This window comes from Emydura macquarii, unplaced genomic scaffold (assembly GCF_026122565.2).
Source record: "Emydura macquarii macquarii isolate MOO-44397 ecotype Brisbane River unplaced genomic scaffold, CSIRO-AGI_Emac_v2 contig_1551, whole genome shotgun sequence".
NCBI lineage: Eukaryota > Metazoa > Chordata > Testudines > Chelidae > Emydura > Emydura macquarii.
The window spans coordinates 17,766,814-17,894,320 of NW_027131688.1; the positions used below are offsets into that span (position 1 = coordinate 17,766,814).

The 127,507-nt window shown below is 43.1% G+C and overlaps 4 protein-coding genes and 2 long non-coding RNA genes across 11 annotated transcripts; 2 read left to right on the forward strand and 4 right to left on the reverse strand.

Moving 5' to 3' along the window:
* Window positions 1–14,910: 14,910 nt before the first annotated feature.
* SIVA1 (SIVA1 apoptosis inducing factor) lies at window positions 14,911–17,433 on the reverse strand. The gene is made up of 4 exons (XM_067555150.1): window positions 17,162–17,433; window positions 16,243–16,449; window positions 15,577–15,733; window positions 14,911–15,144 (listed from the first exon to the last, which is right to left on the reverse strand). The coding sequence occupies exons 1-4, from the start codon at window positions 17,277–17,279 to the stop codon at window positions 15,087–15,089; spliced, it is 540 nt and encodes a 179-aa protein (XP_067411251.1). The 5' UTR covers window positions 17,280–17,433; the 3' UTR covers window positions 14,911–15,086.
* Window positions 17,434–24,641: 7,208 nt separating this feature from the next.
* Window positions 24,642–62,762, reverse strand: ADSS1 (adenylosuccinate synthase 1). Its single transcript, XM_067554963.1, has 13 exons — window positions 62,453–62,762; window positions 45,718–45,820; window positions 43,087–43,149; window positions 42,214–42,264; window positions 41,778–41,844; window positions 41,382–41,489; window positions 40,945–41,026; window positions 39,978–40,104; window positions 36,030–36,184; window positions 32,823–32,947; window positions 31,344–31,441; window positions 29,651–29,800; window positions 24,642–28,171 (listed from the first exon to the last, which is right to left on the reverse strand). The coding sequence occupies exons 1-13, from the start codon at window positions 62,639–62,641 to the stop codon at window positions 28,119–28,121; spliced, it is 1,371 nt and encodes a 456-aa protein (XP_067411064.1). The 5' UTR covers window positions 62,642–62,762; the 3' UTR covers window positions 24,642–28,118.
* On the forward strand, window positions 48,292–49,540 carry LOC137157726 (uncharacterized). The gene is made up of 2 exons (XR_010921215.1): window positions 48,292–48,560; window positions 49,219–49,540. It is a non-coding gene; the product is annotated as an uncharacterized lncRNA (long non-coding RNA).
* Window positions 62,763–72,053: 9,291 nt separating the features above from the next.
* LOC137157602 (inverted formin-2-like) lies at window positions 72,054–94,870 on the reverse strand. 4 transcript variants are annotated; one of them, XM_067554970.1, is made up of 14 exons: window positions 94,779–94,870; window positions 89,054–89,578; window positions 88,005–88,147; window positions 87,424–87,485; window positions 86,467–86,569; window positions 85,711–85,793; window positions 84,409–84,509; window positions 83,579–83,649; window positions 83,312–83,419; window positions 79,973–80,043; window positions 78,364–78,481; window positions 77,288–77,452; window positions 76,546–76,648; window positions 72,054–73,248 (listed from the first exon to the last, which is right to left on the reverse strand). In XM_067554970.1, the coding sequence occupies exons 2-14, from the start codon at window positions 89,550–89,552 to the stop codon at window positions 73,220–73,222; spliced, it is 1,656 nt and encodes a 551-aa protein (XP_067411071.1). In that variant the 5' UTR covers window positions 89,553–89,578; window positions 94,779–94,870; the 3' UTR covers window positions 72,054–73,219. The 4 variants fall into 4 exon arrangements, with proteins under 4 accessions (XP_067411071.1, XP_067411067.1, XP_067411069.1 ...); XM_067554966.1 differs by lacking the exon at window positions 94,779–94,870 and adding an exon at window positions 91,377–91,438; XM_067554968.1 differs by lacking the exon at window positions 94,779–94,870 and adding an exon at window positions 90,059–90,118.
* LOC137157604 (uncharacterized) lies at window positions 90,783–120,006 on the forward strand. 2 transcript variants are annotated; one of them, XR_010921154.1, is made up of 3 exons: window positions 90,783–90,899; window positions 94,036–94,077; window positions 119,347–120,006. It is a non-coding gene; the product is annotated as an uncharacterized lncRNA (long non-coding RNA). The 2 variants fall into 2 exon arrangements; XR_010921153.1 differs by lacking the exon at window positions 90,783–90,899 and adding an exon at window positions 91,870–92,006.
* Window positions 98,179–121,958, reverse strand: LOC137157601 (inverted formin-2-like). 2 transcript variants are annotated; one of them, XM_067554965.1, is made up of 16 exons: window positions 121,665–121,958; window positions 120,189–120,334; window positions 120,039–120,100; window positions 119,453–119,555; window positions 119,278–119,363; window positions 118,041–118,141; window positions 115,970–116,040; window positions 115,715–115,822; window positions 114,342–114,412; window positions 112,930–113,050; window positions 112,366–112,530; window positions 111,127–111,229; window positions 110,112–110,273; window positions 108,425–109,231; window positions 107,024–107,080; window positions 98,179–102,758 (listed from the first exon to the last, which is right to left on the reverse strand). In XM_067554965.1, exons 1-15 carry the CDS (start codon window positions 121,795–121,797, stop codon window positions 107,025–107,027), a joined length of 2,295 nt encoding a protein of 764 aa, XP_067411066.1. In that variant the 5' UTR covers window positions 121,798–121,958; the 3' UTR covers window positions 98,179–102,758; window position 107,024. The 2 variants fall into 2 exon arrangements, with proteins under 2 accessions (XP_067411066.1, XP_067411065.1); XM_067554964.1 differs by lacking the exon at window positions 107,024–107,080 and having other exon boundaries at window positions 121,665–121,904.
* Window positions 121,959–127,507: the final 5,549 nt, after the last annotated feature.

Consider the following 127,507-nt stretch of genomic DNA (forward strand, 5'->3'; position numbering starts at 1 on the left):
GGAAAAGAGCTGACAAAGGGAGGCGTGGCTTTCACCTCCCTTCTGCCATTTGGTTGGATCTGGCCCACTGTGCATTGCCACTATACAGAGGACTGGAGAGTAACATAGATTAGCCCACTGTTACTTATTAAAAACTTTCTTTGTCTTTACCTGTTTTCCCTCAATTTTCTCTGTACTATTCGATGCTTTGTACTAATATTTTTCTTCTGACTCATTTATCCTTGAGACTGCTCCCCCCTCCCCACACATTCTGTGTCTCTCTGGCAGATACTTCCAGATTTCTTCATTTTCACTCTTTTCTGTTCCTTGCGCTCCCCCCCCCCACAAACTACCCTTCTCTTTAGTTTGTTCCCAATCACCCTGTGCAGCTCCCCTCCTCACATGGCTACTTATAAAGAAACCACTTCTGCCCTCCCACGCCACAAAGAACAGGGAAAGGAGGCAGTAAGAGCTGTGTTTTCTCCCATCCCCCACCATGAATGAGAAAGCAGAGGGAAACCAGAGGATCAGCGGTTGAAACACCGCAAGGCCTGGATTGCTGGGCCAGACAGCATACATCTGTCATCAGGCATGTCAGAACTACCTGCCTTGAGGCAAAGCTAGTGGAGTGCTGATCTGTGCTCCCACAGCAGAGACTGGTGGTGCCATTGGGGGCCTAACCCCTTCATAGTGTCAAATCCAGATCTGTTGTTAGTCAGCCCCTGCAGGCTTATTATAGAGCGAACACAATACACCTTCATTCTGGGTCTGTGCTGAGCTGAGCCACCGCCCTTGAACAAGGGAGCACTGTGCCAGTGAGGATGCTGACTGTTCAATAGCATATACAAGGTAGGGTTTCTACATGTGCTGTCACTAAAGATCACATGGCACTTCATTACAGGAGCAGGTGTGTTAGAATTTGACCAAGAGAGTGTAGCTATTTTGGGTAACGAGTCTTCCCCCGTCCACTGCAGTTGGGGTACAGTATGCTTTCCTGCCTGGCACAAACTGTTGTGTAGCATTGCTTTGTGCTGTTCAATAACTATACAAAACTACACTCTGGGTAGATGAAGTTCCTGTAGAATCCTGCTATATACATTTTAGAGGTGATATCCCGGACCCAATGAAGACACTGGCAAAACTCCAATTGACTTTAATAAGGCCAGGATTTTACCCTCGAAATGTAAAACATCACAGTATCCAATTAACCATCCAACCATCCAACCTTTGATTGTATGTAAACATACACAGCCCCTTCTCTCAGGCCACCACCCTTTCTTCATTCACATCTACTTCTTCTGCAAATCTCACCAGAAGTGAATTTACCACTTTAAAATTCCATAGTCATCCCCATCTCTGGATTTCCCAAGGCTGCCAAGCTTTTTCATGTCTGACCTTTTAGACTGTAAACCCTTCAGGGTAAGGGTTTGTAATGTGTAGGGAGCCAAGCCCATTGTTATCATTAAACAAATCATGACATCACAGCTTTATGCCAAAACAGAGAGTCAGAGCCTCAACTGGTGTAAAATAGCATAGCTCCACTGACTCAGCGGAGTTGTACTTAGTTACAGCAGCTGAGGATCTGGCCCTTTGAGTTTGTACCAGCTACAAATCTGTCTGTTAATTGCTATGCAGTCTACAAAAGATGCACATAATACTCTTTCCAGTACCTGAAGTAGCATTATTGGTTGGAATAAGAATTTGTACTGTTTGTAAGAACAGTAAGTGACGGTAAATTTCTCAGTAGACATAAACCACTACCAAGAATGTACCCACAGCTAAGCAAACAAGACTAAAGATTGCTAAGGATAGGTTTAAATATTGAATGACCAAAGAGCACATGAAAAGGTTCTAGTGCTGGTGCAAACTCTCTCTCAATAACATGAAATACCACAGGGAATACATCACTCTGAATGGTTTGGTGGGTTTTTTTTCAAACACACATGCACGCACCCCCCTCAACAAACACCTTGTAACAAACTACTAAAGATCTAAAACTCTACGGCAAATTCCAGTTCCTACATGTCTGCTGGGTATTTCCAAAGCTGTCTGAACAATAAAATTAATGTCCATGTACATATTTAAAAAAATGGTGAATATCTGCCTCAATTTTTAATCTTACAGTCAGGACCAGATTTTCACAAGAGCTCAGCACACTGAGACAGGTATGACCAGATTCTCAAGGGTGCTGTGCTCTTGTGACAATCTGTCCAATAATGAATATGGATATGTTTCCTCATATGTCTCTATACGCAGTAACATGTACAACTACCACCACCTGGAAAGAAGTTTACTCATCTTCAGAGCAAAGGCGGTTTATAGGACATCCTTAAACTAAATCACTAGGAAGAATGTGAATGAGAAGCTAAAGGAAAGTCCACCACATTATTTAAAAAAATATCGGTCATGCACAAACCCACAATATCTCAGTTTGAATGAACGTTATGATTCTCTCAAATGTGAGTATCATTTTTTTCCTGTTATAATTCCTTATACTATTAACCCAACATGAATTAGGTACAAGGTAGAATATGAGAGGGAGAGAGACCCACCCAGAATAGCTAGTAGCCTGGTAGTCAGGGCAGACTTGCATCTAAGGGTATGTCTAAACTGCGTAGCGAAGTCCATTTATTTTAAATCGACTTTCACCCACCAAATTTTAGAAGATGCAGGAGCATGATCACACACCACGCTCACTGCGTCGGGATATTGCGTCCCCACTAGCCATGTTTGGGTCGACAGTCAAGTGCACCACGGATAGCTATCCCACAGTTCAACTAGCCGCAGAGGTTTTTGGGAAGGCTGCCGTCCTCCAATGATGCAACATGCTCCCTCCCCCTCCCTTCCTGTCCCAAACAAATGGACAAACGCTTTTTCATGCCGTTTTTCTAAACCCTTCAGTCTGTGCCACACGCACGCTGTTGCTGGAGAGGCATGGAGCCTGCTCAACTTTGCACTATCATTGTGAGTATCACAAACACTTTGCGACTTAACCTGCAGTACTTTCATGGCCGAGACAGGAGTCGCAGCACAGAAAATTGTGATGTTACTGAGGCCACTCTGCTACAAGCCATAGAGCAAAACAATTCACATTTCCTACAGGCTGTCATGCAGCATCTTCAGTCAGTGGAGCACCAATCTAGTCCCGGGAAACAAGCACTGAGTGGTGGGAACGCATCATTATGAAGGTGTGGGATGATGATCAGTGGCTGAAGAATTTTTGTATGCAAAAGGCCACTTTCCTTGAACTTTGCCCAGAGCTGTCCCCAGCCCTGAAGCACATGAATACTCATTTGAGACCTGCTCTGACAGTGGAAAAGTGAGTGGCCATCGCTCTGTGGAAGCTAGCAACCCCAGATTGCTACTGGTCAGTTGGTAATCAATTTGGAGTTGGTAAATTCACTGTGGGAGCTGCTGTGATGCAAATGTGTCAGGCCATTAATAGACTTCTCCTAAGAAGGGTAGTGACTTTGGGAAACATGCAGGACATAGTGGATGGGTTTGCCACATTGGGGTTCCCAAACTGTGGAGGGGCGATAGATGGCATGCATATCCCCATCTTAGCACCGGATCACCTGGCCACAGAGTACATAAACCAGAAGGGATACTTCTCAAGGGTGTTGCAGGCCCTTCTGGATGACAGGATGTTTCACCAACATCAATGTGGGGTAATCTGGAAAGCTGCATGACATATACATCTTTAGAAACTCAGGTCTGTTAAAAAAGATGCAGGCGGGCACTTTCTTCCCTGACCAAAAAATAAATATTGGCGATGTTGAAATGCCAATAGTGATCTACGGAGATCCTGCCTATACCTTGCTCCCCTGGCTAATGAAGCCATTCACCGGGCACCTGGACAGCGAGAAGGAGCATTTCAGTAAGTCTCAGCAAGTGCAGAATGGTGGTGAAATGTGAATTTGGCCATCAAAAGGCAAGATGGTGCTGCTTGCTCACTAGGTTAGATCTCAGTGAACGCAACATCCCAACTATCATTGCTGCCTGCTGTGCACTCCATAATGTCTGTGAAACAAAGGGTGAAAAGTTCCCCCAGGGTTGGGTGGTGGAGGCTGACAGCCTGGCCACTAATTGTGAGCAGCCAGATCCCAGTGCTACAAGAAGAGACAACCACAGAGCGCTGCGCCTCAGGGAAGCATTGAAAGCCCATTTTTAGAATGAACCGCAGCAATGTATGTCTCTGTCAGTTTTGTGTCTTCTGTTCCCATCCCCCACGCTCCCCTTCTTTCCCCCTCGGCTATTCCCAAGCTCTCCATGAATAAAGAGAAATGTTTTTTTAAGCAGTAAAGTTTTAATGGTGATCAGTTATTGGGGGGGGAGGGGAGAAGGAGGAAGATAATTTAACATTTTCATTAGGCTGCTTGGGCAGCCAGTGCAAAGTGTGACTGTACAAACAGCAAATCACACACATTCCTTGTTCTTAAAAGTCGTCTTTCTGCTCGCCTCCACCAGCGTGGAGTGCAGCACGTACTGCACACTGCTCAACCTCCTCCTAGAGTGCTTGTTGGTGGGTGCTGGGAAACAGCTTATTGGCTAAGCATTTTGCAGGGGCTGCAGAGGGAGTCTGCCCTGCTGCTCCTCTTCCTGGAGCTCTACCAGATGCCTCAGCATGTCAGACTGATCCCTCATAATATGCAATGTCTCCTGTTATGTTACATACTCCTGCTCCTGTGCTGATTTTCTGTGTTTCATGTCCATGTTTAATTTTTCTAACAAGGACCTCCTCCAGGCTCTTAGCTCTGTGTCAGCAGCCATGGAGGCGTTCATTAGTTCATTGAACATGTCATTCTGAGGTTTTCTTTTCCACTTCCTAATCTGGGAAAGGCGCTCTGCAGGAGTGGAAAATGGGGTGAAGACCAAGATGTCCACTATAAGTCAAGCAAAGCACAAAGTTGCCATTGTTAGCTGACTCCATGGAGTAAAAGGAATGTTACAGTGTAAAAAGAATTCCCTTTCATATTCATAAGGCAAAGCCAGATCCCACATACCAATCTGTACCTATGGCACGGGTCAGAGTGCCGTTCCAGACATGGTACGTAAGGGGCCCTTGCACCCATTTCAGGAAATTCTGTATAGCACTAATTTCCCCAATCCACACAATCAAGGAGAAATGATCATTGGGCTCCTCTTTACCATCCCAAAGAGTAGTTCGGGAGGAGTTGATCAAATGGGATTGGAGGGCGGTTTGGGTGAAGTGTCTGTGGAAAAAATAAAAAAGGGGCACCAGTTCCCTGACCCATAACGCCCATGGCAACAATATCATAGCTAAGAATTGTCTGTTCAGGTGCCTAGGGACACCGCCCACAGCAGGGGAATAACACGCAGTGACTTTATTGGTTGGGTATTGTAATCTTGTGCCATCTTCTCTAGGTGACCATGTATGATATCAGTCTGCTGAGGGTAACACAGGCGGAAAGGGAAGACTTTCTGAAAGCATCGGGGTAAAGGCCTGGCCCTTTTGCTGCTATGCTGTGTTCCACAATGATGCCTGCTCATTTAATAGCAGAGTGGTGGGGGAAAGTGTCCTACCATGGTGGAAGAAATAAGGTTGCCCTCCCCAGAAACCTTCTGCAAAGGATTGCAGAGTACCTACATGAAAGTTTCCTGGAGATATCCACGGCGGATTCTCAGAGCATTCCTGTGCACATAAATAGTCTGTTCAGGTGTAACTGTCTTCTGAAGTTTATCAATCCCCAGGAAGCCCATCCCCACAAAAACAAACTCCTTTTTCCCCCAAAAATAAGAAGCTGGACTGGGGACATGACCACAAATGCGACCACTCACCAGAGGTGCCTTCCCCAGCATCTTGCTCTATAACGCTGTCCTGTTGCTGGCTGTGCTGCTCTGGGGTAATGAACAGATCCTGGCTCTCTTGGAGAATGAATATCCCCCTCTCCTACACCCAGGCTCCTCCTCATCCAGAGAGTCCTCATCATTCATCCTAGACTGGGATTCTTCGGAGGTATCAATGCTGTGTGGTGGCAGTGGTGGGGTCACCGCAGAGAATCGCATACAGCTCCTCATAAAAATGGCAAGTCCTCAGTGATGAGCCAGAATGACTGTTCACCTTCCTAGTTTTCTGATATGCCTGTCTCAGCTCTTTGATTTTAATGCTGCACTGCTGCGCATCCCTGTTGTGGCCCTTCTCCATCTTACCACATGATATCGTCTCGTAGATATCTAAATTTCTTTTGCTGGCTCGGAGCTGAGCCAGAACAGACTCTTCGCCCCACAGGCTGATGAGATCCAAGACCTCAGGTCGACTCCAGACTGGAGCGCGTTTGGGGCGTGCAGTCACCATGAGCAGTTCAGCTACAAAGGCGTCGCCAAGCTGACCAAACAGGAAATGGGAATTCAAAATTTCCCAGGGCTTGATGGGAGAAGCTATTTCCTGTTGACATGGCTATGGTGCAGCAGAGTGAGAATGTCCAGAGCGGTCACAACAGAGCATTATGGGATACCTCCCAGAGGCCAGTGATGTTGATTTACATTGCGCTTTGCCTACACTGACGCTCATTCGACCCATAGAATTCAACTTCAGCGCTACGCCACTTGCGGAGGTGGTTTTATTAAGTTGAATTTTACCACAATTTAGGTCGGCGGAAAGGACATGCCAGTGGAGATGCATACTTTAGGCATTACGTCAACCTCCACTGTCAGTGCAGACCAGGCCTCCATCCTCACTCTGACTATTCTGGGATCGGGATTTCCCTTTTCTTTCCTTTGTTTTGAACATTTTCAAAAGATCTCAGTTTTGTCTGGATACAGAACAGGAATCTTTTTTGAAATCTTAAAGATGGTCATAGAATGGAAAAAACATTTCCTGTCCAACTCTACTTCTAAATCTAATTTGTGGCCTTAAACTATCCTAGTATTATGGAAAGAAATCAAAACAATCAAATTACTCATGTACTACGGTAAGAGAGTTGGTTCAACAGGCTTTTAAAATGGAACTAGCTTGGACTAGGACAAATGACAACATATTAAAATTTTAACATGAGCACTCTAGCCTGATCCAGCAAAATACCTAAGCGTGTGCTTGAAGTTACTTACATGAGTAGTCCCCTCCAAGTCAAAACTGCAGAGGCATGTTTGCTAAATAACTGTCTCCAGTGACTTTTTGTTAAATTTCTGGAAATATTTATAATTGTAGGTTTTACTGTAGGTTTTGTAACAGCATGTTTTTATAAACTAAACCTGTTGACCCAATCATGATTTGACTGCATCCATCCAGCTGCAATGATTTAAGAAAAAACAGAGTATTAAGAATTTATGTCAAACTTGCATGGCAATGCCACCTTGTGGTTATATTATGAAGCTTGTTTTAGTACAGTGAGCATTTCCTATTACGCATAAGAACATAAGTATGGCCATACTGGGTCAGACCTATGGTCCATATAGCTCTGTATCCTGTCTTCGGACAGTGGTCAATGCCAGGTGCTTCAGAAGGAGTGAATAGAACAGGTAACCATCAAGTGATCCATCCTGTCAGCCATTCCCAGCCTCTGGCAAACAGCAATCCCTGACAATCCTGGCTAATAATCATCGATGGACCTATTCTCCATAAATTTATCTAGTTCTTTTTTGAATCCCATTATAGCCTTGGCCTTCACAACATCCTCTGGCAAGGAGTTCCACAGATTGACTGTGCATTGTGTGAAGAAATGCTTCCTTTTTTTCATTCTAAACCTGCTGCCTATTAATTTCATTTGGTGACCTCTAGTTTTTGTGTTATGAGAAGGAATAAATAACACTTATTTACTTTCTCCACACTGGTTATGATTTTATAGACCTCTAACATATCCCTCCTTAGTTGTCTCTTTTCCAAGCTGAAAAGCCCCAGTCTTATTAATTTCTCCTCATATGGAAGCTTTTCCATACCCCTAATCACTTTAGTTGCCCTTGTCTGTACGTTTTCCAATTCCATTTTGAGATGGGTCGACCAGATCTGCCCAGTATTCAAGCTGTGGACGTACCATTGATTTATAAAGAGGCGATATGATATTTTCTGTCTTTCCTATCCCTTTCCTAATGATTCCCAACATTCTGTTAGCTTTTTTTACTGTTGCTGCATATTGAGTGGATGTTTTCAGAGAACTATCCACAATGACTCCAAGATCTCTTTCTTGAGTAGTAACAGCTAACTTAGACCCCCATCATTTTATATGTATAGTTGGGATTATATTTTCCCATGTGCATTACTTTGCATTTATCAACACTGAATTTCATGTTATTTTGTTGCCTAGTCACCCAGTTTTGTGAGATCTCTTTGTAACTCTTTGCACTCTGCTTTGGGCTTAACTATCTGGTTTGGTTTTGTATCATTTGCAAATTTTGCCACCTCATTCTTTACCCCTTTTTCCAGATCATTTATGAATATGTTGAACAGTAGTGGTCCCAGTACAGAACCCTGGGGAACACCACTATTTACCTCTCTCCATTCTGAAAACTGACCATTTAGTCCTACTCTTTGTTTCCTATCTTTTAGCCAGTAATTGATTCAGGAGAGGACCTTCCCTCTTATCCCATGACAGCTTACTTTGCTTAAGAGCTTTTGGTGAGGAACCTTGTCAAAGATTTTGTGAAAATCTAAGTACACTATATCCACTGGATCACCATTGTCCACGTGCTTGTTGACCCCCCCCCCCCCCCAAGAATTCTGGTGGATTGTTGAGGCATGACTGACCTTTACAAAAGCCATGTTGCCTCTTCCCCAACAAATCACATTCACGTGTGTTTCTGATAATTCTGTTCTTTATTATAGTTTCAACCAATTTGCCTGGTACTGGCTTAACAGCCTGTAATTGCCAGGATCACCACTGGAGCCTTTTGAAAAATTGGCGACACATCAGCCATCCTCCAGTCATCTGGTACAGAAGCTGATTTAAATGATAGGTTACATACACACAGTTAGTAGTTCTGCAAGTTCACATTTGAGTTCCCTCAAAATACGGGTGACTATCATCTGGTCCTGGTGACTTATCACTGTTTATCAATTTGTTCCAAAACCTCTTCTAATGACACCTCAATCTGGGACAGTTCCTCAGATATGTCACCTAAAAAGAATGGCTCAGGTTTGGGAATCTCCCTCACATCCTCAGCTGTGAAGACAGATGCAAATAATTAATTTAGTTTCTCCACAATAACCTGATCTTTCTTGAGTGCTCCTTGAGGATCTCGCTCGTCCAGTGGCCCTACTGGTTGTTTAGCAGGCTTCCTGTTTCTGATGTACTTAACTTTTTTTTTTTTTTTTGCTCTTATTTTTTGAGTCTTTGGCTAGCTTCAAATTCTTTTTAGCCTTCCTAATTATATTTTTACACTTTATTTGCCAAAGTTTATGCTCCTTTTTATTTTCCTTGATAAGATTTAACTTCCACTTTTTAAAGAATGCCTTTTTGCTTCCAACTGCTTCTTTTGCTTTGTTGTTTAACCACAATGGCACTTTTTTGTTCCTCTTACTATGTTTTTTTAATTTGGGATATACATTTAAAATGAGCCTCTACTATTATGGTGTCTTTAAAAAAAGTTTCCATACAGCTTGCAGGGATTTCACTTTAGGCACTGTATCTTCTCTTTTCTGTTTAACTTCCTCACTTCATTTTATTCAAATAGTGGAAACTTTTTAAAATTAAATTCATAGGCCCCGATCCTCTAATCAGATCAGTGTAGGTGGGCCTTTGTGCTTGTAGGGTACCCCAGAGCAGTCAATTGAGCCCCCCATGTGAGTGCAAGATTGGATCCACATAGATCACATTAAAGAATCAGGGTCTAAGTCATTAAGTAGTGTGAAAATAATGGGAGCATTTTTAAACATCTTACTGCTACCAAATACTGTTGATGTAGCCTATTTATTATGATAGATCAACAGGCGTATTCACACATGTTTAACATTTCAGTGAAAAAGTCTATTCAGTTCATGATGGGCCAGATTTTCATCTGGTGGAATCTGGCATAGCTCCATTAATTCTAATGTAGATATGCTGTTTTACTAGATGAGGATCTGGCCTACTACCTGCAATGATATTTCTCTGAGGGATAGAATAAAAGGAAGAAATTAAAAGATTTAAAAAATAAGCACAAAGAGCAACCAGTGGTAATGGGTTTCTGGTTCCAACCATTACATTTGAATAATAACAAAGCAATGGAAATAGCTGAATGCAAATGCACAAATCCATACACAAAGTAAACAACACCACTATATAAAACCATCAAGCAACATGCACTACATTTACCACCAGTTTAAACTGACACTGGATAGGAATGAAAAACTCACACTATTAAATGCAGAACACGAAAAAAAAAAAAAAAGAAAAAAAAAAGGTAACTGAACTAAAGAAGAAATAAAATATATTTAAAATCAGTATTGCTAATCTGAAGAATCAATACATTTCAGTCTTTTAATTTGCTTTCAGGTTTCTGAACCTTTAACATTCACTTTTTCAAGGTTTCCTCTGCAACGATGTGGGCAAGAAATTTGCTTTTTTTTTTTAAACTGAAAGCTGAGGTTGTCACACAATCATCTGACTCCAGGAGCTGGAGCACTAAGAAAAAACACCAAATACTGCAAAACTCATGTTAAAATTGCTAGTTCTGGCATTAGAATACAAAAACTAAAGTGCTGTGTAGATTGTTTGTATTTTTGACATCTAAGCCACTTAAGGGACAATCTCTACACAATATAAAAGAAGGTACAAAATGCTGCACAGTGGAAGTAGTAAATCATCTTTAAAATATCACAGAACCTAGAAAAATAAATGATCCATTCGCAAAGAAATGGAGCAAGTGACCTAACACAAAACAAAGTCCAAAGGACAGCTTGCAAGAAAAAGCACAGAAACCATCTTTAACCACCACTGGCATTTGAATTAAAGGTTTTATTTACTATCCAAGGAACCATGTTAAAATTTTGACTGTGCTTGTAATTGTTTATAGTAGGATAACTGACTTGCTCCAGCATAAGTGAGAGGCATTTAACGCAATACCCAAAGCATTACTGTGCCCCGCAAATTTGCTGAATAACCCCAAAGAAATCTGAATGTACTGCCTAACGAGATCAACCAGATTTTTCCCTGCATACACTATTTTTACAGAGATAGGGCTTGATTAGCCACTCCCACATAAAAGCCTGAATGAGGGGCCTGTAGGAAAGAAAATCTCTAAGGAGTTCCTCACTTATTCTGTACAGGTTTGCCCTCTGCCAAAAAGGATGCAGGATTCACTTACAAACTCTGAGCATCCCAGGCTGGCTACCTGAAGGCTCTGTGCCTTTGCAACAGCTCTGGCCTGTTCTTCAGCAATATGGGTGCATTGCAGGTTCCTCTCGCTGTGATTGCCCCAGACTTCAACACTAGAAGAGTCTCCAAGGTTGTATTACTTGTCCTCCATGAGCTCCATGGGGCCAGCAGATGGACAGCACATGTTCCCACCAGTCTACCCACATCCTTTAAGAATACATTACAATTTTCTATTGCCTCCCCGTGCCAGAGCCTTTCCCTGTGGTGGGAGAAAGGTTCCAGGAGCAGGGGGATGCCAGAGCCTTACCCTACTGCTTGAATCTTTTCCTTTGGCAGGGAAAGGCTCTAGAAGCCAGGTGGCAGCGGGATACTACACTGCTGTAGAGAGAGAGGCACGGCTTGGATGAGTTGAGAGCCATGTATTCAGCCTACATGCGTGTCTTTGGTTGCCTTAGCTGTGCCTCGTGGTCTACACTGCTATTATACCCATGCTGGGGGGGAGGAGGGAGCGCTACTCAGTTATGTACACTACACGCCACCAAAAAAAAGCACTAAGTGTAGCTGTACCCATGGAGAGCCTTAGAACAAGGTACATATGGCAATGGAATAGCAGGGTCTCATGTAGTTATTTTGTTATATCCATAGCCTACAGGAAACCCACCCTCTCAGAGTTTTTACATCATTGGCTAACTCTAGAACTGCAGCCAATCCAGTAGCCAGAAAAGAGAGACTTATTCTCTGTCTGCATCTTTAGCATTATTATTACACTATCCCAGTACTTGTAGGAGACCCAACTTAAAGTTGTCAGTGCCCACCCTGCACTGTTTGTGAAGTAATGGACTACTGTGCCCACAAAGAAAACTCAAGCACAGCTGAATGCAATAAAGGGAGACCTATTTCCCATTCTTGTAATGGATTTATATAATTACCACTACATGTGGCTCTGTCAGCCTCCCCGGAGCAGACTCTATACTGTTCCACAGAAAACTGCATTGAGGGAACCAGGAGGTCACAGCAATCTACTTTTCAAGTTACTTTTAAAGTGTAAAGAGTGTTTGTGGCTTGTTTCTTTCCTGTTAAGGTGCAGAAAGGACTTAGTACCTATACCTCGGTTAATAAAATCAAAAGAGATTTGGATACTCAGACTAAAAATCCTATTCCTTCTGAATTGCCTGTAGGAGATTAAGTCTGTTAAAAGTTTTAAAACATTTAACTGAGGGCTGAAAAGCTTATTCTTGGTGGAATTCTGTGCCACAGGGCAAATACAGAATTAATAATCCCCGCAGACCTTCTGCCGTCCGTAGAAAAATTGATTCTGACTGGGAGATGAGAGGGGTTGTGCTGCTGTTACACCTTTCATCCACCAGGGGGTGATATGGCAGAAGAGAGGGCAGTTGGCTCACAGGCCAGAGCAGCCAGACACAAAAAAAGGAGGGAACAGAGGCTGGCTTCCTCTCAGCACCCTGCCCACCAGGCCAGGAGGCACATGATATGAGTGGAAGGGAAAGGGGGAATGGAGGGAGGGGATGGACAGAGCAGGGCACACAGGGCTGCTGGAGCACCACACAGACGGGTTCAGAAGGGCTAGTGGGGCCTGGGCACAGGAGCTAGTGGGGTGACAACTATGAGCCAGGGGCTGAATGGGAGTGGGAGTGCAGGGCCACATGGGGACAGGGGGAGCTATGCCTGGCTGAATGAAGAGTAGGGGAGCAGGGACATGGAGACAGAGGGACATGGAGTGAGGGTGCAGAGTCACAAGGGGACAGAGGCAGTTGTGCTGACTGAATGGGAGAGGCTAAGGGTCAGCCAAGGTCTGCATCTGCGTGGTTCCACAACTCCTTAACAACCTTCCTCTCCCCTCCCCCCCCAAACAAAAACCCAACAACAAACTATTCCATACTTCTCCCACGCACACCCAACAACCCTCCATGTTCACTCCTAGGCTCCTTCCCAGAAATTACTTCCCTCTCCTTCAGCTCCTCTATTACCCCAACTCCCCCAAGCCTTTGCATGAAAGGATATACATTTCTATATTGTAGTTTAAATTAATTAATCAAAGTTCTGTATTAATATGCCTAGTAAGGAATCTATTTGTCAAAAAACATTTCCTGAATTTATTTTGTTGTCTATTGTTACAGACATATTTACTGACATATTTTGAAATAAATTACCAAAATAATTGAAACTGGTGTGATTATGTTATTTTGACAAATAAAATATGCAGAATTTTAAAATATGTGCAGAATTTTAATTTTTTTTGGCGCAGAATTCCCCCAGGAGTAAAAGCTCCTGCTCCAGTTCCCCAAGTCTCCCATAAAAAACAAGATTTTTCAGTCTTTGAATTAAAGTACAACTAGACCAAAAGGATATTTTTTAGGCAAAAATAATCTTTCAGACTTTCCTTCTGGATTGTGAAGAAACAAAAAAGGTAGATGACCTTTAAATAACGTTTCTCAGAGCACATTATACCATTCCCATACAAGTAAGTTTTCATTGCTGTTTGTTTCTCTGCATTTGGTTCCCTTTATCTTCCCATTTCCCCAAACCAGAGAAGTACTCCTTTCCCCTTTTTTGGTTCTCTCCTTCCTTCTAACCTACATTCTCTGCATGTGGTGCCCATGCTAATGGACAGCCACCTTTTGAAGGGACAAGCTAGAAGATAACTAATTAACAGGGATTTTGAGCCATGAAATGCACATCGGTAGTCTCAGACCACAGCTTCATATGAAATTAAATCTACAGATAAATGAGCCAAAACGTATCTGTCAATAACTTTGAAATACAAATACTTTGTAAGCAACCTGCCTGATCTCTCCAGGAGCCTGGAAGGAAGTCATTATTTTCAGTCTGTTACCCTAAGGGGAAAGGGGAAAAAAAGCAGACATATTTAGAGATTCAAGTTTGTAGAAAGAGCTTCAACTCAAAACCATTGTTTTCCGTTCAAGTTTAAGTTGTTTCCTAAATCTCAATATTTTTAAAGAGAGATTTTAATTACAGTAATATTTACCAAAGAATGTTTTACATTCACAAAATACAGATTCAAGCTATTTTTACACCATAACAAGAACAGAAGGATGAAGGAAGGTTGGACAGCTAAGGTCACCATAAAAAAAAAACAAAAACAAAACAAAAACACCACAAATGTGTATGGCAGAACTTTTTAGAATCCTTAAGTTCACTTAAAAAAAGTTTCTGAATATTTTAGAAAAAGTATTCTTCTTCACTGATAGCCTGCAGTTTCTGGTGGAGATGGTCATCAAGCTTAGTGTCCAGACACAGTTATATACAAAGTTGCTTATTAAACAATTAGATTTCTGATGTGTATTCCAAAGGAGGATACCATGTATGCATCTTTTCTGAATCAAGGTTATGCTAGAAGGAACCATTATAATTAAGGCAGACAACGTGTTTTGGAGAGAACGTTTACAAGTCAGGATCATACTGGGAGTCAAAATCTACTCCTGTCTCTGCTTTGAGCTACGTGATTTAGGACAAGTGCCCTAAGGTCTGTGCTTCAGAACTCGCAAGTGGAAGGTTGTGTGTCTAGAACCAAGACACTGAATGTATGTTCTAAATGTTATTTGTAGTGCCAGGAAATATGATCATCTATGTCAGTAGAATCCAGCTCAAGACAGTCCTTGAAGGTAACTGTAACCTCAGATAACAGTCAGTAATTCAGAAATCTCTTCAACATATAAAAGTTTATTGAGCTACAGTATTAAAAAAATATTACATACAATGCATTGAAATCCCATTGTTAATTTCACACACTAGAAGTGTCAGATATCCCAAAATAAAGATGTTCTTCAGGGCACTTGATATCAGCCAATATGAGATATTGATAGTTCATTAAGAGTTTCAGGCTTCAAACATCGAGCAGCCATTGCAGAGAACTTGCTCACCAACATCACTATAACTAGAAGAGAACAGTCACATGTCAACTGAGTGTATACTATTTTTGACAGTATAAAGCTTCTCCTCCTTTCTTCAAAGCCCACCATAAACAAGAGAATCCTGAAAGATGCACATGATTTCTCTACATTAAGGAAATACTAATGCTGCTGTAACCTCTTTCCAACTACTTTACAAGTGTGTATTCCTTCTATCAGCTCTACAGAACATTTGGATTGAAAGCTGAGTTCTACTTAAAGTAGATTAAAACTGGAAAGGATATGGTGTATGAAATAACTACTACATGACCCCTGAAAGTTTCAGGATCACTTGAGTACAACATGAAGATACAGTATGTAAAGGCACAGCATATGAATGGACCATCACAATTGGATGCATACTGCATCCTTTCTCTTACTGAAATAGTATATTCTAAAAAGTTGCATAAGGCACTTACTCGGTAATTGAACACAAGGAACAGGCAACAGCATTACAGCAATTGCAGAGTTTGCTGCAATTCTGGCATATGAAACGATCACACTGTGTGCAAGCTTCTTTGATGTCAACAGTTCTTATGCAGGAGGAACAGGCTTTGGAAACTCCCACTGGTGGCGCTGTTTTGGAAATATGTTTTTAGATGCTTATACCAGAACAGAAGATTTGAGCATTAGATGTCTAAAGTTCTACAAGATCCAGGATAGAACATTACTTCCATATCGATGTTACGACTGTAATTACATTAGTGGTTTTGGAAATTTTGACAGCTAAAGTGCAATACTGCAGGCATCAGCACATGACACAGCCCACCTATGAAGTTTCATTAAAGGCAGACTTTTGTGGCATAACACATCTAGGTTAGGTTATCAAGCAGATTATATTTAGCCTAATTTATAAACTGATTACAGGATCTTAGCTCTTAATCTCATATTTTAAACAAAAAGGGAGCCACATGACATCTACCAAGCAGTTGCTTGGCTATTGCCAATGAACTCTTGTAGAAAAAGATATGTTCTGTGCATTCATTGAAGGAGACTAATGAAGTCCACTTCTGTTTGCTGCTGGTCCATCACAGATATTACAGATACCTGCTAATGTAACAAATGCTTAACTAGATTTCACTTACTCTTTTCCATTGCTTGGGAACGCCTCAGTAGTTTTCCATCTTGCCCAATGAACATCTGTCCACTCCAACTGGGCTTAGCACAATTTTCTTGTTCCTCTTTAAGTGGCTCTGGAAAGTCAGTGACTGTGCAGTTGGCTGCTGCATTCCCTTTCCACATGCTATCCATGTAGGCCTGTGCACCTCGGAAGAGTAACTGTTTGGTCTTCTCTGCAAGACAGCAACAGGGATAGGAAGAAGAAGGGCAGGTTAGGAACAACCCTATAATTAGGCCTGGAAGGATGAGTTTTTAAATGGGTCAATGCTGATTTCACAGCATGCATGGAAACCAGCAAAAAAAATACTTCCATCAATCATCCAAATTCACAGCTAGGCAGAGTAAGAGAAACGCTGCTAAAGCTTTTCAGAGGGGGTAGCCGTGTTGTTTTTGCTGTGTACAGACTAAGGAGAGTCCTGTAGCACTGTAAAGACTAACACATTTAATTTCTGCAGGCATAAGCTTTCGTGGGCTGCAACCCACTTCGACAGCTAGAGCGGAGACTAATCTGCCTCAAGGAGGTTTCCTGGGTACCTGTTGCCACGTGATCTTGACAGGCTGTGTTTCACGGGTTAGAAAGCTGTCGCTTTTTGAATCTCAACATCTGCGGCCACTGGCAAGTTACTGTCTGAGGCCCCCCCTTAGCTTCCCCCCACGGTGCTGTCCATCAACCCCAAGCCCAGTCCTGCCAGCCCTAAGGGACAAGCCGGGGCCGCCGCTCCCCGAGGCAGCGGGCTCCCAGCCAGCCGGACCCAGGCCCCACAGCGGGCGCTCACCTACCCCCGCCGGCCCGCGGAAGGACACAAGCCGACTCCTCCCAGCGCCCCGCACCCCCCGCACCCCGCGATGGGGGCGCTATAACCGGCCCCGCGCCCGGCCCCTCACCGAAGAGCTCCCGCCGGTACTTCTCGCCGAGGACGCCCCGGCTCAGCTCCCGCAGCCCCACGCGAGTTTTCAGCTGTAGCGGGGCCGTGTCCCCGAAGGGGCAGGAGCGCTTCGGCATACCGGCCTGGCCCGGCCGCGGCCTCGGGCGGAGGAACACCGGGGCGGCCGCCGCGCTCTCCGACGCTCCGCAGGGAGGGACCCGCCGCCGCCGCCGCCCCCCCCTCCGTCCTGTCTGAGGCGGCGCAGAACCGTGCGGCACGAGCCTGAGGAGGAGGGTCAGACCGCTCAGCAGCCCGCCCTTCTGGCCCCGCCCACTCGCAGCCTGACCGCTGACGTCACCAAACTTCAGCCCAATCAGGAGACGGGATAGCGGCGGAAAGGCCGAGGAAGAGTGAGCTGAGGCAGCAGGGGGTGGGGCTCGCGGCTCGCCCGCCATCTGACTGAAATGGGGGGTGGCGGGAGGGTGAGCGGCTCCTGCGCCCTGCCGGCCCCCAGTAGGCGGGGCGGGGGGCCAGGCTCCTGAGCGCGGTGGTGTGTGTCTGTGGCTGGCGGGGGGCCTAGTGAGCAGAGCGAAGTGCGGGACTCCCGGGTGCCAAGGGGCGCTAGGCCGGGACTCACGATGCCGGCTCTGTGGGTGGCAGGGGGCCTGGCGGGTAGAGCTGGGTGCTGGGACTGCTGGGTGCTACTCCGGCTTTTGGGGTGGCAGGGAGGAGGAGGAGGCCTAAAAGAAAGCGCCGTGGTCCAGGCCTTCTAGGCTCTTCCCCCCAGGCCAGCCCTGCTACTGACTCCCTATGTGGCTTTGGGTAAGTCACTTCCTTTCTCTGCCTCAGGTGCCCATCTGGCAAATGGGGTGGAAGGGAGAGTTTTAATGCCCCTGAAGCACGTTGAGATCCATGGGTGAATCAGTGCTACAGAACCACAACCTCCACCCGTCCCTTCTCTCTCAGGGCACAGAACCCTGTAGGTGCCGTCTCCCTGCCCCATCAAGCACTCTGCTCCCCACTTTGCTGACAGTGTACATCTTTCTTACTTCTCTAATAATACTCTTCGCTAAGGACCCTGGCCTGCCAGATGCTGAGTACCTAATGGGAGTTCATGATAAGATCCTAGGTATGTGGAAGGCATTCAGCACCTTGCAGTCTTGAGCTTTTATGTAGCACTTTTCTTAAGATGTCTCTGTGCTTTACAAAAGTTGGTAAATATGAGCTCAGCGAGAGTGTAATGTGGTCAAATTATGCTTGAGATTTGGATTCTTTACATCAGATGAAGAGAAATCAAACAAAAAGTTCAGAGTTATGTTCTGGTAGTGTAGGGTCAGATTCTAAAACTCAATGTTAGAATAAGAAATAAGGTTGAAAGTGAGCAGCATGTGCTACAACTGTACTGCAGGATCTTTCATTTAAGGGTAGAATTTAGGGCATTTTCCCTTGAGGCTGACATGACATTGTCAAGATGTTCTGTTATGATTATCTTTGCAATATGCTGCCATCACCCCACTCCAGGGCAAACACAGAATTCTTCTGTTGCAGCCATTAGAGTCTGCCTCAGGTGCTGACATCTCTTCTTTAATTGCTTCCAAGCCTCATCCTTGACAACATCTGCTACTGATCAGGCATCTGCAATCTGTAGACTAAAATGCAAAATAATTCTGTCTCATCTTCCTCAACATGGCTGGTGTCCTGTAGGGAGAGAATTGGTTCATCTGCTAGTCTCTTAACTCTTCACCCAATAGAATGATCCAGGATAATTTTTATTAATCTCATTGCAATATGCTTTGAGGAAGATACACTGGTGACTTGGAAACAGAAGAGAGGACTGTGATCTCATCTGGTGAAGCTTGCTAGCATCTCACCTTCATGAAAATTAATGCTGACAGTTTCCCAGATAGCTGACGAGTCTGTGTTATGCTATTCTGATTCTGAACGTGAAAAAACAAACCAAAAAACAGATGACCAGTAGTAATTGGGAATATGTTAATTTGGTTTATCTTTGAAAACATGTTTTTGAAAGGAAACTAGGAAGGAAGAAAAAGAAAATAAGAGAATCCCATTTTCAATGTGCTCTTCTTCCAAGAAACGCTGAGGCATATTTGTGTATATTACGAAAAAAATGGTTGGATGAAAACTTTCTAACACCTAAAACAAAGCAAAAAGTATACTTTATGGTTACGGTTTCAGCATCTAATATGCAAATCACATTTTGGCCCATCTCACACAACTTGTGGTCCAGCTTTCAAACATCCCCCAGTGTGAGCATGTTTGATCTGGGGTTATGATTCTATCCATTATGAAAAAAAGGTCATTTACACCATTTGTTTGTATGTGGGGATTAAAACACCTCAAAATTCAAAGGTGTTCATATCTATGATTTTGGTTCTGGTCCACCTGTAATACAAACAACACATTTAAAAATGCAGGTGTAATCCATGCCTCCTTGGTATGGCACTCTGTCCCCCTGTAGTGGCAATTAGACCATCTGGAGTTCGCTAAGCCAGTGACAGCCTTGGTTTAGAGAGGTGTCTTTTAATTCATGAGTAGAGGCTCATGCATTGAGGTCCCAGGTTTGATCCTGGTAGCAAATGTTGTTGGTGTTACACTGGCATACTTCAGCATAAATGCCATCAACCACCTAAAGTATAATGGTATTTCTTGAAGTGTTACTACTTCTATAAAATATTTTTGTTCCATTTTTGTAGCAGCTGGCCAATAAATCGTAATCCTTGAGATTATACAAAATCGCTGAATGGTTCTAAACTCGTAAATATTGGATTCCCATGAACATTGGGGCCTAAAATATTCAACCTCTTTCCAGTTTCATCCATCCCAAACTCCACCCCTCCCCACAAAAATGTTTTTTTTTTCATTCATTATTTTCCCCCTTGCATGTGTAATAAATATTCCTTATTTATTCTCTTTTCTCCCTGGAAGCACATCTTTAAAAATTGCTAAACGTCTGGGTCAAATTCTTTCATTTAGACCAGTGTAAATCTCAAATTCCTTTAATAGAGTTGGTTTGGATTTACAACAGTGTAAATGAAACCAAAATTTGGTGAATTGTTTATTTCTTTTCTAAATGTCTGTCATAAAATGGTGAAATGACAGTGCTATATTTACATTTAAATATAGTTGCTTAAATGCAGTATTTGTAGTTGATGTATTTGGCCCAATGCCATTCCGCAGTTTGTTTAAAATAGGATGTACTATCAGAATGCCCACACATTTCGTATGTGGAACAGAAGTATAACCACTGTACTCCCTGCATTTCAAACCCACTTTACTCTTCATTCCATGATCTTCAATATGGTTTCAAAGATATAATCCTTCCAGAATAAATCTACTTTTATTAGAACAGCTCAGGGCAATTCCCTTTCTTCTGTCTCCCATTGATTTTCCTATCATATTATAGCTAGTCTTGGAAGGATTAGATTTTTATCAGTAAATGCTGGTAAGCATAAATTTCACTATACACTCACAACACAGTGAGAAAAAATTTCCATCCATAATTGAAGCTTATAGATAGGAAAATAAGAAAAATACTGCCTGAGACTGATTTAAGGATACTTAGTTTATATATTTTGAGATGCGATGTTGACAATTTGCATTTGAACGTTTATAAGCTTTAGTTTTCTGAATCTCAACATCTGCTGTCATCGAATAATTACTGTCCTGACCTCCATATTGCCTGACACCCCTCCATAATTTCCCACAACTGTGAACATTTAAATGGATAAACATTTTAAAAAAAGCTTAAAACCCATAATTTTGCACAACTGTGAACATTTAAATCGATAAAAGTTGGAAAAAGTGCTTAAAAATAAATATCAATATCCATCGAAATTACCAAAAAAAAAAAAAAAAAATTGAATCCTCTCAAGACTAATTATAGTGTGTCAACCTTAACAAGTCAACATGTTTACAAACCCCATGAAAGGGGCTACATATTCAGTAATTATCTAATAGCAAGTGCCAAAACAAAATTGTATATAATTATTTTATAATGAATATTTACATTTTTAACAACAGAGATCATGTTCTAATCTTGATAAATATGTGCATCAAATAAAGTTTAATAACTCTGTATGTGTCATTGGTTTAAGGGTATTCTCTGGAATATGCTGTTCTTATGCCACGAGATGTTGCAGTCTCTGTGTGAGAGCCAGCACTTGCTCTTACATTAGCATGGCTTGATCAAATTTAATAATTTACTACTATTCTATCAACTATGCTATACCAAAAACATTTTTGCTTTCCTCCACTAATACTGCAGAGTATTTCCAGTACTGTGGTTTGATACCCTGTTACACATCAGTCATTGTTTTTTCCAGACAGATATGTACAGGTGTTACAAAGAGGCCTCTTCCTTTATTTTTTCTGCCCATTTTACGTCTGCCTTAATGTTTTACTATGGATAGTGGTTTCCTTTTGTTGTCTTCCAGATTATTTTAATCTAGCTATAGAACTAAAAAAGAGAACTATGCAGTTGTGCAAGCAAACGTGAGCCCACATGCACTAAATAGTGAGCCCATTGTGTCCACACAATAGATATATAGTCAAACATTTGTATCCACAGTTACTTTATGTGCACAAATTCTGGTTTATGCATACAGAGTTTTGCTTGCTCTATAGTCACACACATTTTTGCAGGCACACCTCTTACACCTAGATTTTAAAATGATTTGTATTGATAATCAATCCTGCCACAGATTAAGTGACTGATAATAGGAAAGCAAAAATATATTGTTTTATTATCACTTTGCTATATAATGGATACTTTCTACAGGACAGCATGATACATGCTGTATTGAATGTTTCCTCTTTGTTCATATCCTGAGCCAGAACCTCATTGAATCATAGATTAGGGTTGGGAGGTACCTCAGGAGATCATCCAGTCCAACCCCCTGCTCAAAGTAGGACCAACCCCAACTAAATCATCCCAGCCAGGGCTTTGTCAAGCCGGGCCTTAAAAACCTCTAAGGATGGAGATTCCACCACCTCCCTAGGTAACCCATTCCAGTGTTTCACCATCCTCCTAGTGAAAAAGTTTTTCCTAATATCCAGCCTACACCTCCCCCACTGCAATTTGAGACTCTTGCTCCTTGTTCTGTCATCTGTCACCAGTGAGAACAGCCTAGCTCCATTGTCTTTGGAACCCCCCTTCAGGTGGTTGAAGGCTGCTATCAAATCCCCCCTCACTCTTCTCTTCACTAAATAAGCCCAGTTCCCTCAGCCTCTACTCATAAGTCACGTGCCCAGCCCCCTAATCTATTTCACTGCTCTCCGCTGGATTCTCTCCAATTTGTCCACATTCACTTTCTATTGTGGAGGGCCCAAAACTGGACACAATACTCCAGATGTGTCCTCAGCAGTGCCGAATAGAGGAGAATAATCACTTCCCTCAATCTGCTGGCAATGCTTCTGATGCAGCCCAATATGCCATTAGCTTTCTTGCAACAAGGGCACACTGTTGGACTCGTATTCAGCGTCTTTTATACTCTAACCCTCAGGTCCTTTTCTGCAGAACTGCTGCTTAATCAGTCGGTCCCCAGTCTGTAGCAGTGCATGGGATTCTTCTGTCCTAAGTGCAGGACTCTGAACTTGTTCTTACTGAACCTCATCAGATTTCTTTAGGCCCAATCCTCCCATTTGTCTAGGTCACTCTGAATCCTAGTCCTACCCTTCAGTATATCTATCACTCTCCCCAGCTTAGTGTCATCTGCTTGCTAAGCATGCAATCTATCCCATCATTCAGAGCATTAACAATGTTGAACAAAACCAGCCCCAGGACCAACCCCTGGGGCACTCCATTTGATATTGGCTGCCAAGTAGACATTGAGCTGTTGATCACTACCCGTTGAGCCCGATGATCTAGCCAGCTTTCTATCCATCTTATAGTCCCTTCATCCAACCCATACTTCTTTAACTTGCTGACAAGAATACTGTGGGAGACTGTATCAAAAGCTTTGCTAAAATCAAGGTATATCACGTCCACTGTTTTCCCCACATCCACAGAGCCAGTCATCTCATCATAGAAGGCAATCAGGTTGGTCAGGCATGGCTTGTCCTTAGTGAATCCATGCTGACTGTTCCTGATCACCTTCCTGTCCTCCAAGTGCTTCAAAATGGATTCCTTGAGGACCTGCTCCATGATTTTTCCAGGGACTGAAGTGAGGCTGACTGGTATGTAGTTCCTCAGATCCTCTTTCCCTTTTTAAAAGATGGGCACTCTATTTGCCTTTTTTCCAATTGTCCAGTGGCTCCCGATTGCCATGAGTTTTCAAAGATAATGGCCAATGGCTCTGCAATCACATCAGCCAACTCCCTCAGCACCCTAGGATGCATTGCATCTGGCTACATGGATTTGTGTATGTTCAGCTTTTCTCTCAGTCCTGAACATGTTCTTTCACCACTGAAGGCTGCTCACCTCCTCCCCATTCTGTGCTGCCCAGTGCAGTAGTCTGAGCGCTTATCTTATCTGTGAACACAGAGCAAAAAGAGCTTTTGAGTACTTCATCTTTTTCCATATAATCTGTCATGAGGTTACCTCCCCCATTCAGGAAGGGCCCCACTTTTCCTGACCTCCTTCTTGTTGCTAACATACCTGTAGAAACCTTTCTTGTTACCTTTCATGTCCCTTGCTAGCTGCACTCCATTTGTGCTTTGGCCTTCTTGATTTCATCCCTGCATGCTCAAGTCATATTTTTATATTCCTTCCTAGTCATCTGTCCAAGCTACCACTTCTTATAAGCTTCCTTTTTGTGTTTAAGCTCACCGAAGATTTCTCTGTTAAACCAAGTTGGTCGCCTGCCATATTTGCTATTCTTTCTGCGTATCAGGATGGCTTGTTCCTGCGCCCTCAATAAGGTTTCTTTAAAATACAGTCAGCCCTCTGGACTCCTTTCCCCCTCATATTAGCCACCCAGACAATCCTGCCCATCAGTTCCTTGAAGAACTCAAAGTCTGCTTTTCTGAAGTCCAGGGTCTGTATTCTGCTGCCTCTATACTTCAACTGGTATAAAACAGTGTATGTCCATTCAACTCAGCAGAACTCTGTTTATTCCAGCTAAGGATCTGGCCCCCTATATTCAGTGTTTAATAAAGGAGTCTGTATCAAGTAGGAATTGCTAGCCAGAGCTCCAGACTGGTGAAGGTAGTCGTAAAAATCCCCAAACCTGGTTTATAAGTAGGGAAATCATCCTATCCGTTCCTAAGAATATACGAATGAGATGCTAATAGTAATATCTGCTACTCAGAGCTAGAAGGAAAATATCCACTTCTCACACAAAGCTTCTTGATAATTATTTAAAAAGCAGTAGGAAAAGTTGATTATGTTTCTGAATTTGAAAGTAATGAATACTGTCCAAAAACCCCCCAGAAATACTTATTTTAAAATTAATTTTAGTGTGTCTTTGAGGGTTGAATAAGGTTTCAAAGTTTTCCTGCAAAATCTACATGGTTGGCTGTATGCATGTACATTTTACACATTACTTTGAAAACTTCATTTTATTTATTTCAATTTATAAAATGCAGTTGGCCAGTGCTGTGAGAGCATATACAGGTCAGTTAAAAATACAGGAAAACCACCCAAAAAAACCTAGCATATGTTAGGAAGTGTACACCTGGTTATAAAGGCCACATTGTGATGACAAGTCTGACAAAAACCTGTCAAATATACGTTTTACCTGAATAGTTTAGTAACTTTTTTTTAAAACTGTAATCCATTACAACATAATATACCATTTTAGTAGACATTTTTCCTTATTCTTCCATCAATACACCTAATATGATACAACAACAAATTTAAATAATTATTACATTTAACTTTTATACAAAGAAAAATTAAATTAGACACAGTGATAATTATTACAATGAAATTCCAAGCAAAGGTTCCAATATAAACTAGTCTGCCACAGGAACTGTCAAGATAAATGTATAGCTTACATCAAACATGTTTTCTATAAAAGGTTGTGTCATCCATAACCTGTAATAAGCTTTTAAAAATAAAGGCCTGAACCTGTTCACATTGAACACAGTGGCAAAAGTTCCAGAATTCACTGGGAGAAGAAATTTGATTAAAAAACCTATGCAATTAAATTAAATGCAAGAGATAACTGTGGAAGAGAACAGTGTCATAGGATAATGGTCTGTTGATGTGGTGCAAACCAAGGGCCTCAGTGGACTGGGATGAGGCCCTAAAGCAAAGGCTAAATGGAAAGGTGCTTAATGGAAAATAAAGATCTAGATGAAGCAAGAGACATTGATCCTGTGACGATTAATTTATAATAACTTCATTTTTAATGTACCAAAATGATTTGTTTAGGATTGATCATTTAATCTGATGGCTGTTGGTTCACTATGAGTAACTGTTATTTACTGTGGACCTAATCCTATAAAACTGAACAAAGCCCAAATAAAATGGCTTTGCACTAATGAAAAGGTGCTGAAGGACAGTGGGCTGAGGGAAGGATCAATCTGAACCATCAAATGGATGATTGACATGAGACTGAGCCCACTGGAAATGAAACTTGATTGGCAGTGCATCGCCAAGAGTGCTTGTGCTTAAGATACCTCATAAAATGAGCGACATTTTACAGTGCTAATAAATAATAATACTTAGCACTTACAGAGCATCTTTCAAAGGTGCTTTACAAACATTAAAGAAGGTCTAAATCCCAGTCCTTAACTGGCAGAACTCCCATTGACTATACAATGGGGGTTTTGCCTGATAAAAGAGAAGAGTAAGTACTACAGGATTCAGCCCATATTAATCCTCACAAAACCTACAGAAGGTAGGTAAGTATTATTATCTGCCATTTAACAGATGGCAAAACTGAGGCACATAAGTTAAATGACTTGCCCAAGGCCACTTAAGAAATCAGGGTTAGAACTCAGGAATTCTTGTGCTTAAATCACTGGACATAAAGGATTAGACTGTGGCATAAAGCTATAGGTGCCAGGTTATATGGACCCATGGGGAAAGTGGGCCCAGCCCCAGCCAGGGGCACAACCAGAATTTTGCTAAGGTGGGGCCCTGGTTACCTGCCTGGCCTGACCAAATTTAAGTGGCATTGAGACCTGGTGTAGGGGGTCACAGTGCCAATCAAGTTTGGCCCATTTGCCCATCTGTCATGCTATACCTATCTGGGGGGCTTTGCCCCCCCCCCCCCCCCCCGACCTTCCCAAGTATAGACCTCATTACACCTCTGCGGAGGGCTTCACCCTCTGACTACTGCCCCTGCTCCAAAATTTTTACAAACCTAGCATCTATGCACAAAGCTACATGCTGTGCTGGATGGAGGTGTGAAAAGACTGCCCTGCAGCCAGAGAAGGGTGCAGAGGGACTGTACTACAAGCCTCAGTGCATCTTCGTATGATCATATAAACTGCTTTAGTACCTCATCATTATATAAGCGATGGCTGATCATGTGTAATGTTTACTTAAGTACTGTCTCAAAAAGGGATATTTTCACAAAGGAAATCAGGACATGAATGCACTGGGTACTGGCAGAGGCGGTAATGCCATTCCTAGATGTGTGCCAAGGCATCTGGGTATGACAGAAGTATTGGGCTATATTCTCCCCACCTGTGGAAAAACTCACACAGAAGTCAATGTGCTCTGAAAATTCCTCAAGGTTTGGAATAACTCAGTTTCTGCAGCGTTCTCCTCTCTGTAAGAGGGGTTTGGGCCACACATAGGGGGCAGAGAGCATGGCCTTCTAATCATGCAAAACCAGAGGATCCATGAGGAAATCCAGATCCGTCCCTGGAAGTTTTGGAACCTCTGCGTTGCATCTCCCTCAGCCCAAACAGCTCAGGAGCTGGGCTGCCACATGCTCTCTCTCCTTTGGCACCAGGTATCACCTCCTACAGTTTGCTGAATGGGGTCAAAAGCTGGGAAAGGGAGTTAAGGCTGCAACTATCAGCATTATATCATGTATGGATTTATGCTTGGAAATCCACCAGATTTGGAGGACAGCATGCCACCTGCAGCTGCTGCTCTCCAGCGCCTCACCCAACAAAATCCTGGGAACTCCAGACATAAAATGTTTGCATGGAGACACAGATACAGGAAGAGGATGCATCAAGCTGCACTGACTCTACCCTTTCCCTTCCCCCACCATTTCTTTGGCTTTGGGGCCCTTTATGCCCTTTACCACTCCTCTGATTTCTTTTATTTTGCACAAGAGGGGAGGAAAACACCTCTGACAGCCCCCATGTGGAGTGCCTGTTGGTAAACACATAGACAGCTCATCTATCTCCAGTTTGTCCCCTTACCAGAAGTTACCTCAGTTACTAGCTTGCATCACTCTGTGATGCAATCACTGTCATTCTCTCCTATTTATTTTAGTAGGTTGTAAAAAAAAAAAATCCCAGGCTTCAAGCTAATTCCACTTGCCTTGCTTTGTGTAATCAAAAATGCCTCCCTAATTTTATTGTGTTTTGGGGATTGAGGATCTACGTAACCAGGTCAATTTGTAATGCAATATATATGCCTTATTACTGCCAAAACGCACAGAAAGACATTTTAACTTTTCCCTTTGACGAATACCTTCAACATTTATAATATTTTAGTAAATATTGGAAAATTTTCAATATTGTCATCCACCTGAAGAAATAACTCCCCATGGATGTAAAACACTTCTGAATAGCAACATGGCTTAATTCAAAGAAAAAGGAAGACAAACACGTGTTCTTTCTCTCCTCTTATTATTCAGTTACTGAATTCTTTATGTTTTTGCATGTCTGTGTGAGAGAGAAAGATGGTGGGTACCAAACAGATTTTTATCACTGACAATTTGCATGTACTGATCAATGAAAATATGAAAGTATACAATATATATTTGTTTCTACTCATTTCCTAGAAGAACATTTTGGTTTTAAACAGCATCTCCACTTTAACTTGGGAGCAGTAAGGAACAGATGAACACTAAATTGTGCTTCTCATCACTGAAGTTCTTTGTTTAAAACAGCTGGATCATTGACTCTCTTGATTTTCCAACTCCAACCCATTTAACTAGAGAAGGGGAGAAGGGGGAGAGAAAGAACTATTAGAACACTTTCTGGGAGTAAACAGCATAATACATTAATTTTAATAATTTTCATCTTTTAATATGAAGTTTTGGTTCAAAATCGTCAACAACACCAAACCTGAAACAAAGTGCTGAAAAAGTTTCTCTGTTAAATAGTTTCTCCTGCTGTATCAACATAGAGTATACTGGAGCATTGAAAGTATGGAGTAATTATACCACAAACACAAAGCACTGAAGTTTTAAGTCCAAATAGAAAGGTGAGGCACATCAGTTGCATGTTCAGCTGTCATTATCTTGGGTGATGGGGTGTCTAGCTAAACCCATGCAATGTAAAGAAATAATTCTGCCAGACTATAACGTGGACATGAAAATCATGAGACACGAACACCCTACCATGGTTAAATATGGAGGTTGTCACTTTATTTTAAAATGATTACAAGATGGGGTAATCATTCCAACTATCTAGTAGGGCTCACCCAGTGAAGCTCTCCACTGGCACCAATGGCCCTGAGGGTCAGTGTGAAGGGCATGCCCTCTCTACACACTAAAGGCTGTCAAAGGACCCTGACTGGAAGCTAGAGCCCCAACACATTCCCCTTCTCCACACCACAGGTAGAAGATATAAGATGAGGGGAGCCACATCCGCATGAGACATGGAAGCATATCTGCTCACCATGCACTGCTGCGCCCAGGACCGTGTCCAGACAGTCTAATCAGTTACAGGGACCTCAGTGAAACTTTCTAAACCCACCCTTCCCCCTCAACTGCACTGGAATCTGCCAAAATTGTGACAATTGTAATTGACACTCCCCAAACCAGACCTCTTGGGTGCTGGATGGAAGGTGAAAACCCATATGGTAATTTGCCACTTTTGACATATGAGGAGTAACCCCTCCAGACCCCAAACCTGGGGGTCAGCCTAGCCCTGGCATCAAAGGAGACCTGGCAACAATATGAAGGATGGAAATGGTGGCACTAAACCAGGGAGTCCAAAATGGCCACTTGGCTAGGCAGCAGATGGTAGCAAACTGCCTCCCCCTCCAGCTCCTGCAGGCAGGAGCCAATCACTCGATCCCATTACCACCCCCACCACCAAGAGCAGCTGCAGCTGATGGGGCAATCTCTGCCTGACCCCGTATGTGATACCCTTCCACACCCACCCACCCGCCCTGAAGCACAAAGAAGGGGGTTGGAGAGGGAGGAGAAAGAGAAAGAAGCAACTTCCCAGCACACACGTATGCTGAAGATAAGTGGGAGGGCAATGGGGGAAGCAGAGAGAGAGAGCACATAACATACTGCCTTAGCTGGTCCTGGTTGAGATCTCCCACCTGCCCCCTGACTCTGGTGTCTCCACTGCTTCTGGCCCCATCAAAGCCCTATACTGACTAGCAGGTTGAGTATTCATTCACAGCCTCATTTACATGCCATAGCCTCTCCATGAGCACAGGTGAAGAGACACTTACCTGGCACTCCAACATGGTTTTCCACACATCGAATATAATTCTGTGCCTTGGGTGGGAGATCCTCCCATTTCCTCGCCCCAGTCGTGTCGGTCTTCCACCCAGGCATCGTTTCATACTCTACTTCCACCTTCTGAAGTATCTCTTGATTAGCTGTGCAAGCACAAGCACAGGTAAAAGATCTCACCTATAGATCTTAGCAGCAAAAATTTATTAACAAATGTTTAAAATCTGACTTATGAAAAAAGAACATTTATAATGTTGAGCCATCAGTTCACTCTGTTTACTAGTATTGTGATTGACTGTATATCCAAAGATAAACTAAATCTTACAGAGGAAGGATTCAAAAGGACACGTTTGGTTTCATTTCCTCAGTACCCTGTGATGCACCACGTGGTGCCATAGAGTCTAACGAGACTATTATGCAGTAAGACTAATATTTCTAGGAAGATAAGGAAGCAATTATTTTAGACCTTCTCAGCAGTAGGGTTTTTTTTTAATCGGTTCAACTGTACAAGTGGTAGCAAAAATGGGAGCCAGTGTAGATACGGCACCAACATATCAACCATTGTGTCATCTCTAGGACAGAGTTAAATAATACAGTGGTTAAAAAGCTGGCAGCTGCAGGCAGCCCTTTCCACACTGAAACTCTCACCATCGCTACCACCCATGGAGCTGAACTAACTGAAATGGTGGGAAGTTTTTGACACAAAGGTCAAGCACTGGCAGAGCCTTGGGATATTGTGGTTTGGTCAGTAGACTCTTCCATGACTGCTCAGTTCAGGCAAGCAGTCAGGAAGACCTTGCGTTGTGTCATTAGGCATAAGCTGTTTAGTTAGTCTGGGAACTAGGGACCCAGTGGGTGCTGCAGGGTCACTGCATGCAGAGGTCTGAATAAAAATATCAAGTTTGCATTGACTATATTTAGGAGTTACACTGACAGCCTCCAGAGGGAGCCCTCCAGCTTAAAATTCAATGGGAGCTGAGCTTCTAGCTGCCTCAGGCTGCTCTGAAAACCCCAGCCAAGGATACTCTGGCACAATGCAGGGTCTCAGAGAGGGAGGAGTAAAAGTGAAAAAATAAGAGGGATCCTTAGGCCTGGAGAACACTATTTGGGTAAGAAAATCAGAGCATGAAAAGCTACAAAACATTATGGGATAGGCTATTATTAGACCATTAAGAGTCCTAACATGAAATCTCATATTATTTTAAATAGTCAAAAAAGATTTAACATATTGAAATGGGAGGTATATTTTATGAACCAAATGTCAATTGCTGCTAATTATAGTAGAACTCTGAAAGAGAGCAAAGGTGTTTGTGTCCATATCTCAGCTTTTACAATATAAAACACGCCCTTTACTTTTCCTTTACAAAGCATCATTTCCTTGACATACTCCTGAGATTGCAGCCCTCAATATAGCAAACAGCCCAAAACAAAAACGAAACTAACATCCAACATCAGTGTATATACACAGCCTGAGTCTCAATTTTTCTATACCTTGGAGTCATTTACACTGTACAAAGTGACTGTAAAACGCTACTATTCTGATTTGGGAGCATTTTATACCACTTTGTATTGATGTAAATTCCTACAAAGTGCTGGGTAACAGAGAATCAGGTCTGGCTTTTAAGTAGAAAATGATTAACAGAAAAGAGAGAGAAAAAGTGATCGACTTTTTTTTTTTTTTAAACATACCTGGAAAATATGGAATTCTTTTTCCAGCCAGTTTGTAAGCAACACCAATTTTAATCTCATCAAGGACATCCAGAATATCCAGTTTTGTTAATGCCAGACTGTCCAGAAAAACATTGGATAAAGTTACACATAAGTTGAATCCTTCTATCATCATCTTCTTTAATCCCTTCCACCTGCTTTTTCTACTCTTGTACTCATGGACCAAGCTCAGCCAACACAGTATACAGGAAAATGCAGACATATTAAAATATGAACTTTGTTAATTGAATTCATGCCTCTGTGATGACTGACTTATCAAGCTTTCCTTCCACACATTTGTCTGCTCATATAGACGAACTGCATGTTCAATCACATCCTTTAAAATGCAATTCCGCACTGAAAAGTGATTATGTGAAATGCCACTTTTCATTATCAGGCCTGGTCCCTGTATTGAGATGCACATCTTCTTACCTTCTTACCTAGTATTGTTTACTCACGTTATCCCTGCAGAACCAAGAAGGCTAAGAGAAAAAGAGCTGAGTTCTACTTTTCCTTGAACATCAGCAGAATTGTTTAATAAGCTTCAGTTACAGGGCCAATCACGTTCCCCTCTGTAAACCCACTGAGGGCATAATTTGGCCTACAGAATCTTTATTACTGCCGATGATATGCAGTAAGGAAAGATCCCAGCTTGACTTTCAGAACACCAGTTGAGTTAGCCAGGCTATCAATTAAATAAACCATCTTTTATCAAACACATTTAATGTAGAAATCATCAAGGGATAAACAGTGGAATCTTAAGATGCCATTTTCACTGAGTTACTTTGAAAAGTAGAACTGCACTTGAAAACAGTAGCCTAATATCTCTAAAAAGAACCTGCCAGAGCCTCAGCTGGTATCTATGTAGCTCCACTGATGTTTGCATCAAACGTCTAAGGATTGGACCAGACATATGCATGTTCTCAATGTTACATTGACTTTGGATGGATGAAAAAGTCATTAAAAATGTAGGGATTCGTTTAGAAAAAGATTTGGAAAGAGAAGCATAGGGCTGCTGTTTCTTTGCCTCATTCATGGCATATACCTCTCACTGTTGCCTAAATGTCAAGGGCCCAGATCCTCAAAAGTATTTAAGCTCCTAGCTTCCACTGAAATCATTGGAAGTTACAAGTCTAAGTTCTTTTGAGGATCTGGGCCAAAGTCCCCAGGATTGACATAGTTTTGTTGATGGGGGGATCTAGTAATTACATGGAAGAACAGTAATTACAACGTAACTGAAATTAAATGAAACACAATATAACTCTTTAATATCACTTCCACAAAGAATGGAGCTGCATAGATGAAAGCAACTTAGGGCCCTGGGTAAATACTAATTTTATAAAACATAGCATACATAAAATTAACACTTAACTGCACTGATCTTAATGTTACCTACATATTTTATTCTGTGGAGAACAACATTATCAGTTCCAAATGTAACGTAAAATCAGTGATTCTTACGCAGTGAATCCATTGATCATATGAGCGTATCTCAAAATTACAAGGTCTAACCACCCACAGCGCCTTTTTCTGCCTGTTGTTACTCCCCATTCGTGGCCTCGGGACTGCAAGAGGTCTCCAATTTCCTACAGGAAGATAAAGAGACATGGATGGTGTTTCAGCAACAGGGGTAACAAACCTCAGTCAGCCAATTTTTTAAAAGTAAAATTTAGTTCTCTTAAAAGGGGACTTCAGTTGAAACTAATGCCCCTATCTACAGAAATTGGTACAGCACAGCATCAACAGTGCTGAATTTTCTCACAATATACCTCTATACAGGGTTGTCCCTAAGAAGGTGCGGGGCCCCAGGAAAACCACACTGTGTGGGCCACCCGCCTGGCTCCAGTGGCATACCCTGGGTCTCCAGTGCCCGGGGGCCAAGCCTGCACTTGCCCCCCGCCAAGTCTCACGTGCCCCCATATGCAGGGCACAAGGGGTCCCTGGCTCCCACAAGACGGTGCCACTTCCCAGATGCCCCAGGGAGGGGGTGCTCTATACCTGCAGGGGGGAACATGCCGCTTACCTCCTCCTGCATGGGGTGGTGGAGCCAGGCTCCGCTGCCCGCCCACCCGCCATGCAATGCCTGCCACTCCAGTCTGGCGTTGGCTTAGATGGGGAGGACTCAACCCCCAGCCTGGGAAGGGAGGGGGTGCCGGGCCAGCCCTTTATGATGTGCAGTGGGGCCAGGGGGTACAGGAGGCTCTGAGGGGTGGCTGTTCCCTTCCCCTTCCCCTTCCCCCCCCCTCCTCCCCCCGCAAGCTGGTGCCCAATGCTTCAGTATGACTGGTTCTTATTCTGGAGGAACCTCTGTTTTCCCTTCATGTGATAAGAAAATCTCCTTGGCAATTAGCCCCTGGTTTCTCTGTTAAGAGGTCATTAATTCTTTGCACTCCCCCCTCAGTATGTCAGTTTTTTTGTTTTTGTTTTGTTTTGTTTTTTGTCTTATACTTAGACAGTAAGCTGGGCAGCAACCATCTTTTTGTTCTGTGTTGCCTGGCACAATGTGGGGCTCCTAGGCATTATGTAATATAAATAAAAGTGCCACCTAATGTCCATTGGGATGGCAGTTTTTGTTATGTGAACAAAAAAAAAAAAAGAGAAAAACCTTTTCATGAGGAACTGAATCAGACCCCCAATTCATTTTGTTGCATCATTAGAGAATGGGATTTAGTCACTATAACATTAAAGAGAATTCAGACCAGCGACTGAATTGTATTGTACAGTATTGTAGAGGCTGCCTGCAGTGGTATGACTTTCATTCCCAAAGAACATGAATTACTAGAACTAGAAGTTTATGGATACATATCTCATTATTAATCTCCTCAGCCATCCAGTTCCCTGATATGGAAGGTACAATAGACACTTAAAAACCCGCACCCATCAAGAAGCTTTTGCATGACTGGCTGAAGCACACCACTGGTCTATAAATCATTCAGATCGTTAGTAACACAGGGCTATACCCTGTAGTTCCCAAGTCCTTTCACAGACAAACTCCTAGTGAACCCAACTTGAGTTTTGCCTCAGTGAGAGCTGGAGGTTCTAGCCTACAACCAGTAATTGCCAGAGTAACTGCACCAATAACCATGAGATAAAATGATGACATTTATACCAGAGAGACTGGATGGGTGCGGTAATATCTTTTATTGGACCAACTTCTGTTGGTGAAAGGACAAGATTTTGAGCTTACACAGAACTCTTCTTCAGATCTGGGAAACTTAGTCTTTGTCTACACTAGCACTTTTGTCAGAAAAACTTTTTGTCAGTCAAAGGTGTGAAAAAACACATCCCTGACCGACATAAGTTTCACCGACAAAAAGGCTGGTGTGAACAGCGTTATGCCGGTGGGAGCCTGTCTCCCATCGGCATAGACTGGCTACATGGGAGACCTTAGAGTGGCACAGCTGCAGTGATACAGCTGTGTTGCTGTAAGGTCTGTAGTGTAGACATAGCCTTAATCAGAGTGTCACAGCCAAATACAAGGTGGAATAGATGGTTTAGCACAAGTAGTTAACACATACTGCAAGGGACCAGTCAAGGTGAAGCAGCCTGTTAACCCTCTCCAGTCACAGGGAGGGAAGGAGAAAGTAATTTGGGAAGGAAGAAAGTCTGTTAGTGGGTTACAGATTGTTGTTGTAATAAGCCATAAATCCAGTGTCTCTTTTCAGTCCATTAATTTTAGTGTCCAGCAAAGTTATGAATTTAAATTCCCAGGCTCGTCTTTTGAAAGTGTTGTGTAGGTTTCTTTTGAGGATGAGGACTAAAAGGTCACATATAGAGTGATCGCTTTGTGAAAAATGTTCACCCACAGATGATGTGGTGTTTTTATCTTTTATCATTTTCCTGTATGAGTTCATCTGAGAGCATAATGATTGCCTAGTTTCTCTCACATAATTGCTGTTGGGGGAGTTCAGGTACAGCATATGTTGTGACAGGCATGTGTAGGACCCATGGATCTTGAAAGGTGTGTTGTAGGGGTGTTGATTGTTGTACAGTGGAGATACGTCAGCTGGTTTTGCATCTGTTGTTCTGGCAGGGTCTGGTGCTGCTTTGAGTTGGTGTGTCCTGTCTGTGAGGAGCTTGCTTCTGATGAGCTTGAAGAGGTTGGGGGTTGTTTTGAAGGCCAGAAGACGGGGTTTAGGAAAGATTTCTTTCAGGATAATGGGGTCCCCTGAGTTTGAGTTGTAGTAGTTTGACGATACTCTGTATGGGTGTGATAAACAATCTGTTCCGCCTTGTATTTAGCTGTGACACTCTGAGTACGTTTCCCAGGCCTGAAGAAGAGCTCTGTGTGAGTTCAAAAGCTTGTCTCTCACACCAACAGAAGTTGGTCCAATAAAAGATAGTACCTCATCCACTTTGTCTCTCTAATATCCTGGGATTGACATGGCTATCACACTGCATACAATAAGGAAGACATTTATATTTGTCATTAGTTATGACGGCGCTACAGACATTGTAATAAAATGTCATCACGTCAGTGTTGTCTGCTTTGCCAATGAACATCTCAGGCTGCCTTCAGCTAAGTTACACTAAGGATGAATGTGGTCCCCTGACATTGTCTTGGCATTTATGTGTCAGCAGGAGGCCATTATCCTGTTACAACATTCTATCCCATTGACCTTATTTCTCGGTTCCTGTATATGTTACATTTTGTAATGTTAAACCTACATTTATCTGCTCAGTGGGAAAGGCTCCAATTCCCACTCTAGTAGTATATGCCTTCACCACGCCATACACTTCACCAATGTTCTGTGGCGGAACACCAAGTCCAGTGCACACGCCACCCACGGTACAGTTTGATGAAGTCACAAATGGGTACGTGCCTGCCAAAAAACAAAACAAAACAGCATAACTTTGTTTCAGTGGCGATGGAAAACAAAGGCTGCCCTTCCTTCTATTAATCAAAGAAGCTTTTAGCAGAGGAAGCTGAGCTCTGCTCCCTACCACTTATCCCTATCACTTGGTGATCAGAGTAGCTTCAGTTGGATAATTTTTTCTCTAAAGTCTCATTAGAAATTTAAAGGCAACTTCATTCAAATTAAGTTAACTTTACTGATTTGTGCTTGAATGTGATATAAGGGGGCTGAGTGCCCAAAACGTTAGCTCTGCCAAATTTAGAAAACCACAGTTCTTTCACAGTGAAATTTATCCTAATGCACAAGGTTCACACAAGGTCATATGCATATCTGTTGCATCCCATTTGAGACTGGCTGGTAGGATGACATTCATAAGCCAGGCCAAGGGGCGGCAATGTGGGATTGTTGGTGAAGCAGCTGCATAGGGGTGTCCGCATCAGCCTCACACAGTCGGGCCTGGAAGGCCACAAAAGAGCACAGACTGCACTGCCACATTCATGTGGATTAGGCCCTCCCAGTATCCTACACAACTGGCAGAGGGCTGCAGCTGCTTCTCCAGTCTACAGGATGCTGTTCAGCCACCCTACACGTTGGGTCCTAGAATAGCGCATGGATTTCACCTCCCTGCTGCTCTTCACTTCACCCTCATCAAGTCCAAGTTCTCAGAAGCTTTATGTGGATGGGATGGATCTCAATCTTAGAGTGTAAGTGGTACACAGAGAGTTGTACAAGCTCCCTGCACTGGGATGACTTTCATTCTCAGTGAACATGAATTACTCTCAATAGCATTTTAGTGAGAGCTGTGTGTGCGTGCATAACCGCCATTCACTGAAATGGGGCCAGAATTTCACCTCAAGCCTCTTAAGACAAATCGTGTTACTGGTGAACTGCCTGTGTAACCATGCTGTACACCCGGGAGATCGGCATAGGTCAGAGGAAGGATATATTTTGCTGCTGCCTGACCATTGGCTGATCACCCCAAAGCCTCTATACACACACGAGTTCAGGAACCCCTGCTTTCCCCCCAGAGTACAATCCCACAATACAAGGGCAGTAGTACTCCCTGTGCAAGCTTGAAGGGGAAGATTTGCCCCTATGCAGGGTATGTATCCTTCTCTTGTTGCATGCAGACCTCTGCACCAACAGGACAGAAGATTTCACTTGGAATCTTCTACTTTCACCCATTGAGCATAAAACATAAAAGATGAAGAGGACATGGCCATCTGCAGTCCACACAAACAATATTGCTACATCAAACACAGATTTAGGATTCTGCCATCCAACAGACTGCTAAGTATACAGAACTATAACAGAACCTGACCTATGAAGAAAGGTTAAAAAAACTGAGCATGTTTAGTCTTGAGAAAAGACAACTAAGGGGGGGACCTGACAGCAGTCTTTAAATAGGTTAAGAGCTGTTATAAAGAGGATTGTGATCAGTTGTTCTCTGTGTCCACTGAAGGTAGGACAAGAAGTAATTGGCTTAATCTGCAGCAAGGGATATTTAGGTCAGATATTAGGAAAAACTTTCTAACTCTAAGGGTATTTAGGCTTTGGAATAGTCCTTCCATGGGAGGTTATGGAATCGCCATCATTGGAGGTTTTTAAGAAAACGTTGGATAAATCTGTCAGGGATGGTCTAGATTTACTTGGTCCTGCTTCAATGCAGGACTCTGTATTTGATGACCTCTTGAGGTCCTTTCCAGCCCTACATTTCCATGATTCAATAGTCTGAAGACAAACCACCAGTGCAGTCAGCTAGGTTAACCTGCAGCTCCTCTAGCTGTCACAGGTTTAATCACGCAGTCACCACACCAGATGGAAAGATTAAAGGTCAGGGTTTGGAAATATCATATGTGGCTCTCTCATACATGGCATTTGACAGTTGTGAAGACAACTCTCTCTCAGCATGATATGCATTTTGAAGGGATGATATCAGGTTAATTTCTTCTGGGTTTCTACACATCTTACTGCAGAGAGGTGAATCCCTTGATGTTTCAGCATACCAGCATAAAAAACATGGATTTTTTTTTTCCTGTGCTCAAGTATGAGATACATAGGAGTCAAATTTATACCTGTTGCAAGCATCCAACTCTGATTCATAGGCTGCTGAATGATATTCTTCAGAGGGAGGCAATTTCATGTTCCTGATTGCTAAAGCTTATTTTGTCACCTTTCTGTTAATAAACACATCGGTGACTGTATACATAGGTCTCTCACTGTTAGCTAGAGTGCACCAAGTTTTTATCCTCCAACGTAGAACCATAAGACTGGAAGGGACCTCAAGAGGTCTTCTAGTCCAGTCCCCTGCACTCAAGGCAGGATGAAGTATTATCTAGACATCCCTGACAGGTGTTTGTGTAACCCGCTCTTAAAAACCTCCAATGACGGAGATTCCACAACCTCACTAGGCAATTTATTCCAGTGTTAACTACCCCAACAATTAGGAATTTTTTTCCTAATGTCCAACCTAAACCTCCCTTGCTGCAATTTAAGCCCATTGCTTCTTATCCTATCTTCACGGGTAAAATAAAAATAACTTTTTTCCTCCTCCTTGTAACAACCTTTTATGTACTTTAAAACTGTTATCATGTCCCCTTTTAGTCTTCTCTTCTCCAGACTAAACAAACCCTGTTTTTTCAGTCTTTCCTCATAGGTCACGTTTTCTATACCTTTAATCATTTTTGTTGCTCTCCTCTGGAGTTTCTCCAATTTGTCCACATCTTTTCTGAAATGTGGTGCCCAGAACTGGACACAATACTCCAGTTGAGGCTTTATCAGCGCGGAGTAGAGAAGAAGAATTACTACTCGTGTCTTACTTACAACACTCCTAATACATCCCAGAATGATGTTTGCTCTTTTTGTAACAGTGTTACACTGTTGACTCATATTTAGCTTGTGATCCACTATGACCTCCAGACCCCTTTCCACGGTACTCCTTCCTAGGCAGTTATTTCCCATTTTGTATGTGTGCAAATGATTGTTCCTTTTTAAGTGGAGTACTTTGCATTTGTCCTTATTGAATTTCATCCAATTTACTTCAGATCATTTCTCCAGTTTGTCCAGATCATTTTGAATTTTAATCCTATCCTCCAAAGCACTTGCAACCCTTCCCAGCTTGTTACTGTCCGCAAACTATATAAGTGTACTCTCTATGCCATTATCTAAATCATTGATGAAGATATTGAATAGAACTGGATGCAGGACTGATCCCTGTGGGAACCCACTGGATATGTCCTCCCAGCTTGACTGTGAACCACTGATGATTACTATGTGGGAATGGTTTTCCAACCAGTGATGCACCCACCTTACAGTAGATCCATTTAGGCTATATTTCCCTAGTTTGTTCCTGAGATGGTAATGCTAGACAATATCAAAAGCCTTACTAAAGTCAATATATATACCACATCTACTGCTTCCCCACTAGCCACAAGGCTAGCATACATACATTGAACCTGATAAAGCTTTTACTTCGATTGAATTTAGCATGACAGAATTTGGTATAAGGGCCCCTTAGAGGCAAAACAACCTCCGTTAGCGTATCTTGTAAAATCATCAGCCACTACATTTGTGCACTGCTGCTATTTGCCTGCACAGTTGAGTCCAGAATTATCAAAGTGAAATAGTGTTCTAGCCATTCTTCCAGTATTCCCCAAATTATATATTAAGAGCATTTTTTTTCTGATTTCCTACTGTTAGCAAAGCTGATGCAAAGGCAAATCAAAACAAGCCATCTCTCCTACTTTACAGGGGAACTTACCAAAGTCAATGTCAAGTAGTGCTGCATTGGCACCTTCAATAAGAATTTTCTTTGGGGAGCCATGAAGTGCTTCATACATAAAATAAACACCATCTCGGACCATGGGTCTTATTTTTTCAGCATATCCCTGAAAGTTTCAGTACAAATGCACGTCACCAAACAGTGCTAGCAGAATGACTGGAGCAATGAATAATATGGTCAGCTGTAAAAACTCACAAATAACTCTAACATGCCAATCACAAAACTACGTTTTACCTATAAAACAAAACAATTAGTTATCACGCCATTAAAAAAAAACAAAAACCTGTGCTCAGTCCCTCATATGAAAAGGACAATTACTGTTAGAATGTTGTATACTATTTCTGTATTGTGTACCTTAGCAGCAATGATGTACAGCTACATCATATTGTAAATCGAACATAATCTAGCCATACTAAGGCATATATGGATGAGACAGAGATGCTCTGTCCAACGCTAATTGCTAAAAATAGTTCTGCAAGGTCTGGAAGTCTCTTAGATACCCTAGAATACAATCATGGGCAGAAGGATGGGAAAAGTGACTGCAAGCCTGCATTGCTCAGATCTCTTTCATAAAACACAGTCATTTTATCTTGATACATATTACATTAGAATAACAAACTATGTTTTGAACATCTCTTTTTATTAGGACTTACTTTTAACATTCCTTGTCTGAAAGCATTCTATTATATCTTTTACTGTGATTCATAGGTTGTATGATGATTTATGTATGTATTTCCTTAATATGCTTTAATTTCTTATATATTTTTTGTAGTTTTACAATTTTTATAAGAAATAATTCACAGACATTTTCAACTGGCTTTATATTTTAACATTTTCTTATCTTGGTTCTTTTTACATCTTTATATATGCAGGAGGTCAGACTATATGATCACTGTGGCCTTAGAATCTATGACTATATGAATCTTCCTCAACATTAAATCTTTACCTTTAGTTTTTTCAGTTGCCCTTCCATGTCTATTTCCAAAGTGGGAAACATTGACTTGTATTGGTGTGCCAGATTCTTGAATCTGTAAAACAACAAAAACTTGCACTGGTTTCTGTTTTAAAAATCTTTGGCAACAATTCAGTTCACATCATAAAATAGTACAGTAAAGGTTCTCCAGTGAAAGTACATATAACTCACATAGGAGTATAAACAACACCTCTCAATGCCCTGGTCATTTAAAGTGACTAAAAACTGTGCACAACACAGCAAATATTTATTCATGTTTCCCTCCACCTACTTTCTTAATTTTTTTATTTAAAAAATTTTGCACACAAACTCATACACACTAATTTAAAAATGTCTTCTTCAAAAGCAAACCTGTCATCCTAAGTGTACCACTCCTTGATGGACTATTTTAGAAGCATTAATAATTGTACCTCGAAGAAAATTCATCAAAGTCTGAAAGGAGATCACAAATACGCAGGCCTGTTCGTGCAGCTTTGGAAGAATACGTTGGTCCAATTCCTTTCTTTGTTGTACCAATACTAATTAAACAAAGAAAAAAGTGTGTCTAAATGTGTGTATAAAAAATATGCTTTATGCTAGTGAATTTTATCATGACTTTTCATTATACTACATATTAGGGAAGTGTTCTGAAGTGGAGAAGAATATTTTATGAATAAAGCTCTACACTTTTTATTACTACCGATATTGCAGGTTTCCTGCTTCAGTAGACACACATAACTATTGCTGCTATGCACTGTGTACAGAAAAGGCCTCAATCCTCGGGTCTGGCGTGTGTGTGTGTAGTAAAGGTGTTGGTATATAATTACTTTTTTCCCTCTTGTGCTTGACGTTGCACTTCTTGAAGTCCATCAACTTCCTGGTGAAAGTCAAACACTGCACAGCAAAGGAAAACCACAGGAACAAGATGAGACACCAAAGGAGAAAAGCATTTAAACAACAAAACAAAACACACGGATATCTACAATTTAAGTGTTAAATGCAAAAGCCTTTGTGATTGTTGAACGTGCACTGTTCTCATGTGAGGTATCACAAAATATTATGAAAACAATAATACAGAACTAAACATTAGGAACTATCAATTCTATTAATATCTCACAGGTAAAGTTTATTCATTTTCTATAGCATGGGAAGAAACAATATTAGATACAAATACATGATTGTTTTGCAAGGTAAGATAGCACTGTGTGTTGGGCCTATCATTTGCGTTTCCTGCCAGTCCTTTCAATGCCTTTAAATACTCACCAATATGTGCTCTGTCTGATATGATGAGTCTTTTCTCCCAATCCTTTAAACCTGTCAGAGGACATACATTAAAAGACTTAAGATTTATATTCCACTGAGCTTGTCAAACTTGTGGATTTACTTTTAGTTTTCCTGTATCTTTCCTTTAGTTCCCTTTCTTGTTAATTGTATTTCAAATCCAGATATATAGTTTACTTTAAATAGAGTGCAATTCGCTTTGGTTAAAACATAGCTGGTTATGTAACTCCTAAATGACCAATTTCTGTTAATAAATTTTTTCATGTCAACTGTTTTCAACTGGAAAATAAATTCTGATTTTGGTATGGACAAAGGTATCAGGTATTCTTCATAATGCCATTATACTGTAGCACACATTCAATTTTTGTTATGAATTAAATCAAAAGCTATTAACTCTGTTGTTGATGATATTTTAATTTTTTTTCAAAGTCTTGCCTGCCTATGAAAAAAAATGCTTTAAACCAAATTTATAAATTGCACCCATATTGTGTTCCCACAAAAGCACAGAATTTGCATTTACAAACATTTCTGAACAAAAGCTGAGACACAGAAATCCTGGTCCTGTTGAAGTCACTAGGATTTTTTGCCATTGACTTCAGTGGACCCAAGATTTCACTTTATCTTTTTTTGCAGCAAATAACTGAACGCATAAAATTCAGAGACTGTTCTTGAAAATTTGTCCATAAGACTGAAACACGTACACACTGTATTTTCTCAGTATTGCTCTCTAAATGATTTTAAATCTGGAAAATTGCTGTACAGAATATTTATGGCAAATAGTCCAAATCTGGGTCTGAAATGTACTTTGATTTAGCATTGTAAAAAAAATTGTTTAAATAGTTACTGGACACAAACCTTTCTTTTCATTTTTTTCAGCTTCTTCAAACAAGCCTGGTAAATGTATAACCACCCCATTACCTTTGAGAAAACACAAAAGATTTATTTTATAAAGCAGGTAATAGAATATCTATCCTTCAAAATGACTTATGTAAACATCATATTTTGTACTGAAAAAATCTTATTAAAACTTCCCTAGAACTGAAGATTCCCCTGTGCTCATCGTTAACTGGTTTCAAGAACCATTATAGCCGAATTCACATTTGGTGTAAACAGATGCAAATCCACTAAAGTCAACAGAATTGCACCTGCTCTTACATCAGATCTGAATTTGGGGTCTGATTCAAAGCCAGCTGAAGTCAATGGAGTCTTTCCATTGATTGCAATGGACTTTGGATGAGGCTCTTGGACCCCAATTCCAACTCGGTGTAAGTTCAAAGAAGAAGTCAATGGACTCACATCAGGGACAAATATGGCTTGTAGTATTTAAGTCTTTGTCCATCAAATTTATGTCTTCACACTGAGCTCAAAATAGCCACTATGATACATAAGCAATGTCTTTTCCTCATTATAAAGCTGCAAATTAAATTCCATCAGCAATGCAGTGTGTACTGGAAATGAGGAAGGATTAAAGACATAGTGATCTGGAAACAGCTGCTACTTGCTGCTTCCTGGGAGCACCAGAAATACATGCAGTATCTGCCTCTTTGCATAAATCTAGATTGGTCATTAGTTATTTTCCATGCTAACTATAAATGGAGCAAACCATATTTGTCCCCTGAAAAACATAAGTTTTACTTGATATCTTTTAATATTATAAGTAGAGATGGGCCAGAACCAGAACCACAGATCTGAGCATCCCCAAAATTTGGAGAGGGAAAAAATTTAAAATCTGGGACTGCATCTAAGGGCCTGCCTACACTTGCAATGTTAAAGCGGTACAGCTGCAGCTACGCCACTGTAGTGCTTCAGTGTAGATACTACCTATGTCGACGGAAGGGGTTCTCTCATCAGCATAGGTAATTCACCTCCCCGAGAGGCGATAGCTAGGTTGATGGAAGAATTTTTCCATTGACCTAGTGCTGTCTACACCAGGGCTTATGTTGGTTTAACTATGTCGTCCAGGGTATGGATTTTTCACACCCCAGAGTGATGTAACTATGCCAGTGGTCCCCAAACTGTGGGGTGGGCCCCAGAGGAACATCCAGGGGGGGTCGTAATGGGGCACAGGCCAGCCCCCACAAGCGGGCGGGGAGGGAGCATTATCCAGCCCTGCTCCAGTCCCACCTCCAGCCCCTATCCTTGGCCCCAGCTCTACTCCCAGCTCCTGGCCCCAGCTCTGCTCCTGGCCTCTGCCATGGACCCTGGCCCAGTTGCGACTCTGCTCCGCATCTGGGGGACATGGATAGATTCTATTACTGATAATGAGAGTCGCGAGAAGAAAAGTTTGGGGACCACTGAGCTATGCAGATTTAAGTTCCGAGTATAGACCAGCCATAAGTAATCTGACTCAGGCCAACCTTTAGAATAGTTATAACAATAGGTTAGTGTGGCTTTTATGGGTTTGGTGTAATGGTAAATGAAAACTGTACATATTCTGCTTAGTACAACATTCTGAAATCTCAGTGTAAGATGCATATAAGAAGCATGTGGTGACATTTATTCTTTTCTAAAGTTTTTAATTACATTTGTCATTTCTTACATATTCCCTGTAGCATCTACATTGCTGAAAAGTGGTATAATTAGGGTCAATAAGCAAGACACAAACTATAGCCTGCCAAACACTTTATCTGCTAGGGCCAAATCTTCCAACTCCGATGCCAAGAAAACCCAGATTGTTCATGTAAAACAACCAATTTGCAAACACAAGTGCAGAGTTACCAAATCTTGGGTAAGCTCATGCACTCATTTTTTTAAAAATCTGACCATTGGCATCTATTTTTTTTTTTAAATGGTCCATTAGTTTAGTTCAACTATAGTAAACATCCTGAAGTGCAGTTCATGCTAGAGATGGTCATTATGTGTGAAATAGGGCTAGATACATCCTTAGAAATTCATTTCTGGTTTGCATTCCAGCTACAACATTCAGCAAGCCCAATGCAAACAGTGTGACACAAAAATCATAACATTGTAATGTGACATCAGCCCAGAAGAGCACATATTTCATAAAATCTGGATGGCATGAGAGTGCCCGGAAGATATTTTGTCAAGAAAATTGCTGAATCTTGGGATCTACTTCTGGAATTTCGGAAAGGAGGGCTAGAGAAAAGTGAAAGGCTCATTTAGTGTATGTGCAAGTGTTTGCATCTGCAAAGTGCAGGTACATGTATATACACATGCAATTTTGGACATGCACATGTGGAAGACAAGAGTTGAACTCTCAAATATCATAAAGAAAAGCAACCAGACAAAGGGAAGATTCATACTTTCAGAGTTTCTCTAATAATGGATAATAAAATGACACTGAATAAGAAATAACTTGGTGAGAAAGATGGCAAATAATCTTATAATTGTCATAAAACATAAAACATCTGAAATCAAAAGAATCTTTACTAACAATCTTTCATGTTTTTGTTTGTTTGTTTTATAAAACTCTGGTTACGATCATCTTCCATGCAACATTAACTTTGGAAAAGACATTTATCTTACCAATGAAGGAAATTGCTTTTGGATTAATTATGCCACTAGGAAAGAGGTGAAAATCATACTCCTTCCCATCAACGACAACAGTGTGACCTGCATTATTCCCACCCTGCAAAAGAAAGACACATAAATGAATGATTAAGGACACTATCATGTCCTTCTACTCTTGCAGCTAAAGGTTTGGTAGTTTGAGCTTTATTATTTCTGCTTTCACATTCTGGTCAGTTCCCCATCTTCTCCACCTTATTTTAGTTTTTCAGTTTTGCCTGTTTTCCCAAGTACTATAGTCTGGTTACATCTCATATGGATTTTTAGTTTTGAAATATGAGAATGGGAAACTCCTTGGTTTTGACAGATTTTTAGTCACATTCTTTTTATTATGTTGTTCATTATTTGGAATTATTCTACAAATGGTTTATATGAACGTATTTTAGCCTGTGGATTGCTCGCCAGGTCTTTCTAGTGAAACTATTTGCTATGCAATTGCATTTGTATGCAATTGCTACCACTATGTGATTTGTCTCTCAAAACACATGGTATTGCTCCCGCTTCTTGACTGGGGTGATAGACTCCAATAGACAGTCAGTGTCCTCAACTAAATGAGGCAGCTAGGGCAGTGTAGGAAGGCGCTGTGGCCTTCCACGGAGCCTGGGCCCGAGGAAGGGTCGCGATGCCCCGGCCGAACCGTGCCACTGGCTTACAGGCAGAATATGAGTAACTCCCATGTAAGTCACTCATCCGGGGGAGGGGGAGGGGATCCAGAAGTGCCTTAAGTTACTAAGGAGCCTATGTTTCATTTTCAAAAGTGTCTTAGGCACTTGGAAGCCCAAGTCTCACTGAAAGGGACCCGTAAGAGGTTAAGAGCCAGATTTTTAAAGCTATTGAGGCACCAAAACATACACCTAGATGACTACTGGGATTTTCACAAGTGCCCTACGCACCTAACTCCCAAGTAGTTTGAACTTTTTCTCCTTCAAAGCCTGACCATGGGTGCTTGGAGCCGCCACAGCTCTATTAATTGGATTATAGGATGTATATTCTGTATTACCATTTCAGAACATTCAAAAATCATGAGTCAGGGCACCAACATCATGGGATTGATTTAAAAATCATGAGAGTTAATAAATAAATGTTGGATTCTCTTTTATTTGGCTTTTGAGCCTTTGGGGTACACTCAGGTCACATTTGCAAGCTTTTTTCCACAACTATAGGGGCTAGAAACTGATTTCTTTTAATGAAATCTGAGATTTTCAGGTAATTACATCACTCTAGAAGTTGAGCTTTAATAAAAAGCATCAAATGTCACAAGACTCATGACTAAAGGGCAAGAGTTGACAACACTGTGTATTTATTTCTACACAGTTTATATGAAAGAAAATACAAGATATTTTAATGTATTTAATGTACTTTTATGTATTATTAGTATGTACACAATGTTACAGTTATGTTCCTTATTTTCATGTGTATGTTATGTGGCATTTCAGTAAATTCCAGCCCAAAGGCCGCTCTATTTAACTGTTCTACTTTCCTGTGCTGTTTTAAATCATACCTTCTTCATTCTAAATCCTTAAAACCAGTCCCTTTCCAACAATATGGTCTACATTTAGTTCAGCCTCAGATGCATGTCATATTTGAGGCTCTAAAACAGATTTTAGTGTACATTAAAAGGGGGAGTTGTATTAAGTGAGGGTATGTTTATACTATGGATCCCGTATCAGTATAGCTATGCCAGAACAGCGACTAGGGTAGCCCCCGTCCACACCAACAGAAATAGCTTTTTCTGCTGGTACAGGAACACTACCTCCCTGAATAATGTTAGCTACGTTGACAGAAGCCCTCTTCCATCATATCTGAAGCCTGGTCTACACTAAGAAATTAGGTCAGTATAGCTATGTTGTACATGGGTCTGACTGAAACTGACCTAACCCCCAGTGTAGACAGAGCTATGTCAACAGGAGAACTTCTCCCATTGGGGTAGGTAGCATCTTCACTGATGCACTACCGCGGTGCAGCTGTGCTGCTGTGGTGTTAAGTGTAGACAAGCCCTCAGAGGTGTGGTTTTTCATATCCCTGACCAATGCAGCTAGGCTGACATAATGGCGGTGCATACAGACCATTTGGCATGGGGGAAATGGGGAGCACACAGAGCTCCTAGTATGGGGGAAAAGATGGATGCATGGAGCCCCTGACATGCAGGGATAATGGGGGATGGCATGAGTGGATATAAAGAGCCTCCGGCTGACATGGAATGGAATAGGGGATGCACACTGAGCCCCCTAGCATGGGGGATCTTAGCATGGAGGAATGGGGAGCACACAGAGCCCCTCACTTTGGGGGGAGGGGAGGGAGGGAAATGAAAGAACCTGCTGAGACAGGGTGGACTAGGTCCAGAGGCCCCCTGCTGGAGGCCTTGCTGCCCTGCTTCACCCCACCTCAGAAAAGAGCAGAGAAGTCTCCAGGTGGTCTAGAGTGGCTGCAGGAGAAGCCCCCAATCAGAGGGGCTGCTGAAGCAGCCAGTCAGGGGCCGAAGGGCCATATAAAAAGGAACAGCAGAGGTAGGGCAGTTAGTTGTTGCCTGGAACTGGAAGAGGGAAGATTGGTTTCCTGGTTGGCAGAGCAGCAGCAGCAGCAGCAGGATTGCAGACAGCTTAGTGTGGGCAGGATTGAGCCCAGAGAAGACTGCCAAAGACTGGGGGAGCTAAGAAGGAGCTTGTGGCTGGCTGTGGGGACCAATCAAGGAGTAAACCCAGAATCTAACCAGACCAAGCAAGGGTACCATGTTGGGCCCTGTTGGACAGGTATGGAAGACAGTGTCTCCAGGAAGGACCAGAAGAGGGTGCTTGCAAGAGGTGAATACCACCCTGTTCCATGAACTAAGTGATTGTAGACATGCACTCAACCAGTGGGGTGCTTGTGCCCATTCCAAACTAAGAAATTGTAGGCTCACGTATAACTAGAAAGGGGTGCTTCTGAGAAGTGAGTGCTACCCCATTATACCTGCCATGTGGAAGAGGGAAAGATAAGGGGCACACACAAAGCCCTGGGAACAGGGGGGGAATGAAGCAGCCACCTAAGGGGGGGAGGGGAAAATGGGGGGTGCACACACAGTATACTATTGGACTGCAGGGAGTCCCTGAAACAGAAGAGGATGGGAGGGTCACACACAGGGAGCTTGTGGGGTGGAATGGAGGGATGCCATGAGCCCCTGATGTATGTGCAATAAGCTCCGCCCTACAGAAGCTATGAGGTATGCAACCTCCTACATTTATTTTTTTAATTGTAAGATGTTGAAATCAAAACAATGTTTGTTGCCTAAAGAGCTCATCATTAGTATGATTAATAAATACAAATACACACAGCTCGAGACCAGAAGAAAGTTTCTGACTTGTAAAAGAATATACAAAATATTTCTAAAAGTAATATCCTTAAATACAGATCTGTATTTCATGCTTCATACTAGTAAGGTTAAATAGTTCTTGGTTGTAAATACAAATTCTCCTCCTGCAGATCAACCCCCCTGGAAAACTGGGCTGCAGAAGATGGGAAGAAAGCAACATATCAAAGGTTGTTACACTCAAAATCCTGAACAGGCTAATTATACATCCTGATAAAAATTAGCAGAACATCAGAACAGAGGAATTAAAACCAGAGCAGCATAAGATGTCTGCTCATCTTTAGCCCTTCTCTTTTGCAAAAGTGTAATGATGTTCCTGTGGGAAGGAACATGAATGTGAACAAGGATGTGAACATTGCTTTTCTTATATCTGTAAACAAGTTAGCAGCAGCTAGCCAGTCACATAACAAATGAAATAAAACAGATGTCACTTGATTTTAATTTTCAGCTGTTTTCTTCTGTTTATATAGGATAATACATTTTGCAGATCTTATAACCATATTGGCTTGTTTTCTTAGGGAGATTTGGTAACTTTAAACCTGACCTTCTCATTCTGTATTTATAATCCAGGTGGTCCTTACATAATCTCATTGGTACTCAAAGGAGAGGCCTAAATTTAAAATAGCTGTCACCATGTTCTAAATTCTATAATAATATGATGTACCCTATACATATTTATGGCTGATATGAAAAATGACTTGGGATGGGTATCACCACAAGCACCAGAATTGCTACAAGAATTACGTTTCAATGTTTATAGTGTGCAATTTGTTACATTAAGTTTTAAATTCCTTATGGTGTGTAGCTATAGAAACAAGTGCTAATAGTAGATGGAACCTCCTCCCTCATGGACCTTAGTAGTGATGTAAGCACATTTGGATACAAGGAGCTTATATAAAGGGATCATGGAAGTGTTCACTCACAAAAATAAAAGGGGGTCCCCAATTCCGCAATTGCAGCATACTCAAGACCCCCAAAAGATTAACAGCAGTGGGAGTCTTAAGTGTGGAATGACCACAGAATTGGGTCCATACACATGGCTTTCCTACTGGGAAGAAACTTTACTAAACATTAGGGGCTAGATCCTCATGTAGGAGTGATGTGCACACCATCCAAGTTGGGGTGTGTGTGTGTGTGTGTGTGCGCACAAATATACCTTAGAGCCCCTGATCCTGCTGCAGCTCTTCGAAGGGCCAGTCCCCCTTCAGAGTTAGAAGGCTGCCCCAATTTAACCTCAACTGCAAACAGTCCCAATAGCCAAGGATCGACATGCTATGGGGTATTTCAACCACATTCATTTAGTCTGGTTATGTCCCCTTTTCCCTGCTAAAACAGCTGGACATTAAGGGCATGGATTAAAATCCACTATGCCAGATCCGTATCACAGATTACACCCTTATACTGGGTGATCCTCTCTGGTTAAGTTATGCCACTTTAGTTCTCTTATTAGATCACATGCCCACAGCATATGCTTGAACATGCCCCAGAGTACACTATTCCCAATACCTGCATCTAAGAAGTCTGATAAGATATCTGAGAAACATAATTCATGTTGTTTTCCAGTTTATCAACTTGATGCTTGAGCCTTTGATACCTGTAAACCTCCTCCTCAGATTTTCTTCCTTCCTAGGTGAAGGGGCCAGGGCTAGTAGCAGGAGTTTGGGATTCCAGAACTGAAGCCAGGGGTCAGAGCCACTATCAGGGTTAAGAAAAGCCGTGGGTCAGAGACAGTCAGGAATCAGTCTGAGGATTAATACCAGATATCGGGGTCCCTCAAGAGTCCAAATCCAAGTCCGAGCCGAGGTCAATGCTAGGAGATCAGGAACAGAGAAGCAGGGCAGTCATGGCAGCTAGCTATGGATCCACACTGCTGCCTGCAGACACACTTCCTGGTATGCCCCAGGGACTTATATTGGGACAAGGAGCAAATCAGGGATCACTAAGACCACTGTCTGTTAGATCCCTTGAGGGAGAACTTCCCGTGACATTGAACCTCTGTGGATTGTAGGTCACAGGGTGTGGCAAAGTTAGAGTTGTTGCCTGGTGGCAATGTGGATGTTGGTTACCTGGTAGCCCTGCAGGCCTGGATTCAAGTCTCACCAATCCTTACATCTCAAACTGCCCCCCGCTGCTGCTGGGTAGGGTTTGTTAGGGTTTGTTTGGGTTTGTGGGTGCAGGTCACCATAAGGTTGCGTGCATGGACCTGGGATGCTCACTTCGAGAATTGTGCCTCAGGACCATAGCCTTCACAGTCAGTCAAGGAGATATCAGAGGAAGCCACATTTCATCTAAGTCCAATAGTTTGTGGACTACATATTCATCATGACCCTGGCCTTGCACTGAGGGAAGAGACTGCTGTGTTGATGCACAAATGGGTTGTCAACATATGGCTTTAATACAGGGCTCAACAAACCCAGGTCGCCATGGCACCTAGGAATTTAATTCTGGCACCTAGTATTTCTCCCAGTGAAAGACTGGGTCCCAGGGGGAGCGGCTGCCGCGCTCCGGCCACGGCGCCACTGCATCCATGTGGCGGGACCGGGAGGGGGGAGTGCTGTGGCTGCCACCCTTCAGCCAGGGCACCCCACTGCTGGGGCCCACGTTGTGGAAGAGGGGTGGGACCGGGAGGGGAGAGCAGCTGTGGGAGTGTATTATTTGTACCCTGACCTGATGGCTACCTAGTGGACACTTACAGCAGGCCTGGTGCTGGACACTGGGTCAAGTGAGGCTGCCTACAAGGAGCTGGAAGTTGGCCACTTTCACTCAGGGGCCTCACTGGCGGCGAGTTCCTAGGACTTGGCCGCCATCCACTAGATAGTAGAAAGTGTTCAAGGTCGTAAACAAGATAGTTGTGTGAGCTAAGAAGCTACCAATAATATGTAAGCTGTTCCCGTGTGAAGTAGGTGAAATCATATAATAGCCAATTAGCAATTGTGTGAATTTTGTAGGCAAAGATGATTAAAAAGGTATATAAGCTGGGAGGCAAGAGGGAATAAAGGATTCTGCTTGCAATCATACTGGTTGTTGTGCTTTATCCGTCCTGCATCCTCTGTCATCAGCAGTGGAACTCTCCCTCATCCTCTGCCATCAGCAGTGGAACCCGACAAGCAGCCACCACGTTCCGGCCAGGGCACCCCGCTGCTAGGCCCACGTTGTCTGGCTCCTTCATTTTTGGGCTGGCTCCTAACTACAAAGCAAATTTGTCGAGAACTGCTTTAATAGACACCCATGAAACTCTGCGTGTACCTGGAAGGATCCGGGTATCAGAGCCAAACAGTCACAGGGATGATTGCCTGGCTAATCACATACGGGACGAGGTACTGGTGATTGTTTGTGACAGGGCCAGTCCATGCAGAGGTGTGTGGAGAGTCGCACCTTCTGTCCCACAGTAAGCACTGGACCTTCCCAACAGTCAGCATGTCATTTTAATCCTTTTTTGCATTCTCCTGGACCTCATGGATCTGCTGGACCCAGTCAGCAGCTGTGGGATTTGTAGAGGTGGTGGGTTTGACTAGGTGGAAATGGGAATGGAACCCAAAGTTTGCATAAAAAAGACTCTGCCTGGTGAAGACACAGTTGGTGGTGGTGTAGGCAAACTCCGCTTGGAGAAGAAGGGTTGACCAGTCATTTAGGTGATAATTCATAATGGATTGCAGGTATTGTTCCAAAACCTGATTTACACTTTCAGACTAGTCATCAGATTGTGGATGGTAAATGGAGGACATTTGAGCATGGACTCTGAGCAACCATAGAGTTTTGCACCAAAACCATTACATGAACTGTGGTCTTTGGTTGGACGGGATACATTCAGGGAGTCTGTGGAGATGGATGAACATTGCCATGGAAGCAAGTGTATGATGGGTGAAGTGGGATATTTTTTTAGTTGATTTACCACTGTGTGCCCATCCAGCACACAAAGCTCTACTATAAAATCCAGGGTAATGGCCGCCCAGGGTCTAGCTAGGTTTTCTGAAAGCATTAGAGTGCATAGGGACTTTGTGTATGGCTTCTTCATGCAAGCATGGAGCTCACAGGAATTGACATAGGAGTGAATCATTGCACACATTTGGGGCCCACTGGAAGGAGTGGGCAACCAACCTATAGGTCTTGAGGTGACTGAAGTGGTCAGCTAGCAGAGCGTAATGACCGAGGCACAGCTCCTCCTGTTGGGATCGTCCTGGTAGAGTGTATCAGCAGCCCATCCTGCAGCTGGTGGTGTCTCTTACGTACTGCCTCAGAGTCCCTGGGAAGGAGCTCCTCTTTCACAGCTGAATGGATTAGGGACATGAGTCTTGTGGACTGGCAGCATCCAGGAAATTATGGGATTTGGGAATGCACCGGAGTTCTGCATGGGAGTGATCATAATCAGGGGCAGTATTACCCTATCCTGAAATGGGGATCAGCTGCCTTGTTCTGGGCTCCTTGGTGATGGTAAAATTATAGCGTGTGAAGAACAGGTCGCCATCGAAGGTGTCTTGGATTCAGAGTCTTTGCCCTACAGAGAGAGAGATATACAGAGATAATAAAATCCTTGAAGTATCAGGTGGGGGGCATCTTTGAGGGGCTGGTGCCCTACCCCAAAGGCAGCTTTGATTGTCAGAAGCTCCTTATCTAAAAATCTTAATTCTGGTGTGAGTTTCTGAGAGTAATAGGAACAAGAGAGCAGGTGCTGTTGCAGGCCAGATCTTTGGGAAAGTATTGCCCAACTTACAACATTAGAGGGGGTTGGTCTTGATGATGAAGACTCGCATTGGGTCAGGATGAATCAGGATTGGAGCACGAGTGAAGACCATATTGAGTTGGTCAAACATCCATTGAGCCTCCAGAGACCAGGTGACGGAGGTGTGTTTGTGGAGGACTGCTGTCAATGGGGCTATCTTATCGAAAAACAAAGCGTCTATAAAAATTAGCAAACCCCCAGAAGTGTTGCAGCTCCTTGATGTTCTGGGTAGCTGCCCAAGTCTGAACAAAATCTATCTTTCTGGGGTCCATTTGGAGGCCCTCTGGGACAAGATGAAACCCAATAATGCCATGGAGTGCTGATTTAAGCTGCACTTCCCAAACTTTGCATATCGGTGATGTTGGCAGAGCCATACCAGAACTGACTGTATGTGTTGGATATGCTGCTCGGGGCTCTCTGAGAAGATACAATATCTAGGATGTCATGAAGTAGCTCATTCACAACGTGCTGGAATGTTGCCACGGTGTTCGTTAGACTGACTAGCATTGCCAAATACTTGTAGCCACGCCAACTTTGAAAGGCCATTTTCCCTTGCTTTTCCCACCAGCTCTTCCCACCATCCCCTGCACGATTTACACCAGGTTTAGGGTCCTTGCAGGTCAAGCTTGGTAAACATCTGGGCTGATGGTATGTGGTCCAACAATTCTAGAATGAGTGAGAGAGGGTACCAGTTTCTCATGGTTACCTGATTGAGGGCTTGGTAATCCATACATAAAACGCAGGGTTCAATCTTTCTTTTTAACTAAAAGAATTGGGATGCCAGCAGTGGAGGTGGAGGGACAGAAATCCTTTGGCCATATTGTCCTGGAAATAGGCTCATCGAGTGGCCAGCTTCGGCTCTGACATGGTGCAGATGTGCAACAAAGGTTACAGCTCAGTTGGACAATCACAGCCATGGTGCAGTGGTAGGGTATCCACATTCTTCTAAAAAAATCCATAGTCATGATACTTGATGGAAAAAGCAAGAGTCTGTTCTGCCAGGGGTTACAGATGGGCCACAGCCTGGGTTCTCTGGCTCCTCAGCAGCATCATGGACTCAGGCTGGAGGGGTGCATCTTGAAGCCAAGATATGTCTGATGATGCACAATTAAACTTGCTGACAGAATTTTAGAAAGTCTTCTGCTCACAGCAAAGCATGTGTGGGTCGTAAGTGGCCAGCCATGAGACACAGAATTCTGAAGTGTGGTGAGTAGATTGCTCCAAACTATAGACTTTTCCTATGGTCCTGGATAACATCTTCTGAGGTAACATTTCCATAGTTTGTGGGCATGATGACAGGAAGAGAGCCATCTCTACAAAGTCAGGGGCCATTTTCTGCTGCTGCAGGATGTCCAAGGCTTGTGATGTACTGGAATCTATAAAACTGTCCACAGCCCCAGACTCCACCAGCACCCACTGAGGTGGTATTTGCTGGGGTTTCCATGGAATGTGCAGGCAACCTGCACTTGTAAGTGCAATGAGGGATCCCTGTGTCTTGGATGTGCTTCATTAAGTGTAAAGCAGCCTGTGGGATAGATATTGCAGAGTCTGCCCAGGTTGGGCCTGCTTACTGGGCCTAGGCTTGGTCGTTTCCTGACTTTTTCTGTATGAGAGTCCATGACAGGCAATTGGCAAACATGTGACCCGATTCTCCACAGTTGAAACACAAGAACAGCAGAATTACAAGCCATGCTGCTGGTGCCAGGCTGCATTGATTTGCATAGGTTCTGGAACCAGACCACAGATTGGTCTGCACTTGCAGTGTCTGGTTCTCAGACAAGAGCTGGGCCATTTATGTCAGCAACATAGGAAGTTCCTCCTGTGGACTGTCAACACATTCAGATGTGTCTAATGTCCCTTGGGACACGGAGGCAGTGGGTTGCCCTCTTCCCAGCATTTCCCACAGGGACAACTTTCTCCATGGGTTAGGGGTACTCCAGGCAAACCATCAGGATCCTGGATAAAGAAAGGCAGGAGTAGTGGCAAGAATTTGAGATTCTGGAACTGAAGCCAGGGGTCAGAGCCAGTATCGGGGTCAAATCAAGCTAGAGTCAGGAGTTAAAGCAAGGATCAGAGAGTGGTTGAGCATCAGGCTGAAGATCAATACCAGGTATCCAGGTCTCTGTTGGGATTCCAGGGGTCAATCAAGAGTCAGAATCCAAAATACCAGGAGATCAGGAACAGAGAGGCTGGGCAGCTAGCAAAGGATCCACACTGTTGCCTGGACACTTCTTGGTATGCACCATGGTCTTACATAGGGACAAGAAGCCAATCAGAGATTGCTAAAACCACTATCATTCAGACCCCTTGAGGTGGAACTTCCTGTGGCATCAAATCTCTGTGGATTGTGGGTTACAGGATCAAAGCAAGTGGCAGTGTGACGATGTTGGCTGCCTGCTAGCCCTGTAAGTGATGGTCCAAATTCTACTAATCCTTACACTTCCATCTTAATCCCACAGTCTTTCCCCTTAGATGTTATTTGTTAACCTTTCAACACCTCACTTGATAACATGTGACATACTTAATCTTAATGTGCTGTTCACAATCCCTTCTGTCCAAATGAGTCAAACTACTGGACCACAACAGAGAAATAATGAGAGATGATGGGATTTATATGATCTGTTTCAATTACAACACTTTGCCTTCATCACTAACATCACTCACAATTTTTCTGTCTTCCCATGCCTGACATTCCCTTTATTGTAAAGATTGTAAAGATGAGACAATTCCTAACTGGAAAATAATCCAAGAGATAGGTGACTTCTCTACAGTTTTCCATATATCCAGAGAACAACTAATAGACAGCACATACCCTGATGGTAGTTTTTTATAACCATAGATTTTTTTTTGCATTTTTTTTCCCTGCTGCTTATGGAATTGGGCTCAGTCTTACACCAGCCACTTCCCTTAACCTGGAGTTCCTGCCTATTCCTAAAGGAGCTGCCAGGTTGTATCTTTCAGGAATCCTTTAAGAACCCTTGCTTCCAGACATCCAGAAGCTAGAAGTGTCATTTATCTCACAAGTCTCCTGTTTGGCATGGATGGGAGGGGAACAGCAGTCTCAAATAAAGGAGTGGTTCTTTAATCTTATTACCTTCCCGAACTAGTCAGTATTGCTGAATCAATGTTATACTTATTTCAGTCTGAAATGTGGGTGGGCATTTAGTCTGTGTAACAATACTTTGCTCATCCAATCAATCTCTGCAACAAAATCCATTACATTTACTGACTATTATAAAAGAGGACCACTGAAGGATTTATCAGCAATGGAGCCTTGCTGATGACTGTTGAGCAATTTGGGTAATGCTTTCCCTTTCCATGAAAAATGTTGATGAAATTGTCAACATTTTTTCTACAACTTTTTTGTGGGGGTGGGTTAGGGATAAGGGAGAGGAATGTTCAAACATTTTTGGTTTTTAGCAACCAGAAAATTTCAGTAGATCTGCCAAAATTGTCTGGTTACTGAAATTTTAAAACTTTAGAAAATCTTTGGTTTTCGGCTACCAAAAACCAAACAACGATTTCAAATTTTTCAAAATAAAACCGAACATCAGAAAATGACAGTTCTGTGAAAACTTCTGTTTTCACTAAATAAATTTAAAAAAAAAATTGGCTTGAAAAAATGTGTCAAATGACTAATTATGACAGCTCTAGTTGTATGAAAACTCCAGCTGTGATGCAAAGCATCCATTTTCAGTGTGAAATCACACAGTACAAGAAAGATTGTCTCAGAAACTTCTTCCAGTCCAAGACAGTGCAAACCAAACTCTCTCCCCTTCATGATCATGCAACATCCCTGTAGCAACTAGAGAGAAGTCTCTAATGGCCTGTTAGCTTCCTTTAATTCATTTTAGCTCCTGAAAACAAGGAAAAGAGCCAGCATCATGTGACTAATCAGCTCACTGCAGACCATAAATGTTCTTCAGGTTTGGTAATTACAGCATTATAGAATCTCTGACATTCTTAACATGACTGCAGAGAGCCAAACTATTTAAAATATTTTATACTTGAAATCTACCCTCAAGCTGCAACATCTTGATGAAGGCTAAAAATCAATTAATTTACATATATGCCTGATAGCCTATTAGTCAAAACCCCCACATAGGTCCCAAAAAACCCACCTGCACTTTAAGGAAATTTGACTCAAGAGTGTTCATTTTCAGCTGACCCCTTAACTGTTTCCACTCTGTGGAGTTACTGCAGGGAGCTGAGATAAATGCACAGTATTTTTTTAGTGTGAGCGCTACAATTCTTAGACAGAAGAAGCCAACATTAGCCCACTTTTCCCACTTATCTTTGAATTTCTTTACTTTGAGTTAAATTTGTGGGGCCAAATTTTCTGTTGCTTTCCATTAATACATATTCAAAAACCTAAATTTGTGTATGTACTCCCACTTAGCTTTGTGCAAGCAAATAATTGTAGTTAGGGTGGTGAGTGGGTGTGGCCTCCCTCCAAAACTGAGGTGGAGGAACAGGCCGGGCCTGTGGGGGCGGAGCCAGAGACTGCCTGTCCACAGTCCCAGAAGCGAGGGGGTGGGACAGGAAGTATAAAAAAGAGGCCCAGGAGCTTACTTGGTGGCCAGATCCTGGAGGAAAAGGACATCCCTCTCTACTCAACAGATCTGGCTGTGGTCTGGTACCCAGGTGAGCAGATCAAGATCTGGGTGTTGGTGGCCTGGAGCCCAGAGGTACCTCTCCCCCCTCTCCTCCTCCCCCCCCCCGAGCTGAACACCCTGCTGGAACTGGTAATCCAGAGAGGCCAAGACTTGGAGGAGTTGCCCTTGGAGTTGCCAGAGGCCAATGATGAGGCACGGCCCTGACAGTGCTGGACCTGGAGGAACTGCCTCCTGACAAGCTGCCTGACCTACCACCCCCTGATGACATTGAGGGGTTCTACAACCTGCCCCTGGGTGACTACCCTGATGAGGTTGACTGGACAGTGGCACACCAGGTACCCAAGGAAAAGGGGGTAGGAAGTAGCCCAGAGGAAGGGCCCCCCGGACTGGGGGGGGCTGGACAGTGAGTCAGCATGTTGCGGTTGGAACCCTGTTGACTCTGTGGCATACCCCACTGCCATGGCTAGGGACCTGGGCTGGGATGCAGTGGAGTTGGGTGGGCCTGTGTCCCCCTCCTCCTTCCCTGACCACCCACGGGCCTCTAGACTGTTTGTGGCCCCTTGGAGCTCAGGCTATTGCCTTTGGGCTGCCCCACCTGAGCCCGGAGATTGTTTCCCTGCCCTGGGCTGGGCCAACTCCTGCCAGAGCAGGGTAGGGAGTGGGTGGGGTCTCCCTCTGAAACTGCCAGGGAGGGACGGCCACCCACTCTACAGGGTTATTACAAAAATGCATTTTACATGCAAAAAGTTTATTTGCTTCTTTGGGTTTGCATATACAACAAGACTTGCCCACATGAGGCAGGCATTTTAATTAAGGAAGATTGAAAGTGTTTTCTAGCATTGTCCATGATTATAGCTAGGTAATGATCTTTCATATTTATAAAGCAATTGCTGAACTAGAAGAGACTCAAGGATTTTCCTATATTCTGCATACTACAGGGGTTAAATCCTGGCTTTACTAATTTCAATTGAAGCTTATTGACTTCAGTTGGGCCAGGATTTCATCCTAAGATTTCATTTTTAAAGCTAGTTTTTAGCCCTCCTTGCTGTAAAAGTGCCATGAAGTGTGGTCATAAGTATGTGCCCAAAAACCCCCACCTGAAACAATGTGACCAGAAAAGTTTAGGGCTCTGCCATTCCTTTGAAATGTAATATTGTAAACACAGCCAGAATTGTAGAATCTAGCTGGCCAATGCAGAATTTGATTTTTCTACCAGGGTGACTCTAGACTTCCCATGTGGACATTGAGAATCATGACAGAATGAAAAGATGATCCTGGATGTTCTGCAGCTGACCTCCAGAGTTCCTGACTGTCCTGGCTTTCCACTCTTTTCTTAGTCCTTGTGACTTCCACTTTATCTCCCCTGGCTGAGACCTGTGAGAATCTGATTTGCATTGATAAATCCACATACTAAAAACCCTTGTTAAATGTTTGATTAAAAAGTCCAGTTGGAATAAACACTAATTTGTTACAACAATTGTTACTTTGAAAGGAATCCTCAAACACAAATTTGACCCCAAATTTAAATTCTATTAAAATGGAAAGTACTTGACAACCTTAGACTTGCAAATATGTTCCCATAATACAGATTTAATTCCAGCAGAAACAACTATTTTAACAGAAATAACATTCCTTTGCAGTCAGGTGTGTAGACAGCTTTTGTTTATTGGGAGGGGGGGAGCGCTAGTTATACAACATTAGCTGTTGAATATCACTGAGAATTCTGCATCATAACTAAAATTTGTTCACTTTTAATAAAGTGAGATAACAGAACTTCTGTTCCAAATTCAGTGTTTCCTTTATTTACTAGTGCAATCCCGAACACCAAGTCCCCAGTTGCCTATGCCCATGAATCTGCAAACCAAACATTGCCATGCTAAGAACTTGGGTCCTGACTCTGCAAACACTTAAACATATGTGTAACTTTACTCACATGAGAATTCAAGGGGGGGTTGCTTATGGGAGTAAAGTTACATGCATGCTTATGTGTTTGGAAGATTATGGTCCCTTTCACATATAAGGAACCAAACAAAAGTGAAAGACTTCCTTGATTTTTCATTCTCAATGATGAGACTTATGCAAACAGTAAACAAACAAGATTGGGTTTGCAGGATTGGCTCCTAAATCAAGTGTCTCTAGATTAAGTTTTTTAAAGCTAATCCTCCTGCTCCACTCTATTCATTCTAAAACAGCACATACACTCCTGCCTATAGAAGTGTACAAAGAAAATAGTGAAGGAAACAAGTATAGTAGTATGAAGGAACATTTAGTCACCATTTGTAGGGAAAACCTACCACGTTGATTCAAGATCCAGGAGCTTACCAGGGCAACTGAAAATACTTTACCCACATTCTTAATATTTAACTTGGATTACAAAGTTTAACTAGGAAATGTCCTTGGGGTTCTCAGTTTCAAGGATATCTGAGCTGTTTACTGCTTGCCCTTCTGCATTTTTAAACAAACATTTCTTATAACCTGTTAACTAAGCTGAACTTGTATGAATACAATCTGAATAATAAGAGAGACAAGGTGGGTGAGGTAATATCTTTTATGGGACCAACTTCTGGAGGTGAGAGAGACAAGCTTTCCAGCTCCCCTGAGCTCTTCCTCAGACAAGCATTAGTATCTACATTTGCAGAAGTGCTTTTATGATTCAGGCTTACATTTTACTTTTTTTTTTTTTTTTTTTTTTTTTTTTAAAGTCACTAAGGTCTATATTAGATACAATAGGATCACACATTTTAGCTTATACTAAAGAAGTCTGTGTTGTGAGCCTTTGAACTACACTCCATTTAGTATTCAGACCAAATCAGAAATAAATATAAGCAGTGTAATAAATTCCATGATGACACATACATATTTTAAAGGGCTACCTTAAAAAGGTTCTTCCAAATCACTTCCTTTCACTATTTTCTACTTCAGAAGATTTTAAAGGGAGGTTCAAGCAGTTCCAGGGGGAACAAAATCTGCCCATCCAAAACACACCGAAGCAAAACTGAAGAAAACTGGTAAAATGCATTAGCAACCAGTCTTCGTTAGTGATTTCTTTCCTTATGCCGTCAAAACTGCAGCATTAAATCCTTTAGATGGCAGTGTTCAACCGAGTGGAAAGGGCTGCTAGCCCTAAACCAAAGAGCGGGGGTCTTGCTAATCATAGAAACCAGGGCCTACTCCTGCAGAACCCAGCCAGATGGATTTTGCAAAGGGGCAAGCAAGCATCCATCGACCAGGACGGCACAGTGCGAGAAGGGGAGTGATCAGCCACAGGCACATTGGCTTGAAAACTCTCGCCTCGCGTGCTCCGACCTCCGGTCACCTTCGGCAACCTTTCCTCCAAGAGGTCTATCATCGGCCACCTGCTGCCTGCAGCCCCACCCCCGGCCGCTGTCAGACGGCGGCAGATTGCCTCGCGCAGACACGGCCCGTGCCTGTCTGCACGCCGGGATCTTGTGTCTCTTATCACCAGCGGTCAGCGATTTATATTTATAGTGCCGGGCTGCCTTTTTTTTTTCTTGCTTTCCTAGTGACATTTCAGTCTGCAACCGGAGGAGGGGCGAGGTCCCAGCCCAGTGCTGGGGCAGACAGGCGCCTCCTCGAGCACAGGGGCGAGGGAGAGAAAGTAAGACAGGGAAGGGGAAGAAGGAGGAGAGAGAAACAGAGTGCGACGGTGCTGGACAGAGAGACAGACAGCGCGATCGACAGACAGACAGACAGTATCCAGGGAGTGATGGCAGAGAGGGGGACAGAGATGACCGAGTGACCAAAAGCAGAGGAGAGACAGAAAAGGGGGGAGGCGAAAGACAGAGACAGGAGCGGCAGGGAGAAGGGGGCCGGGCCCGGGGGGGGGGGAGGGAGAAGAGGAGAAAGCGCGGGGCAAAGGGAAATCGCAGAGACGCGAATAACAACGGGCCCGGGGTAACGGCGAACGGGGCCAGCAAGAAGGCCGGGGGCGGAGGAGAGCAGCCCGGGAGCCCGAGCGCGCTGCCCCGCCGGGCCCGGCCCTGCACCCACCTGGCACCTGCAGACGATGTCCGACTCGATGGCCAGCAGGTCAACCACCTTCCCTTTGCCTTCGTCCCCCCACTGCGCCCCCAGCACCACGGTCACTCTGCTGCCGGCCGGCTCGCCGCGCGCCCGCTTCAGCCCGCCGCCGGCGCCAGGGTGCGTGGCGCGGCCGTTGGACGCCCGGCTGGCGGCCATGGGGCCTGCCTGGCTCGCTCCGCGCCGCCCGCCCCGCAGCCAAGCCGTGTCCGTGTCAGGCGGACTGCCCCGCCGCCCCTTTACCTCTAGCGGGGCCCGGCCCGCCCGCCCCGCGCCGCGCGCTGACGTGCGGGCCGCCCACCCGCCCGCGGCCCGGCCAGCCCGGAGCGCGGGGGCACATGGGTACAGAGAGACCTCCCCCCGCCGGGGGGACACGGGATACACCACACACACACACACAGACAGGGCTGCCTCTGTCACTGGACGCACATACACACCCTCTCCAGCCTGAGACAGTCGGGGCTGTGTCACTGGACACACACAAATACACACACACACACACAAATGGACACACACACACACACACACTGCAGCCTCAGGCACACGGGGCTGTGCTGGACACATACACACACACACACTGCAGCCTCAGGCACACGGGGTTGTGTCACTGAACACACACAAATACACACACACTGCAGCCTCAGGCACACGGGGCTGTGTCACTGGACACACATACACACACACACTGCAGCCTCAGGCACATGGGGCTGTGTCACTGGACACACACAAATACACACACACTGCAGCCTCAGGCACACAGGGCTGTGTCACTGGACACACACAAATACACACACACACACTGCAGCCTCAGGCACACGGGGCTGTGTCACTGGACACACATACACACACACACTGCAGCCTCAGGCACATGGGGCTGTGTCACTGGACACACACAAATACACACACACTGCAGCCTCAGGCACACAGGGCTGTGTCACTGGACACACACAAATACACACACACTGCAGCCTCAGGCACATGGGGCTGTGTCACTGGACACACATACACACACACACTGCAGCCTCAGGCACATGGGGCTGTGTCACTGGACACACACAAATACACACACACACACTGCAGCCTCAGGCACACGGGGCTGTGTCACTGGACACACACATACACACACACACTGCAGCCTCAGGCACACGGGCTGTGTCACTGGACACACACAAATACACACACACACACTGCAGCCTCAGGCACACGGGGTTGTGTCACTGGACACACACAAATACACACACACTGCAGCCTCAGGCACACGGGGCTGTGTCACTGGACACACAGACACACACACACTGCAGCCTCAGGCACAGGGGGCTGTGTCACTGGACACACATACACACACACACACTGCAGCCTCAGGCACATGGGGCTGTGTCACTGGACACACACAAATACACACACACTGCAGCCTCAGGCACACAGGGGTGTGTCACTGGACACATACATACACCCCTTCTCCAGCCTGAGGCACACAAGTCTGCGTCACTGGACGCACATAAATACACAGAGACTGCAACCTGAGGCACAGGGGGCTGCGTCACTGGACACACACACACTCCAGCCTGAGGCACACAGCTTTGTGTCACTAGACACACAGCAGCCTAAAGCACACGCAGCTGTGTCACTGGGGACAGGGCGTCATTTCAGACAAATTCTGTCTTTGTGTGGAGGGGGGGCAAGGGTGTGTCAGCATATAGAACATTATATGTGATTATATTATATCCTGAAAAGTCTGGCGTGGGGGTGGAGCATATAGATCTATTAAAAGTTCTGGGGGGAGGGAGGAGGGAAAATGTCGGGAGGGCAACTGCTGTCCTTACCCCATAGCAAGTGACGCCTCTGACTGGGGACAGATAGACACTTCAGCCTATGGTAGACAGGGCTGTGTCACTGTAGGACTCACACGGGCACATTAATGTGTAGGGGGCTGAGGCAGTCCATTTGCATGTGTAGCTGGGGAGGGAATGGACACAACAACCTCAGGTTTGAGAGATGGGGCTGTGTTGCTGAGGGAAGGGTGTGATGGAAGTTCCAACCTCATGCACATGGTTCTCTATCATTGTGTGTGTCTCTCTGTGTGTTGAGTACAGAACTATCTGGGTCACGTGGACCCATATGAATTTGTATGACCTGTGGGACGGAGCACACAATCTTTACACCTATAGAAAGTACAAGATTCCTTGTATATTCATTTAGAACTATTTAGGCTGGTATGCACACACAGAATCTTGTCTATGTTGAGATTTTTCTCAAAGTGTTCCACCAACCATCTATATTTTTAGCTCCATGTTATCTTGACTTGAATCCATTAATCTTAGTGAGGGGATAGCCCTGAAACCTAACAATAATAATTTAAAGCTGAACTTTGTTAACTAATTCCCCACCTGTCAAAACATTCGGGAAAAAAGAGAGGTAGTGTAACAGACATGGAGCTGATATGTAATGATGTTATGAATACTGAGATGTAACCTTTTTATGAACATGGTATGTGACCTGGTCAGTGAGGGGAAGGTATTGTATACTGGGGTTATGAGACTTTCCTGTATGAATGCTTAATGGGGGACTGTGGGAAGAATAAACAGGAAGGCAACACAATGATCTCAGATAAGCAACCTCCCAGCAAACATTGGGGGGCAGTTACCAAACAATGACATGTTTTCAGACTCTAGGCGGAAATAACACAGCTGCTTTACCAGGCTGAGAGGCTAGAGATCAAAAGACACAGCTAAACAGTTAAAAAGCCTTCTGAGGAAAAGGAGGGGGTGTGTTGCCAGAGAACTCTGACAGTGATGCAAGCTGACAGAGATGGGACTCTGTGTAAGAGTCTAGGGAATTAGTCCTTCCAGGGTCCCCATGTGGAAGATGGTTAGATACCTGGTAAGCAGGCATATGCATACCGGTTCATTGTTTTCAAGATACATTTTCTCTTAAATTCTTTTGTTGTAAATAAATTATACATTGCTTTAAGAAGGCTGTTTGGTCACTGATTAGCACTGTCATTGCCCTGGAGTGTACAGGTCTGCAGGGTCTGTGTCTAGGTCAGACCTGTTGAGATAATCACCATTAGTACTGCAACCCAGTGCAAAGTCTGTGTTACCAGACCTGCCCATCACCTTGTGGTATGCTCATTTATTAGGGATACCTTCCTGGAAGGGGTGTGTGATTCTATTAATGTACTGCTTGTGTTACTTGTGTGTTCATATGGCTATAAGACCCCTCCCAATGGAGCTATCCTGCAGGACCTAAGGTTTTCAGGGCTGGGTTCCTCCAGCCCCAGATTCAAATAAACCCCCCACATATACACACACACATTCCAGATTAACCGAGTGCGTCTGAGCGGACTAGGCTATCAGCGCTCTCAGCTGACCCCTTATATGTCTCTGAACTCAGCAGGCTGGGTGACACAGCACTTTCAGCAGACACCCTTATATGCCCCTTTGCACCGCACCAGAATAGAGCACACTTCTGAGCAGGCTGGATCCAAACAGCACTTTTCAGATGCCCCCTTTATTTGCCCATGGACTCAACCAGGCGGGGTCAAACAGCACTTGCAGCTGTCACCCTTATATGCCCCTGGACTCCGTAGGCTAGGTAGAGCAGCATTTCTCAGCTGCCCCTCACTAGTCTACAGTTATTCTAGTAGTAACCCCCTTGATGAGCAAACCCCATAGGATTTTTGGGCACTCCAGGGATCTTCAGCTTAGGTAAAAGAAGCATTGCTGCAGAACAAGATAGGGAAGCCAAGAACACAAAAGAGTAAATGAAGTTTGGAGAGAGAGACTGGCAACCAGCGTGATTATAAGAGTTCGTTTATTGCCGGGTATATAAAACTTATGATACTAATAGTAATATCATACAAAGAGAGAGAAACAATCAAACGCTTACAGTACTACACAATTACAGTTGGGGTATTGGAGAAAGCTATCTCAGGTTTGATTACAAAAGTAGAAAGTTATACCTGGACTAAGAGAGAGAGAGAGTGTTGGGGGAAGATGGGGGGGGGGGGTGTCTCACCACTCCGTGCGGCTCAAAGGTTCCCAGGAGACAGTTCCCAGAACGCTTGAGACAGGCAGAGCCCCCAACACGATCAGTCAGGAAAAGGGGAAGTTCCAGTGGAGCTGATGCAGCATTTGGATCCAGGCATCAGAACCCAGGTTTGAACTTGGGTAGGGGTTTTTGTAGGGAAGAAACAATGGTTCAAGGGAGAACACTAGGTTTGTTTATGGGTAAACGATGACTCAAGGGAGTATACCAGAGTGGTTTTCTTTATGCGGACAATAGGAACTGATCATTCCTGGCTATGGGCAGTGTTCCTTGAGGGAGCTCACAGTGCAATCAGGCAGATTCAATGTTTTGGAGATCAATAACTAGAATGGTCTGATAACTGCGGAGTTGGGTGTGTTCAGGTGTGGGTTCATTAACATCAGGAGCAGAGATCTCCCATCATGCAGCGTGTCCCTGCTTTGCCAATCCCAGAGTTCAGTGCGGTTTCTGCTTTGGAGCTTGGTTCTCCATTCAGTATGCTAATTCTTGTTCCATCTTCGATGTAGATGAGACTTCTGTTCTCCATTCGATGTGCTAATCAGGATGCCTCCCTTTTACATCTTTGATGTAAATGAGGCTAGGGGAATTGCCTTAATCCTATCACCCTTGTTTGGAGGGGTTTAGGTGTGTCTCCCACTGCCTTTTCATTGCTTTTGGTTTCTAGTTCAAGCAGAGGCTGGGGGGGATTCAGGTGATCCAAAGAGAGTAGGGGCTTTGCATCCTGGTTCCCCAAGAACACAGAACTGACAGGTAACATCTGAGAGTGAGAGAATCAGGTGATTCCACCCTGACAGACCACTGACGTCCAGCGGCCTGAGGCTTAAGGGGTGTGCTTGGAGAGACCAGAAGGGGTCAGTGGTACAGTTCACCTGGTAAATCTATTTTGTGACATCGCATTTTTCTGGAATGAGTGGATACTGCTTGGGTTATAGGTGGAGCTTTGGAGAGCACCACCACTTTTTATTTTTCCAGGCCAGTGACCGAGCACAGAATGACCAACTGCAACCTAGAGTCACACCAAGGAAAAGTCAATACATTTGGTGGGAAGAGTGGAGCCTTGTGGGACATCTGAGCCTTTCAAAGGGGGAGTGAAGCCCACAGAGCCTAGCAGAGCATACATGATCATAAGTAGTAACTCTATACCTTTCCTCATCATATTTTTGACACGTTTCCATGGTCTGCACCAGGATAGTATGTCAATTAGATCCCTGTATTAGCTTGCATGCCCCTCCTTTTGTTCCATTCCCTTTTTGTCCAATGATTTGGCTATATGGCTTTGGAAGTCCCTCCTCCCCTTTCCTTACTTTGCAGGGTCCCACTGTATCATTTTTGGACATATGTGCATTTTGGGTGCCTTCAGTCATTTAAAAACAGAATGAGATATATTTTATTTTTATTTGTTCATATGGGAAGTGTGACGGGGTGGAGTTAAGCCGACTCTATGGGCGGCGGAAGTCCTGTCCTCCAGACTCTGCATAAAAAGGGGCAGCCCAGCTCATTCTAGGCGGACCACCAAGGAGAGAGGAGGTGTGCAGGAGGCTCTGAGCCAGGAGTCACTTCAGCCCCTGACTGAGAGAGCCAGGAACCCAGGAGATCTCGCCGGAGACCAGCCACCCTTTCTTGGCTGCCCGGAGCCAGACACCCAAGGAGACACCTTTGCCAGGGGGCTACACAACCCAGGGGAGATGTAGGTGGCAGCTGAGAAGAAAGGGGAATCTGGAGGCCCGAGGGACAGCCCCAGTGACGATTGGGTAGGAAGTAGCCCAGGAGGCTGACATGGCGTAACCGAGAGTGGAGAGAGGCACTGGTCAGCGTGTTTCAGGAGGATTCCCGCTCACCCGATGTCAGGATAGCCTGACACCAATAGGACCCTGGGCTGGGGCTCAGAGGAGCAGGGAGGGACTGAGCCCCCCTACTCTGGGTGCCACCCCCCCAAAGGGGACACCCCATTACTCCAATGGACTGCCAGAGCATGCCGCCCTGACCCGAGGGCGACCACTGACTCTGGTTGCTAGGCCGTACCGCCCTGACCCGAGGGCAGTCACTGACTCTCGTCGCTAGGCCGTGTTACCCATCACAGGAGCCGGCCAATAGGCCTTGGACCGGCAGGACTCAGAGCCAAGGGAACACAGTCTTGTCGACTGCAGTCACGGGTGGCGCCCCATTCCCCTCGTTACCCCCTTGAACTTCCCTGCCAGGAGTGGTGGGGAGGGCTTACCCCATGACAGAAGCATTTCAAAATAAATGAATAAACATACATTTCATGCCTTTTCCTCATATTGGAAAATATGTAGTTAGTATTCTTCTAAATCAAGTTATTAAATAATAGTACAAAGTCTTAAGTAACAGGCGTAAATAAATAATATCTATGTGCGTATCATATAAAACATCTGGGGATAGGTACAGAATTATTACAACTGTTATACTATCAATTGTTATAGTATGAATATCTGCACAATCTTTGGTCCATGACTTCTCATTCTCAAATAGGTGGAGCTTTGTTTGTGGACAGAGTGTGGAATAGTTCTACAACTATTTCCCCCTCAGTTCTGTAGCTTGTTATAATGCTGTCAGCTGAAATGTGGATATTACATGGCTCAGGAGTTTTTCTAATCCTTGATGCATACAAAAGCCATTCAAAATTTATGCGTAAAAATATTCAGAGTTAATTTATCAAAATCACATTGCTTTCATGTTTTGCATGAAGGTAACCAAGCAGGAATGCCTTGCCATTTATCAGGAGCAATGCCACTGTACTGTATTTATGGAATGTGTTTAATATATGGCTTTGAAGGTAGCACACTGAGATTATGTCTTCACTAGAAACACTGGAGCACACAGTAGCTGTAGCAGTTCAGTGTAGACACTCACTATTGCAACAGGAGGGGTTCTCCCATCTCTGTAGTTAATCCATCTCCGAGAGATGGTATCTAACTCAACAGAAGAATTCTTCCATTGACCTAGCCCTGTCTACACAGGGGAGTAGGTTGGCTTCACTATCTCACACAGAATTGTGGGTTTTTCACTATCCCTGAGCGATGTACCTCGGTTGACCTAACCTTTTAGTGTAAACCTTGCCGCAGAAAGCAACACAGCGGTTCAACATTTAAAATAAGAAAAAACAAGTGTCACAGTTCCCAAGGTAATAGTTCCTTCATGGCTTCCTTTAGGGCACCCCCACTTAGGTCTCAGGCCTCTAGTTGTCACCTCTCTCAGGGTGGGAACCTGCATTCCTCCCCCTTCAGACTGGACATTTGGGCTGCAGTTTCTTTAACAAGTGTGAGATTAGTTCAGCACTTGCCAGCCTGTTCTCTCCCAGCGGCTATGAGAGGGTTTTCTTGCTCAGTGTCATTACAGTTCTTGTATCCAGAGAGAATGACCCACTCCTCTATCTCAAGCAGGCCATTTTATACAAATTTTCAATTCTTTGTTTTCCTGGGACTCTTGAACCCTCCCAAAACCTGCACATGCAATTGCCCCCAGGGAGGTACTTTTGCAGATTTGTTTACTTGTCTAAGGATTTGCATGAATTACCTCGCTGTGATTTTAGTTCTTGATGCTTAATGATTTCCCTTAAGTCACTGCATTGCTTTCCTGTTCCAAAAAAGGAATTAATTCTTCACACCAAATAGGTAGTAAGACAAAGTGACAAGGGACACTGAGTCACGTGTGCTTTCATTGAAAATTAGAAGTTCCCCCATTCTACACAAAGTTCTGTCTTTCAGCTTAGACTTTACAGTAAGGTTTCATCTGTCTATGCCTGTGGGTTCTAAAATGGCACTTTTTCAAGACCGTGAGGAATGATCTTGATATTCAAAATTCCGATAATAGGTGCTGGGTGTACTTACAAAGATTCAGACTATTTTCTCTTTTTCTGAGAATATTCACAATCTTAAATAATACACAATGAAGGCAAGAGGCATGTATGTACAGCCAGATTACTATTTACTAATAGGAATTTATAAGAACATAAGAAAAGCCTCTACTTATCCAGAAGCTAGAAATTCATAATGGAAGTGCTGACACAAACTCAACTGCAACAGATCAGTATTGCCAGTACTTTTCCTCTGAAGGAGATACGTGTGTTTGACTACCAGTCAAGATCACAGAGGGTACTATTTATTCCTGATACATATAGGACTCCATCATTGCATAGCTTTTTTCCCCTTCTTACTATACTCTAGCACAGAACTGTGAATCCTGTTCCAGACTTTAAGTATAATCCTTGTATTTTCAAAGGATTCAAATAATTATTGCATGAACATACTGTAGATACTCCCATTTATCTTGTTTAAGGTCATCCCCCTACAGAAGAATAGCTGACCTTTTTATTCTGTATTTCTCAGTGCTCATAATTATTTGATAAATGTAGCTGTCAGTCATTCAATATTTTTTATGTCACAGCCCCTGAAGTAATTTGTTCTGTTTAAATTTCCACAGAACGTTGAAGACAAGAAAGTAAGTCATCCTGTGCTTTAAAAACAAGAGCTCTAAAGATGGTCTTTTTTTAGTGTGGGTGTCTTTTTACTATTCTTCTCTCTGTACTATTTTTAGTAATAAATGCTTGAAGGTGGCCCTGGCTGTTCTATGACTACATCCTAAGCTGTGTAAGTCAGAGGCTGTGGTAGGATTTTTGTTATTACTACAATGATACCTTACAACAATGTAATATCTTTCCTACTAAATAAATTGCAGAATGCTTTGCAAACTTGAGTTGATCCACACAAGAATGGTAGCCATTTCTGCAATGACATGCAGAAACAATGAAACTGGATATAGCAATAGTGCAGAACAAGAAGTGACTATACCATTGAAAATTGAGGATAATTATATTTATAGCCACTTAAAACAGGAGTATCTCCACTGAAGTGAAGTCAATGGAGTTACATCAATCTCAGTGAGAGGGAAATCAAGCCTGCAGGGTGCATTGTGGTAGGTAGAAAGGAGATTTTCACCTTGTAATTTGGCAAATACAGTGGATTTGGCAAATAGACTGAGGATAGTGTGTTGGTGCTTGGTTTGAATTATTACAACACTTATGAAAATAAATCTAAGACTTGCACATTTGAGTTTATGCCATCTGAGTCACAGCTTCAGTTTCATCCTTTTGGTTGCCTGAACTAGCTCTGTTTGATTCATCCCTAATTATCTGAGTATTTTCCTGAAAGATTTATACTTTTAATAAGAGATTAGATGGGCACTTCATCACTGGAATGAATACAACTTTATTGAATTTGGCCTGATGAGATCTTTGTGCCTATCTGACTCCTATTAACCTTAATGGCAAAACTCCCACTAACTTCAGTAGGGCAGGATCAGGCTTCTACTATTTTCTTTGCAACCACCTCTGTACCTTAGTACTATTTCCACTGTTTGATAGCCTCACGTATGGTTTTTAAGGTGGTTCTGTCATTACAGGATTTATTTCTCCAGCATCTTCTTTAGGAAGTGATTTGTTAGAAAATAGGTAGTCTGTCATGGTTTCTTTAAGAGGAACACTGTCTGAATTATGGATGCATTTGAAATCAGGACTGCAGTTATGGTATGTAGGAGATCGCACAATGGTTTAGTTTAGTAAAAGAATGACAATTTTTTCTTTATAAAAACAAACATACACAACTGGATCTGGCACATTTGTTTAGCATTGTACTGAGATGAACAAAGAGAAGAACAAAATATTCAAGTTCAAAGAAAAAACAATACAATGTATACCTATTTTTAAACGATGCTCCATTAACAGTCAAGATTCTATTTCAAATTATATTTCAAAGTAATTAACAAAAACTTGTAAAAGTATCTGACACTCAGTTTCTGTGTCTTGTTTCCTGCAGCCTACTCTTTGTACTTTTTCACCCTTACTACACTTTATCACTACAAAACAATGGTCAAAGAGGAAATAGGAAGCAAACAACAAAACTAAATTTCCCTTCAACTAGTTTTACTTGCAGCTTGGATTCTTCTACCATTGTAAGTAGTAGATAAGGGTGAACAATTAGTCGCACTTCTTCAATTGATGCTGATGACATCTGTGAGTTTATTTTTTACAGGACCAAATGCTGAAGTCCTTTCTCAATGAAGACAATTGGAATTTTGCCTGAGAAAGGGGTGCAGAATTTGGCCCTCATTAAAATTACTACCACTGCTTTTAAAAAAATTGCTTGGGGGTCTGCTTCTGCAGCTCTTGAAGTCAGTGGTTGGTTTGAGTGCAGAATGATGGCAGGTTGGCACCTTGTAATTCAGTAGAACTTTCGTAATATAGGTTTAACTATCGCTTTTCATCAATTTAATGAAATTTTACTTTCTGCTACTAGTTTTTGTATAAAAATAAGATGTATATAAATTACCACCAGATGTTTAAACCGACTCCTCCTTCCCTTCCCACTCCCCCCCCCTTTCTTTTTTGTTGCTTACACTGGTCATTAGATAGTCATATATGAAAGACATTCTTTTCAATACTGGCAATATGAGACATGTATTTAAATTAGTTCATATAAAATTCTAACTAATAAGGCAGAAAAGAAATCATAGGAAAGTGCATATATGCATGTTTGCATTAAAATGAGCTCATCTTTCTCACTTGATTAACTAAAGCAACACAAATATTTCAGCATCTCACACATATAATATATAGACTACTTCCTTGAAGCAAGCTGGTGTGATGCACTTCCACAATGTAACTGGCTGGTAACTTCAGGTAATGGGAGCTGCAGTAACAGAAGCTAAAGAAAAATGAAGCAGCAGAGAAACAAATCTCTTGTCCATTATAAAGCATAAAAAAAGAACACAAATAAATCACTTATGTCTGAGATTTCAATAATAGCCTAAAGGAGCTAGGTACCTAAATACCTTTGAAATTCAATGGGAGCTGGTTTCCTAACTCCCTTGGACTTCTTCAAAATCCTAACCTATATCTTTTTAGTATTGCTAAACTCTAAGCTTCCTTTAAACCAGCGGTTCTCAACCTTCCCCCCCCGAGTACTACTCGGGTCAGGTACAGTCAGGTCAAGTACCACCTGGGTTACATGGGGGAACAATGCCCTCTGCCGAAGCCCTGCTGCCGTTTGCCCCTTTTCAGTGGGTGGGCACTTCCGGCGGTGGATTCGGCGGCGCGGTACGGCTCGCGTACCACCCAGCCTTCTGCGAAGTACTACTGGTGGTACGCGTACCACCGGTTGAGAACCGCTGCTTTAAACAGTTGCTGCCACTTTGAAGGTGCAGTTGGATCTATGCTCTTACCAGTTTCAGTAGGTGACATTTTGGGAACAATTTCTGTCTCAGACTTGTTCCTAGTAGTTTTTTCCATAGCTGAAAGCCTTCCCTTATATCTGCTAATAAGGCATTAGTGACACATGCTTCTGGTCTCACATCTCCTTTTTGAACTATAAAGAGTGAGATTATTATACATATCAAAACACTTCGATGCAGTGTGTTCTGAAGCCCAGCGAGATAGTTATAGCTAAGGGCCCGTCTGTCATCTACAGAAATGTGATCTTTAATTATAGGCACAGGTACAGAAACCAGATATTGGCTTGAAGGAACTTGTAACTGTCATTCGTGTCAGTAAGTCAAAGATTAAGGTCCTGATCCTGCAAAGACTGGAACTACTCACTGAGCAAAGTTAAGCGTGTGCTTAATTCTTTGCTGGATCAGGGCCTAAGAATCCTATAAATACATGCTAATAGGACTCCACTTAATCCATTGCCATCCAACTGTTCTTCCTTAAAGTTGTTATAACAAACACATACACACACATCCCATTACCATGATTCTAAAATGTCTGAGTTGTACACATAGAATGGGAATTTTCAGAGGAGCTTAAGTAAGACAAACACGCAGGTTCTAACTATCAGAGTTGATAGTTCCCAAGCTTATTTTGTTTAAACTTGATGTGATTACGAATTGCAGCTAAGAATGCCAGGATGTCCCCATAAGTGCTGACATAAATAGACACACAGTTTTTGGTGATAAATGTTGAGGACGAAACTTAGACCCAGGTTCCCTAACTCAAATTTAGTTATACCCATAGGATGACCGCTTGAGTCCCTCCTAAACCCAATTTGGTGAGCTTAAATGGTGCATAGGGCCTTGTGCTGTCTCTCTGCATGGGTGAGTGTGTGTAAATTTCACTCTTAATTCTTATATTTAAGAAACCTTCCATTAAATTACTTTTTGTATTTACAGTAAAATGTAGATTATTCTAATTAGTAAGTTTATTAAATATAAGTTTACATTAAATCCACTGTTACTTGCTAACTAGACAGGGGTCGGTCCTGGGGCCGGGCCAAATGAAATCTAATGAGGTTCAACTAAAAGAAAAGTGCAGAGTCCTCCACTTAGGAAGAAAGAATCCCATGCACAGCTATAGACTGGGGACCGACGAGCTGGGCAGCAGCTCTGCAGAAAAGGACCTGGGGGTAACAGTGGATAAAAAGCTGGATATGAGTCAGCAGTGTGCCCTGGTTGGCAAGAAGGCCAATGGCATATTGGGCTGCATTAGGAGGGGCATTGCTAGCAGGTCACGGGAAGTGATTATTCCCCTCTATTCGGCATTGGTGAGGCCGCATTTAGAATATTGTGTCCAGTTTTGGGCCCCCCAATACAAAAAGGATGTGGACAAGTTGGAGAGAGTCCAGCGGAGGGCAACAAAAATGATTAGGGGGCTGGAGCACAGGACTTATGAGGAGAGGCTGAGGGAACTGGGCTTGTTTAGTCTGCAAAAGAGAAGAGTGAGGGGGGATTTGATAGCGGCCTTTAACTACCTGAAAGGGGGTTCTAGGGAGGATGGGGCTAGGCTGTTCTCGGTGGTGGCAGATGACAGAACAAGGAGCAACGGTCTCAAGTTGCAGGGAGGGAGGTCTAGGTTGGACATTAGGAAAAAGTTTTTACTAGGAGGGTGGTGAAGCACTGGAATGGGTTACCTAGGGAGGTGGTGGAATCTCCATCCTTAGAAATGACAAAGCCCTGGTTGGGATGATATAGCAGAGGTGTGTGACTAGATGACCTCCTGAGGTCCACTCTAATATTCTATGATTCTATGATTCTAACATATTGGAAATACAGTCTGCCCATTGACAATCTTGGCCCTCTTGTGGTTGGTTATCAACATACAGATTTTTCTTTCGAAGTTTCTAAAGATCCATAACTGAAACGGATGTTAAAACAAATAAGGCTAAAGAAGATTTGAGATTTTTTGGACACAGATTCCCACTTAGAACTTGTTGAAAAATGCAAAATGTGTGTGTGTGATATCCAATAAAACATGTACATGAATTCTATTCAACTGTGCTAATGCCCCTTTTACACTCAATCTTTGAACAATCAAGCGATCAAATTTTACTGGCAGAGACCTTCATGTAACAAACTTAAAATATAAATGGAATTTTAAATTTACACATGCATACATTTACAGTAAAAATGCATCATGCTCAGGTAGGCTCCAAATCTTATCACTTAGGTGAATGCTTAACTTTAAGAATGCAAGTCATCCAGTTCCTATTCAGCAAAGCATGTGCTTAACTTTAACTTAACTTTAGGGCTGAAGCAGGGCCCTAACTGGGGGGGAGGGGAGGAAAGGGAGAAGGGGTCCAGAGAGGGGGAAAGAGTAATGTAATTTGCCTGGCCAAACTTAACTAATCAACACAGCTTATTTTCAAATATTCCTTAATGGAATTATAACCTAAAAAGATGCAAAACAAATGTTAAAAGAAATGCAAAGAAATCAGCAGCCTCCAAACTGAGATTAGCCCCTCTTTCTGCCAATAAGTTATTTACTGTGAGTGATTATTTTGAGATCTAGCCCCACCGTTAAGTGACTAAGAAAAGAGGTGTCAACATTTTTATCATCCATGTGTGAAAAGGGCTTCAAAAGGACTGTTATTTCTCCCTTATCTGATGGAATAAGTATGCCAAGGATTTTAGAAAATTTTTCAGTCACAAATCAGATCATCCACATCTATATAGACGTACATTCTTCTTAAAAAAGGCAAATAATTCCAAAATATTTTTATTTGACTTACTGATCTTTCCATATTCTCCTTTTTGCCGCTTAACTTCTTCCTCTTGAAGCTGTCTCTTCCTTTTCTCTGCCTTTGTAGCTTGTTCCTTCCTTTCTTGGTTTTCCTGCATTCAAACATCCAGATAGAATGCAAAATAAAATATCCAAGAGAAAAGTTACCTAGAGAAGAGCTGATTGAGATATTTGCAATTTTATAGGCAAAAGCCTTCCAAACATGCTTCTTCATTTGATACCCACTGTTGTAGCTCAGTAGCTCAGATTCTGGGCTGTGGGATGAGTGATAGAATGAGGGCTCTTCAGAATAAACACCCGATAGGCCTTGCCTACCATGTTTTGAATCTTGATATTCAGTAAGATCTGCACTCCCTTCTAAAAATGTATCAGTTTTGCTTACTCACTGTTTCACATTGCTAGCTTCTACTTCACTGAAGCCAGACAGTTATTTTAAGGACAGCCCAACAGATTAGAGTGTCCTTAATTCTTTGTTACAAAGAGTGGATTTTTGTATTAGTTTGTTCACCTGTTCTCTGCACACCTGCTCTGGAGGGCTGGGGGAGGCGGGAAGGGGACAGCATATGAGCAGGTAAATAGCCCCATTCATTCATATGTGCTTGGATCCAAGGCCTGGGTAGCCCATATAAGGATGTAAAGGGGCCTGGAAGGGAAAGGGAATTCACACTTCTGAGCATGGGTGCTAAATTCAAATCACAATCTAGCCCTAAGCATTCACAAGTGCAAACCACCTTTAGTGCCTTGAGAAAGAAATCCCTGAAGGTTTTCATTGTGTTAAACACATCTTCTAATGACAATTTGTTTCGATCTTCACAGAGGTAGTCCGCAAGTTCTGCCTTCTTCTTTTCAATGGTGGCAAGCTCCTCCTCCAGTCCTTTTGAAAGTTTTATACTGTCCTGAGACACATTTACAATGCCATTTATTTAAGTGAAAAAGCAACATGCATTTCAATTTCCCTGAAGTCTCAAGGGATAGTTAAATCAGTGCAATAACTTTTAGAAAAATAGAACTCTACCTACTTCTTGCTTTGGAAACATAGTAACTGATGAAAAGTTAAAACTGGTTACAGTATTCTACTTGTAATTACATCACTGGTTTTCCTCAAAAGTGTGCAACTATAGGGAGACCCCGATCACCCCCTCGATACTTTCATAACATAACCACCTAGAATTCCTGGCCAGCATGACACGCTAAGCAGACAATTTATGAGGAACATGACTGCTTCCCTGCCGCTAAATTAATATTACCCTGCCTTAAGAGTACCTCTCCATAATAGGACATTCTAGACTCTGAAGGATGGTGGGATAGTGAATTATTTACTTTGGAGATATGCAGTACATATAAAAGAGTTAAGTTTTATTTAAGTTGCTGCATCTACTTTCTAAACATAGGATGGCCCTGATCCTGTTATGTTAAATTAAGCAGAATAAGATTGGACCCATGAGAATCAGTACTTATAAAAGCATACAAAAGAACCTTGCTGTTCTTCAGGAACATGAACAGCTTTTCAAGTAAAAAAAGCCACATCAACTCCTCAGCATTTCTAGAAGATGTCATGCCACAGTGATACAGCTGTATACTGTAGAGTCCTAGCTTTAATTGTAGCTTTTGGGGGGATTAAATAGACCAGTGGTTCTCAACCATTTCCACAGTGAGACTGCACATTAACTGTGAAAAAAAGTTCAGGACTCTCCTCCCATCTAAGTGTAAAGGGACACTCCCATTCTCTGTCCTGTTTGTGACCTCCAAGAGATACAAGCCATTTTGGAAGAGGGAAGTGTGAGATGGATCAGACCATGTCACTTACTTGAATAGATTGTCCATACTGTGCTTTTAAATCATCTGCTGATGACACGTTATGCTCCATTTTCAAAAGTTTCTTTAAATAAGCACCTGCCTCTGCCTTCATAACTTCAAAGTTGGTTCTGAAAATTCCACAGGAAGGTGGTAAGCCAAGGAGGACTGCAAATAATACTATGACTAGCCTGTTTTGTTAACAGAGGAAAGATTATAAAATCCCAATCCTGCAACAGCATCCCAATGGGTGGACCTCAGCGCTCATGGTGAACCTGAAAAGCATATGTGGTGACAGCATAGGGGCCCAACATACTTTCCAGTTTCTGGCTATCCCTTCATGGTAGGCAAAGTATCATATCAGCATAATGGGAGGCAGAATCGTACTGTACATCCAATGCTAAAGCAGCATTAAGGCCATCCACTACACACTTTGTATTTACAAATAAAAATCCGGATGGCTATTTAAATCAACAGTGTGTTTGCAAATTTGTTTTGAAAATTCTCAAGGGGGGGCTTAGCCACAGTACCATTACATTAATAAATAAATATATAATGAATATGCTTTATACTAACTATACACAAAAATTTGAGCTTTAGCTAATGGAACATATATACTTTGACATAAATTCCAAGGAGAAATTCCCAACAGCATTAGCAAGCTACTTCTTCAGAATTTAAGCTAAAACCAAAATACTACCTATTTTCTTAAAATCAATATACTCTTTGCATTTAATTATTTAGCAACAGCTTAACCATGTGAGTCCTTCTCCAGATGCAGTTTCTCTCAGCTACTAGCTGCAAACTCCTAGAATGTCACAGTTTCTAGAAAGGCAGACAGCATAAATCAATGCTAATTACAATGTTAATTTTGTTGTGGTGCTCCCTCATTGACTATGTTCCTCTGTGGACAAATACTTAGTCATTGGGCAAAAAGAGAGAGAAAGACAATGACGCTGTAGTCTAGTGGTTATGATCAGCCCCCTAGGAGGTGGGAGACCCTGGGTCCAGTCTCTCTCTCTCTCTCATTATTTATCCATAGTGGAACAGCTTTAGCAGAAGTGACTGAGGGAACCCCACCTAAGACTATCCCATTGCTCAGTGGTTAGAGCACTGTTCCTGAGAGGTAGGAGGCCCCTGTTTACATTCATTCTTCACCTCTGCCTGAGAGGGGGTTCCCCATAGCTCAGGCAAGTGCTTTAACCACTAAGCTACAAATCAAAAGGTGGGTGGCATCCTCATCCAGAGAGATTTTGAGCGGGACCTGATTCATTAGGCTGCCCTTGAGCACACGAACTGGATCAGGTCCTGCATATGACTTAGACAGCTGAATGCCCAGCTTCCATCAGTTTGTGAAATCACTCTGAGGGATTAGGCAGTCTGCAGCAGTGCACATGCTCAGAGGCAGAAATATAGGCACGTCGGGAACTCTTACTCTGGAAACCTAGACACCAAGCAAGTTTAGGTGACTACAGAGTTCAATGGGAGTTTTGTGGATTGCGGTAGAGCCAAAACTGGGACTTAAGTGCCTACATTCCTATTTTAGGTACCTAAGTCTGGGGTTTATGTGCTTAAGTACCTTTGTGGATCGCACTCTTAAAGATTAAAAAAACAGGTCATACCCTGCTGCCTTTGAAACACAGTCAAGGTCATTGGGAAGCTGTAGTAGATCCGTGTGGTTTTTTTCAACTTCCTAAAATTTAAGTGAAATTTTTTTATTTTGTATAGTCAATTTCTTTACACATGTAGGCACAGAGATGCTTAATTTTAAAAAGTCAGAACTGAGAAAGTACAGTTTACATGTATTGGGAGAAATTTAGCCCTGTTATTACTCTGTTGTCTTTAACAGTCTCATGTAAATGTGAGGAGTATCAGCTTGTCTGACTTTACTATGTTGTAATCTGATAATTGGTACATATAGGGTAAGCGCTGCATTTAATAGTAAGTGCTATATGCCATACCCTCCCAACACCTAACAAGAAATGTGACTGCATCCTTTGGGACAGATTTTTGGGCATAGCCAAAATGCACAGTAATCAAATCAGAGGTGTGTGCATAAAGTTTCCTTTGAATTGCTCTGATCCTATTGTGTTCCTATAGATGCTAACCTTGCTTTGTCAACAGAGTGCAACAACCTGAAGACTGTTCTGATATGCACTGGCCTATTACTCCTAAAACAATCCAAGAATGGCATGGCAAAGGATCATCCAGAACACACTTTTCCTCTAACCACATCCCCTTTTCCTATCTCGCCAGCACCAGAGAGTGTGTGTGTGGGCCATATAAGCCTCTTTTTCAGCTCTACAGAACTTGCAGGGTTACCTTTATCTGGTGTGATGCTCCCCAGAGCTTGTGGCCAGTGTACACTAGCAGTCCAGTGCGATGCAAGAACCTGACCTCCTGTTTCTCACTAATAGAGTGCAGAAAATTCATTTCATTTGGCAAACTGGCCGTAGCATGGGAATAACGTGAATGAAACTACAAAGATTGGGAGAAGACAAAGGGAGCAGCAAGGAGATATTATATTAAACAAGCTTTTGTAAAAGGAAATCATGCCTCACCAATCTATTAGAATTCTTTGAGGGGGTGAACAAGCATGTGGACAAGGGTGATCTAGTGGCTATAGTGTACGTGGACTTTCAGAAAACCTTTAACAAGGTCCCTTACCAAAGGTTCTTAAGCAAAGTAAGCAGTCATGGGATAAGAGGGAAGGGCCTCTGATGAACCAATAACTGATTAAAAGACAGGATTCAAAAGGTAGCAATAAATGGGCAATTTTCAGAATGAAGGGAAGTAATTAGCAGGGTCCCTCCCCAGGGATCTGTACTGGGACCAGTGCTGTTCAACACATTCAAATGATCTGGAAAAAGGGGTAAACAATGAGGTTACAAAGCTTGCAGATGATAAAAAGTTACTCAGGATAGTTAAGTCCAAAGATAACTGTAAAGACTTAAAGGGATCTCACAAAACTGGGTGACTGGGCAACAAAATGGCAGAAAATCAATGTTGATAAATGCAAAGTAATGTATGTTGAACACATAATACCAACTATATATACACAAAATGATGGGGGTCTAAATTAACTATTACCACTAAAGAAAGATCTTGGAGTCATTATAGGTGGTTCTCTGAAAAGATTGCTAAGTGTGCAGCAGCAGTAAAAAAAAAAAGATAACAGAATGTTAGGAACCATTAAGAAAGGAATAGAAAAAGGAGACAGAAAATATCATAATCCCACTATATAAATCCATGGTGTACACACACACACACACACACACAAACACACACACACACACACACACACACACACACACACACACACACACACACACACACACACACACACACACACACACACACACACACTGGAATTGGAAAATGTACAACAAAAATGATTAAGGGCATGGAACAGCTTCCAAATGAGGAGAGATTAAAGAGACTGGGACTGTTCAGCTAAGAAAAGAGATGACTAAGGGGGGGATATGACAGAGGTCTATAAAAACATGAATGAGTGGAGAAAGTAACTAAGGAAGTGTTATTTAGTAGTAGTAGGCATCCTTCAGTTTTGAGAGACCATGGCTATGCACTCTGGAGAGGTAAAACATTTGTTCAGTTGGTCTTATGGCAGCCGCGGCTGTGGCTGAAGAGACCCACTCGAGAGATACAACCGCTGCCACATTTGTCACATTTCTGGGGGCTGCCCAGTTTTATGGCAGGTGGTAATTGTCCTGTGAGATACAAGGATCTCTCCCACCAATAGGAGACAGCCTCTGGCTCTCCACTCTACACCAATTGATTAAGGCTTAAAATCAGTGATTGCTGCTTCCCTTATTGTGTCGACACTCAAGGTGAAGCTGAAGTACTTCTCCAGGGCACAAACCCGGGCAGATAACATTGAGGTCCTGAGTTGCCCATACATCAGGGCCCCCTGCTCAGCATCACCGGTAAAGTCCAGAAGGGAGAAAGAACCAGCAGATCTGGTACCTGATCCGCTGCAGGAGTTGCCAGAAAGATACTAACATGTTAGTACCTGACCACTTTTAGGGGCTCCATTCTGGATTTTCTGTCTGAGTTTACTCTCATAGCCTTACATTCTACCAAATTCACACACAAGGCAGTGGGGTTTTTCTGTCAGGAGTTACTCCCTTAGCCTTTCGCCCTCCTGGGCTACCCACAAGGCAGTGGGTTTGATGAGTTGCAGGTAGTACAGTCTACTCTCATTATGGTAGCGGGCACATCCTGACATAAGGAAGTGTTATTTACCCCTTCCCATAACACAAGGCAGTGGGTTTGATGAGTACTTTCACACAATTGTCAAGAACTCATTGCCAGGGGATGTGAAGGCTAAGAGTATAACTAGGTTCAAAAAAGAATTAGATAAGTTCATGGAAGATTGATGGACCTATGGCTATTAGCCAAGATGGTAGCAGGTCAAGATCCTGACATAAGATAACAGAAGAACACATGGCAAGTTCATTCCTTCTGAAGCACCTGGAACTGGTCTCATAACACAAGAACCATGGCCAATCTTATGTTATGTCAAGAAAAGGACTTTGGTATAATTTCAACAGTGTTCTATATGGCAGGGGGGCCAAACTGTGACTTTTTTACAGCTAAAATGCAGCTCACAGAGACCCCTATTTCCCTCCCCCTTCTCCACCTCCCAGACTGGGATGGGGAGCTCAGAGCTTCTGCCCTGCAGCAGGGTGGTGGGGCTAGAGGATCCTGTCCAGCAGGAAGGGGAATCTCAGGGGGTGAGGAGATGTTAATAATTTTGGATCTGATCTTGTCTCATTGAGATCAATGGCAAAGTTCCCATTGTTTTCAAACAGGTACAGGAGCAGATCTTAAAATGTAAGTGGGGTACATTTGAAATTAGAGCACATTAACATCAGCTGAATGTACGTCTGGAAACATATTACATGCAAAACTAACTTCTCAATAAGAAACTTTAGTGGTACCTCCAAAATATGGTGAAGCAGAGTAATCCGAGTTTGGTTTGCTTTGGTTTCTGTTAGTTTGAGCAAAGTGCTAATTTTAAAACCGCCAGCATCTCCAGTGTGACGCCCCTAAAAGATAGATAAAATAAAATCCTTGTTTCAGCTTAAAATAAAAAGGCTCCATTATTCAATTTCTGTTATTTATAATTTATTACTTACACAGGAGACCAGATTGCAATTATATTTTTCCAGATATAAAAATGTAATAATTTCAAAAAGGTTACTTACATAGTTCAGAAAGTTTCCAACTTTAAGAATCAACTGACAGAAAACTGGCAGCCGGTGACTGGTAAGAAGTGCTGAAAAAAATAAAAATTGATGGTTTATTCAATGAAGTCTTTGAAATTGGATTTTCCTGAAGTTTAAAAAGGGTTTGCACAAAGCTGTTGTCTCAGATTATGCAGAGCCAGTATTTTTATGGCTTTGGAAACATGCCAGGCATAGGATTAGTTTGTCCAGTGCAAAAAGAAACAGGAATACATAAGTAGAACAAAAGTGGCACAAGTAGGCTTGGACGTATAGTTGTGTGGATAGTTGATCTTCCTTTTAAGTTTAGAGTCTGTCTGCGTATACAGTGATCAGTAGGAGGAAAAACTACTTGAACAATTTCTCAAGCGCATCAGGCCAAAAAGGTCAATTTCAGGTGTTTTTCTGTGCATGTTCCCTATGGTTAAAAAAATTACACAAAAAATGAGCCTGCAATAAACTAAAACAAACAAAAAGGTCATATATGTAGAATTCGTGACTTCCCCCTCACTAATGGAGATCGTTGGTAGGAGTTAGCCAGCACACCTATATTTTACTCACAATTTGCTAGAAGCATTTCCCTATTCTGTGTGTTCCACGTCAGAGCTGAACTGTATAAAGTGCAGTTCTGTATCAAGTATTCCAGAGATGGGAATCTGTGGCCAGTGCTCCCACATGAGCTTCCTGTTCAGATAATAAGAGGCCCATCTTCCCCAGGTTCTAGGATACGGTGTCATCATTTCACTTCAACTACCAGTGAATTTTCACTTGGCTTTGAGCACAAAGCATTGATACAATTGCATCCAACTTACTTTCACAGGCTCTCCTGATCATTTGTGCTTTGGGCCATAGCAAATCCAACAGAATGCCTGTCTCTTCACGTAACAGCATACATTCAATACGCAACTGGTAGCTGATGGAGAAAGTCAATGCAAGAAATACAGGCATGCTTAGCAGAATCATGTCTAGCCTGACACGACCATATTGCTGAACTAACACCAGCACAAGTGTTATCTTGTTCTCTTTAATGCCATCTCATGAGATATTTCTCCCATTGGATTAGATTATAAATAAATCAAACCATCTCAGAGACATTTAGACAAGTGTCCTATAAACAATTATAATCTCCCCTCCCAGAACACGCATGTAGGCAACATCATATTGCAACCTATGCAAGAAAAACACCATTGCAATGATGAAAATAAATAATAATACCTAGCTCTTGCATAGCATTTTTCATCTGTAGGTCTCAGAGTGCTCTACAGATGGGAAAACTGAGGCATGGGGCGGTGAAATGATTTGCTCAAGATCACCCAGCAGGCAAATGGCAGATCTGGGAATAGAGCCCGTGTCTCCTGAGTCCCAGTCCACTAGACCATACTGCTTCCTGTTGTACAGCTCTAGGTGAGCTTTGTGTTTCTCTGCTTAAATGAGGAGCAGTATTTGTCAGCATGGAAATCCTGAATCCTTCATGGTAATGCAAAGTGATCCACAGTAATGTATAAAAACACTGGAATAGCCAAGAAAGCATTTTAAAAGAGTTATTTTAAAGCAACGAATGCACGAAGACAGATATAAAATACAGTTTTATAGCAGAATGTTAAAAAGAGTGCAAATACAGAAGAGTCAGACCTTCAGATTTTTGTAGAGCACCATCACAATTTACAAACACGTCACAATGTTCTCATAAAATAGTACAAAGATTACTGTACATCTGCCAGTCTGCCCAATTAATTCAGGAAGGCTGCTCCTCTGGTCAACACTGCATGACACACAAATAATCTACTCTTTAGTGCATAAAACAACGAGAGTTCTGTGACACCTTAAAGACTAACACATTTATTTGGGCGTAAGCTTTCGTGGACAGAAACCCACTTCGTCAGATGCAAGTGTATAGTGTGTGTTTGTTCTGTGCACCAGCCACTATCAAGGGTCCCATAAGAAAGGAATCTACCACAGCTTGCAAATAGAGGGGTTACTCCTTGAGGTTAAGCAGTAGAAGCACATGCTTCTAGTGTTGTGGGCAGCAATGACCCTTGTTGATAATCATCTCTCTCTCTCACACACACACACACACACACACACACACTGAAGTCAATGAAAATTTCCCTTACCTAGCAATCCCAAGGAGGAGGACATAAAATTGGTCTGCATTTGCTAGTTTTGCTTTTTCTTTGTAGGATTTCAGGCTCTCTATCTAACAAGGAATAAATCAGTTAACACTAACCATTGCATTTGGTTTCCATATTCACACAGGGCCCACTTTTCAAAATTGACTGCCTATGCTGCACACGTCCTTGAATATTTACATGAACAAGGTGATCAATTGGGCATGCAAGGACCATTTTGTGAGTGCAAATGCACAGATTATAAGCTCTTTGGAGCAGAGATCATCTTTTTGTTCTCTGTTTGTACAGCACCTAGCATAATGGGGTCCTGGTCCATGACTGGGGGATCTGAGGATCTACCACAATACAAATAAATATTAATACATACCCAAGTTAGGGAGCCACTTTTGAACTTAAAGGCTCACTCCTTATCACTAATGTCCCTCTGGAAAGCTGGCTTCTTCCGAGAATGTATTTTCACATTACACCATTACCCACCCAATGTAAAAATGGACCACTGTGCTTTTAAGTGATATCCACTCCAAATCTCCCAATGTGCTGTTGTCTAATCTTTGTCTCAGTGCCGGATCCTGCAATCGGCTCCAAATGGGAAGACACATTATCTCTTAGGGCACCTTTGGATCTGGTTGCAGAATCTGTCCCTTACAATGTAATATCTTAAGAGCTAGGACTGGGACTTTGTATTTAATACAGAATCAAGCCCACTGTAGCTGTGTAAAAACAAATAAATCGTGCCAATACCTCTTGCTTTTCAGGCAGTAACTTAATTAGCTGCTTCAGAATGTCAGCATCAAACCTGGTCCCGTCCCCTCTCTGAATCATGTCAGCAACCTCTTCATTTGAGCTGCAGGAAAGACATGCTTAGAAGCAACTGTATAACTAGGAGTAACGTGCCAAAAATAAGAGGAACTGATTCTGTAGCTAATATCACAGCAGTAAAAGATTAAGATCAAAATGGAAGTTACTGCTTTTTCCCCCACTACTGCGCTTACCTATCTTTACTTCTAAGATCATAGGTGTGCTAGAGAAATAGGATGATATTAAGAGAGACACTGTCAAGACAGGTCCTTAGTACCCTCCTTAGATTATTAAAACTGGAAGAATTTAAGAAGCAGAATGTAGTTGTCACCATTGGTTTATGTTTCTTGGTGATGTTTTGAACTTTATTAGCTTGCACACTGAACCTAGAGGGCTCCATTTTTAGTTTGGTTGAATTTCCAGTATCACAGGGAAAGATTCTCCTTCCCTCCCCCACACCAGCTTTTAGAGAATTCAAAGCAAAAACCAACTCTCCTCCTGCTGACACAGACATTTCACTAGTTTGGAATGGGCCCAAACCAGAATGCTTTATCCGAACCCGCTCTTGACCTCACTCTGCTGTCCTACACGTGGTGAAACAAGATATATTTGACATGAATCCAAGAAAATTCTGGTGTTGGTTCTGCAAAACCATAGCTGCTATGCTAACTGGAGTAAATATTTCCTATCATACTGTTTAAATATGAACATATATAGTATAACAGTAAATGAAACAATGAATTCATACTACTGGGGCTCTTTTGGGTAATGCTGATCACTAATTTGGCTCCTGAGCCACTGTATGACTGTTTTAGTAGATCCAAAAAATATTTCTATTGAACTGATTTGCATACCATTGCTGTATTTTATTCAAACAATGAGATACTCATCAAATCTTACCATTTAAATTGCTTCAAAAATATGTTCAAAAGGAGGCTTTTCTTCATATCTATAAATGTGATCTGTGTTAAAAAAAACACAATCAGATGAGAAGAAATGTTTTCTTTGATTTTAATAAAAATATAGGCAAGAGCGTTTTGATTTTAGTATGTCTGGTTTATATTACTTATATGCACTTTTCATAAGTTAAGCTCAAAGCAATCCACAAAGGAGTGCAAGTATGATTATTGTCAGCCTACAGCTAGAGAAACTTCTCCAAAGGTTGTAAGAGTGGAAAGTACCCCCTGCTTCTGACTCCCAGTGAGTACCCACCCACTAGACTGCATCTAACTTCATTGGAGCTAATGAAATATTGTTTGCTGTAATACTGTCTATCATACGCCCTTTTAGGCTATCAAAGGCACTGGGAAGGAATGTATCCCAGGCATCTTACTGTGTTATGAAAGGCTAATAAGAATAAAGAGCGTACTATGGTTTAAAAATACAGGAGACAACCACAAATAAAAAGAACCCTTTCATTTTAGTCGAGCCATTTTCATGATCTTTGCCATAACCAGAAGTCAGTGAGCATGCCCAATTACCTCTTTTGGTTCTTTTATTTTGGGTGCTGCAGTCTCCTTGGGGTTTGTTTGTGAAACACAAAAGAGTTGCTCTATGCTTGTGTAATCAGGTTCTATAATGTCATCGCCACTGCTGGTAACTGAAGCCCACATGGAGTGACTTTCTGAAAGAGACAAGGCAACAGGACTGGCTACTGAGACACCCGAAAACTCAGCACATCATTTTCAAAACAATATTACTTACTAGAAGGGAAACACTAGGAAATGATTTAAGAGTGGCAGTTCCCCACAGATAATATCCCAAAAGTTTGAAGGTTAATTAAACCAGGAAAATTACAGCCACTTGTCATTAAAAGAACTGAAGACAGCAGCTGAGCTAAACGGGTGTTACTAACTTCGGTTTGCTCTAGCTGATCTGCTACATATTGCAGATTAGCAATGTGCACGCACAGGACACTGAGCTAAAATTAGGTTAACATCTCTGCCTAAAATACTTACGGACTCCCTAAGGCTGCATAAACTCTCCTAGAAATGGGCTGGTGACTGATGTTTTCTGGGAGTGCGAGATCTGTTTCACAGCTTCCATCAAAAATGGTATGGTAAGGACATCAATTAAAACACACAGAAGTGAAGTTAATTGCTAAAACATTATTATTCTAAATGAGTGTGGTATTATAGAGCCTTCCATCCAAAAAGCTTTATAAACATTAAAATAGTGGCATCTCAACCAGTCTCTGTATTAACCCCATTTTATGGATGAGAAACAAGCAAAGAGAGAGATTGAGTGACATATCAAAGGTCATCCTTAGCAGAGTCAGAAACTGAACACAGATCTTATAACTCTCAGACCTGTGCTTCTCCCACCAGGCCTCTCACTCAAGCAAATATTTCTACTGTTCACTAACTAAAGCCTTAGTTTCTTAAGCCCCTCTATGCAGCGGGATGCTTGCTTCAGTGGGACTCAGAGCAGCTGTAAGAAGCCACCCACATAGTACTCTAACCTTTGCTGGCGACATTTTTCTTAAAGAGTTTTAAGGTAATTCAACGAATGCAGGATTACAAGCACGTACTTCTTGCCACATCAAAGGGAAGCTTCTGCCATTCAAAAGGCTTCATTCGTAATGTTGGTGTCTTTGCTTTCTTAGGCCAAGGCTGATTTTCGCGTCCACAAGAAGCAACATATCGAGCAGCATTACTGCGTGATAAGGGAAGAGGGGGTGGCATGGGTGCCATGCCAGGCATCAGAGGGGTCAGACTTTGCCCCGTGCAAAGCTGAGGAGGAGGAGGGAGCAGTGGTGATAGTGGCAGAGCAGGAAGTGCAGATGTACACGGCCTTGGCAGAGCTGAACAGGCTGGTAGTTGGGAAGAGAGAGAGTTCTCTGAAGTTCTTGGTAGCTGCAGTGGAAGGGTTGGTGTTTCAAGAGGGATAGCAGGGTGCTGATCTGCACTTAGGGACTCCTCTTCTAAGTCCATGTCAATTTGAATACACTTATTCACTTTTTGAACCAGTCTCTTTTGTGCCAAATTGTGACTCTTTGGACATTTTTTGTTTGCCGGAAGTCTCTCCATGGCTTCCTTAACGTTGTCTTCCTGTTCTACAAAACAATAAATCCTATGGATTAGCAGGTTCTACGGTACAGACAGCTAGTGCAAAATTCCATATAGAAATACAAAAGTAGCAGGCCTTACTTTAAACATACACAGGTGAAATATTTCAATCTGCTTCGCGTGAACAAATTACATTTTAAACATGGTTTTAATATGTCAATGTCAGGAAATAATCCAGCATCAGTGAGAGCAAAGCCCAGACCACAAACCCATGCACTATCTCCACTGGATCCCTAGCCTTGCACTATAACTTTCAAGCAAGGAGAAGCAGGTGCTGACTAATGGGAAACAATCTCTCTACTTCTCTTACTGCTCTCTTTCCCTATCACTCATCCACTCATCAGCTGTTTCACCTACTTCAAGGACTGAGAGGAAGCCAGTACAGACTTTTCTACCTTTCCACAGTCATTCACCTACAATGGAAAAAGACCAAACAGAAGCTAATAGAGCCCAGGGAGAAGACATACCTAGAATGAGGCACCCAGGCCTGAGGTCCAAGGACCCCGCATATTACCACTGAAATTACTTCAACTTCAGAAATGAGAGGATCCTGAGAGAAGCTATAGCTAATCTGAGCAAATAGTCTACACCTGGGGGTAAGCCCAGGGGTCTGTGGCTGGGCTGGCTCCTTGCCCTAGAACCTTACACCTGGGATGAGTAAATTGCAGGCAAGCTTGAAAATTAGCCCTTTGATCCTACTTTTTTGTTTTTTCTCAATGAATTTTTAATCCATGATAGAGCTGTACCTCTCGCCCTCTGATTGTTTAGTTGCCTTCATAGCCTCTTGCAAGGGATTCCCTCGAAGGCTTTTTGAAAGCTCAGCTAAATCATATCTGGTCACTACCCTATTGAGTCTCCCAGAGAATGTTAATAAGTTGGAGAGGCAGAGTTCTCCTTTATAGTAGCTGCGCTAATGCAACCATGTCACAACACATTCATCAGCATTTCAAAGAGGTGGTTGTATCAGTATGCTTGGAAAACTAGAACTGTCAACAGGCAGAAAACATTATTACTGTTTCCTACCCTCAGTGAAGTCACTAGCAACAGAGTGGCTAATATTGGAGAGACAAACAAGGCAGGTGCAGCTTTAAATAGGGGTCCCAATCCTGAAAACTCTCACACACATGCCCAGCTTTATACAAGTGAATAGTTCCATTGAATTCAATGGGACTTTTCACATGCATAAGTGTTTGCAGGCTCAGGTTCCAGTTCTGACTGCCTGGTAAAATGAAGTTCCTGTGAACTTCCCCCCATATTTTATTGGAAGTATGGAATGAATGGGAAGATGATCAGAAGGATCCCATGCTGGTAAGGCAATTACAAGGAAGAACCTGATATAGGATCTATATAGGAGCTAGTTAGGAGAAGTTGCAGGGATAAACAAACTGAAAGAGGTCTCAGGGAAACCAGCAGCCCCGTATGCCTACATGGGCCCAATTGCAGTGAAAATTTAGGCCCTAGTTCTACTTCTGTTACTGAGGTCTCTCAGAGCACGTGGTCCAATCCCTTTAGTAATGATTTTTTTAAAAAGTGGCATCCATTTCTATGACTTGCATAAAGAAAATGTCACATCACATTTTGTCCACTACCACTATGTAGGATCAAAAAGCCTGCAAAAGGAAGTTTGCTGCTGGCACCTTAGACCTCTGTGAAAGATACTAGCCTACGAGATCAATATCTAAAGGACATATTGCTTTTGAAAACCCTAAAGGTTTGTGGTAGCTTATTGTTATATCGTTTGTTCTACATGGGTGCTAATAATATCTAATCAATCAATGGACTTACCCATGGAGATGTAGGGCTGTTTGCCATATCTAAACACCAATAATACCTTGCTCTTTGACAAGCCTTTCCTCCACATATCTCAAATCACTCTACCAGAGATGGCTGAGTAACATTAACTTCCTGTTATAGGTGGGAGAAATAGACAGAAAGATAAGTGGCTTACTTGAAGTGAAACAGTGGAAATAGGCTCCTGACTCCCAGTCTAGTGGCCTATCCACTGGTCCCTGTTGCCTCCCTCAGTTAGAGTACAGAGCTGTCTCAATGGCAGACTACAGGGAATATATGAACCAATGTTATAGCTATCTAGCAGAACATTTGAGCGCTCGCCCAGTAAGCCCCCCACATGAAAGTGGTGGAGAGAAGAAGCCTGCTACCTTGCAAACATGTTGTGAAAAGATGTGGTGAGGCCATGGGGTAGGGTAGGTAGAAGGCATTAAGAACTGCCAGAGACCAAAAAAAAAAAGAAGTGTGGAATTGCTTCCTAGATTCATCAGCTACCTACTGACATTTACCAGTGGTCTTCATCACTAACCTCAAGAGGAAAGCCAGTGGAAACACTGCCTATTGCATTTCAAATGGCGAGGCAGCTAAGATCTGTAGGGAGTGGGCAAACTTCCCTAAGGATTCCAGGTAAACATCTACTACTTCAAATAATTTATGTAGTAGCAATAACAACAGCTCTGAACATGCACTTACGCACATACTTAACATACAGGTGAGTAGCACCTATGACTTTAACGGCACCATACACATGAGTAAAATTATTCTCAGGCATGTTTGTCAGACTGCGGCCTTAATATTTATATCATGCTTTGTATTTCCAAAATTCTGGATTAACATCAATTAATTAATTAATTTTAAAAGGTGATTTGCAAAAAGCTACACAAGTCAAAGATAGAACTGGGATTAGAACCCAGAAATTACTGGTTCCCAGTCCTATATTACTGCCCTAAACACTCTACAGTAACTCAAACCAACTCTCTTCCCAGAAAGCCAGCACTTTTTTATACTTATGACAATATGTTCATTGATCTTAGAATATATCCACAGTAAATTTGGGAACAGTGGCTCAGAGCTTAAAAGAAAACAGTAAAACTGTGGGTTTGGGGTTTTTAATCTTAATTTATGAACAGGAACTTTGCTTTAGAAACCAACAAAACCATCAAATCAGTCAGAAAGTTACATTTCAGTTAGGTATGAGATGAAATAATTTCAAATCTTAGTTTGGTTAAGATTGCCAACAGCAAAAGTAGCAAATGAGCATTATTTATGGCTGCTGTCTACTTGAAGTCTCTCACTGTGACTTTCCATAATTTTTTTTTTTATTTTATAAATAATCACTAATGTCTTCCCAAAGGTAGAGTAGATTTTGATTTCTTTTATGCAAGCAACTTAATGTATCCCCCTTAGGATCTCAAAATCTTTTTGTTAAAGTTGTACAGATGTTTGTAATTACTCTAGCAGGGTAAGTGAGGATTTTATTACTGTGAACTATCCTAATGAGAAATAATCCTTGTGGGGTTGTAAGTGAGTTGTAAGTGTAAAATGAGATAAATATCATATTAGAAATAAATCATATTAAACTTCTACTGCTTATACCTGTTAATTATGCTGTTGGTGGAATCAGTAATAGACTTAATTAGGAAGCTTTTTTTCAGAGAACTGTTTTAAATTATTACTGTAGCATTCTTATACAGCTAGAGCAACTTTTTAAAGACCTGTTGTACATAATTTACATTCATATTTCAAGTATAGTTAATATGCTTTGACTGATAAAGGGGTTTGTAACATGGTATGAGAACCTCTAGAGAAATCCATGCTGTTATCTTAAAACTTTAGTATTATTATTTAGAGGGCACTTTAGCTTGCATTGCTGTTAGTGTTCAAGTGAGCCTGCGGGTATGTTTAAAGAAAAAGCTGCACATGAAGTTTCTTAATATTAGAATATTTGCCTCTTTACTTACAAAATCCACTATCTTCAAAGGAACCCTCATATCATTTTAACTTAGTCAGTTTAGCTATACCTTAATAAACAGAGCAAGGACTGGCTTGCTATAGAAACCTGTGAAAATGAACCAGTTCTATTGAATGTAGATGGTTATTTAAGGAATAGCAATTCTGTTAGCATGCATGGAGGCCAGGAGCCACAGTGTGATTGAAATAGAATATCAAAGTTTAGATAATCCACTTAAAGAAAATTTGCCTACAACTAGGAGCATCGTGGTTCTTTTCAATATACTGCTAAATCATTAAATTTGTTAGTCTTTAAAGTGCTACAGGACTCTCATCGTTTTTGCTAAATCATTCTATTTCTACAACTGATGTCTGTAGTATGGCAGAATGCAAATTGTGTCTCTCTTTCACTTAAATCTATTTTACCAATGCATTGGAAACATGTGATCTAGAAGAACACAATTTCCCAAAGTTAGGATTTAAATTCTTACTTTAGAGTTAGATTTTTTTTAAAGTCTTACTTTCATCTAACTTCTGAGCTGTGCAAAGACTCTAATTTTCAATTTCTAGAATTGTTGAAGATACATAGCTACATTATCATGCAAGACCTCATTATCTGTAGTTGATACTTGAGAGCCCATTCACTGGTTATCATTACTCTACTGAATAGATAGACTTAAAAAACCTGACATTTCCTTTTTTGCAGACATTCCAGTTCAAAAGATCTATCTTAAAAGCTGACTCAAAAGTAAGTAAATCCTAATATATTAGTTTAAAATGTGAAATAGAAAACTATTGTAGGATTTAAACCAGTTATGTGGAAATGCAATAAAATGACTTGTTTGCTAAATAAATAGAAGCTAAGTAAACCAGACAGGAAGCTGGTTGGCATACATAGCAGGCTTCCAGTCATCAGAGAGAGTACATCTGATTGTCTCACAAGGAGCAACTCTTGTTAAATAGGATTTTGCTTGTCTCAAGGATTTGCCAAAGGGATATTAACTTTTGGGATTTCACAATTTTTTGTCTTCCCATTATTGCTTGAGATCTTTATGAAGAGATATAAGACAGTCAAGAAAACCTTAAATACAGTTTTAAACCAAAACAGGGATCTTAATTTCTACCCAATAAGTACTACTTAACATTCTACCCTCAAAAGTCTGTACTCTCAACAACATCAGGAAAAGTTATATGGTCTTCAAGGATTTGCTAAATTCCAGAGGGGTAGCCGTGTTAGTCTGTATACAGCAAAAACAAGAAGAGTCCTGTAGAGATTTGCTAGACTCTGGTTTTGGAGAGATTTTAAAGGGACAGCAATAACTTAAATTACATTTCCATTTGTGACTCAAGTTATATTATTGTTATAACTATACATTTGTATTAAGACACCAAAACAAGAGGAACAGTGAATGATGATGTTATTTATTACCAATAATCTAAGTTACTCACCTATTTCTGATTTAATTACTGCCCCATAATGCCTAGATTTTATGAGAAAGACTTGGAACAAGGAAGGGAGAAAGTGGTAATGTTAACTTCTAGCAACTCTTTTGTAATATGTTTATCTGTCTGTCTTCCCTTTTGTCTAGTGCTGCATGTCTTGCTCATGATATACAGGTGTTCAAGGTCTACACTGATGTGTGTGTGTGATCACTCTTTGCTTCTCTGTTAAATCAATGCTGGATTAAATTAGAATCCCTGTTTAGAAACAAGTTATTTTTCCTGAGGGTCTGCCAGCTTTTCCATTACAGTCCTGTGCTTTTTGTGGGGTTGTTAGTTAGCTATTTAAAAATTGCTTCCTGTGGGAAGCCTGCCTTGGCAAATGTGCATGACCCTAATCCAGAATTGTCACAGAGCTACTGAACCATTGTGAGCCAAAGAGTGTGCGTGTCAGAGTGGAGGGAAAAGGGTAACAGCTGAAGGTGCTGATTAAAATAAGCCAGGACCGTACCTAATGGGGCAAGCAGGAACAGCTTTTCCCCTAGCTGGAGGGAGCACATAAACCAGTGAGAGGTAGGCAGGAGTCCTGCACTTTAGTTTGTCTCTGGGTCAGAAAGGGTGAGTAGCCTAGAGCCTTGGGGCTAAGTGGGCCTGGTTTGGGACCTGTACACTGTAAATAAATGAGCACAGGTGATTGCACTGGCTGATGCCTGCAAGTTTTCTTATTTTGGGGGGTCGAGACCACCCAGAGGACCTAGAAGGGCAGGGGAGGCCATGGCAATTTGCTATAGCGTGAAAGATAAATTAAAAGTAGTGTGTTTGTAATAATTAGAGACCTGCCCTATACCACTAAGGTGGACATGGTAGTGTGCACATTCATAAAGAACACTACTGTACTTCTTAATGCTTGTGACAAAAGAATTTCTTCAGTGTCTTCATTGGGAAATGTATAGCATAGGGGATTAATGATCGGCTATAAAAGCTTCAATTGCTAGGGTGGTTGTTGGACTCCAGACAGGTAGGTGGTGGTTGAAGAGAGACACCACAGCCAACCCATGGTAAATGTGAAACAAATCTGTGAGCCATACATGTCACACAACCTGGCCTGTGTTATGCAGGAGGTCTGGCTTGATGATCATAATGATCCCTTCTGCCCTCACAATCTACTGACAACCCACAATTCCAGTTGGCACTCCCTCCCACCCATGTTTGCGGAGAGGCCTAGGACTGGAAATACATAAACTACCGTCTTGCCTTTATAATTGTTAGGATTGCTATGGCACATTGATGAAATAGTTGGGAAAAATTGGAACCCCTTGTACCTATGCTGTAGTTGCCTTGTGGAGAACAGAAGCCTTTATTTCCAGAGTAGGGTGGGTGGCAACTTCCACAAGGAGTGTGCTCGCCGAACATGGGTTTAAAAAAAAAATTAATTTCCATCCTTTACCCTTCTCATTGGATGTTACATTCCTGTTGACCATTTTCAGGAGTAAAGCATATTCTTGAAAGGACCACTGGACTCGTGACTGCTACCAGGTGCGGTTCTGGGGGGTGGGGAACTTGCAGGGGGCTATAGCCCCCTCAAAAATTGCCTTAGTTCCCCTGTAGCCATCCACCCCAGAGCAAAGGTCAAATGTTCCGCAGAAGTAAGGGTGGCATGGTATGGTAGTGCCACCCTTCTCCACTGCTGCTGGTGGCAGTGCTGCCTTCAGAGCTGGGTGCCCAGCCAGCTGCCGCTCTCCACTCTGCCATCAGAGCTGGGTGGCTCATGCCGCCCAAAATACATTCCATGCCCCCCCCAGGGGACACACAAAATGTATAGCACAGCCCATCCCCCCAATTTTCTGTCTAGCCCATCTCAGCTCCCCTACTAGGAAAAGGCTGGTGCTATCTCTGATTGCTTTTCTGAACTACTCTGCAGCTCCTGCATCTGGGAGTGGTTTCAATGGGAGTGGATCTAACCTTATGTCTCAGAGTAGATCTGTGGGATCTGGAACAAATGTAACTAGAAAAAACAATAGTTCTCTCCTTCTCCCATTGTGTCTGACTCCTGCAGGAGGAAATCTTCTCAGAAAAGATATTTGATTAATATTCTGGCTTGCCCTGGAAAATGAAACCTTGTCAACTAAGGGTCCACCCTGACTCCCTGCATCTGGGAGTGTAGACAGGCCCAACCCATTCAGATAATCCTGTTCTTCTTTAATGGATAATGAAACAGTGAAAGCTACATGACTATTGTTGGATCCTAAGGTTTCTTATCCAGCCCAGAACAGAGGGGGTAGCCATGTGAATGGCTGCAACACTGCCAGGATGAGGATAACTCCATAAGAAACATGCTAAAAGGTGAGAGTGACAGTATGAAAACTTTTCTTTCAGTGGCATCAATCCCGTTATCAATATGCCTCACTTTAGCATCCAGTTTAGTTCACTGCGCAGGTATCCTTTGAAGTCTACTCTGAATTCCTGAAAGAAAGGGTTGCAATTTAACTAGCTTTGGGTTTAACGCTTCCCCCAAAAGTTGTAGTTTCCTGACTTGCTCTGGAGTTTTTCTCTCTTGCGGTTCAGCAAAGCGGCACTGGCTGAATGTGCATTAGAATCCTGATACATGATGCAAAGAAGTTTTATCACCATCACAGCATTACTATTATTTTCTACTGGTTTTAAGCCCCAAGTGTCTCAGGCCATCTCTATGTAGGCTTTGGTCAGTAAATAAAACTAGACCTGTTGAAGTTTAAAGATTAAGAGCTTTGCCTCAATTGGGTCCGAAGGCAGTGGCATCATCAGGGAGTTTTGCTCTCTTCTGTCTGGCTCTGCATGATGCAGTTTTACCAGAGATTGTACACAACATTTTCATGGCAAACACTGTAAGGATTTAAGAGCCTATTGTGAGTTAGCTTGTGTACTAGTACTGATTGTGTGTGTGTGTAATATATATCTCTACATAGTGTGTGTGTGCGCGCGCATGTATATATACACACCCCTTACACTTATAACCTCTATTACATGTAATTGTGTGTATATATAATTCTTTCTTTCATGTGCCAATCTGCTTGCAGAATGTTACAAGTGCTCAGTTTTGTTGGTGTTTAAACTCCTGTACCCACTTCTCAGCAATAGTAGAGCTGCATTGTTGCTACCAAAAGTGTAACAGCACACCATGGCAGCTTGTTACCTCACAACAGTAAAAACACCAAAGCCCTCCCTGCTCTACAGCCTCCATTTTTACAGCCCCTTGTGGGAAATTACAGGTCCCAGTTTTCGCCATTGTATCAAGGCTCTAGAAAGGACCAAACCATTTTTCACACCGTTACACAAAGCATGACTGAGAGCTGGAGGAACAAAGAATGGCCCACAACGGAGTTTTGGTTTTTGATGAATTATTACAAAATAAAGAAAGGCAGGATTTTGTATAGTACTGATTTATTATTGGTAAGCTCTGTATTGCACTCCAAACACAGTACTGTGTGCAGAAAACCAATTCTTTACATACAGAAAGCCAGAAACATTAAGCTGTAGAACTAAGCTTTACATTTAGAGAGGATGAAAATAGGTTAACTTTTATGTAAGATATTATCTGTCAGTTTCCTTAACAGACAGTTTGGTGTTTTTCTAATCTGCTCTCCCAAATAGCACATAACAAGTGAATCAAATAATGAAGAGACCATGGCAGACAGGTTATTGTATAACTTTTGTACACAAAGGCATTCTACCTATTCCACACACAACTCCTGTTGACATTGTACTGCATGTGGAAATTGTTAGCACCCTCTACAGGTCAAATGCTATTGTAAATTCATAGACAAGGACAGTATGAGAAAAATAACTATGTGAAAATTATTACTAAGTATATGCCACCAACAGCGTGCTTAGGTGCTTTATAGCCAAGTCGGATAAAAGTCCAAAGAGCTTGCAATGTAAGGCTCTCATCCTGCAAAGATTTATACACATGCTTAATTTGATGTGTGAGTAGTCCCACTGACTTCTGCGGGGTCTATTCAAGTTAAGTGTGTGCATAGTTATTGCAGGATGAAGGCTTTAGGCACTATACAGATGTGGGGTGAGGGGTAGGAAAAGAGTGCAACTGACCAGTGAAATGTACCATTAGTTTCACCATTTGATTTTATTTCTATTTCTTTTCACTGTGGGAAGGACTGAGATTCTCTGGGATAAGATTGTGCTAAATAAGTGATTCTGGTAGGAATATTTATTTAGGCAATAATGTCATATGTTATCTTTATAATTATAATCAACATAGCAACAACTGCAACCATACAAAATAGAGTGAAATCCTCCCAACAAAGAGGAAAATTGTGAATTAATTTTTCCATTTTTTTAAATGCTAATTTTTTTTAAACTGTTGAAATGAAGAGGAAAAAAAAAATCCCTACCTCTAATTCAACGACCTTGAAAATGAAAAGTTTTTTAAATTTATTTATGCCATAGATTTATCACGCAGATGCTGCTTAATGCTAAATGGACATGGAGAGTTAACCTGATACCTAGAAGCTTGTGGCTTTCACAGGTTTGCTTGTTTAATGCACTCTAACTTGCTTGTTTGTGGTAATTTTACTAAAATTCTTGAAGGAAAAGTGAGTTTCTTTCTGAGGGCCAAATGTACTGCTGGCATAAATGGGTGCAACTTCATTGAAATAAATTGCTGACACCAGCACTGAATTTGGTCCTGAGGTGACTACTAAGGAATCATGAGGAATATTTAGCTCTTCTGTGATAGTCAATGGGAGTATCTCACAAAGATCACAGGTAAAATATGGCTCAAAATTGCACATTCCACTCAGACATCCTTCCTCTTCCCACCCTGTCTCTGTAACCTATACTCTTGCTCAATTATTACTGTGACAAAATTGGAACTACTCTGTAATGGTTTATGAATAGTGAGTACTGACTTGGCTATTGGGATGTTTACTGTATGAATGTATTGGTTTCATTTAATAGGTGGCTATAAAGAAAACAAGTAGGAAAGGAAGAATGGCTCAGGCTAAGCCACTTCTCAACAAACACTTGAGTGTTGTTCAGCTTCACCTAACAGCTTTCATTGTTACCTCCTCTCAAGCCAACCTTTAAAACTAGTTTTGTCCAGAAGGGAAAAGGCCCAGGAATGCCAGAACAAAGCAACTCTGACAGTTTAGAAAGGGATGCTCTCTGCAGAGAGAGGAATTGTTGTTTGGGAGAACCAGACTAAGATGCAGGCGTCTGCTGGATTATCTGAAGAAATTAGGCCTGACTAGATGACCTTGAGGGGATGGTAAGCCTTTGGGTAATACAAGCAAGTGTGGACTGTTTGTTGTCCTAAAATGCTTTTCTCTATGAGCTTTGTTACGATAAGTAAAGACTCTAGTTCTAATAAGGCAGTTTTATCACTATACACCACTGGCCACAGGCTCCCAAAGGGAAGAACCACAAGTGCTGAACCCAGTCAGACCTGGAGGGCAAGCATGGTTGATTCCCAGGGTACTGAAGCCCAGGTCCCAGCCTGAGTGGGAGACTTGTGGAATTCCACCCTGGGATAGATAAAGACATGAGGCCTGACAGTTGAGGGGATACATTCAGAGAGACCAGAAAGGGGGCAGGGGTGCAGCTGGCTCTCCAGCCATGACCATTACAATGGTGATTGACCGCTAAGCTCTTGTGAGTGCGTGAATGTGTGTGTTTTCTGATTACTAAGGGTCCTATTCACTGCTGATGGTGCAGCTCCACTGAAATTAGTGAACCTCTACATGCTTACGTCAGTGGTGAACTTGATTTCAAACGCAGTTGTGCTACACTGCTGCAAACAATTTCTTCAGCCGAATCCGATAATGGAAGCAGTCCATTCTAAATTGGTAATTGCTGTAGTTAACCAATTTTCATTACACTCAAAGCAAAGTTTTTAGTTAAAGGTAGCTGCTCTTTTAATGCTGAACTTCATCCAGTACAGATGCTAGTAAATGACCCTTGATCAAGTCTTAATAAGCAAAGCAAATAGTTTAGCCTGAACACTATTATATATGCTCAGTAAGTTAATGTATATAGGCATGATTCCTAAAAGTCATGATTTTCCACACCATTCCCATTGCAATCTAATATCGCAATACAGATTGAACAAACATATAGAATTCCAAATTGACAGCTATGTACAAAATCATATAGTACAAGGTTATTATAAAACATAAGTCAGGAATCAAGCTCTGATATCTTAACACAAAATACTGCAGATTCCTGGTATTAAAGCAAAAATAGCATAACTATATTTTAAAATGAAACAGCTCTATACATTCTGTAGTTTGTGTCCAAATGCCGTTGTGTGCATGCAGCAGGAAATAAATACTCAGAATCAGAGATTTGCAAATGATATTAGTTAAAAATATTTTGAGTGAATCATCCTAGAAAAATCTCTTCTGATTTCCTTAACAAAATAGATTCTTTAGGCCCCAGTCCGGCAAAGACTTATGCATGTGTCTAACTTTATGCATGTGAGAAGTTCTATTGAATTCCATAGGATTATTCACATGCTTAAAGTTAGTGTGTGTAAGTCTTTGCCGGATCCGGGTGTTAGGACTTGTCTATATGGAGAGTTTGTACTCCAGCTTGCTGCACACTGCCCCAAGTGGTATTGTGGACTCTCTGACTACCCACTAGAAGTTCCGTAGTGCTCTTTGATCTACTCTCATTTGAAATAGGTAGAATGCTGTACAAAACTAAAAGTGGAGTAGATGATAGTGCATCACAAGACTTCTTGTGTGAGGTAGCAGGGTCCACATGACCAGTTAGCGTGCAGCAAATCGGTGCACTGTACATTTAAACCCCAACGTGACGTGAACCAACTCTCCATATAGATAAGTCCTTAGTGTTCATACAGCCAGCTGTTCACTACAATACATTTTCCTTTAATAGATATCCCGTCTAAAATGATAGCAAGGGAAAGTGTGTTCATCTGAATTGGATCTTATAGTTAGTCCCACATTAGTTCCAATTGTTGGTAGGGCACTATAATGGGAAGTAACAGATTTCCAATCAGATGTTGGTGACAGTGCAGGGAGTGTCTAATGTTACCCATAATTCAGTTTTGGAGACACTGCTGTCTTTAAAATTACTCAAAGGGTAAAATGTTGCAGTCATTACTTAGGCCAGTGGTTCTCAACCAAGGTACGCATACCCCCGGGGGGCACACAGAGGTCTTCCAGGGGATACATCAACTCATCTAGATCTTTGCCTAGTTTTACAACAGGCTACATAAAAAGCACTAGCGTACAAACTAAAGTCAGTCAATACAAACTAAAATTTCATACGACTTGTTTATACTGCTCTATGTACTGTACACTGAAATGTAAGTACAATATTTATATTCTAATTGATTTATTTTATAATTAGATGATAAAAATGAGAAAGTAAGCACATTTTTCAGTAATAGTGTGTTGTGACACTTCTGTATTTTTATGTCTGATTTTGTAAGCAAGTAGCTTTTAAGTGAGGTGAAACGTGGGGGTACGCAAGACAAATCAGACTCCTGAAAGGGGTTCAGTAGTCTGGAAAGGTTGAGAGCCACTGATTTAGGCCATACTCTCATTGTCGTCATTAAGAGTTTGGGCTAGGAAGAGACTGCAAGATTTGACCCCAAATGAAGTTTATCAGAGGCCTATTCCTATCAGCCCTCTGCACATGGAACTCCCATCAGCTTCAACAGAAGTTCTGGGCATGGAGCATTTTCAGCACCAGACCCTGGCAGCATTCACATAAGGCACATTCTGAAGGTGCTAAAGTCTCTTGCATCTGGTGGTTATTTGCTGGAATAATTTGCACAGAATCCCCATGGAAGGATTAGTGAAAGACCATTTTAGAAGAAACTTTACATCCCAAAATATTACTGCAAACATTATCAATAATGGAATTTAAACACTGTGGAACGTGCTTTTTAGAGAATGGCAGCGTTACATGGATTTGTAAGCGTTTCACTGTCTCTTTGTTATTTATTCTTCTGCTTTGCTGTGACACCTGTGGGAGAAAATATAAAACAATTAAAACAAACAAAAAAGTTGTGGTCAAGTGTGTGTGTGTGTATATCCCGTACATGATATACTAACTGGGAAAATTGGTTTTAAATCCATCAAATAAGCCAGGTACCCCAATCCACTTTAAAGAAAAAAAGAAAGGGGGAGAGAGAGAGAACAAACAAAATTGGTAAAACTATTAATATATGTATTCTATGAAAACTTTTTCATTCATGCACTGAGAGTCTAACTTTGTTTTAAGAGTTTAACCCTCTTCTTTGTTCTGGAGCTTGGTCACTGCCAGTAATTCAGCACAATGTTTTAAACAATAAATGTCATGTTCTCCATGCTGAATGTTGGAATATACTTCTAAGTTTTCAGTGTATGCTAGTTAGACCCACCAAGTTTAGGGACTAATACTGCGTCCTCTACAGGAGCTCGCAGTTTTGCCATTGACTTGGGCACTGATCCCATAAGTAAATCCGGGCTGACAGACTTCCGACTGCCTTCACGCAGAGCTCTATGCAAGCATAGGGTTCTAGCACAGAGTAACTTGCATAAAGGGGTTTTGAGTGGAACACAGTGGGGTCTTTAGTTTTAGCATAGTGGTGGCAAAAGACATTTAGCATGGACTTAACTGAATCTTCCCAGTGCATCAACATCCGGAAGAAAACATCAAAATTCCAGTGTCAAGAAATTCTACACTTGCACAGCCTTATTCTGGTGAGGAGTCCCATTGTAGCTAATGGGGTTACTCATGTGAGTTAGGCACCTCAGGAAGTGTTTCCAGGACTAGAGCCTTAATCTGTACATTTTAAGGTGCTGTCTAGCTTATTGACCAAACAAAACCCCTGGATCTCGTGAATATATTACAAATATGCACACCATGGTTAAAGGGGTACACCCACAGCAGTAAATAATTAGATTCTAGTGGCAGATTAGAAAATTTATGACCACAAGCACTGAATCTGTTGTAGAAGGCAATATGGGTTGTTAGCCCCCTAGAATTAAAAAACAAAAATGACCCAACACAAAAGTTATCCTATTTTCTTTTTTAAGACTGAAGAAATACAGTCCTCCCGCATATCATCACTTCTGGAAAAAAGAGCACTGTCCAAGTGTAGATGTAATAAATAATATCTAGCGTGTGGGACTTTTTTACTTTTCTTTGTAACAGTTGATAAATTGAAATCTACTTCCTCCCTGATTTATTTTCTTCTTCCCTCCATCCTTTTGTGACCACACTGCTTTGCTTAAATAGAAACAAGTGTCAAGCACAGGCACTTATCTTTCACTCTTTGAAGAACAAAACAGTAGTTTTGGAGGTGAGGGGAGAACAAAAGTAGCATCGAATATTGGGGTAAATGTAGGAATCAGGTTCTATGGCTGGTGATATGCAGGAGGTCAGTCTAGATGACCATAAGGGTCCCTTTAGCCTTAAAATCTATGATTCTAGGAAATAAGGTAAATTCAGAGAATATCAACGCCTGTATTCTTCTGCTGTTGCAGATGCACAACATGCTAAAAACTGGTAGATTCAGTTCTGATCTTCCAACTGGATCTGGCCAGGAGGGACCCTCATGCCCACGCTGAACTGCAATGATTTCAAGATCCAGCAAAAGGCTTCTAAAACCAACCACATCTCAAATGAAAATCAGTTCCCCTGATTCCACGCAAACTATGCTGTCTTGGCTTACAAAATAAAAGGCTGTATTTTGGTAGAAAGGAAGGGGGGATGGAAATCCAGTCACTTTCTCTCAAGAGGGTGATGATGAGTAATAGCACAACTCATCTCCTAGTTTTACTGGGTTCGTTCCCGCTCTCTCTTACAGGGAATGTTCATTGCCTAGTGAGGTAACAGTGCTGCTGCTTGTACTAAAGGCGGGGAACATGGATCAGATTTACAGTCAGACTGGTGAGGAAAAAGCTATGGCTAGAGGCTGTAGGGCAGCAGAAGTAAAGGGGCTTTTCTCACCTACTCCTCTTTAATTCACACAAGCAAACCACATTAAAACACCACATAAAGAAGGAAAAGAATTTCAAAGTGGAGGGTTCACTGTAGCATGTTCTTCCAATACTTGACCATTAGAGGGCACTGCCAGACAGATATGAAGGTGGGACCCTGTCATAGCTGGAATTCTGAGACACCCTGAGCTGTGAATTGCCTTCACTTTTACTGCTTTCTCTCAGCATCTTCATAGGTCTTACAAGGCTTGATCCAAAGTTTGCTGAAGTCAGTGGAAAGACTCATTGATTTTTCAACCAATTCTGGATCAGACCCTTAATGTAAATTCTTGTGTGTGACTTTCCTGTGTATTCTAAGGCCAGTCCAAAAAACCTGGGTGTGGCTCAGTTATTGTCTGGGCAGGAATGTTATAAACTCCTGCATGGTCATCTCTCTCCAAACGTCATTAACGTTCCTGATGCTCCACTTCTGACATAAGGGGGCTCGGTCACTGGTACCTTGACCTGTGTCTCAGATCTGAATTAGTGCTGCTAGTTGCTGCTGCTCTTGTCCGTCTTTGACGACTGGATTCTTAAAAGGCAACACGGCAACCTCCCACCTCTTTCAGCATAAAGAGTGAGAAGCTGTAGAGAAGGGGTGTGACTAGGGCAGGAGGAGCCAGAGCACTCGGATGGTCACTCTCACAATCCCAGAACACCCGGCGTTCTGGCGCTTCTGGGAATGGTGTGGGCCTGCCTCTGCGGGCATGACCCTGTCCCCTCAGCATGGCTTTGCATGCACCGCATGGGGTGGGGGGTACCATTGTGAAGAGTGCACTGCCCCGCCCCCACGGGCGTGACCTTTCACTCACGCTGGTGGGGTTGGAGAAGCACATTTTTCATTATGGCGTCCTCCGTCCAATACTGGACAGAACCACATCTGGTTTGGTCTCAGAACCAGACGGGAGACAAAGAACCCAAAAAGAGGACTCTCTGGTTTATAACCAGACGAATGGCCTCCTTACAGAACACATAGCATTTTGGCTAATCCTGGGCTACCACAATGCCAGAGAGAGACTGGTTCTTGTCAAGGCGAGTTAGAGCAGCAGTCAGGCTACTGATGCAGAATATATAGAAAGAATATCTTAGACATTCCCATGGCTTCTATTTCACCATTAATGGATGACTGGCTAAGAGGAATGTTAGTTCCTGGGGATCACTAGGGAGGGATACCCAATACTTCTTACACAGCAAGAAACTGCAGACTCTGTAGAATAAATACATTTTGTTCATGAAATCAGACATTCAGAGATTTCAGATTATTGGTTCACCTCATTATGGTGGCTCATAATTAGAATGCAAAGGAAAACATGTAACTATGCAATTTCAGTACAGTCCTTTCCACCCCCACTTAATATAAAAACGGGGAAACTTTGGACAATGAAAGTCTTAGTGGGGGGCACCCAAAGCTTTCTTAAAATTGGAATGGAAAACGTGAAGCACATAGAATAGCCTGATATCAGGTGGGGGATGCAGAGGCAGTTGGTAGAAAGTTTCAGAAAAATTAGGTTTACTCATAGCTGCATTTGTGTCTGAAACAAAGCAAAATGAAGGCCCAATCCTGTATATATACATGTACTTAGCTGTAAGCAACTGCATACTCCATTCACTTCCATTGAGTACTCAGAAGCCTAATTTTAAGTACATGCATGTGTCTTTGCAACATCAGGACCTTAGCGCTGACTAGCACATGAAATTTGGATTTCAGGTGTGAGTGGTAGTCCTGTATAAGCGGTATTTCCTCCTGGATCCAATATTCTGCTTCAATAATTCCAGTAAACATGTTAAAAACAACTCTATAATGGAGAAGTCCCACCTACCACAGTAAGCCTAGGGGAGGAGCAGTCACATCTTTAAAAGGATGAACGTACTGAAGTTGCATTTTCACAATTTTTGGAAAAAAAATAATCAGACAAAGCACGGACTCGTTATCCAAAAAGCTGGGTTTGCTTGGTTAAGATAATTAATGCCAGACTTTATGGTCTCTGCTGGGAAAGGTAGATTGGCTGCTGCTGACACAGAAGACAGACATTTGGGACCTCATCCTGCAGCACCGGGAGTATTGCCACTGACTCCAATGGGGCAGGATCAGGCCCTTGGATAGCAACAATCACAAACAGATGATTTAAGATAACCCCAAGAACACAATCTGATATAAAGGCAAAAAGCTTAGCTGATGTGGTGATTACTGATGCCGTCATAAAGTGTGTAAAGTCCCAGGGCTGGGGTTAGTTCACATAAAAGCAACTTTGCGTGTTTACATACCTCACTGTATCACACAATGACTTTTGGTTTTATTATCTCCAGTATCAATGTCAATCACTGCTTTTAAATAAAAGAGAGACACTCAATATATCTGACCATTGTGACATAAAGGTAACAACATGGAATGTCGTAGGACTGAGACTGTCCTCTAGGAAACATGATTAGTTTATCCTTCTTGTGACTAAAAACTTATTAGTTTAGTCAATAGCTTAACAGTCTGGAAACTTAAATGACTAAATTGTGCTTAGGGGACTCTGCCAGACACTAAACGAGTAAAGTGGAGTAAAGCTCCCACCCCGTCCCTCTGCATGGGAAACCCATCCTTTGATCATGTCTCCAGCCATGGAGGTGGGAAGAACAGTGGTTGCATGCCCAATGTTCTCTCCTCTTTACTTGTGAGGGAGGAGAACGGGTGGATTGTTGGAAGAGGCAGGTTCCACCACCGTCCTTCCTTTCTGCTGACTAGTGGAACTGGTGGGGTACATGTCAGGTATGGGGCAGCCGGGGGAATACACCGTGTCAGCCCTTTAAAAGATACAGCAGATCTCCCGATACACCCCAGGTGGGACGGAGAACTCTGGAGGAACTGTGTCTCTGAGTCCCCCAGTCTTAGTGGGCTGGCCCAGTTACACGTATTCGGGGCTACATCTCAGAGCTCTCTTTAGCCTTAAGAACATGATCCTTTGCACAAGCATCAGTGTGTTTGTTTGTTTTTTCCTCCCCCCAAGCTATGTGCTTGCATGTTTAACATTCAGGAAGGGTCACACAAAAATACACTGAACTTTACATTTCAGTGACACTAATTCTCGTGTAGAATGCTCTAGTGACTGATGTCTGGCAGCAAACCTCATAAAAATTGGGTGCATGGGGGGGAGGGGAAAATTTTTAATCACACATATTAAAGATACGTTTATAAATCGTTTATATGGGGTTAACAAATGATTAACAGATGTTATATCAAATGGTCAGTCTATACTCTAGTAAATGGTTAAATCACTGCTTATAGTGTCCAACAGGTAGCATCTAATCCTAACATCTGTAACATCTTCAACAGATGTGCTTATCACCATCTTTACTGCACTCCATGTGTGCAACAGCTTTATATTATCCATTAATCATTAACCCTTTATAAACTATTTATACGTGCCCCCTAGTGGATAGTGGGACCAATGGTTTTGCATTGTTTAGCCAGTCTCGAATTTTAAAGGCCATCTGCACTAAACGCTGTTTATTCTGAGGATGGTAAAACTCTTATGGACTTCACTGGTGCAGGATTGGACCCTAACAGAGGAAGGAATACTTCTAATAAAAAAATCCTAGAGAGCTGAAGATGAGAACTTCAGTCTCCTCTATGTAGCTAAAGGGGTGTTAATCTCCATATGCTGCACTGAAATGCGTTACCTGGCTGGTTTTTGCTGTGTCGTCTCTTCTTTCTCCGTTTCCCAGACCCTCTTTGCCCTTCCTTATCAGTAAGTGCTTGTGCTGGAGGGACTGTTGCTGAGCACGAAGAATCAGTCACTGGCTCTTCTGAGAAGGATTTCTCCTGCGAGGTGTCCAGCAATGAGTCTGGGGCCAGGTCGTCATTTTCTTTCTCTGTCTTCCTTAACTCCATATGCTGAGAACTCAAGTCATTGGTTGGAGTCATTTCAGCACTTCCTGGTGCTAGTCCAGCTCTGGTTTTAGCCTCGTTCCCGTCACTTGGTTGTGATATTTGTTCATTAGACACTGGACCACTTTCTAACTGAGTGGGTATGGGTTCATTGTTTTTGTCTCCTGAGATGGATCTGGCCAACTCATCTCCTACAGCAGTACAGTTGCCTGCATAGCTGCTTGCAAACTTTATAGTTGTTCTAGGGTCAGATGGCAAGAACACAATGGTATTGTGTTTCATGTTCTCCTGGAAGCTACGTGAGCCATTGATCTGCTGAATACTTACTCCATTGCTGGGCTGACTGGCTCCCTCAACTTCAGCTGAATTTAAGGAGCTCCTGTCAGTACAGGGCTGTTGTGGCAAATTTCCTCCAGCTCCGTCTTTAGGATGCACTTCAGTTGAAGCTGGTGTCTCTGTGACAGCTTTACCTGTAGCCTTTGGAGTGGCAGCAGCTTCTGAGGCAGGCGTGTTTTCTGTGTGATGGCCGCCATTGTTTCGCTTGGTGTCATTGTCCCTTTCCTTCTCGGCTGCTGCTCTGAAAGCATCAACATTCTTTCCTTTGAATGAACAACACAGTTCTTCAGTACAGCCTGTGACATCAACCGACAACAATGCGTAGTCTGAGCAATCTGACCGCCTGCAATGTGCCCCAGGCTAGCGGCTCAGGGTGCACTGCAGGGCCAATTAATTCACAATGACCATCTGCGGTTGGGAGCTTTTTATTTCTAATCCAAAAACTAGCCCCTCCCAGAATTCAATGACCCCGAACATCACATGGGGGCATTTAGTTCAAAACCAAGCCCCCAGCATGACAAAGCACTTACGCACATACTGAATTTCAAGTCTGTGCTTCTCTCCCGTTGCAGTTGATCAGTTTTATTCCCACTGATGTCCATAGAACTTACACACTGTTGAGTGGGAGCCTAGCTGAGGGGAGCTAAGGGCCAATGAATTCCCAGCTAGCTTCATGAACCTGATCCTGCTGTCCAATCCCCACTGCAATATATAGCTCTGTCTGAGACAGGACTTCAGAATTGCACCCCATCCACACCCAGCCACACCCTGCTTTTTAAAGGTCTTGCAGGAAGACTGCAATCTGCAAGTCATCTCTTGTGGCAGGCCAGGGTGATGCCCTCCAACAAGATCATTGGCTGGTTTGCATCTGGGAATGGAGGCTACCACCTCAAAAGCTGAAAGGAAGCTCAAGCTGCAAATTTAGAAAATAAGTATCTCTTGGGTAACATTTCCCAGAGTGCCTAAGTCCCTTGCAAAATGGGACTTAGACACTTACACACTTTTTTGAAAATGGTCCCCTTTGTCTATTAATAAAATGACAAAAATTCAAACAAGAGAAGTTCCTGTGTACGTGCTTGTTTTGCTACGGTATTTGCAGCAGGCTGGAGGCTAATAGTTACAGGTTTGGGTCTTTGCTCTTACCAGGCTCTCTCTCCTTTGGCATTTCAGCAGATGAGGATTTAGGATGAGTGTCCGGCTCACACTTGTTCTTAGCAGTTTTCCGCAACTGGAAACCTTTCCTTATGTCAGCTAGCAGGGCATCGATAATGCACACGTCGTCCTGCTTCACAGCCCCTTTCTTAACTATTGTTAAAAAAAGAAAAAAAAAACGGGAGTGGGGGGGAGTAATCGCTAACGTTGCACTCCTGATGGATGGGCAGTGACAGTCGAGAGCAGTGGTGGTACAATCCCAAGATATAGGCTGGGGAGACAAAGCCTCATTTTCCACGGTCCGGTCTCTTGCATAGTCATCTACTCCAGTGCAAAGTGGGTGTCAAACACTGCCACTGTGATCTGGTACCACTGTACACCCACTGCACCACTGTGAATCACTATGGAAGGTAAAAGGCAGTGAAAAAATCTGGCCCAGAGCCTTTGCCGACCAAGGCCAGCACCTCTGGTATTCTCTCCTCTTTGATCTATGCCAAAGTATAACTGTGGCAACCGGCAGGCCAAAGCCTTTAAATGGCTCCTGTTCTGTATTTTGAATTTTACTGTAGGTGAGGGAGGTGTAATCGTATTTTTCAGCTTTGCTGCTCTCTGTTACATTGTGTTAGGTGGCTTCTTTAAGGCACTCAAAAGCCTTCAGCCACTGAACACTCAGAAACCTACACTGAATGATTATTATTGGAACATTAAGACAGGAAGAGTTTGGAGCTTCTATCAGTCCTCACCTGGCTGACTATGCATTGCATGCAATGTTGTTGTAGCCATGTCGGTCCCAGGATATTAGAGAGACAAGTAAATAACTTTACTGGACCAACTTCTGTTGGGGAGAAAGACAAGCTTTCAAGCTTACTTCAGCTCAGCGTAAACTCGAAAGCGTGTCTCTTTCCCCAGCAGAAGTTGGTCCAGTAAAAGATATTACCTCATCCACCTTGTCTCTCTATGGATTGTATGGATATCTTCTTTTAAAGAAACCCTTTCAAACACTCACTGATCTTCCCATTGTCTCCCTTTTGTCTCTTCACCTCTTCCTCTTCCAACCGTTTCTTCCTTTTTTCAGCCTTTGCAGCTTGTTCCTTCCTGTCCTTGTTTTCCTGTAGCCAGAGAAGTCACAAGTGAGGTTTGGTTAAATATCTGGTGGCAAAGCCACCCAAAGGAAAGATGGTTCAGTCTATTCGCAGCTTGGTGCAAAACAAGGGGGAAATTCCAGCTCCTCCCTCCCAGAGAAATCCAATAGGCAACCAGGAGCTGCCTGCTTCCCCTGTTGAGGGGCTGAGAGGCAGGGAGTTTGCCTGGCCAGGGCCCCATTCCCATCCCCCAGTGAGGCGTGGGGACAGGCAGTGACTGGATCCGTTGTCCAGACTCTCCCCATGTAGGGGATGTACAGCAGGCTGAATCTCCCTGGACTAGCTGCACTGGGCTCTGCAGCCCTTCCCCAGCTGCTGCAAAACTCTTTCTGAGCAAAACCTGTTTGCTTGGGCTGGACGTAGCAATCAGTTTTGGACCCATTATAGGTCCATAATCTTTTTACAAAGTTATCCTAGAAGACAGACCGCCACAGATCCATCAGTCAAACTCCGGGCTAATGCCAACCTCTGGCCTAGCAGCTTTTGCATGGGAGTGCAAAGCTCACTGACCCTCCTCCTCAAGTGGCAAAGAGGGTTCCTTCGTTAGTGCAGATCAACATCTGAAAGCTCCCTGCAGATTTCAATCAAATCCCCAAACTTTATATTTCAGTACCACACCGAGAATCCAGTAATGTCAGTGGCAAAAATCCCATGGACTTTAGTAGGGACAGGCCATAATTCAGGAATCTGACCCTCAGGTTCTTATCCTCCAGTGTGAGCAGATGGTGCAAAGTGGGTAGATTCCAGCTAGCAACGGCCAGTGGACAACACTTCCTGCCGTCCTGCCCTCTTGAGTTAGGGGACATGCTGAGAGATGGAAGAAGTATGGCAAGGAGCCTGATGGAGGCTGACAGAGGGGTGTGATGGAGCAGAACTCTGTTATGCCAATTCTCCACTGGCATATGGTCCCTCAGAGACCTTATTCTTGTGGAGAATAATTTGGCCACAATGAGCCATTTGGCCACAATGAGCTCAATTGCTCTGCCTTGTCACTGCCTCAAGTGAAGCCCAGCTGTAAGCAAACCCCGGCCCTATATACTATCTGAACTGATGCCTGTGTTCCAGCACCTGAACCCTACTGCATAATGTTCACAAATGCAAACCTTTAGCGCTTTGATGAAGAGATCCCTGAAGGTTTTCATGGTGCTAAATATATCTTCCAATGACAACTTGTTTGCATCTTCACAGAGGTAATTTGCAAGTTCCTCCTTCTTCCTTTCAATGATTTCAAACTCCTCCTCCAACTTCTTTGATGCATTTATGCTGTCCTGAAATGCATTTAGGCCAAGTTACCAAAGCACCGTGCATGAGACATTGCAAGGAAAGATCAATGGAAAAAACAGGATGACAATGTTACAAGAGGGAATTCAGTTCCAAGGCCCAGATCCTTGGCTGAAGCCCAGGAGCTCATGGGGTGGCAAGGCGAAGAAGTGCAAAGATGGCTTGGAATCTCCCTTAGCCCTGCTCGCTGCCTTTCTAGTCAGCACCTGTTTGACTGCTGCTCAGGGCAAATGAACACAAAAGAGTTGTGTAGCGTCCAAATTCATTTTCAAGTATGAGAGACTATTAATGGACAAATGTTTCCACTCCCCACTCCTCCCTGAACATGCTGCATTTGCAGAGTCTTGGCTGTCATCTCCTCATGTGAGGAAACTCCTTTCACTGACCTGGATGGGAGTTTCATACTGTGCTTTCACGTCGTCTTTCGATGACAAAACCTTTCGTTCAAGTTCCAGCAGCTTCTTTAAGTTGGAACTGGATTCTGCACGTATAATGTCAAGGTTAATTCTGAAAATGAACACAAAGCCCCAGGAGATTAAAAAGCAGTTCACTTCTTGGAGCGCTGGGCTAGGTAGAAGAGAGGGAAAACAGCTGGGATTTCCCACTCCCCTCACCTCTTTTCCCAGCAACTCTGGTATTAAACGCAAAACTATGCCTGTGTAATCCTAGGCAGTAATGTGCTCCAGCACCATGAGGCATGGTCTAGTGGTTAGGGCACTAGGAGACCTGAGTTCTGTTCCTGGCTCTTCCACTGACCTGCTGTGTCTGGGGCAAGTCACTTCATTTCTCTCACTACCACTGTCTGACTGGCTCATCAATCCCTGGGTGAATGTACAGCACCTAGCACAACGAGGACCTGTTCTCAGTTGAGGCCTTTAGGTGCTACTTAATGCAAATAATTCATTAATTGAGAGTGGGCTTTTCAAAGAGCTTCTGTGACTTAGGTGCACAAGCCCATTCACTTTCAATGGAGTTTGATGTTTCAATGGGGTTATGCTCCTAAATCACTTACATGCTTTAGGTTGGAGTTTTCAAATCCCCCAACTAATACAAAGCATCACCAGCTAAAGTGGATCATGCTAATATTTGCTCACAACAATCTGTCTGTACAAATTCTCAGGGGACATTTGTCCACATGTATCTTATTATGCTTAATGCTTTGTTCTCAAGAGCAAAAGGGTCACTCGTGTAAGAGGTGAAAAATCCAAACAGTGCTCAGAAAATCTTCAGGCAAAATACACACATTTGTTAACAAGCCAGCTCTTTGCCAGCCCCATGAGGAGAACATCCCCAAACAGCGCTTAGGAAGAGAGGGCCAGGTCGTACTGCAATCTCATGTATTAGATATTTGGAAATGGATACTTACAGACTTTAATTGTTTGGCTTCACTAACACGTTAGAGAGACTAATCTACAGATTCAGAGTTCTTCTGAAGCTACTAGGAGTTTATCCCTGAATACAGTAGTGAAAGGTACTTTAGCACTGCTTATAGGTAGCTAGGATTAAAAAGGTAGAGCCTCCTTGGACACCATACCATTTCTGTGAAGGCCTACAAAGCAGAATTAATTAAATGCTGCACAATTTCTGACCCTCGTTACTGTCTTACTTATTGCCGAACCGTGGCATTGAGCCAATCTGCCTTTTAAAATGGCTTCAGAATTTGTGAAAGGAAATCATTTGGTTAAAACTAATTCAGGCTCAGTCCAGCTAATGAATGGATTATAATAACAGCAATTTATGTCTTAATTTCTGGGGGATTCTTTTTTTTTAATGTAAAGTAATAAGTTCACAAGCCTACCCGGCTGCCTTTGAAACACATTCAAGGTCCTTGGGAAGCTGCAGTAGGTCTGTGTGACTCTTTTCTACCTCCTAAAACAGAAAAGTTTGTTATTTTTGTATTTATTTTTCTTACACAGCGGACGCAGGCTGGGGGGAAAGGTTACACACGGAAGGAATGACTGGCATGTGCAACGTTTCATTCGCGCCTCTCCCTCCACTGTTTGTATGGAGGCCAAGAGTTTAAAAGGATCAAAACAGGATTGGCTGTTTCTATGGTTACCAAGACTATCCACAATTATAAAAGCATGGATTAAAAAAATAGAACAGAGTTTTGAAAGGGAGATGAACCCTCATGCCTCAGAGCACAGATTGAGCTCTAACTGCTGGGGAGTTAGGAAGGAACTTTCCCTGTGGACAGATTATCCCAGAATATGCTATGGTGGGATTTCTTTTACCTTCCTCCGAAAGTGCAGGGTATTGGCCACTGCTGGGGGTAGGATCTTGGTCTAAAAGGACCACTAGGCTGATTCAGTCTGGCAATTCTTATGGTTCTCTGTATGCATTAGACTATCTCTGTCCTAGTTTATCTGCCTGTCTACCTATTTAGCTACTTACTTATACAATCATCTTTGCCAGTGTCTGAGCACCTCTGCATAGCAATTATGAGCTGTCTAATTTTTTTGGGGTGTCATGGAAGAAGTGGGACCTGAAAAAGGGTTTGAATGCCCAGAATTGGCAAGAGGAGAGCTCAATGAATGGGGCAATAAGATTGGCATCGTTGGGAGAGGAGAGGGAGAAGTGGTAAGCTCCTGGGTGGCAGGGACTGGTTTTTGTTTTTTGTTGTGATTGTACAGCACCTAGCACAATGGGTCTCCAACTAGGGCTCCTAGTCAGTATGCTAATACAAAGAATAAATATAAGGGCAGCTAAGCAGCAATAAGAAAGCTATGAAAGGCCTTAAAGCTGGGGGCAAGAAACTTGAATGTGATCTGGTGGAGAAGGGAGAGGCAGTGGAGAGCACCTGCTATAGGTGACTTCACTGGAGCTATGGGCAAGGAAGATGATCCTGGCAGCTGCATTTTGTATGGGTTGGAATGGAGTAACATGGGTGTCAAGAAAGCAAGAGAGGAGTAAATTCCAGAAATCAAGATGGAAGATGATTAGGGCCTAGATGAGACTCTTTGCTTCCTCAACTCTTTGTTTAGAGGTCTCTTAAAGCTAGGTAGCACCTGCAGCCCAAGTATTATGAACCCAAGCAAATCAAGCAATCTCTCCAGTTCTATGCAAGTAAGTGAGGAGCATATGAACACAAGCACATAACATCAACCGAAGGTATGGCTGGAAAAATAGTTCACGTCCAGTCAAAATTCCCAAAGGAAGCTGCAGTGGTACCTCCAGAATATGGTGGAGCAGAGTAATACGGGTTTGGTTTGCTTTGGTTTCAGTTAGTTTGAGTAAAGTGCTAATTTTGAAGCCATCAGCATCTCCAGTGTGACTTCCCTGAAAGACAGAAAGAAGAGGCAGGAATAACCCGTGTCAAACTCTTACTCCATATTTATAGCCTATATGCACGAAAGAGAGAGAAAAAGTTCTTTTCGTTTATAAAACACAGTGATTTCTTAACAAAAACAACAAAAGATTTCTTACATAGTTGAGAAAGTTTCCAACTTTGAGAATCAGTTGACAAAAAACTGGCAGGCGCTGGGTCGCTAGAAGATCTGAAAAATAAAGGCGTCCTTTACATAAGGGTCAGCTTCAAAACTGAATGTTTCCCAAATTGGATCAGAATTTCCATTGTACCAAGGCAGGATTTCCATATTTGCAACCCAAATACGACTGCTGCATGCCATCTCATGTGTGAGAAGGCTAACGGGAACCAGACTCTAATAGGACCTGTCTAGCTTTGTTAGCTGGGCTGAGTAAAAAGCTCTGTTTATTCTTTGGACATTTTAAAATTCTTTCATCTTTATTAGGAAAATTATATGGGGCCTGATTTTCCCCATATACACTAGTGTCAGACTGCTGGAACTCCACTGACTTGAACAGAATTACTCCAGATTTACACTGGTGTAAGTCAGAGAATCAGGCTCCAGGATTTTTATCATAAAATGCACTTAGGGCTGGATCTCAAAGGTATTTGGTGCCTCACTTTTATTGAAATCAGTGGATGTTAGGCGCCTAAATCCCTTTGAGGATCTGGGCCTTTGAGCCTGCCCCAGTGTTCAGTGAAACCAGTTTTGACCAGTCCTTGCAATTATATCCTAGCCAGTGTACATGCTAGTCCAGTTGTTCTCCAGTGGTGGTAGGGTGACCAGGGAGCTGCTTATCAGCATGTGAAGGATGCAGTGTGTGTCCTCACTTATCTCCCAACTGTAAGTGCTTTAGCATCGACAGGAGAGGCTCTGGAGGCAGAGCTCTGACACAGACAGAAGCAGGAATGTCAATAGAGGCGGGCTGCATCTCAGAAGCCATCCCAAGCATTTCCCACAAATCCCAGCTGGTCAAAACTGTGGCAGAACATGAGAGTCAGACTTTCTGATTATGTTGCCTTTGACAGTGGAGATGGAGCCTGATTCCAAGTCCATTGAAGACAACTGGAGTTTTCCTACTGACTTCAGTGGACTTTGGATCAGGCCCACAGAAAATAAGTTATACTCTGTATTTTTCCCCATGGCCAAAAAATAAAATCTGCAAGTATAAATTCAAACTCTAGAAAGAGCCCTAAAAGCAGAGCTAGTGACTTTATTTCTCCAGAGGGAGATCTTGAATAAGAATCACCCGATATATTTTTATACCTTCCTTCCTCCCCTGCCTTCCTTCTCCAGAAGCATTTCCTGTTTTGTCCTTTTCATATCAGCCCTGTGCTCCCTAAACAACTTCACATATTCCTAAAGAGGAAGCATAACAGATAGTGAGTGCTACCAAGGTGTATCCATGCCCACGTCGCTGCTGTATGTGAGCACTTCCTATTTAAAACAGCAAAAATTCAAACTTTCTCAGCCCACTCTGTCTGTGGGATTTTTTCTGAGGTAAAATGGGATTATGTGAGAGGAACTTATTAAGGGAAAACTCAGTTGAATGAATTTGTTTAGCACAGACTACTTCTAAACGTAGTCATTCTTAACTCCTGCAAGAGTGAGCTCTATCGTCTAAAAGCAGCCTCTCTGAAAGCTGTGTCACTTGCACTAACAAGCCTCTGACTGGCTGACAATGTCATTGTTCAAGTGGACTGTGGCTATCCTGGGAGGTCATAGAGGGTGAAGGGTCCTCTCTCTGGTACTCAGGGACAGCTCCATGGAGGACTTTAAACACCAGGAAAGACCGTTCAACCTACAATCTGTGCTCATTGGTGAAGCAGGGCAGAGAGTGGCGCATTAAGGCGATGGGTTCATAGTAGCTGGTGGTGTTAAGCAGACAGGCTGCTGAGCTTTGTACCTGGCTGGAGGTTTTTCAAGGCCTGTGGCTTTATTCCTAGTTATGAATTGCAACAATTTAAATCTGGTGGCCATAAATTCCTGGGCCATCCTGGCTAGGTCTGTGTCTGATAGGATGGGGATGCAACTTCTGGCCAATCGCAGATTTGCATGTATATGGGACGGAGACAACAAAAGGCCACTTCTTCAATTCTAGGGTTAGATAGATATACTACTCCAAGCCAAAATGAGGCCTTGCACGGCTCTGAACACAACATGCAGAGGGCTGATACTGTCCCATTTACCTTCACAGGCTTTCCTGATTGTTTCTGCTTTTGGCTGTAGCATATCTAGCATGACGGTGGTCTCTTCACATAACAGCATACACTCAATCCGCAGCTGGTAACTATGAGAGGGAGCCGGTACAAATAGAAGTTATGCTTAACAGATTCCTGACCCCGCCAGAAGAGTCTCCCCCTTCCCATTCCCAAAACGATCGCATTCTAACCTCCGCCAAAAGCCACATCCAGGCTCGCGACCAGCTACCCCGTCTACATCGCGCTGATAATGCCCAGCTATGTCTGTGGCTTGAGGGGGGGCAGGGGGAGTTCTTTCTCAATGGCAGTCCAGAACGGGCAGCATGGAGATGGTGGATCCTGCTGTACATGCACACTAAACTCAGTGGAGAAGGAGGGCAGCCACATGGAGATTGGGATATTTGGATTCTATTCCTGACACTCCAAAAGGCTTCCTGTGTGATTTTGGGCAAGTTTCTTCACCATTGGGCTAGATTCATCCCAGGGCCTCCTTCTCCCTCCACTACAGGGCCACAGACATCCAGCACAGCACACTGAAAAAGAGGCAGCACTAACTGGGGACGGGCATGGCCAACACATCCTCTCATCAGTATCTGCTGGTAGGGATACTGATTGCTGTTTGACTGATTTCTCTGGCAACAAACCCAGAAGACGGGCATTGTGCTATCCCTTCCATCAGCACAACAGGCTTACTAAGCTGTCGTCTCAGGGATGTACAACTTACATTTCACTGTACCAATGTATCTGCTCCTCTTTGACACAGAGACTACTCCCTTCCTCATGTGGGTGAGGATGATTAATATTTGTAAAGACCTTTGAGTCTCTCTGATGGAAGAGGCACGTGGAAGGCAAATAAACATTCAAGTGCAATATGAATATGAACGTCAAAAAAACCCCAACAACTATGGAGTACGGTAAAAGCATTTGAAGAAAGGCTTCGTTTTAAACCAACAAATCCATTCACAGATTTTTTTTAAGAACACCATTCTATAGTGTTATCATAATAAAAGAGAGAGACTCTTTAGAGATGGCTTTCCCCAATCACAGCAAATGGCTCTGAATTTAGAATGTTTTGTAAAAGAAGGCATTAACTAGGAGCACTTTCAGCACCCTTTTAAACGATACAGAGTGCTACATCCAATTGGATCAAAGCGAGAAGCTTGCTGTTATGGAAAATAATATGCAAGCAAAAGATCAGGCTGAAGTCAGCAATGATCTCCCTTACCTGGGAACCCCGAGAAGGAGAAGATAAAATTGATCTGTGCTTGCTAACTTGGCTTTTTCTTCCTTGAAGGCTTTCAGGTTTTCTATCTGACAAGAAAACAGAAGAATCAAGATCCCAGAACTGCATCATATCTACAACCTTTGTGAACTGAATTAAAAGAGTTTTGCCTTCTAACCTCATGCTTTTCGGGTAGCAGCTTCAGTAACTGCTTCAGAACCTCCACATCAAATTTGGTTCTGTCCCCTCTTTGAACCATGTCAGCGACTTCTTCATTTGAGCTGCAGAGAACAGGAAAGAGGAAGTATATTTCCCATCAGTATGTAACCTTTGACTAGGTGTCTAGTGTGTAATCTTTAATTTTTGTGTTCCCAATTAGTAGTGTAAAGATAAAGAATTCAGTTTGGTTTTATTCCTTAAGGTTCGAGCCTTCAGGGAAGCTGCAGATTTTAAATCTCAAAGCTTTATTGTATTGTCTTTAAATATAAACATTTAGGGAATGATCCTGCAAATATTTCAAACAGTGAATAGCCCCACTGAACCCTGCTGCTGTGAATAAAACTACTTATTTGTAATTGTTTGAATGACCAGCCCTGGATGTCCTAGGAGGAAGGATGGACCAGTGGCTAGGGCAACAACCATGGTCTTGGGAGTCCTATGGATTTTTCAGCCCCTCACAGAATTGTCTGCTACAAAAGCCATGTTAATTTCACTTGTCAAACTGTTGCTTTATTCAACAATCATGAAAATGGTTCATTGCTTACCATTTAAATTGCTTCAAAAATATGTTCAAATTGAGACTCTTCTTGGAGTCTAAGAATGTGATCTGTTTAAAATATAATAATTTATGTCAGATGAGCCATTTGCAGTGGCTTTTTACCCGAATCTTCGAATGATGAGAGAGAGCCCATTACCTCCTTGGGTTCCACCTTCACCGGGGCAGCAGCTTTCTCCTTGGGCTTTGTTTGCGGAAAACAAAACAGCTGCTCTATGCTCATGTAATCAGGCTCTATAGTTTCATTGCTGCTGCTGCTCACTGAAGCCCACATGGATCGACTTTCTGAAAGAGATGAGGCACTAAGGACGCTGCTGAAAACTCAGCAGTCACTGTCAAGGTAATGCTCCTTACTACTAAGGTTGCTAACCCTCCAGGATTGTCCTGGAGTCTCTAGGAATTACAAATTAATCTTTAATTAATAATTATGTCATGTGATGAAACCTCCAGAAATATATCCAACCAAAATTGGGAACCCTACTTATTACAAGGGAAACACTGAGAAAGATGCATGCAATAAATAAAAAAAGAAAAGCATATTAACCCTGGACAAGTGCTAATTATTGAAGAGTGGCAGCTCCCACAGACAGGATCCCAAAGTTTTAAAGGTGATTTAAACCAGGAAATCTACAGCCACAAGCGATTTAGCTGAGCTGAAGGCAGCAGCTGAGCTAAATGGGTTTTACTAACATCTGTTTGCTCTAGCAGATTGGCTGAATATTGCAGAGTCACCGGTGGGCCCATGGGACCATTGAGCTCCAATTAGGTTATCATCTCTGCCAAGAATACGTAAGGACCCTCATAGGTCAGTAACACTGTCAGGCTCATTAGGAACCATATCAATAACTCACGGGCACTCCTCAGTATGTAAAGCTGTTCTACTAGAGATACTTCTGCCATGTGCCGGAAGGGGAAGCTTCATTTGTTTGGATACTAAATTGTGACTTTACACCAAAGCACTGCAATGAAGGCAAGATGCCTTCAGGAGCTATCAGGCCTGGAGGGGAAGCACAACCACCGCTGTGTTCCTTAAAGGATACAGATTGCATTCTCGTGCACAGCTGGCTGGGGTAGAGTGTGTGTATGGGGCGGTGGGGGGCATGGCTCCATCTCCTCCTCCAGTCTTGTTTTTTGGCTCCAATCGCAATGAATTACTAAATGTGCAGCCACAGACACCGCGGGGTAACCGGTTCTGCCGGGAATCAAAGCCCATGGAAACCAACGGGAAGACTCAGTGCGAGGGCACTTCAGGCTGTGCGGGGGGCGAGGAGGGGGAGGGAGATATTTTGGAAAATAAATTAATTCTGAATGAAAAGGCTTCTATTTCTAGGCAGGATGTGCCCCAGCTGACGATCTGGCTGGGACACCCAGCCACCATTTCAGGCTTAACTCCATTCTCTCAGAGCTTCGCAGCTCAGGTTTACAGGGGGCCCGTGAGGCTCTGCTTCCAGGTGGTGCTAAATAAGGAAAACAATATCCCCCCGCCCCCAACCCAACAAAATCAAGTGGGAACAGATAGCATAGGACACACTGGGAGGCAGTTAGGAGGGCGTGTCTCTCTCTCTCTACAGCAGCTACAAAAACGATGACCGGGTGCTGCATGAGAAGCACCTACCTCGCACCACGTTGGACGGCAGCTTCTGCCAGTTAAGTTTCTTCATTCTCAGTGTTGGAGTCTTCACCTTCTGGTGGAAAGGCCTGGCACTGCCCAAGGCATAGGCTATGTGTGTAGCCACCACTTCCTCCATGTTGCCTCCTGGCGGGGGAGGCGGGGGCACGCCGCCCAGGCCGGGCAGTGGGGGAGGCGGGGGCACGCCGCCCAGGCCGGGCAGTGGGGGAGGCGGGGGCACGCCGCCCAGGCCGGGCAGTGGGGGAGGCGGGGGCACGCCGCCCAGGCCGGGCAGTGGGGGAGGAGGTGGTACGCCGCCCAGGCCGGGCAGTGGGGGAGGAGGGGCGGCACGCCGCCCAGGCCGGGCAGTGGGGGAGGAGGGGGCGGCACGCCGCCCAGGCCGGGCAGTGGGGGAGGAGGTGGTATGCCGCCCAGGCCGGGCAGTGGGGGAGGAGGTGGTACGCCGCCCAGGCCCGGCAGTGGGGGAGGAGGGGGCGGCACGCCGCCCAGGCCCGGCAGTGGGGGAGGGGGTGGCACGCCACACAAGCCGGGCAGTGAGGGAGGGGGTGGCACACCGCCTAGGCTAGGCAGTGGGGGGCAAGGGGGCGGCATGCTGGGTAGTGGTGGTGCGGGAGGGGGAGGAGGTGGTGGTGACGGGGTAAGAGGAAGACCAGTGCTAGGCGGGGAGATGCAGTGCTCTGGTGAAGTGGAGCACGTTGCTAGCTGGCAGAGTGAGATGTTCTCTGCAGTCCGCCGTGGCCCCCGTGGAGGTGCTGTTGTCTCCGGCAGGCAGGCTGTCGTAGCAAAGCGCTGAGCTGCTCTCGGAGACTCTCCTAAATCGGTGTCGGTCTGAGTACTTTCGCTCACTCTCTCAGCTGATCCCCTTTGCTCTGCGTTTTGTTTGTTTGGACCCTTCTTTATGAATAACAGTCTCTCCATGACTTCTTCAACGCTGTTCCCTTGGACTGTAACAATCATGTATTTAAATCAAGGTTAGGGGAAAAAAATGTAAACTAAACATTATCAAATACTAGTCGAACTTTCTTTCGAGCAATTTATCTGCAGCTATATGACCATCCCACAAGTTTCTTCGGTTACATTACAGAAACCTACAGAACTGATCTGTGCTGCAATGAGCTTTTCCTACTGAGCTTGTTGCAGGAGCTGGGCCTTGCATGTTAAAAACACTTTTGTGTACATAAATGGCGCTGCCCAACAATGAAGGCCAGATCCAATACCAACTGCAATCAGCAGAAAGACTACTATTGACTTCAATAGGTTTCGGATTAGAGTAAACTCTGGGATTCATTTGTAGAATCATAGAAGATTAGGGTTGGAAGGGACCTCAGGAGGTCATCTAGTCCAACCCCCTGCTCAAAGCAGGACCAACCCCAACTAAATCATCCCAGCCTGGGCTTTGTCAAGCCGGGCCTTAAAAACCTCTAAGGATGAAGATTCCACCACCTCCCTAGGTAACCCATTCCAATGCTTCACCACCCTCCTAGTGAAAGTTTTTCCTAATAGCCAACCAAGACCACCCCCACTGCAATTTTGAGACCATTGTTCCTTGTTCTGTCATCTGCCACCACTGAAAACAGCTTAGCTCCATACCTCCCTGGAACCCCCTTCAGGTAGTTGAAGGCTGCTATCAAATCCCCCCTCATTCTTCTCTTCAGCAGACTAAATAAGATCAGTTCCCTCAGCCTCTCCTCATAAGTCATGTGCCCCAGCCCCCTAATCATTTTGTTGTCCTCCACTGGACTCTCTCCAATCTGTCCACGTCCTTTCTGTAGAGAGGAGCCTAAAACTGGACACACTACTCCAGATGTGGCCTCATCAATGCCAGATAGAGGGGAATAATCACTTCCTTTGATCTGTTGACGATGCTCCTACTCATGCACCCCAATATGCCGTTAGCCTTCTTGGCAATAAAGGCACACTGTTGACTCATATCCAGCTTTTTGTCCACTCTAACCCCCAGGTCCTTTTCTGCAGAACTGCTCCTTTGTCAGTTGGTCTCCAGTCTGTAGCAGTGCATGGGATTCTTCTGTCCTAAATGCAGGACTCTGCACTTGTCCTTGTTGAACCTCATCAGATTTCTTTTGGTCCAATCCTCCAATTTGTCTAGGTCACTCTGTATCCTAGCCCTACCCCTCAGCATATCTACCACTCCCCCCACCTTAGTGTCATTTGTAAACTTGCTGAGGGTGCAATCCACCCCATCCTCCAGATCATTAAAGAAGATGTTGAACAAAACTGGCCCCAGGACCAACCCGTGGGGCACGCCGCTTGTTACCTGCTACCAACTAGACATCGAGCCGTTGATCACTACCTGTTGAGTTGATGATCCAGCCAGCTATCTATCCACCTTATAATCCATTCATCCAACCTAAACTTCTTTAACTTGCTGGCAAGCCCATATCAAAAGCTTTGCTAAAGTCAAGGTATATCACGTTCACCACTTTCCTCACATCCACACAGCCAGTCATCTCATCATAGAAGACAATCAGGTTGGCCAGGCATGACATGACCTTGGTGAATCAATGCTGCCTATTCCTGATCATCTTTCTCACCCCCAAGTGTTTCAAAATAGAGACAAGGACTTTGGCCTGGTCTACACTGGCAATAGAGGTCAACGTAAAGTCACTTACGTTGATCTCCGAACACCTGCGTCTCCACTGGCACTACTGTTAAGTCGACCTAAGTCACGGCAAAAGTCAACTTAATAAGACCACCTCTGCAAGTGGCGTAATGCCTAATTCGAATTTATTAATTCGATTTAGTGTCAGTGTAGACACAACTTCACTTAAATCGACTTTATTGGCCTCCGGGAGGTATCCCACAATGCCCCCTTGTGACCGCTCTGGGCATTCGTGCTGTTCTGTACTGGGGTCACGCTACCAGGAAATGTCCTCTCCACTCAAGCCCCGGGAAAATTTGAATTTTCATTTCCTGTGCTGCCAGCGTGGAAAGAGTACTCCTCATGGCTAATATAAAGCCCAAATGCGCTCCAGCATGAAGTCGACCAGAGGTCTTAGATCTCATTGGTCTGTGGGGCGAGGAGTCAGTTCTGGCTCAGCTCAGAGCCAGCAAAAGGAATCTGGACATTTATGGGAAGATATACCAGGGCATGCTGGAGAAGGGACACAAGAGGGACGTGCAGCAGTGCCGCGTGAAGATCAAGGAGCTGTGTCAGTCATATCAGAAAGCCAGGGAAGCTAACAGTTGTTCTGGCTCCTCGCCCAAAACATGCCATTTCTACGATGAGGTGCGTGCAATTCTCGGTGGCGATCCCACCACAGTGCTGCCCCGCAGCATCAATACCTCCGCTAGGTCACAGTCCATGGACAACGATGAGGAATCCGTGGACAAGGAGGAGGCTGAGGAGAGCAGGGTGCATGAGAGCAGGGTGTCCGCAGTTCCCCTATGTAAAGGACACAGCGAGCAAACCCCTCTGGGATGTCAGGAATGGAATGAGGGTCTGTGTTTGCCCTGTGCACTACATGGGGAGTATTGTCTACATTGTTGCAGTTGTATCATTTTCTTCACTCTGCTAACAATGGGTACCTTGTGATTTTTTTTTCATTCTGTAGACACCTCGGCCTTGGCCCCACCCTCAAGAAATGCTGCGAAAAGACTATCGCAGATTAGAAAGAGAAAAAAAACCCAAGAGATGACATGTTTGGCGAGCTCATGAATGCCTCAGTGGCCACAGAGACCAAGCTCAGAGCGTGATGGCTGACCTTGTCCCAGAATATGGACATGGACAGGGAGAGTTGCAGAGAAATGCAGGAGCATGATAGCAGTATCACGCAGGAGATGCTGCGAATCATGCAGGACCAGGCAGACATGCTCTGGAGGCTTGTTGTGCTTCAGGAGGAGCGGAGGCATAGACAGAGTCCCGCTGCAGCCCCTCCATAATGCTCCTCAACCGAGGGCTTTGCTGCCCTCCCCCTCCCCCGCCCCCAAGAGGTCTTGGAGGAGATTGGCCAGGCTGCAGAAAGCAGCGGTGGACACGCTGACAGCTGGCCAACAAGCTACCACACTACCCCTTGAGACAGTGAATGAACACTCCCCACTTCCCCCATGACTTGAATGTTCATAAATTAAAGTTTGTATCATTTCAACACATTTCTTTATTAAATCATATCTTGTTCTGGAGGGATTTGGAGGATACAGATATCGATTGTGGGGCAATGTTCACCAAAGGCAAACAACATACAGGAGCAGAAATCAGTTCTGCATCTCATTGCAGAACCTGGTTTTCAAAGCTTCCCAAATGCAAAGCGCTCCGTGGTTAGCTCTCAGCGTACTGCTGGCATCTGGCTGCTCATAATTGGTGGCCAGTCTTTCTGCTTCCACAGCCCAGTCCTGGGGAACCTTTCACCCTTCGCTTCACACACATTATAAAGAACACAGAATGCAGATATCACGGAAGGGAGGCTCTTTTCACTCATGTCCAGCCTAGTGAGGAGACTCCTCCATCTACCCTTTAAATGCCCAAAGGCACATTCTACAACCATTCTGCAGCTGCTTAACCTGTTATTAAAACACTCCTTGTCGTTGTCAAGGTGCCCGATGTACGGCTTCTTTAGCCAAGGGAGCAAGGGGTAAGCAGGATCCCCCAGGATCACTATGGGCATTTCCGCACCCCCGATGTGAATTTTTTGGTACGGGAAAAAAGTGCCCACCTGCATACTAGAGAACAGACCCAAATTACGACATATGCGTACATCATGCACCTTCCCAGACCATCCCACATAGATGTCGGTGAAACGACCCGTGATCCACAAGGCCCTGCAGGACCATGGAAAAGTACCCCTTGAGGTTTATTTGCTAGGTGGGCAGGCGCTAAGATAGGGATGTGCGTCCCATCAATTGCCCCCCTGCAGTTTGGGAACCCCATCGTGGCAAACCGTCCACTATGTCCTGCACATTTCCCAAAGTCACTATCCTTCGTAGCAGAAGTCTATTGATGGCCCTGCATACTTGAATCACGGAGGTGCCCACTGTAGATTTACCAACTTCGAATTGATTCCCAACCGAGCGGTAACAGTCGGGGGTTGCCAGCTTCCACAGAGTGATGGCGACTCTCTTCTCCACTGTCACAGCTTGTCTCAAGCGAGTATTCACATGCTTCAGAGACGGGGCCAGCTCTGAGCACAGTTCGAGGAAAGTTGCCTTTCGCATACGAAAGTTTTGCAGCCACTGGTCATCATCCCACAGCAGCATAATGATGCGGTCCCACCAGTCTGTGCTTGTTTCCCTGGACCAGAACCGGTGCTCCACGGACTACAGATGATGCATTACTGCCTGCAGCAATTGTGAATTGTTCTGCTCGATTGCTTGTAGCAGTGCAGACTCGGTGGCATCGCTGTTGCCTGTGCTTCGGCTTCTTGCTCTACTTCGAAAATACTCGATGATAAGCCGCGATGTATTTGTGACGCTCACAATTATAGTGCACAGTTGAGCTGGCTCCATGTCTCTGCAGCAATGGCGAGCGCGCAGAGTAAAAAAAAGGCGCAAAAACAGTTTTCCTGTTTGTTTGGGGAAAGAAGGAAGGGGGAAGCAGCGTTGCATCATGGGACGATGACACACGTCCCAACAGCCACCGTGGCTAGTTGCACTGTGGGATAGCTACCCACATTGCACTGCTTTGAAAGTCGAAATAAGCGTGGTGCGTGTGGACGCATGAGACCTGCACAAACAGCGTAGTGTGTACACACTGCTGCGACTTCTAAAAATTGGCTGCTGAAAGTCGACTTTAAGTAAGTCGACTTCACTCAACAGTGTAGACATACCCTTAGTCTACAGTACAAAGTTTTGCCAGTGTAGCTATGTTAGCTGGG

What these genes read in the sequence shown, in the direction of transcription:
- ADSS1 (XM_067554963.1), bottom strand. Translation starts at nt 62,641, where the DNA reads ATGGCCGCCAGCCGGGCGTCCAACGGCCGCGCCACGCACCCTGGCGCC. An exon ending in CAAGCACAAGAGGGAAAAAA is followed by an intron (nt 41,490 to 41,777) that starts GTAATTATATAC and finishes TTGTTTAATTAG; the next exon opens with TATTGGTACAACAAAGAAAG. An exon ending in ATGATCAATGGATTCACTGC is followed by an intron (nt 31,442 to 32,822) that starts GTAAGAATCACT and finishes TTTTCTGGACAG; the next exon opens with TCTGGCATTAACAAAACTGG.
- SIVA1 (XM_067555150.1), bottom strand. Translation starts at nt 17,279, where the DNA reads ATGCCGAAGCGCTCCTGCCCCTTCGGGGACACGGCCCCGCTACAGCTG. An exon ending in GTACCGGCGGGAGCTCTTCG is followed by an intron (nt 16,450 to 17,161) that starts GTGAGGGGCCGG and finishes GCTGTCTTGCAG; the next exon opens with AGAAGACCAAACAGTTACTC. An exon ending in TCCTTGTGTTCAATTACCGA is followed by an intron (nt 15,145 to 15,576) that starts GTAAGTGCCTTA and finishes GTTCTCTTCTAG; the next exon opens with TTATAGTGATGTTGGTGAGC.
- LOC137157601 (XM_067554965.1), bottom strand. Translation starts at nt 121,797, where the DNA reads ATGGAGGAAGTGGTGGCTACACACATAGCCTATGCCTTGGGCAGTGCC. An exon ending in TGTGTTTCAAAGGCAGCCGG is followed by an intron (nt 113,051 to 114,341) that starts GTAGGCTTGTGA and finishes GTTCATTTTCAG; the next exon opens with AATTAACCTTGACATTATAC. An exon ending in TCTTCATCAAAGCGCTAAAG is followed by an intron (nt 111,230 to 112,365) that starts GTTTGCATTTGT and finishes CTCTGGCTACAG; the next exon opens with GAAAACAAGGACAGGAAGGA.
- LOC137157602 (XM_067554966.1), bottom strand. An exon ending in TACTGCCTGAAAAGCAAGAG is followed by an intron (nt 85,794 to 86,466) that starts GTATTGGCACGA and finishes ATTCCTTGTTAG; the next exon opens with ATAGAGAGCCTGAAATCCTA. An exon ending in AGGAGAATATGGAAAGATCA is followed by an intron (nt 73,249 to 76,545) that starts GTAAGTCAAATA and finishes ATTTTTCTTTAG; the next exon opens with CTTCTGTTACTGCAGCTCCC.